At 59.0% G+C, this 101,470-nt stretch overlaps 3 protein-coding genes and 2 long non-coding RNA genes across 11 annotated transcripts; 3 read left to right on the plus strand and 2 right to left on the minus strand.

Annotated features, from left to right (window-relative positions):
- Positions 1 to 6,011: 6,011 nt before the first annotated feature.
- LOC138984633 (uncharacterized) lies at positions 6,012 to 36,022 on the minus strand. Its single transcript, XR_011461872.1, has 4 exons — positions 35,910 to 36,022; positions 27,744 to 27,895; positions 22,502 to 22,627; positions 6,012 to 6,996 (listed from the first exon to the last, which is right to left on the minus strand). It is a non-coding gene; the product is annotated as an uncharacterized lncRNA (long non-coding RNA).
- A 6,909-nt stretch (positions 36,023 to 42,931) lies between these two features.
- On the plus strand, positions 42,932 to 62,504 carry CD81 (CD81 molecule). The gene is made up of 8 exons (XM_070360024.1): positions 42,932 to 43,238; positions 56,108 to 56,222; positions 59,551 to 59,648; positions 60,409 to 60,483; positions 60,761 to 60,865; positions 61,199 to 61,300; positions 61,684 to 61,770; positions 61,919 to 62,504. The coding sequence occupies exons 1-8, from the start codon at positions 43,173 to 43,175 to the stop codon at positions 61,979 to 61,981; spliced, it is 711 nt and encodes a 236-aa protein (XP_070216125.1). The 5' UTR covers positions 42,932 to 43,172; the 3' UTR covers positions 61,982 to 62,504.
- Positions 62,505 to 64,696: 2,192 nt separating this feature from the next.
- Positions 64,697 to 68,560, plus strand: TSSC4 (tumor suppressing subtransferable candidate 4). Of its 5 annotated transcripts, XM_070360027.1 has the most exons (4): positions 64,697 to 64,936; positions 66,138 to 66,324; positions 67,075 to 67,190; positions 67,329 to 68,560. In XM_070360027.1, exon 4 carries the CDS (start codon positions 67,351 to 67,353, stop codon positions 68,326 to 68,328), a length of 978 nt encoding a protein of 325 aa, XP_070216128.1. In that variant the 5' UTR covers positions 64,697 to 64,936; positions 66,138 to 66,324; positions 67,075 to 67,190; positions 67,329 to 67,350; the 3' UTR covers positions 68,329 to 68,560. The 5 variants fall into 5 exon arrangements, with proteins under 5 accessions (XP_070216128.1, XP_005904488.1, XP_014336498.1 ...); XM_005904426.2 differs by lacking the exon at positions 66,138 to 66,324 and having other exon boundaries at positions 67,043 to 67,190; XM_014481012.2 differs by lacking the exon at positions 66,138 to 66,324.
- A 999-nt stretch (positions 68,561 to 69,559) lies between these two features.
- TRPM5 (transient receptor potential cation channel subfamily M member 5) lies at positions 69,560 to 88,133 on the minus strand. The gene is made up of 24 exons (XM_070360025.1): positions 88,009 to 88,133; positions 87,472 to 87,652; positions 85,771 to 85,937; positions 84,866 to 85,049; positions 83,517 to 83,581; positions 83,228 to 83,419; positions 82,883 to 82,985; positions 81,442 to 81,560; positions 80,805 to 81,128; positions 80,429 to 80,569; positions 80,199 to 80,322; positions 79,757 to 79,902; positions 76,817 to 76,929; positions 76,443 to 76,535; positions 76,072 to 76,330; positions 75,845 to 75,963; positions 75,546 to 75,678; positions 75,290 to 75,464; positions 72,108 to 72,261; positions 71,404 to 71,585; positions 71,109 to 71,241; positions 70,509 to 70,581; positions 70,131 to 70,197; positions 69,560 to 69,792 (listed from the first exon to the last, which is right to left on the minus strand). The coding sequence occupies exons 1-24, from the start codon at positions 88,123 to 88,125 to the stop codon at positions 69,686 to 69,688; spliced, it is 3,471 nt and encodes a 1,156-aa protein (XP_070216126.1). The 5' UTR covers positions 88,126 to 88,133; the 3' UTR covers positions 69,560 to 69,685.
- A 4,179-nt stretch (positions 88,134 to 92,312) lies between these two features.
- Positions 92,313 to 100,406, plus strand: LOC106701269 (uncharacterized). Of its 3 annotated transcripts, none has more exons than XR_011461858.1 (6): positions 92,313 to 92,445; positions 93,039 to 93,145; positions 94,084 to 96,829; positions 97,021 to 97,174; positions 97,958 to 98,074; positions 100,101 to 100,406. It is a non-coding gene; the product is annotated as an uncharacterized lncRNA (long non-coding RNA). The 3 variants fall into 3 exon arrangements; XR_011461859.1 differs by having other exon boundaries at positions 96,615 to 96,829; XR_011461857.1 differs by having other exon boundaries at positions 96,618 to 96,829.
- The last annotated feature ends 1,064 nt before the right edge of the window (positions 100,407 to 101,470 follow it).

Here is a 101,470-nt window from a genome sequence, read left to right on the forward strand (position 1 = left end):
TTGAGGTTTTCAAATTTCACAGCCTACAACTTTTTTTCTGACACTCTACTTTGAAATAATTATAGCTTTACAGGAAGTTGCAAAGAAATATATGGAGACATCCTGGGCACGCTTCTCCCCTCCTCTAGAAAGCCTGATGGCAGAAACTGCTGTCTCAGCTGACCCCTCCCCGGGTCTAACAGTTGCTACTCAAAACATAACTAACCAACAAGAAAATGGGGAAAGGGACAGCCGGCCTCAAGGACTCTTCCCAGGAGGGTGGAATCTTTAGATCATCGTTAAGAAATAGATTAATAAAAGGGACATAGAAGGGGCAAAACAAAGGTCTTAATACAGCTGTCTCAAGGATGGCTGGGCCAAAGGGAGGCCTTGCTGGCCTCCCACCATTAACGGGCCCTGAGCAAGCTTGGCCTGTTTCCACCAGTTTGGAGGAAAGCAAGAAGCAGGAAGGCAGCAGGCACAAAGAGGAAGCGGACCTACACTCTCTGGGGACAGTGATCAGGCGACTTAATCAGAATAAAAGTTGACACTATCTTCAATAGTCAGGACATAGAAGCAACCCAAATGTCCACCTGCAGATAAATGGTGTGTGTATATATATATATACACACTATGGAATATTACTCAGCCACAAAAAGGAACAAAATAATGCTATTTGCAGCAGCATGGATGGATGTAGAGATGGTCATACTGAGTGAGGTAATTCAGACAGAGGAAAACAAATACATGAGTTGCTTTTGTGTGGAGTCTAAAATACACAAATGAGCGTATTTGCAAAAGAGAAATAGAGCCACAGGTGCAGAGAACAGAAGTATGGTGACCAGGGAGGAAGAGGGATACGCTGGGAGACTGGGATTCACACAGACACACCACTGCATTTGCTGCTGTTGCTCCGTCGCTCGGTCGCGTCTGACTCTTTGTGACCCCACGGACTGCAGCACGCCAGGCTTCCCTGTCCTTCACTATCTCCCAGGCTTTGGTAAAATTTATGTCCATTGAGTTGGTGACGCTATCTAACCATCTCATCTTCTGTGGCCCCCTTCTCCTCCTGCCCTCAGTCTTTCCCAGAATCAGGGTCTTGCCCAGTGAGTCAGCTCTTCACATCAGGTGGCCAAAGTATTGGAGCTTCAGCCTCAGTCCTTGCAATGAATATTCAGGACTGACTTCCTTCAGGATCGATCAGCTTGATCTTGCTGTCCAAGGGGCTCTCTCAAGAGTCTTCTCCAACAACACATTTCATATACAAAATAGATAACTAATAAGATAATAATAATATAAAATAGATAACTAATAATGAGTATAGCACAGGAAACTCTACTCAAAACTCTGTAATGAACTATATGGGAAAAGAGTCTGAAAGGGGGGGCACGTGTATACGTGAAACCGGTGCACTGCGCAGCACACCGCAGCCGACACAGCACCGCACACAGAGCAGCTCAGCTCAGCTCGGTCGCTCAGTCGTGTCCGACTCTGCGACCCCACGGACTGCAGCAAACCAGGCTTCCCGTCCATCACCAACTCCCAGAACTCACTCAAACTCACGTCCATCAAGCCAGTGATGCCATCCAGCCATCTCATCCTCTGTCGTCCCCTTCTCCTCCTGCCCCCAATCCCTCCCAGCATCAGGGTCTTTTCCAGTGAGTCGGTTCTTCTCATCAGGTGGCCAAAGAATCAGAGTTTCACCTTTAGCATCAGTCCTTCCAAAGAAATCCCAGGATTGATCTCCTTCAGAATGGGCTGGTTGCATCTCTTGGCAGTCCAAGGGACTCTCAAGAGTCTTCTCCAACACCACAGTTCAAAAGCATCAGTTCTTTGGCCCTCAGCTTTCTTTTGGTCCAGCTCTCACATCCATACATGACTACTGGAAAAACCACAGCTTTGACTAGATGGACCTTTGTTGGCAAAGTAATGTCTGTGCTTTTTAATATGCTGTCTAGGTTGGTCATAGCTTTTCTTCCAAGGAGCAAGAGTCTTTTAAATTCATGGCTGCAGTCACCATCTGCAGTGATTTGGGAGCCCCCCCAAAATGAAGTCAGCCACTGTTTCCCCATCTATTTGCCATAAAGTGATGGGAGCAGATGCCATGATCTTAGTTTTCTGAATGTTGACTTTTAAGCCAGCTTTTTCACTCTCCTCTTTCACCTTCATCAAAGGCTCTCTAGTTCTTCTTCACTTTCTGCCATAAGGGTGCTGTCATCTGTGTATCTGAGATTATTTATATTTCTCCCAGCAATCTTGATTTCAGCTTGTGCTTCATCCAGCCCAGCATTTCTCATGATGTACTCTGCATATAAGTTAAATAAGCAGGGTTACAATATACAGCCTTAACATACTCCTTTCCCAATTTGGAACCAGTCTGTGGTTCCATGTCCAGTTCTAACTGTTGCTTCTTAACCTGCATACAGGTTTCTCAGGAGGCAGGTCAGGTCGTCTGGTATTCCCATCTCTTTCAGAATTTTCCACAGTTTGTTGTGATCCACACAAAGGCTTTTGCATAGTCAATAAAGCAGAAGTAGATGTTTTTCTGGAACTCTTGCTTTTTCCATGATCCAGCGGATGTTGGCAATTTGATCTCTGGTTCCTCTGCCTTTTCTAAAACCAGCTTGAATATCAGGAAGTTCACGGTTCATGTATGGCTGAAGCCTGGCTTGGAGAATTTTGAGCATTACTTTACTAGCGTGTGAGATGAGTGCAATTGTGCGGTAGTTTGAGCATTCTTTGGCATTGTCTTTCTTTGGGATTGGAATGAAAACTGACTTTTTCCAGTCCTGTGGCCACTGCTGAGTTTTCCAAATTTGCTGGCATATTGAGGGCAGCACTTTCACAGCATCATCTTTTAAGATTTGAAATAGCTCAACTGGTATTCCATCACCTCCACTAGCTTTGTTCATAGTGATGCTTTCTAAGGCCCACTTGACTTCACATTCCAGGATGTCTGGCTCTAGGTGTGATCACACCATCATGATTATCTGGGTCCTGAAGATCTTTTTTGTACAGTTCTGTGTATTCTTGCCACCTCTTCTTAATACCTTCTGCTTCTGTTAGGTCCATACCATTTCTGTCCTTTATTGAGCCCATCTTTGCATGAAATTTTCCCTTGGTATCTCTAGTTTTCTTGAAGAGATCTCTAGTCTTTCCTATTCTATTGTTTTCCTCTATTTCTTTGCATTGATCATTGAGGAAGGCTTTCTTATCTCTTCTTGCTATTCTTTGGAACCTTGCATTTAGATAGGTATATCTTTCCTTTTCTCCTTTGCCTTTAGCTTTTCTTCTTTTCTCAGCTATTTGTAAGGCCTCCTCAGACAACCATTTTGCTTTTTTGCATTTCTTTTTCTTGGGGATGGTCTTGATCCCTGCCTCCTGTACAGTGTCACAAAGCTCCGTCCATAGTTCTTCACGCATTCTGTCTATCAGATCTAAACCCTTGAGTCTATTTCTCACTTCCACTGTATAATCGTAAGGGATTTGATTTAGGTCATACCTGATGGTCTAGTGGTTTTCCCTACTTTCTTCAATTTAAGTCTGAATTTGGCAATAAGGAGTTCTTCACCTGAGCCACAGTCAGCTCCCGGTCTTGTTTTTGCTGTATATATAAATCAACTGTACTCCAAGTATAAACAAAGAAAGTAAGAGTGGACCCCAGTGTCCCTCAGCTCAGCCCTCTGCTGGGGCCCCAGAGCCTTGTGCAGAGTGGACACCAGGGTCAGGGGTGGAGAGACAGGGTCCAGGAGTCCTCAGTGCCAGAGCCCTGCGCACGGTGGGACCGACACGGGCTGGAGAAGCCAACAGTCAGAACAGCGGGTGAGAGGAGCACAGGGCCACGGGCCATGGCAGGATGATGCAGTGAGGACGTCTGGGCGGCTCTTGGGGCAGCAGCCATGCCCCCTTTACCTAGTGGTTTGTGATGTGGACATTATGCCGCAATAAGGGATGCGTCCCCTGCCTAGTATTATGAAACCAAGCCCTGTAGATGGACCCCAGTGGAGGCCACTGGGAGGAACGTCAGGGTCGATGGAATTAAGGTCGAAGTTCAGAGAAACCTCGGGATGCTTGGACAGGCTTTATGTGACGCCACTGAGCCTCTTCCACCGGATTGTGCTGGGGGATGGGGTGGACGTGGTGTCCGGCTCGGGGATGTCTCTCCTGCCTGGTCTTGTAAAGCTCGTAACTCTGCCCTTCAAGCCGTGTTCACCAGACATGCTGAATGGGAACCAGTGAGATGACCTGAGCCACCCACCAGGGAGTAGAAGCTGGGGCGCCAGGCGGGCAGGTCCTTGAGCGATGCCCTGTGTGCAACCAAGACAGGAGCTCAGGGCAGCAGCCGTGGGCACCTCCTAGTGATGACCACCGGGACCTCAGATGAGAGAACTTCTATCTGCGTGGAGTCATCAAACACCCGCTTGCGTTTGCCTTGTTATCAGACACCCACTGGAGCTGTCCTGATGGCTGAAGGACGCAAAATGATCATGAAGGGCTTCCCTGGCAGTGCAATGGTTAAGAATCCACTTTTCAATGCTAGAGATGCCGGTTTGATCCTTGGTCTGGGAAGATCCCACAGGCCACAGGGCAACTAAGCATGTGCGCCCCAACAATTGAGGCTGAGCTCGAGAGCCCGCGAGCCGCAATGAGAGAAGTCACCGCAATGAGAAGCTGGAGCACGGCAACCAGAGAGAGGCTGGCATGCAACAACGAAGACCCAGCACAGCCCCAAAATAAAACACATGAATTTAGAAAAAAAGACCATGAAACCTGAAATCCCCCCGACGTCCAGGATGACACGGGGGGTGGAGCTCTAAGGTAGCAGAGGTGCCCCGGTGAGCTTTCTACAGGGTGGTGCCGCCTGGGGAACACAAGGCCCACCACCGCCCCCCACCCCGCACAGGGAGCCTCTGCTTCCCCGGGACTGACCTCGGGAGGAGCTGCTGGGCCGTGCTGTCCCTGGGACGCAGCCCGACTTGCAGCTCTCCCCTGGCCGACCGAAAGCAGCTTGTCTGGATGGCCCCGCTCTGGCCGAGCTGTACGCAGCTCAGCCTGGCATCGAGCAGGCTGGCATGTGCTCTCCTCGAAGCGGGGGGAAGCACCGGATGGCAGGGGAAGTCCTGACATTTGGGTTTTTACTGACATGTAGGCAAGCCAAAGACCTGACCATCTGGTCGGGCAGGAGGCCCGTGGACCTGGCCTGTTACAGGGACATCCGTGAAGGACGCGGCCCCTTGGAAATCTCTGTGGGAATCTGGGGTGCGCTCAGGTAGGCATGTCGATGCCCCTCAGCACAACCCTGTCGCAGGCTCAGAGGCGACTGGAATCAGCAAGCGGATCCCGGGTTCTCACCTGAGGCATACACCTGGGACCCCGGGGTGGGCAGACGTGGGGGCACTGCAGGGGGATGGGGTCCACAGCCTCAGAGGCATGGCACCCCGGGAAGAGACGGGGGTGTCTGATGGCCATGTGGCCAGTTCTCAGGGCTGGGGGGAGGCCCCGATGGAAGCCGGCAGGCGAGACTGAGGCTGGGAGCCCGTGGTCTGCACGGGGGTCCTGACGGGAACAGACGCTTGGCCCGGATGGTGTCTGGCTGACCCAGACACACTCAGAGCCCTGAGAAGCCGGAAGAGGTGGGTCGCGCCAATCTGGGCAGCCAACTGCCATGGCTTCCGAACGAGGAACTCTGTAGGACCCAGAATGTGCAGCCTGGGAGCGCAGATCTGAGGGACGAGGGACCAGCGGGTAGAACGCGGGAGGGGGCACGCACGTGGGGGCCAGCGGCGACCCCCCTGGACCGAGACTTCCGTCTCCCGGGTGGGTCGGGGGCAGCGAGGGCAGAGAGGACGCTGGCATCATTGTGCAATTCCCGCCGGGCTGGGGGCGGGGGGCAGGCCCTGTTCTTTCTTCCCCAAAACACTTCAGTTTTTTCCTACCTGATGCAACACCAAAAAGAGCAAGTCTGCAATGACCAGGGGCAGAAGTGGGGGGTTTCTTATGCAAGAAACGGCAACTGTGTTTTAAATTTTAATTTCACTTTTTATTGGAGTAGAATTGCTTTGCAATCTTCTGTTCGTGTCTGCTGTGCAATGAAGTGATATACACCGTATAGCTCTTCCCTCTTGGACCTCTCTCCCGCCCCACCCCCGACTGGAATTGATATAAATACACTTGCTTTTAGTCACTAAGTCCTGTCCGACTCTTTTGTGACCCCACGCACTACAATGCGTAAACAGGTAACTGGTGGGAAGCCGGCCGTGTAACACGGGGGTCAGCCCAGCGCCCTGTGCTGACCCACAGGCCGGGGATGTAACTGTGGTTTTAAACCTGAACGCCTCCGGGCCTAAAGCGGCCAGTGGAGCTGTGCTGCCCCGCTTGGCAAACCTGGGCTGACAGCAGATGTGGCTAGCCCGGCACTCGCCCAGAGAGGGGTGGACTGAGGGGAGGCATTCTCGGGGCTCCTATTCCAGCTGAAATCTAGACCAGCTCGTCCGGGAACCAGGGAGAGAAGGAACAGCAGCTGGGGGCAACGGGATGAACCCGCAGGTCCTGGGATGTGAGAAAGGAAACCAGTGTTACGCCAACACCCGAGAGAGGCTCAGGGCCGGCGACGCTGGTCCTCGTTTCAGCTTCACCAGAGGCCTGAGAGGTCAGGCCGCCGGGCCAAGGCCAGTCCTGCTTTGCAGCCTGACCAGATGGGCCTGCGGGCCTGAGGAGCCTCGCCCTGGGGGACGTTCCCACCCGACGTGACAATGCACTGCGCTGATTCTAGCGAGGCGCACAAACCGTGTGAATTTTACCATCGTTTTGCTGGAAGGGATCCTGTCGGTGACCCGAGAGTGGCCTGTGATACAAGAAAAAAACAAATATTTGGCCTTTGTTCTGGCCCTTGACACACAGTCGCTAGAGTCCGTGGTATCTCTTGGGACGTCCCTAGCTGTCCAGTGGCTAGGACTCTGCACGTCCGCTGCAGAGGATGGGGTTCCATCCCTGGTCAGGAAACTAAGATCCCGTATCCTGCACAGAGTGGCAAAAAAAAAAAAAAAGGAGTTAATTAAATAAGACCCTTTCATCTGTGAAGTAATGAGCATGCTTCGTGAGCTGAGGGGACGACAGGTGTCTGGGGGCCCCAGGTCCTTTCAGGACGAGCGCTGGTCTCCGAAAGGACCCGGCGTGATTAGAGGGTTGGCCCTGGCAGCCCCGCCCCTTGACCCCTGGGCGGGGAGAGCGGCTGGGGGCTCAGTCCTGCGGCCGGGGTGTGGATGGGGGCCCCGTGGAGGGGCCAGGAGGGCCGTGTCCCCAGGAGGCCACGGACGCTCCATGGGCTCCCCTCCCTCCCCTCCTCCCCCGAGCACCGCATCCATCCGGCTGTTTCCGAGTTGTGTCTTTTTTAATAAACAGGTGCTAGTGAGTGAAGCCCCTTCCTGGGTTCTGTGAGCCGTCCTAGGAAACAATCAAAGCTGGGGGGCGGGGTTGGGAACCCCCTATTCACCGTCATAGTTGGAGGCGGTCTGGACTCGGTACAGGTGTGGGGACCGTCTTGTGGGGCTGAGTCCTTAACCTGGGGGTCTGAGTAAACCAGGCTGACGCTGTCAGAATAGACTTGGACCCCCCCCAACTGGGGTCCAGAGACTCAGAAAAGTGGATGTGGTGTTGGAACAGCCCCCTCCCCCAACCAGGGGCTGCGACAAGCAACGCTGCTACGGACATCTGTGCGCACTGTCTTGAGTGGGCGTAAATTTTCAGTTCTTTTGGAGAAATGCCCCAGAGTGTAATTGCTGGGTTGTGTGATACTCGCATGCTTAGTTTTACTGAAATGAATAAAAAGCCGCACGGTAGTCAAATGCGCTCTCACCATCCTTTTAATCTCCCGCTGAATCTGTTCGTAGGCCCCTTTCGCTTTCCTGATGCTTTTTCATTGGTTTCGTCTTTTCGTGATCCAACTTGCCAGACTTTGATCATCATGTCCATCTTTCCAGGCAAGCCAGGGGCTGCGGTCCCTCCCGCACCCGCCCCGTCCCACCTTGTTACCTCTTGCTGTTGCTGGGCATTGCTATCGGCCATTCATTGCTTGGGGTAAAGGCTTTAAATTCTCTTGTTCCTGACTCCTGGCCTCCTGAGTCCTCGCCTTCACAGAGACGGTCCCGTGGGTGAGAGTGCAGGGCGGGCTCCAGGCCCCGCGTCCGTGCCAGGGAGACTGGCCCTGCGTCCTGCCCACATGACCGTCGGCACCCCCTCCCCCTGCCTGGGGTCAGCCGGGGACGCTCACCCCACTGCGGGCTCCGGGGACAGGCCTGGGCCCTGGGCCGCATTCCCACACACAGTCTGGAGTCTGGTCTCTGGCTGCCCTTCCTCCACCGACAGAGGGGCCTGGTGGGGCCGCAGTCCACGGGGTCGCAAAGAGTCGGGCACGACAGCACTCACAGAAACGCAGCCACATGCGGCCCTGCTAACGGGCCAGTGCCCCGGCCTTCCTCACACCCGCATCTCCCCACAGGGGCTCCTTGCAGAGTCTCGAGGGCGGCAGACAGACCTGCAGACAGACGGGCAGGCAGCCCGTGCTCAGAGGCTCTGCTGGGCTCCACCCCCGGAGCCTCTTCCTTCCCGGTGGGCATCTGCCGGCCTCTCGGCTCTTCAGCACTGACCAGTAAGCCCCCCAGCCCTGGATCACCCCGGCGGGTGAAGGCGGTGCACTGGTGGCCATGGCCTGCTGGGACCCTGGGGGTGCTGCTGTCCGTCTTGTCACCTGCACACTGACACACCTTCCGTATGTGCAAAAACACGGCCCAGTTTCACAAATGTGGACAGGACGCAGAGGCGGGGCCGCCCCCTCAGCGCCCTCGGCCCCTGTGCTCCGGGGGCCGTATGGGTCCCTGAAGTCACTTGGTGCCCGCCCTCCCCTCCAGGTGCTGACCGGCTCCTGTCCCGGGGGCGCACAGGCTGTGCTTCGGGGGACACAGACGACACGGGCCCGTAGCAGGCGGGGACAGCCCCCCTCCCGATCTGCGGCTCTCACACGGGGCAGGGCAGTGGGGCCGGAAGCCTGATGCACACAGTCGGGGGCAGCCCTGGGGTCCTGGCTGGTGGCAGGAAGGGGCAACCTCTGAGGAGCCCCCACCAGGGGTTCCCCCCCCCACACTCTGTACCGTGGCCCACAGAGGCCCCGGCGCCTCTCCAGACGGTCAGAGTGACCCAGGAGGACAAACACTCGGGCGCTCAGACCAGGGGGCTTTCAAGTCCACATCATGCAGGAGGGGGACAGGTGGGCACCAGTGGCTTCTGCCCTCCTGGCCCGAGAGAACGGAAAGCCCCCAGTCCAGGGACAAGCGCAGCAAGGGAGGCCCCGGTCCTGGCTCAGGGGCCCTGCAAGGCCTCAGGGGCTGTGGTCACGCAGCAGCCCCGCAGCCAGGCCCCAGGTGTCCGCACCCGAGACCTCACCCTTCCCTGAGGGCTGTCGAGCACCTCCGAGCAGCTCTGGGGACGGCGAGGCTGGGGGTCTTGTCTGAGCCAACACATCTGGGGGCTCAAGGACCTCAGGGGGCAAGGTCTGAGAAGCCCCCGGGGACTGAAGCCTGCTTTGCGGGTCCCTCACATCCCCATCCCCACAGCAAGCGGCTGGGCAAGGACCCCTTGCCACCCACTGGCAGCTTCAGGGAACACCCCCCCCACACCCAGGCCCAAGTCTCTTCCAGGCTGCAAGGATCCTGACACAAAGAGGCTGGAGTTGGGTGGGGGCCCCGGCGGCACCAGAGAACAGCCACTGGGCTGCTCAGGATCAGAACCCCGGACCCGCCGGCTGCTGCCTGTGTCCTGCCCTCAGCCTCAGAGCTGAAGGCTCCAGTAAAGCTGGGACTGGGGTCCCCCAAGCCCCGCCCCCCCCAGGCGGCCTGGTGCCCAAGTGGCAGCAGCTCCGGGCCGTGAGCTCACTCTCGAGTCCAGCACGTGTGGCCCAGCCTGGGGGTTCCTTCACAGCCTCCACGGAGGGGGCCCAGGGTCCCCAGGGTCAGTCCTGACCCCGCACACCAGCTTGGAGGCCACGGTCTGTCTCACTCCCGTGCACTCAGCCGGGCCCCCCTCTGCCCACGGCACCAAAGCCCACAGAGCCCACGCGGGCACCAGGGCCCAGCTCAGAGCCGGCAACACCAGCAGTGACGGAGGAAGACCCGCCAGGGACGTGGAGGAAGGAAGACAGGGCTGGGGTGGGCCCATGGTGGGTGCTGCGGGGGTCTCAGCCCAGCTGGTGGGCAAGCTCCAGGCTGAGGCCCAAAAGGCCAGGGGAGAAGAGTGTGAGTGTGTGTGTGCACGTTGGCGTGCGTGTGTGAACACACGTGTGTGTGCACGTCAGTGGGCTGCATGTGTGCACACAGGCATGTATGCACACGGGGTGTGCATGGGTACGTGTGGCTTTGTATGCATATGTGTGGACATATGGCTATGCTTGCATGTGTATGTGCGTGTTGAGGAGGGTGGCGTTCCAAGCAGAAGAAACCAAATGTCCAGCTGCTGGGAGGTGTGGGGCCCTGTGCCAGGAACGAGCACGCCTGAACGTCCAGTCCGGGGAGGGGTGGCGGGTCAGCTGTGGCCTCAGACTGGAGGAGTGTGAGGCTGTGACAAAAGGAGGACGGACAGGAGACACGGGTGTGCACGGCGCCCTCTCCCTTCCAGGCTGGTGCAGGTGGGCGGGCGGGACATACACACCCCACCACCCAGGCCTGGCCCTCCCGCCCCCTTGCCCACAACCCCAAAGGCCACCTGTCCCGTCGGCCAAGCTGCAGGTGGAGGACGGCTGCCAACCCACGTCAGATGTGCCACCAGCTGCTGACACAGCCTTGAGTGCGTGTGGGGCCGTGTGCACTCCCACTTCTCTGCCCTGGCAGCAGCCACCTGGGCCCTCAGGCTCGATACACAGGTCTGAACCTTGCTCTGACCTTTGCTCCGCTTGCCCCAGCTCAGACGTTCTCCTGGGCCTCTGTTACCAAGCTTTGACTTTGCCAAGTTCTGAATTTCTGAATATGTTTTCATATTCACTTTCCTTTCTGCAACGTGTGCTCATATTCATTTTCATTTCTGTTTGCAGAGTGGACCTTCTTGATCCCACCTCTTCCTCGAACACACAAGGCCAACAGCAAGCAACACACACAGCACCCTAATACACACACACAGCGACCAACACACACACACAGCACCCTAACACACACGCAGCATTCTGTTTCCAACTTTCACCCTTGGCTTTTGGCTCAGTCTCCTCGCGGTCCACTTGCAAAGTGACCACGAAGTGTTCTTTACTCAATGCCCCGGCATCACGTGAACCATAGCTCCAGCCTCTGCTCTCACAGCCACTGTAACTGAGCAGGACCCGAGGGGGCTTCCCACAACAGAACCCCCCCCACCCCGCCAATGTCCTCCACCTGCCTTTTATCTGTAGAGAAACTTTAGTCAAAGGATAAATTTAATCAGAGAAACGAGAAAATGTAGAAACAAAGAAAAAAGTCAAATAAGACAAAATAATAATAGTTTAGCCACTAAACAGAGTCAAGGACCTTTAGTTCCTCCTCCAGGGCTGAGCCATATCCTTTGAGCTGTTTTGCAGATACTGAGCTTCCCTGTGGCTCAGATGGTAAAGAATCCACCTGCAACACAGGAGACCTGGGTTCAATCTCTGGGTCGGGAAGATCCCCTGAAGAAGGAAATGGCAACCCACTTCAGTATTCTTGCCTGGAGAATTCCATGGACAGAGGAGTCTGGCGGGCTACAGTCCAAGGAATCACAAAGAGTCGGACACAACAGAGTGACTAAACCCACAAGCCCCCACCAGGTGGAGGAAGTTAATTGTGTGCTGCCCACCTGCATGGAGACCCCAGACCCGTTGGAACCAAAAGGTTGATGATGCTGACTCCCAGTTACCTCACCACCAACCAATCGGAAGAGTATCCACAAGCGATCACCCTCCCCACAATCCCCTCCCTCACCCTGGAACCCTCCGGGGACTTCGGCCTTTTGAGCACCAGCCGCCTGTACTCCTTGCTTGGAGCCTGCAATAGCCTCCGCTCTTTCCTCCACCATGACTCAGTGTGCATAGACTGGCCGGACTGCACACAGGCAGGTGGACGCAGGTCTGGTTTGGTAACACCAGCAGCCTGTCTGCTAAGCCGGGGCCACGTCATCTCAGGTCACGTCATCTCAGGTCTGGAGCCTATTTGTCACCACAGCACAACCTGGCCTACGTGACTAATACGGGAAAAGGTTTTGACTGTTGTCACAGCAGAACACTAAAATGAGCAACTACCCAACAGGTCGCCCGGACGCCAGGCGGCGCGCTCTGCAGCGCCTGAAGCAGGGCTCAGACTGCCTGGGCTCACGGCCCTGTCCGGGCATTGGCTGCTGTCCCCAGACCTGGCTCCATGCCACCTGTGCCTCATCCTTGAGAAGGCTGGCCTGGCTGCGTCATCTTGATGAGAACAAGAGTGAGTCATATGACTAAGACTAGAGTCAACGGCAAAACTCCCCAGCGACAGTGGGCAGGCACCCCCAGGTCCCACAGCAGAAGTGTGTGCACAGGCAAGACTGAGGGTGTCCCCAGGTCCCACAGCAGAAGTGTGGGCACAGACAAGGCTGAGGGTCTGGGGACACCAACACGATGCCAACTTTTCAAGTCAAAAGCTGCAGGACCAAGAGGAGGCACATGCCAACCTGACATGTCACCAGCTGGTGGCCTGGACCTGGCATGGCCATAGCCACAGGTAGGGCAGGCGGGGATGTGTTCTGTGTGTGAGAAGTCATCTGGTGGGCAGGCGGCCCTGTGGGAAGAGGTAAGGCTAGGTGCTGGGCAAACAGAAAGACTGCCATCCCCCACATCCAATACGGGCACTTGGGGTCACGTGACTGTGTTCTGACCAGTGGGATTGCAGGGGGAGGGAAGCAAGCTACTTCCCACCTGGTCCCCCCTTTCAAGGTGACCTTGGAGGCCACAAGTTTCCAAAAAACAGAAGATGAGGAAGAGCTGGTGGAGAGATCTGACAGAATGTGGTCCACTGGAGACGGGAATGGCAAACCACTTCAGTATTCTTGCCTTGAGAACCCCATGAACAGTATGAAAAGGCATAATGATAGGATACTGAAAGAGAAACTCCCCAGGTCAGTAGGTGCCCAATATGCTACTGGAGATCAGTGGAGAAATAACTCCAGAAAGAATGAAAGGATGGAGCCAAAGCAAAAACAATACCCAGCTGTGGATGTGACTGGTGATAGAAGCAAGGTCCGATGCTGTAAAGAGCAATATTGCATAGGAACCTGGAATGTCAGGTCCATGAATCAAGGCAAATTGGAAGTGGTCAAACAAGAGATGGCAAGAGTGAATGTCGACATTCTAGGAATCAGCGAACTGAAATGGACTGGAATGGGTGAATTTAACTCAGATGACCATTAAATCTACTATTGTGGGCAGGAACCCCTCAGAAGAAATGGAGTAGCCATCATGGTCAACAAAAGAGTCCGAAATGCAGTACTTGGATGCAATCTCAAAAACAACAGAATGATCTCTGTTCGTTTCCAAGGCAAACCATTCAATATCACAGTAATCCAAGTCTATGCCCCAACCAGTAACACTGAAGAAGCTGAAGTTGAAAGGTTCTATGAAGACCTACAAGACCTTTTAGAACTAACACCCAAAAAAGATGTCCTTTTCATTATAGGTGACGGGAATGCAAAAGTAGGAAGTCAAGAAACACCTGGAGTAACAGGCAAATTTGGCCTTGGAATACAGAATGAAGCAGGGCAAAGGCTAATAGAGTTTTGCCAAGAAAATGCACTGGTCATAACAAACACTCTCTTCCAACAACACAAGAGAAGACTCTATACATGGACATCACCAGATGGTCAACACCGAAATCAGATTAATTATATTCTTTGCAGCCAAAGATGGAGAAGCTCTATACAGTCACCAAAAACAAGACCAGGAGCTGACTGTGGCTCAGACCATGAATTCCTTATTGCCCAATTCAGACTGAAATTGAAGAAAGTAGGGAAAACCACTAGACCATTCAGGTATGACCTAAATCAAATCCCTTCTGATTATACAGTGGAAGTGAGAAATAGATTTAAGGGCCTAGATCTGATAGATAGAGTGCCTGATGAACTATGGAATGAGGTTCGTGACACTGTACAGGAAACAGGGATCAAGACCATCCCCATGGAAAAGAAATGCAAAAAAAGCAAAATGGCTGTCTGGGGAGGCCTTACAAATAGCTGTGAAAAGAAGAGAAGCGAAAAGCAAAGGAGAAAAGGAAAGATATAAACATCTGAATGCAGAGTTCCAAAGAATAGCAAGAAGAGATAAGAAAGCCTTCTTCAGCGATCAATGCAAAGAAATAGAGGAAAACAACAGAATGGGAAAGACTAGAGATCTCTTCGAGAAAATCAGAGATACCAAAGGAACATTTCATGCAAAGATGGGCTCGATAAAGGACAGAAATGGTATGGACCTAACAGAAGCAGAAGATATTAAGAAGAGATGGCAAGAATACACAGAAGAACTATACAAAAAAGATCTTCAGGACCCAGATAATCATGATGGTGTGATCACTCACCCAGAGCCAGACATTCTGGAATGTGAAGTCAAGTGGGCCTTAGAAAGCATCACTACGAACAAAGCTAGTGGAGGTGATGGAATTCCAGTTGAGCTATTCCAAATCCTGAAAGATGATGCTGTGAAAGTGCTGCACTCAATATGCCAGCAAATTTGGAAAACTCAGCAGTGGCCACAAGACTGGAAAAGGCAGTTTTCATTCCAATCCCAAAGAAAGGCAACGCCAAAGAATGCTCAAACTACCACACAATTGCACTCATCTCACACGCTAGTAAAATAATGCTCAAAATTCTCCAAGCCAGGCTTCAGCAGTACGTGAACCGTGAACTTCCTGATGCTCAAGGTGGTTTTAGAAAAGGCAGAGGAACCAGAGATCAAATTGCCAACATCCGCTGGATCATGGAAAAAGCAAGAGAGTTCCAGAAAAACATCTATTTCTGCTTTATTGACTATGCCAAAGCCTTTGACTGTGTGGATCACAATAAACTGTGAACAATTCTGAAAGAGATGGGAATACCAGACCACCTGATCTGCCTGTTGAGAAATTTGTATGCAGGTCAGGAAGCAACAGTTAGAACTGGACATGGAACAACAGACTGGTTCCAAATAGGAAAAGGAGTACGTCAAGGCTGTATATTGTCACCCTGCTTATTTAACTTATATGCAGAGTACATCATGAGAAATGCTGGACTGGAAGAAACACAAGCTGGAATCAAGATTGCCGGGAGAAATATCAACAACCTCAGATATGCAGATGACACCACCCTTATGGCAGAAAGTGAAGAGCAACTAAAAAGCCTCTTGATGAAAGTGAAGTGGAGAGTGAAAAAGTTGGCTTAAAGCTCAAAATTCAGAAAACGAAGATCATGGCATCCAGTCCCATCACTTCATGGGAAATAGATGGGGAAACAGTGGAAACAGTGTCAGACTTTATTTTCTGGGGCTCCAAAATCACTGCAGATGGTGACTGTAGCCATGAATTTAAATGACGCTTACTCCTTGGAAGGAAAGTTATGACCAAGCTAGATAGCATGTTCAAAAGCAGAGACATTACTTTGCCAACAAAGGTCCGTCTAGTCAAGGCTATGGTTTTTCCTGTGGTCATGTACGGATGTGAGAGTTGGACTGTGAAGAAACCTGAGTGCCAAAGAACTGATGCTTTTGAACGGTGGTGTTGAAGAATCTTGAGAGTCCCTTAGACTGCAAGGAGATCCAACCAGTCCATTCTGAAGGAGATCAGCCCTGGGATTTCTTTGGAAGGAATGATGCTAAAGCTGAAACTCCAGTACTTTGGCCACCTAATGCGAAGAGTTGACTCATCGGAAAAGTGCCGTGACTCGGATTTAACCTGGCTGAAACAACCTCTGCGTGGAATAGGCCAAGCACAGCAGGAGCCCAACTCAGCGAAACTCCCGCGCTAGAAGCGGAAGGCGAAGAAACCCAGCGCAGGGGAAGGCCCATCGTGCTGGAAACCGGGACAGTGAAAAACGAACTCAGCAGAAAGCTCACGTGGCCCAGTCTCAGATTCCAGAAGGCCTCTGGTTAAGGTAAGAGGTCCTCGCTCCTATGGCTGGAGGGACCTTTACAATCTCTCGTTTCTTGTTTCCTCGAACCTCCCGCTAACAGGCGGGCGGCAGGGGCACAATTGAGAGACTCTGGAGAGGCTGCTCCTCAGCATGTCCCAAAGGCGCTATCTGCTGAGCCCCAGTAGCTGTTACCCAAGCCGGTGGGGGTTCTTCTGTCCTTTCTCTTCTCTGTGCCAAAGATCAGACCAATGAAACTGTGAGCACCGGTCAGATATTTAGCAAATCTTCCGGCGGGCTATGAAGGGGATTCCTTGGTACGTTTTCCCCACTGCTTTTTCCTCCTGTCCTTCAGCTCTCTCCCGGGACTCAAGCCCGGTCAAAACTAGTGAAACTCAGGCTCTGATGCCTCATTGCAAAAATTCATTGAGAGACAAAGTGATAAGAGGTGGATTTGTTAGGATCCAGAGAGAAGCCACCCTTCAGGGTGTGAACCATTGCCGAGGGCAAGGGCTGGGGCCATGGAATTAGGCCTGGCTAGGTTTTGAGAGGGGATGGAATTCATATGCTAATGAGCGAGAGGACCATCCCAGCCATTGGGGAACCACCCACTCCTCCCTCTTCTGACCTTGTGCCTTGGAGCTGTCCTGCCACCTCTGGGTGTGTCTGTTGGCTTATAGATTAAGGTTTACTTGAATTTGACTTGTCATCTTGGACCCAACTGATTTTAATTGGTTTACATTATACCCTTGTGCTATGTCATTCTTTTCAAAGGTTGTGCTCTGCCCCCTTCCTTCCTGTTTCATGCTCTTTTCCTGAGCCCCATTCAGACCCACAAGGTTTCTACAATCTTCTGGAGAGACAACCAGAAAATAGCTGGCCTTGGGAGGGAAATACTCTATAATATCCAACCCCCTAATCCTACCCAATACTGGGCACACTGGAGATCTTGGGGACGCCCAAACTCCAGTCCGGAGGGTCCCAGGAGGTCATCACGCCTTGACCTGCCTAGGGATCGGTCTTCGAGAGGTTGTCACGCCTCAACCTGTTCGGGGATCCTCTAGTCCCAGGGGTCCAAGGAGGCCGTCACGCCTCGACCTGCCCAGGGACCCAATCCTCGGGAAGCCGTCATGCCTCGACCTGCCCGGGGATTCGATCTCTAGGAGGCTGTCACGCCTCAGCCTGCCTGGGGATCTGCACCCTGACCCGGGGACGCCTGGCTCTCAGGTTGCAACAGTTCTGGGTAGGATAAGCTTCAGAAAGACTCACCCCTAAGGAAGTCCACCCATGGAAACATAAAAAGAGCCTATTACTTGCGGGACTGTGCCCAGTCTCAGCAATAACTCAGGAGCCCAATGAGAACCCCACTGCCTTTCTGGAGAGGCTAAAGAGGCACTCAGAAGTTTACCAACCTGGATTTAGACTCTTACAAGGGACGGGTGATTTTAAAGGACAAATTCCTGTCCCAGTGTGCATCAGATATCAGAATTAAGTTACAGCAGCTACAACAGCAGGACCCTGCTGCCTCTTTAGATGAGATGGTCCAGACAGCCACCAATACCTTTTATAACAGAGAACAGGAGAAGGAGGCCAAGGCCCAGGAGAAGGAGAGAAAGAAAGAGACAAGGCATGTCCAGATGCTGGCTGCCCTCCAGAGAAGCCCTATTGCAAACCCCGAGTCCTTGAAGGACAAGGCACGAGACAGATGCCTGATCTGTAGACAGGCGGGGCATTGGGCCAAAGAGTGTCCAAACCGTGACAAGTCTCCTAGAACGGCTTGCCACAAATGCCATCGACTGGGACATTGGGCGGCACTCTGCCCTCGGGACCCAAGAGCCTCAAGGTCAAGCGCCAAGCCTACCCTCACGATGGTTCAAGAGGACTGAAGTGGCCCGCTCCAGCCAGCCTGCTGTCACAGATAACCATCACGGGCTGGAGCCAAGGGTGCAACTGATGTGGCAGGTAGGTCCGAGAATTTCTTGGTTGACACAGGGGCTCCCTACTCTGTCTTGATCTCCTACTCGGGAGCCTTCTCCTCCCAAACCTGTACCGTTTTGGGTGCTACAGGAAAAGCAACTACTAAAAGATTCACCCGAGCACTTCTTTGTTGCTGGGATGGACAAATATTTTCCCACCAGTTTCTGGTGGTCCCTGAGTGTCCTACTCCCTTGTTGGGAAGAGATACACTCACTAAACTGGGGACCACCCTTGTGATGGGAAGTTTTCCAGCCCCTAGAGCTCTACAGCTCCTGGTTACTACTGAAGAACCCAATACACCTTCAATAGAGAGGGATCAAAAACTATGGGAAGACAAAATCAACCCCCAGGTGTGGGACCAGGGGATTCCTGGACGAGCCCACCAAGCTGAACCGGTCATCATTGTCCTCCGAGATCCCACTCAGTTTCCTAACCGGAAACAATACCCTCTCAAAAGAGAGGCTCGGGAGGGACTACAGCCTTTAATAAATAAATTCCTTGCTTGTGGGCTACTGGTCCCCACCAGTTCGCCATGTAACACCCCAATCCTCTCAGTAAAGAAAAAAGACGGAACCTGGCGACTGGTTCAAGATCTCCGGATCATAAATGAAGCTGTCGTCCCCCTCCATCCCACAGTACCCAATCCCTATGTAATCTTGGGAGAAATCCCACCCAGTGCCAAGTGGTTTATAGTCTTGGATCTCAAAGATGCATTTTTTTGCATACCACTGGCTAAAGAATCTCAATACCTCTTTGCCTTTGAGTGGGAGGCCCCAGGAGAAAAACACCAACAGATGACTTGGACAGTATTACCTCAGGGGTTCAGAGATAGCCCCCACTTGTTTGGACAGCCCATAGCCAGGATCTCCTAGATCTGGACCTGGGACCTAATGGGAAAATATTACAATACGTAGATGACCTACTGATCTGCTCTCCAGATGAGAAAAGCGCCCAACAACATGCAATTCAGGTTCTAAACTTCTTGGCAGAAAGGGGATATAAAGTCTCCCGTGCTAAGGCACAGATGGTCGAGACAAAGGCCACTTACCTGGGAGTTCAGATTACACACGGGTCCAGGAGGCTGTCCTCTGATCGGGTACACGGAATCCTCCAGTTGCCCTCCCCTACGACTTGAAAACAACTGCGAGCTTTCCTGGGGCTAACTGGTTATTGTAGAATCTGGATATCCAACTATGGTCTAATTGCCCCGCCCTTATATGAAAGCTTAAAGGGACGAGATGATTCAATCCCACTGATGTGGGGAACGCCTCAAAAGGAGGCAGAGGCTACACTAAAACAGGTCTTAACTCAGGCACCTGCCTTGAGGTTGCCAGACCCAGAAAAAGCATTCCAAGTTTATGTCCATGAAAGAGAGGGAACAGCCTTGGGAGTGTTAACTCAGAGGTTGGGATCTGAGCCCCAGCCTGTAGCTTACTTATCCAAGAGGCTTGATCCAACTTCCCGAGGTTGGCCTCCCTGCCTTCGAAATCTTGCAGCTATTGCAATCATGATAGAAGATGCTTTAAAACTCTCCTTTGGGGGCAAACTAACAATTTTTACCAGCCACCAAGTAAAACAACTCCTAAATGGGAGAGGCCACTTATGGATGTCTGATCAAAGAATCCTCAGATATCAAGTCATGCTGATGGAAAATCCAGGCCTCACTATATCCCCCTGTGAGGTTCTTAACCCAGCCCCCCTCCTCCCTACCCCCGAGGGCTCTCTCCCCTTTCACTCTTGTCTAGAAACCTTGGACCACTGGACAAAACCCTGCGAGGGATTGTCAGAAGATCCTCTGACCAATCCTGAGGAAGTCTGGCACACTGATGGGAGCAGCTTTGTCTTGGATGGAAAAAGAGGAGCCGGGTATGCAGTCGTCTCCAATTTTGAGACCATAGAAGCTAAGCCTCTGCCACCAGATACTTCAGCCCAATTAGCTGAGCTCGTAGCCCTGACTCGAGCTTTAGAGCTGGGAAACGGAAAAAGAACAGCCATTTACACTGACTCCAAGTATGCCTTTCTGGTGCTACATGCACATGCGGCTGTTTGGAAAGAAAGGGGCCACTTGACCACCCAAGGGTCCCCAATCAAATATGGTGATCAAATCCTTAGGCTCTTGGAGGCAGTCCACCTGCCCACTGAGGTTTCAGTCTCCCACTGTAAAGGACACCAAAAAGGGAGCACGGAAGTGGCACGACGGAACCAAGCAGCTGGTCAGGCAGCTAGGAGAGCAGCATTACAGAACCATGACCTAATAGGGATTGCCACCTTAGTTCCACAGACTAGTCTGCCAGAAACTCCTTCATATACTGAAGGTGAGACTCTTAAAGCTAAGAGTGAGGGCTTTCAAGAGGATCATACGGGGTGGTTCCGAAAGGAGGGGCTCCTTTTCCTGCCTGGAAGCCTCCAATGTAAGCTGGTTAACTCCTTACATGCCACCACTCATTTAGGAGAAAAGGCCCTCCAGAGATGACTAGAAAGGTCCTTCAGAGGAACAGGCCTCCAAATTACTATAAGGCAAGTAGTCTTCTCTTGTCCCACTTGCCAATTAAACAACCCCCAAGGAGCTTGAAGACCCCAGCTGGCCCAGCCCATCCAACGGCATGGGACCTACCCAGGAGAGGACTGGCAGATGGACTTCACCCAGATGCCAGTTTCTCAAGGGTATAAATACCTGTTAGTCATGATAGAAACATTCACAGGATGGATTGAAGGCTTTCCCACCTGGACTGAGAAGGCCAAGGAGATGGTAAAAAAACTGCTCCATGAAATCATTCCAAGATTTGGTCTTCCCAGGTCATTCCAAAGTGACAATGGGACATCATTTCCTTCTAAGGTCACCCAAGGGGTCTCGAAAGCATTGGGCATTACTTATTATCTCCACTGTGCCTGGAGGCCTCAATCTTCAGGAAAAGTAGAAAGAGCCAATCAATTCTTAAAATCATCGATAAAAAAGATAACCCAGGAGACCTCCCTGGGATGGAAGGAGGCTTTACCAATAGCTCTCCTCTGCACCCGCATTGCCCCTAAGGAACAGGTTGGTCTTAGTCCTTATGAGATGCTATATGGGAGACCTTTTGTTTATGTCAATGACCTCTTCCTAGATCCAGAGGCTCAGACCCTCCGGTCTTATACCATGGCCACTGGGCAATTCCACCAGGATATACGCTTGTGGGGTATGAACCAGGACCCAAAAGATTATCTAAAGAGTCACCACTATATGCTCCAGGAACTCAAGTCCTAATTAAAGTCTGGAAAGATGGGTCCCCAAAGGCTCAACTCCAGCCCACATGGAAGGGCCCCTACCCTGTAATACTTTCTACCCCCACAGCAGTCAAGGTACCAGGACGTGACTCCTGGATTCACTATTCACGAGTCAAGCTGTGGAAGAAAACAGAAGAGGACACTCAATACACCTCTGAGTCCCTGGGAGATCTCAGATACCTATTCAGAACTACCAGTGAGTGCCATTCTAATGAACACCCCCAAAATCTGGTTTCTGGGGATAAGATTTCTCAGGATAACTCTAAGGAGCCAACACAGCTTGACAGAGACTGTACTCCAAAACAGACAGGAGATAGATCTTCTGATCCCTGAGCAAGGAGGGACTTGAGCCATCCTGGCGATGTGCATTTAAAATTGACCAGTGTCCCTACTAGTCCTCGTTATGCTATATCGATGATGCCTATGATTATTCCATGTACTGTCAATCGTCTAACCTGTTTTGTCTCTGCCCAGGTCAACCAGCTACAACATGCAGTGCCAGTTCAACAAAGATATAAAACTACAGCTGACCACGGAAGATATCACACACCCTTGGACACCGCTATAAGGACTCTGAGGATTGAGACTAGCAAGAGGGGGAGGCCCAATACCCCTCGCTGCCCCAGTTCAGCAGGAAGTAGCCAGAAAGACCTCGACGCCCCTATTCCCAAAGAATTGGGCCTCCCATCTCTTGAGGGGGGAATGTTAGATAGGCAGAATAGGGAAAAGGAGTCCAAAATGGTGGTGGCTAAAAGACAAGGAAGGTCAAAGGAAGGTCCGAGGACCAGAGTGAAGACTTAAGGCAGAACAAACAGCACTCCTGGCTAAGCCCAGTTTGCATAGGGCAGGCCCAGGTGGAGGGAAAAACATATAAAAGGAGGAGCCAAAGTGCTTTCTCAGGGACTCTCTCTCCCGCGTGCGTGCGCACGCGCGCGCTCTCTCTCTCTCTCTCCCCCCGCCACCTCCTTCCCCACGCACTCCTCCACTCTGTTCTCTTTGAGTCTTGGATTCTCCTGCTATCTTCTAAATACAATGGAGCTGTAACACTGATTTGCCTAAGAGCTGTAGCATGGTTTGTCCAAGACCCAAGAGCTGTGACACACCGAGGGCTTTAATGTCCGTCGCTCCAAATCTTTGTTGTGACGAGACAAAGAACTGAGGAACATACACTCACGTGACAGTCATGTATGGATGTGAGAGTTGGACTGTGAAGAAGGCTGAGTGCCGAAGAATTGATGCTTTTGGAGGTGACCCTCCTCCCTCCTGGCTGGTCTCAGGCTCTGGCCCCAGCTGACTGCTCCTGTGGAAATTGGAATGAGGATGAACTCCAGGCAGCTGGAAAAGTACCAGGCCACCCTGGAAGGGCTGCTGCGCGAAGTGCTGCCACCCTCCCAGAACGCCCAGTGACAGGCCACTCAGGGGAGAAGGTGGACAGAACTTGGATCCCCTCCACCCAGAGAGGCCCCAGAAATGTGCACAGCTCATCCACTGTTTAAAAAAAAAAAAGAATTGATGCTTTTGAACTATGGTGTTGGAGAAGACTCTTGAGAGTCCCTTGGACTGCAAGGAGATCCAACCAGTCCATTCTGAAGGAGATCAGCCCTGGGATTTCTTTGGAAGGAATGATGCTAAAGCTGAAACTCCAGTACTTTGGCCACCTCATGCAAAGAGTTGACTCATTGGAAAAGACTCTGATGCTGGGAGGGATTGGGGGCAGGAGGAGAAGAGGACGACAGAGGATGAGATGGCTGGATGGCATCACTGACTCGATGGACGTGAGTCTGAGTGAACTCCGGGAGTTGGTGATGGACAGGGAGGCCTGGCGTGCTGCAATTCATGGGGTCGCAAAGAGTCGGACACAACTGAGTGACTGATCTGATCTGATCTGATCTAACCCATGTAAGACTGTGTGTGGGAGGAAGGAAAGGAATGAGAGCTTAGGGTGACTTTGTTACTGCAACAGAATCTAGCTTCAGAGTGGTGGCTGGACCAGCAAGCAGCACCTGAACGGGGTGGATATTCAGATCCTCATGGCACCCCCACCCCCCTGCCCCTGATGACCTCATGACTCAGAAACACTAGGCTGGGGCCCAGCAATTGTGTTCGGACAAAGTCCCCCCACTAGGGGAATGTGATGTCCACCGAAACCCCACCCCGTAGACCCCACGGGGATCCTGGGCATGGAAGTCTTTCAGACAGTTGCTAATCAGGGAAGGGCAGGGATGTGGAGACAAGGGAGGAGCAGCCGAGATACAATAGTGAAGGCTTGAGCAGGGTCCTGGTTCCACCTGAAGAGATACACAGAAGAGGATCTTTGACCTCTTAAACCCCAAACAAATGGCAGATGTTAGCATCTTCATTCCAGAGAAGGCTGCAGTTTGATAACCTTGAGAACCAGAGAGGCTCATCGGGAGACCCACCGGTACCTGTGCTCAGCTTCCTCAGTCGTGTCTGACTGTGTGACCCTGTGGACCGCAGCCCAGCAGGCTCCTCTGTCCATGGGATTTTCCAGGCAGGAACACTGGAGGGGATTGCCATGCCCTCCTCCAGGGGATCTTCCTGACCCAGGGATCAAACCTGCATCTCCTGCGTTGGCAGGCAGATTCTCCCACTTGAGTGCGGGGCCTGCACACAGCCTGATCCTTGTTAGCAACCCTGCCTTTGAACCATCACTATCAAATTCCTCATCAATTTGCCCCAGGGTGGGGGCACACAGGTTTCAGGGCAGGAGCCCATGTGTCCCCCTCTGCCTGCTAAAGCTATTCTTTTCTACTTCACCCAAAACTCTATCTCTGGGGTTCAATTTGGGACCAGTGCACAGAGGCAGAGCTTTCGGTATCAACAGGAGCAAGGGCAGGATTAGCGTGAAGGATGGGTGTTCTAGGCTGGTGACTAAGACGTGAAGACAGGAAACGGCAGGAGAGTAGGTGACAACGCAGATGTGAGATGAACTCAAGGCAGGCTGGAAGGACGGACGTGGGGAGCGGGCTGGAAGGACGGACGTGGGGAGCGGGCTGGAAGGACGGACGTGGGGAGCGGGCTGGAAGGACGGACGTGGGGAGCTGGGGTCCTCAGCCTCAGGTGAGGCAGGGCCAAGGCTGACGAGATCCAAGGGGCAACAGTGGGCTCTCACAAGCGGGGCTACGGTCACTGGAGACGGGCGGCCGTGGTGTTGTGTGTTGTCCTGAACTCAGATTGGGATTTGAACCCATAAGGCTGGGACTCAAACATGGCCCAAACTCGTCCTTTAACTGAGATCTCACACCTGGTTTCAGGAGTTAATGCAGCTTGGGTTCTTGATCTCTCATCTCAGAAAGAATTCAGTGAGAGATGAAGTAGGAAATCGATTTATTCAAAAAGAAACACTCTCCACTGGCAGAGTGTGGGCCATCTCAGAAGGTGAGAGTGGCCTCGAAATATGCAGTGGCTGGCTTTTATGGGCTGGGTGATTTCATGGAGTAGTAATAAGGGGTGGGGATTATTCTAACTATTTGGGGGAAACAGTGGAGATTTCCAGGAAATGGGCCGCAGCCCACGTTTCGGTCTTTGATGATTGATGTCAGAACTGTCAGGGCACCCGTGGGCATGCCGCTGGCTTGCTGAGGGCCACAGTGAGTGTGCACTGTGACAGTGTGCACTGTGACTGTACACCAAGGGAACGCGTGTGTGTGTGCCACAGTGAGTGTGCACTGTGACTGTACACCACAGGAACGTGTGTGTGTCTGCACACATATGAGATGAAGTGAAGTGAAAGTCCTTCAGTCGTGTCCGACTCTGTACAGTCCATGGAATTCCTAGACCAGAATACTGGAGTGGGTACCCTCTCCCTTCTCCAGGGGACCTTCCCAAACCAGGGACTGAATCCAGGTCTCCTGCATTGCAGGCAGATTCTTTACCAGCCGAGCCACAAGGGAAGCCCTCTGTGTGTGTGTGTGTGTGTGTGTATATATATATGTATATACACATATATGTTTTATATATGTGTGTGTGTGTGTGTGTGTATATACACCAAGGGAACATTTTATGCAAAGATGGTCACAATAAAGGACAGAAATGGTATGGACCTAACAGAAGCAGAAGATATTAAGAAGAGGTGGCAAGAATACACAGAAGAACTATACAAAAAAGATCTTCATGACCCAGATAATCATGATGGTGTGATCACTCACCTAGAGTCAGACATCCTGGAATGCAAAGTCAAGTGGGCCTTAGAAAGCATCACTATGAACAAAGCTGATGGAGGTGATGCAATTCTAGCTGAGCTATTTCAAATCCTAAATCCTAAAAGATGATGCTGTTAAAGTGCTGCTCAATATGCCAGCAAATTTGGAAAACTCAGCAGTGGCCACAGGACTGGAAAAGGTCAGTTTTCACTCCAATCCCAAAGAAAGGCAATGCCAGAGAATTTTCAAACCACCGCACAATTGTGCTCATTTCACATGCTAGCAAAGTGATGCTCCAAATCCTTCAAGCCAAGCTTCAACAGTATGTGAATCAAGAACTCCCAGATGTTCAAGCTGGATTTAGAAAAGGCAGATGAACCAGAGATTAGATCAAATTGCCAACAGCCATTGGATCATAGAAAAAGCAGGAGAATCCCAGAAAAACATCTACTTCTGCTTCATTGACTACACTAAAGCCTTTGACTGTGTGGATCACAATAAACTGAAAAATTCTTAAAGGGATGGGAATACCAGACCACCTGACCGACCTCCTGTGAAAACTGTATGCAGGTCAGGAAGCAGCAGTTAGACCTGGACATGGAACAGCAGACTGGTTCCAGATTGGGAAAGGAGTACGTCAAAGCTGTATATTGTCACCCTGTTTATTTAACTTATATGCAGAGTACATCATGAGAAATGCCAGGCTGCAAGAAGCACACTGGAATCAAGATTGCCAGGAGAAACATAAATAATCTGAGATATGCAGAAGAAACCACCCCAGTGGCAGAAAGCAAAGAGCAACCAAAGAATCTCTTGATGAAGGTAAAAGAGGAGAGTGAGAAAGCTGGCTTAACATACAACATTACAAAAGACAAAATTCATGGCATCCAGTTCCATCACTTCATGGCAAATAGATGGGTAAACAATGGAAACAGTGACAGACTTTATTTTCTTGGGCTCCAAAATCACTGCAGATGGTGACTGCAGCCATGAAGTTGAAGCAAGACACTTGCTCCTTGGAAGAAAAGCTATGACAAACCTAGTCAGCAGATTAAAAAGCAGAGACATTACTTTGCCAACAAAAATCCATATAGTCAAAGTTATGGTTTTTTCCAGTAGTCATGTATGGATGTGAGAATTGGACCATAAAGAAGGCTGAGCACCTAAGAATTGATACTTATGAACAGTTGTGTTGGAGAAGACTCTTGAGAGTCCCTTGGACTGTGTCAACTACAAATTGGCACTTACTAAGAGCATCGCCAACAGCTAAACAACAAAGATACTTGCCATCTGACTCTCCGGAGATTACACCCCATGCTGCGATGGCTGCTGACCTTCAGCAACCCCTGAGTGAGTTCAGGGTGGGTGGAGGCCGTCTGTGCTCCAGGGAATCTGGTGGGACAGGTCTTTAGACAGTGGATGTTTTTAGGAACAGATTTTATTATCTCAATCCTTGCATCTCCTCATATCTAGAGAAGCCCTAAGTCCCTTCATGGTGACCTCAGAGCCTCACAACTAACAAAACACCTTTTGTAAAATGAGCGCTTCATGGTATTGAGCTCCCCCTTCTCCAAGACCGTATGTATTGTCTTTCCCCCACTGCTGCTTTGCAGCAGGCTCTCAGAGCTCTCTGAGATGCTGTCCCTGGGCTGCAGTCCTAATTTTGCCCCAAATAGAACTCAACACACAACGCTCAAGTTGTATATTTTTTTCAGTCGACAACTGCAAGGTGATCAAGCCAGTCAGTCCTGAAGGAAATCAGGCCTGGAGTTCATTGAAAGGACTGATGCTGAAACTGAAGCTCCAGTACTTCGGCCACCTGATGAGAAGAACTGACTCATTGGAAAAGACCCTGCTGCTGGGAAAGATTGAGGGCAGGGGGAGAAGGGGATGACAGAGGATGAGACGGTTGGATGGCATCACTCGCTCAATAGACATGAGTCTGAGAAAACTCCAGGAGATGGTGAAGGACAGAAAAGCCTGACGTGCTGCAGTCCATGGCGTCACAAAGAGTCGGACACGACTGAGCGACTGAACAACAACAGTACTGAGACTCAAGGTCTAGTGGAGGTCAGCCCGTCCACCATCCTGGACCCACCTGGTTCTAGCCCGTCTCTGCCGCGCCCTCGGGCTCGGCCATTCTTTCAGAGGCTGTGCCCTGTCCACTTCCCTCCTGTCTCAGCCCCACCTGGGACGGACATGGGGCTTGGCTGGGAAGAGTCCCACAGGCCAGTCCCCTCCAGATCCACACACCTGGCTCCAGGGATGGCAGGGCAGACCTCTGCTGACGTCAGGCTCCTGTAGCAGAAGACACAGCGTAGGAATCAGGGTTCCGATGACAAGGAACTGGCTCACACCATCGGGAAGGCTGGGCAGCCCCGGGACCTGCAGTCAGCGCGTGGGACCTGGAGAACAGAAGGTATCAGTTCTAGTCCAAAAGCCAGTGGGCTCGGGTCTGCAGGAGGGCCCACACTGCAGCCTGAGTCTGAAGGCAGGGAAAGACTGTCCCTGTGTCCGGGCTCCTGACCAGGCCGGGGGAGTTCCCTCTCACTGAGCCTTTTGCTCTTTGTGGGCTTCACATGATTGGACAAGGCCCACCTTCAGGGGCAGGCCTCCTGCTTTATCCAGTCTACATGCTCCAACACTAAGTTCCTCTAGAAACACAGATATACCCAGGAGAATGTTTGAATAAATACCTGTGCTCCCCGTGACCCAGTCAGGTTGACACATGAAGCCCCTCATGTGGCTTCTGTCCTTTTAATGGTGTGGAATTCCATCTCCCACCCACTTCAGGACCAAGGCTGCCGTAAGCCCTGAGCTGGTTCAGACATGACGAGGACAAGACATAGAGGAAACCGCAGGACCTCGCTGGGCACTGGGAGAGGCCGTAGAAGCGGGTCTTGAGTGTGCTGCCTCACAGAGAATTTGAATAAGTGTGTGGATATTGAACACACTCTCCTGTGACACACCCTATAAAGAAGGCTGAGCACCGAAGAATTGATGCTTTTGAACTGTGGTGTTGGAGAAGACTCTTGAGAATCCCTTGGATTGCAAGGAGATACAACCAGTCCATCATAACGGAAATCAGTCCTGAATATTCATTGGAAGGACTGATGCTGAAGCTGCAGCTCCAATACTTTGGCCACCTTATGTGAAGAGCTGACTCATTGGAAAAGACCCTGATGCTGGGAAAGATTGAAGGCAGGAGGAGAAGGGGACGACAGAGGATGGAATGGTTGGATGGCATCACCAACTCAATGGACATGAGTCTGAGCAAGCTCTGGGAGATGGTGAAGGATGGGGAAGCCTGATGTGCTGTGGTCCATGGGGTCGCAAAGAGTCAGGCGTGACTGAGTGACTGAACTGAGTAACTGAGATAGCATATTAGAAAGCAAAGACGCCACTTTACCAGCAAGGTCCATCGAGTCAAGGCTATGGTTCTTCCCGTGGCCATGTACGGACGTGAGAGTTGGACTATAAAGAAGGCTGAGTGTCAAAGAATTGATTCCTTTAAACGGTGGTGTTGGAGAAGATTCTTGACAGTCCCTTGGACGGCAAGGAGATCCAACCAGTCCATCCTAAAGGAAAGCAGTCCGAGTATTCATTGGAAGGACTGATGCTGAAGCGGAAGCTCCGGTACTACGGCACCTGATGCGAAGAGCTGTTGCTGTGGTGCAGTCGCCCAGGCACGTCGGACTCTGTGACCCCGTGGACTGCGGCTCGCCAGGGTTCTCTGTCCCTCACCATCTCCCGAAGGTTGCCCGTTTATGTCCTTCGCATCAGCGATGCAATCCAGCCATTGTATCCTCTGACGCCCTCTTCTCCTTCTGTCCTCCATCTTTCCCAGCATCAGGGTCTTTTCCCATGAGTCAGCTGTTCCCAGCCGATGATCAAAATACTGGCGTTTCAGCTTCTGCATCAGTCCTTCCAAGGAGTATTCAGGGTTGATTTCCCTTAAGACTGACAGGTTTGACTTCCTTGCTGTCCAAGGGACTCTCAGGAGTCTTCTCCAACACCACAGCTCGAAAGCATCAGTTCATCTGTGCTCAGCTTGTTCATGGTCCAACTCTCACATCCGCACATGATGACTACTGGAGAAACCATAGCTTTGACTAGACAGACCTTTGTTGGCAAAGTAACGTCTCTGCTTTTTAATATGCTCTCTAGGTTTTCTTCCAAGGAGTAAGCATCTTTTAATTTCATGGCTGCAGTCACCATCTGCAGTGATTTGGGAACCCCAAAAAATAGAGTCTGCCACTTTTTCCACTGTTTCTCCATCTATTTGCCATGAAGTGATGGGACTGGATTCCATGATTTTTTTCCTGAGTGTTGAGCTTTAAGCCAACTTTTTGACTCTCCTCTTTCACTTTCATCAAGAGGCTCTTTATTTCTTCGTTACTTTCTGCCATAAAGGTGGTATCATCTGCATATCTGAGGTTAATTGATATTTGTCCCAGCAATCTTGATTCCAGCTCATGCTTCATCCAGCCCAGCGTTTCTCATGATGTACTCTGCATAGAAGTTAAATACGTCCGACTCTTTGCGACCCTATGGACTGCAGCACGTCAGGCATTCTTGTCCCTAACCATCTCCCAGAGTTTGCCCCAGTTCATGTCCATTGAATCGGTGATGCCATTCAACCATCTCACCCTCTGTCACCCTCTTCTCCTCTGCCTTCAATCTTTGCCAGTATCAGGGTCTTTTCCAATGAGTTGGCTCTTTGCATCAAAGTATTGGAGCTTCAGCATCAGTCCTTCCAGTGAGTAGTCAGGGTTGATTTCCTTTAGAATTGACAAACTGTGGTCCTAGAGAAGACAACCGAGAGTTCCTTAGACTGCAAGGAAATCAGAGCCATTACACTCCAGTTAAAAAAAAAAGAACCAAATCTAAGTGTCACAGTCATCTAGGGCTACTGTGTAACAAAATACCACAGCCTGGATGAATCAGGTAGTAGAGGTTTACTCTCTCACAGCCTGGAGGCCAGAAGTCCAAGGTCAGGGTGTGGGCTTGGCTGGTTCCTCCAAGGGCTGTGAAGGACCACTGGGAAAGGCCTGTCCCCAGCTCCTGGCGGTTTGCTGGGTTCCTCGGCTTGGAGAAGCCCACCCCCGGCCTCCGCCTTCATCTCCACGTGGCCTCTCCCTGTGGCCTCTCCCTGTGTCAGGGTCCAGTCTCCACATCCCTTGTGGAGAACACTTGCCCCTGGATTTAGGATCCACTCCAAATGCCAATTCAATAACTCTCCATGAAGGCCCTATTCCCAAATACAGTCACATTCTCAGGTACTGGGGGTTAGGACGTCAACATACAAGTTTGTCGGGGACACAATTCAACCCACAGCTCACCCCCGCTATCGTGGGAGCAGAGCAGCAGGTGAGATGCAGAGGGTTGGCTGGAGAGGGAGGCGGGCAGACATCACACGGCTGGGGGAGGTGGCTCCTCTGGAGGCCCAGCAGCACGAGGTACAGGAGCCATAAGGCTGTCCAGGCCTGCGCCTCCCAGTCCAGGCCCTGCCGGGGGGCCCCATGCAGCCTCAGCAGCAGCAGAACCCAGGCCCTTCCTTACACATGTTCTGTCCTTCACAACCTTGGATCCCAGGGCCCTGCAGGGATCAGGGTCTCGCCAGCATCCTTTGATCTGGTCAAAGGTGAAAAGATAACAGCCTGGGAGACACCGGGTGCCCGAGTCTCTGGACTTGGAGCAGGAGGTCTGGGGAGAGCCCAACCGTTAGAAGCAAAGGGACTAGGGCCACTGAAGGCGGCGCCCCGAGGCCGCGCACCGCGCCCCCGGGAGGAGGGGCGGCGCCCGGGAGAAGGGGGCCGCTGCGCCCTGGACTTCTCGGGTCTGTCCCGGGAGCTGCCCCCGCCCGGCGCCTGTGATCGGAGGTCTGTCCTGGTCACTGAAGGGTCCTCCCAGCTCCCTCCCCACCAAAACCTACTTTCCTGGTGATACGCAGAAACTACTCTGGAGATGGAAAAACAAAGAGGAAGAGAGGACTCGGGGGAACTGGGAGTGGGGTGTGGGCAGGACGTCACCTGGAGCGAAGGAAAGCCGAGAACCTCCACAGACGGCTCCGCGTGACCCCAGAGCCTGCGCGGCAGGGCGCGCGCTCTCGGAGCGGGACACCGGGTGTGGGAGGCACGGCGGCCCCCCTGCCCTGGGAGGGATGCTGAGGGGCTGGCAGAGCTCGGGAGGCGGGTGGGGAGCCTCATGGGTGGGCCAGACAGGCAACGCCTGTGGAGACCTGCAGGTCCTCAGCTCCAGCCCAGCCCCAGGGGACCCGGGCACGTAGCGGGTGGCATGAGGGGGTGCGGAACAGGGTCTGGAGTTAGGGACCCAGACAGAGAAGACCCCATCCCCCACCAGCCCGGGGGTGCTGTGCCCGACCCGCACCCTGCACGGAGGGGCTCCTGGGAAACAAGGCGGAGCTGGACCGGGAGCACGGATGCTGGTGATCAGGCTCAGCACGGAGACGGCCGCGTCCAGGGAGACCGCGTTCTCGCGGCTCGGGGCTCTGTGAGATGGAAGGAGCAGGGAGGGGGACACGGTCCGGGCCAGGGTCTGAGGGAAGAGGGCGGCCCTACGGGCCAGTGGTCAGTCACTCAGGGCCATGCCCGCCTGCCCCTGGGCAGCCAGGCCAGGAGGGTGGAGGGCTGTGGGCTCCGCGTACTCATTTACACACGTTGGCTAAACCCTGATAATCCACAGCAGACGGCGCGAACGCCCCCAGGGTGCAGCAGGGCCCAGACCGGGTGGGGGGGAGGCAAGGCTGGGGCCTCCCTGGGCTCTCCTCCCCGCTCCCCCGTTCCTGCTCTGGCACGTCTGGGAGGGGGCCCAGCCTCGCTCTCCCCAGCCTCATGCTCAGGGAGCTCGGAGCCCTTCCCCCAGTCCCCCCAGTGCACCTGAGCTCTGGGTCAGCTGGGCCCCTTGATCTGCCTGGGAGGCTGACCCGAGTGGGGTTCCCAATCCAGTGGCCCCGAGATCAGCAAGGTGTGGGGAGGCCCCGGAGAGACGCAAGGCACCCAGCGGGTGGGGGGTTGGGAGGGTGGCTGAGTAGGGCAGAGTCCAGAAGACAGAGACCCTGTGCCCGGGGCCGGTTTCAGCTGGGCCGGCCCTGCTTGGGCCCTCAGCCTCACTGGGCCCGCATGCTGTGCAGACCCCCACGGCCAGTGAGAGCAGGGGCTCCTGGCCAGGTCTCAGTGCTGAGTGGGAGCCTGCAGCAAGACGTGGCCCAAGTGCTGAAAGGGACCAGCCCCAGGCGGACCCCCTGGGGACGGGCTTCGGGACTCACCGCCTGCCTGGCCTGAGCCTGCTGTTTGAGGTCCAAGGCCACGAGTCTGCACCCAGGCCCTGGCATCAGCCCAGCACAGCACCTCAGGCCGGGCACCCAGTGGGGAACGGGGGGAGGCGTGGATGAGGCCTCGGCGGGGCCTCCAACCCCCGCCCCTCCACGCCTACCTCTCCTGAATGACGGACTCTGGGGAGACAGAAGGACAGACGGCAGGAGGAGCCTCGTCTCGCCCCCTGCTGAGGCCCAGTCGGACCCCGAGCCCCCAGATCCAGGCCCTGCCCTGCACCCTGCCCCCCTCAGGAAATGGCCTCTTCACCCCCACAGGGCAGCCAAGTCCCTCGGTGCCCCTCTTGCCAGTCTCCTGGCCTGCCCCCTGATAGTCAGGCCTTCACTGCCTCTTCCTCACCACCCACCTGGGCCCCTGAGGACCCCTGCCCACCTTGAATCCAGCCCCAGAGTCACCCCCGAGGCATCCGAACACGGGGAACATCCCACCCTCCTCCGGCTCCTCCCGGAGCCCCACCGTACCTGGGGTCAGCTTCTGTGCGGGGGGCCCTTGAGACCCCAGACCTGTCCCTACCCCCTGCCCCCTCCCCCATCCACTGCTGCCCTCCCACCTCTTTCTGCTGGTCTTGATTTTAAATTTTCTCTCCCAGTTTATTTGATTATTTAGTATTGATTTAGAAACCAGAGCTGAGTCCTTTGGTAGGCAGCATTGATTGCTATTCATTTTCCTTAATCTTAAGAATGGAAGCCGTATTAACCACCCCCACCCCCACCACCAAGCTTTCGATCCTGAGGGCCCTTCCCCCACTCCCCAGCCCGCGTCTCCACCAGCATGGCCCTCCTCGTCACAGTGGGCTGCTTGGGGGCCTCCGGGCCTCCTCTGGGAAGACCCACCAGCTGGTCAGTGGGAAGCGCCAGCAGGATGCGTCTCAGCCCCACTCTCTGCTGCACGCACCAGACGGGCCCCCTGGGGCCTGGATGCTCCCCGTCTCAGGATGGAGAGAGCCCCCTTTGACCACATTTCCCGCTCCCCGTGGACCCGTCGTGATTCGGGGCCCCCTCCCCACACATGTGGGAATGAGCGGTGGACAGAGAACGTGGGCACCGCCTATGTCTCCCTGGGGTCTCAGCTGGGCAGCCGGGACTCAGCTTCCCCTCTGTGTCTGGATCTCACTGACACAAAGGAGACGATGGTACCATAGACTATATCGGAAGGAAGACCCAGGAGCCTCTAGCTGAGGGCTTGGGAGGCCGGGGACACATTTAAGGGGCCCCGCCTCCCTCCGCCTGAGGCCCCCACCCCCCAAACCGGACACAGACCCTCTCTGTGCTTCTCCCCAAGGCGGGAGCTCCTCCAGCTCCTCTGGGCTAAGATTTCCACCCTGCCAGGGCTCCTGCGGCCGAGCAGTAACCAGACGCCTCAGCCTGTGACCAGCAGGAGCCCCGGGTCCATATGAGTATCCAGGGTTGATCTCCTTTAGGACTGACTGGCCTGATCTCCTTGCGGTCCAAGGGACTCTCAAGAGTCTTCTCCAGCACCACAGTCAGAAAACGTCAGTTCTTCGGTGATGGTTGGATGGCCTCACTGACTCAATGGACATGAGTTTGGGTAGATTCCGAGAGTTGGTGATGGACAGGGAGGCCTGGCGTGCTGCAGTCCATGGGGTCGCAGAGTCAGACATGACCGAGCGACGGAACTGATGCCTTCCTTATGGTTCAGTTCTCACATTTTTCAGCTTTATTGAGATGCAATTCGTGTACCATCAAATTCACCGATGTAAAATACACAGTTCAGGGGTCTTTGTACACCCACAGAGCTGTGCTACCTAATGCAACATTTCAACACCCGAAGAAGACAGCCCACGTGTACCACCTGCCTGTGTCACAAACCTTCTCCATAAGCTGGCTCCGCCCCTTGCCTCCTCTCAGGGTCACTGGGGACACTGTCTCCCTGTCTCCTGGGCTTGAAGGTCTTACAAATACCCACAGAACAGAACTAACTCTCAGCTTTTAGGTGGTGAATTTTGTTTTTTGGTTGACAGCCTATTCTGGACATTAGCCATAAACAGAATCATTTAACCCATGGCCTACTGTGACGGGTTTCTTTTGCTCAGCATCATGGTTCCAGGGTTAGCCACTGTGTGGCCTGTGTCACGACTCCCTTCCTGTGTATGGCTGAACGGTACAGGGGGCCCACACTTGTGTATCTGATCATCCATCCGTGGGCACACGAGTTGCTTCCACCCTTTAGCTGTTATGAACAACGCTGGACACGGCTTTGAATGGACGTGTGGTTTCATTTCTCTTGGGAATGTACCTAAGAGGCCTTGCTGGATCATGTGGGAACTCTGTTTAGCATTTTGAAGAACTGCCAGACTACTTTCCAAAAGGACTGCGTCATTTCACATCCCCACCAGCAGGGTCTGAGGGCTCCGGTTGCTCCACGTTCTTCAAAGCACTTGGTACTGTCTGTCTTTTCTGTAGCAGCCATCCCGGCGGGTGTGAAGTGATGACTCACGGTGGTTTTGATTTGCGTTTCCCCGATGATTAACGACACTGAGATCTTTCCCTGTGCTTACTGGCCACACGACCCATCTTCTTTGGGAAATGTCTATTCAGGGAATTCCCTGGCGGTCCAGTGGTTAGGACTCCACTCTCACTGCAGAGGTTGTGGGTTCTCTCCTTGTTTGGGGAACTAAGATCCCACAAGCTGCTTAGTCCAAACAAAAAAAGTTTATTCAGATTCTCTGTCCATTTTTAAGTTGAGTTGTTTGCCTTTTTGCTGTTGCTACACATTCTTTACATCTTGAGGATACTAGTCTCTTATCAGATATCAGACTTATCAATACTATCCCCCACTTCCTGGGCTGTGCCCCACTCCCCCACTTTCTCAATGGCGGTGTCTTGTTAGGGGGTGGCGGATCATGCCGAGGGACTGAGATTATCTTTGCCAATGCTTTATTTAGCACAGGTTCACTGCCACGCCACGCTTGTCTGACTACTTATGACCCCGTGGACTGCAGCCCGCCAGGCTCCTCTGTCCATGGGATTCTCCAGGCAAGAAGACTGGAGTGGGTTGCCATTTCCTTCCCCAGGGGATCTTCCCAACCCAGGATCGAACTCACGTTTCTTGCGTCTCCTGCACTGGCAGGCGGGTTCTTTACCACTGCACCGTTACTGCAGGAGTAACAACAGTATCATGAGCATACAGGGTAATGTCTCTTCATGAGCCAATAAAGAAATAACACGCTCCAAAGAAATGATGGATTACTCCATTGCTCCAGCCAGAGGGCAGTAAAAAGCACGAAGTCTAAATTCGGCTGAGACGTACCTTTTGAATAAAGTTTGGGCTCCTCCACAGACATGTCCAGCTGCCAGTGCAAAAATAAAAGTCTCTCCTGTTGCTGGGGAACCGAGGTGCTGCTGTTGGGTGGAAGGCTGATCTCCTTGGCGAGACAGCTGCACCATTCGTCACCATTTCTCATAAAGGAGTCACCTCTACCAAGCCGAGGGCTTCAGAGAGCTGGATCAGCAGTCTGGCTCCGCGGTCACAGACTCTTGGTATTTACAGCCCTAATGTCCGGGCACCACGGTGGCTTTTTCACATATTCTTATTGATAAGCCCCCAGGGGCCCTTTGAGCAGCTGAGCTCTGATAAATACGATGACATCCTGACACAGCCTATTCTTACATCGAAACAACCTTACTTCTTTCCTGCTTGCTTTGTTTTTAATTTTTATGTTATGTGGGTGCAGGTTTCATTAACAATGTTGTGTTAGTTTCGAGCATACAGCAAAGTGAATTGGTTATATATATATATATATATTTTTTTTTTCAGATCCTTTTCCCATACAGGTTAATACAGAATATTGAGTGGCGTTCCCTGTGCTATAAGTAGGTCTTTGTTGGTTATCTATTTTGTATATAGTAGTGTGTGTTAATCCCAACCTCCTAATTTGTCCCTCCTCTCCAAACAACTTTACTTCTAAAAACACTTGTCTCTGCCATAATCAGTGGATTAATGCATTGTCACTTATATTGTCAAAAGTAGATTTGAAAAAAAAAGAGTAGATTTGAAATCATATAATCTCAATACACAGTATCCTTTGATACACAAGAGTTTAACATTTTTACCAAGCCCGATTTACCTACTTTTTCCTTTTCCTTTTCTTTCAGCCACACCGCATGGCTCGCAGGGTCTGAATTCCCCAACCAGGGACTGAACCCAGGCCCTAGCAGCAGAAGCGCCGAGCTCTAGCCACTAGACCACCAGGGAACTCCCTACCTGCTGTTTTTTCCTGATTTTGTGTGTGCTTTGGGGTTGTGTATATGAAATCACTGTCTAACTCAAGGTCATGAAGATTCGCGTTTTTCTCTAAGAGTTTTACAGCTTCCGCTCTCACACTGAGGTCTGTGGCCGCTCTGAGCTGCTGTCTGTGTGTGGTGTGAGGTGCGGCCCTCCCTTCATTCTTTTGCCTTTGGAGTTTCAGCTGTCTCAGCACCAGTTGTTGAAAAGACTATTCTTTTTCTCCTCGAATCGTCTGGGTGTCCTTGTGGAAAGCGATTGGCTGTGGATGCGAATGTTTATTTCTGGACTCTCGATGCCGTTCCACTGATACGCTTGTCTGTCCTTAGGCCAGTGCCACACTGCCTTGATCTCTGTAGCTTTGCGGTAAGTTTGAATCGGGAATGTGACTCCAACAGCTTTCTTCTTCTTTTTTTGAGATTGTTTCTGCTATTCTGGGGCCCTTGCGTCCCCACAAGAATGTTGGGATCAGACTGTGAAAGGCCAGCTGGAGTTTTGATAGGGATTTCAACGCAGCTGCAGATCAATTTGGGGGGCACTAGCAGTACAACCATATTGCCGTAGCTTCTGATCCGTGAGCGCTGGCTGTCTTCGCGTTTCGTCAGACCTTCTTTAACTGCTTTTGGCAATGTCTTGTAGTTTTCAGTGTACTACAAGAAGTACAGTTAGCTTATGCAAAAGAAGTCTTACATAAGTCCGCAAAAGAAGTCTTATGCTTCTTTTGCCACATTTATTGCTAGGTATTTTGTTACTGCTGTTACACATGGGACTGTCTTCTTAATTCCACGTTTGGATTGCCCATTGCTAGTGTATAGCCGTACAACTGACTTTTGTGCATTGATCTCTCTTTTTTCGTCTGTGTTGGGTCTCGGTTGCGGCACGCGGGGTCTTTCCTTGGGCACATGGACTCTCTAGATGTGGCCTGTGGGACATGGGAGCTGCCGCACGCAGGCCTCGCTGCTCTGTGGCATGCGGAATCTCAGTTCCCCGACCAGAGATCAAACCCACGTCCCCTGCATTGCAAGGCAGATTCCTAACTACTGGACCATCAGGGAAGTTCCTGTATATTGACCTTGTATTCTGCCCACTGTTGAACATATTTATTTATTGTTTTAACTTTCTGTATGTGGATTTCTTAGGATTTTCCATACAAGACATCATGTCATCTGCAAATAGAGATAGGTTATGCCTTCCTTTCCCATATGGGTGTCTTTTTATTCCTTCATCTTGCTTAAATGCCCTGGGCACAACTTGTAGGACAGTGTTGAACAGACGTGGCAGGAGTATGCAGCAACACGGATGGCCCTAGAGATGACCAAGTAAGTCAGAAAGAGAAAGACAAACAGCAGATCAGGAGTATGCGGCAACACGGATGGCCCTAGAGATGACCAAGTAAGTCAGAAAGAGAAAGACAAACAGCAGATCAGGAGTATGCGGCAACACGGATGGCCCTAGAGATGACCAAGTAAGTCAGAAAGAGAAAGACAAACAGCATATGTTATCACTTACACGTGGAATCTAAAATACGAAACAAATGAATTCATACAAAACAGAAAGAGACTCACAAACACAGAGAACAGACTTGTGGTTACCGAGGGGAAGGTGGATCAGGGAGGGAAGGACTGGGCTTAGCAGATGCAAACGATTATGTATAAGATGGGTAAACCACACGGTCCTACTGTAGAGCAGAGGGGACTATATTCAATATCCTGTGAATATATATTCGATACATGTATAACTGAATCACTTCGCTGTACAGCAGAAATTAACACATTGTAAGTCAACTATATTTCAATAAAATATATACATATATATATGGAAAGAGAAGGAGAGAAAGACAGAGAGAGGGAGAGAGACAGAAGTGGCAGGCTTTGGAGTCCTTCCCTTGACCCTGATCTCATGGGGGCCATGCTCAGAGTTCACCATTAGCTGTGATGTTAGCTGTGGTCATTTGTAAACACCCCTGATCCAATGGAGGACGTTCCTTTCTATTTTGAGCTTGTTGAGTGTTTTCATCATAAAAGAATGTTGAGTTTTGTCAAATGCTCTTCTCGCTTCTATTGAGATGATCATATAATTTGTTTTTTATTTTATTAATATGGTGTAGCACCTTTTTCAGATGTTAAGCTCTTTTTGTTTGTTCGTTTGTTTTTTAATGTAAACTTGTCTCCCTTGGGGGCGGCCTTGAGACCCTGTCAAATGCAGACCCTTCACAGGCAGACTCCCTGCGAAGCAGGCTTGCAGAAACAGCCTGTCTCCTTTAGGTGGTCTTTGCTTATATCTACAGGAAATGGAAGGCAAGGAGGCGGGTCCAGTGATCCCACACCCCCTCCCACAACACACACACAGTGCTCGTGTCCCAGAAAAGCAGTGAGTCACCAGCCCCGGGCACAGAAGCCTCTCCGTCAAACACACGTGAAGAAGGCCCTGGCCTCCTGCCTCTCGGGAGCCAGGCCTTGCTCCAAGCGCCTGGGCCTGTGGTCGCGTTCACTGCAGACGGGACACGGACGAACCAGCCCCAAGTCACTGGGAGGAGAAGACCCAGGCCAAGTCCAGCTGGGCAGTGAGGCCTGCTGGGCCTGCCGAGCTGCTGGCAACGCCCCCCATCAGCTCCCCATCTGTCCTGGGGCAGTCAGGGGAGGGCAGGGGTGGCACAGGTCGGGGAGGTGGGGGAGTTGGGGAGTGAGGGGTGGGAGGGTGGCCGGCGTGGGGGGCTCCCCTCCCAGGCTGGCAGGCCCTGCCTCCGCCCCCTCATTCTCGAATGCAGCCCATCTGGGAGCTTGTCCAAGTGTCCCGGCCCAGAGCTGGAACGGGAGCTCTGTGGCCCAGCCGACATCAGCAGCCTTGCCCAGGCCGTGCCCCCGGGGTGCCCCCACCCCCTCCTCAGGCCTTGCCTCTGGGGCGCACCCCCCATCCCCAGCTCACACTGGCACACACGACATGCCACCTCTGTGAGATGTGGGCCCCTGTGTCAGTGTGACCCCTCCCCGGGCACCCTGAAGGGGCACGCCTTCTGGGGGAGTCTGGGGGTGCTCCCAGGTGGGGTCAGTACTGAACGTGGATGCAGGAGAGCAGGTGCCATCCCCCAAGCCTGAACGGAACACATGGGTGAAAGGAGGACACGCCCTCCTCCGGCCCCACCCCGTGAGCTGGGGTGGCTCCTGGCATCTCTTCCTGCCCTCAGACTGCAGTTTCCAGCATCGCTGGGGCTCAGGCCTCCAGACTCAGGCTGGATGACGTCACCAAACTGGCCCTCCTGGGTCACCAGCATGCCCACGCAGTTCATTCCCAGCCCTGTAACCATGCGAGCCGATTCCTCCGGGGCCAGGCCTGACGCTCTCCTGTGGAAACCCTCTAGTCACCTCCACTGGGGCCAGAATCCAGGGCAGCACCACCCTTCAGGGCCAAGAGCCAGCCTCACCCTGACCTCACCACCAGCCCCCACCTCAGACCTTAGAGTCTGTCCCTCTTCCCACATTCTTCTGCTACCACCCACCAGCTTCCTGTTTCCAACCTCCCCCTCTGCCTGAAATGCTCCCCCCAATACCCCAACAAAGGTCCGTATAGTCAAAGTTATGGTTTTTCCAGTAGTCATGTACACATGTGAGAGGTGAACCATAAGAAGGCTGAGCGCCAAAGAATTGATGCTTTCAAACTGTGGTGCTGGAGAAGACTCTTGAGAGTCTCTTGGACTGCAAGGAGAGCAAACTAGTCAATCCTAAATATATATTGGATTGAATTGGACTCATTTATTCAGTCAACCCTGAATATTCATTGGAAGGGCTGAAGCTGAAGCTCCAATACTTTGGCCATGTGATGCGAAGAACTGACTCACTGGAAAAGACCCTGAATGTGGGAGAGATTGAGGACAGGATAAGAGGGGGCGACAGAGGATGAGATGGTCGGATGGCATATCAATGGACACGAGTTTGAGCAAATTCTGGGAGATAGTGCAGGACTGGGAAGCCTGGTGTGCTGCCGTCCATGGGGTTGCAGAGTCGGACACGATTTAGCCCTAGCGACTCAACAACAAAAGCACCCCACAGGGCTGGCTCCGTCACTGACTTCTCCTGGAACCCACGGAGGAGTGGCCCCCATCCCCGGTGGCTTTCCATCCAGCATCCTCCGAACACTGTCCCTTCCCAGCACTGCCATGACCATCATCGGGTGACATCTGTCGCCCTCACCAGGGCCTGAGGTCTTCAAGCGAAGGGGTCCTGGCTGTCCAGCTGCTCACAGCGCCTGGCACATAGTTGGCACCTGCAGGACTGAAGGAGCGGACAGAAGAAGCGGGGTGCTGGGCCAAGGACGCAGGCACACGGTTCTGCGGCTCCCTGAGCTTGGGCTCTCTGCCCCACCACCCCCTTCCCAGAAGGCCCAGGGAAGAGACAGCCCACAACGTTGGCAGGGAATGTCTGCATCACTGAAGGGAGAGGATGGGAGGACAGGGTGCCCAGGGCACCCAGACAAAAGTGAAAGTGTTAGTCGCTCAGTCGTGTCCGACTCTGTGACCCCATGGACTGTAGCCAGCTAGGCTCCTCTGTCCATGGAATTCTCCAGGCAAGAATACTGGAGTGGGTTGCTGTTCCCTTCTCCAGGGGATCTTCCCAACCCAGGGATCGAACCCAGATCTCCCACATTGCAGGCGGAGTCTTAACCATCTGAGCCACCAGGGAAACCCCCTGTACGAGCGACTCTTCAGACTGAAGTCCTGTTCTGCCTCCTGGTCAGCAAAAAGAATCCAGGCAGACCCCTCAAAGACGTTACTTCTTTTGGTTATAACCTTCAACATGCACAAACCCCTCACCTGTGCTCCTGGCTCTTCCAGAAGCGTGAAGCCAAAACAAATTTTTAAATAAACCACCGAGAAAGCTACAGGACTGGCAGAGCCTCTTGATGGATACGACACAGTAGCCACTGGCCTTCTTCAGCTACTGAAATGCAAACCCCTGCACCATGAGCAAAATCAGCACGTCAGTCCCGGGCGGCGGCACTGGCCATGTTTCAAGCGGTCAGTAGTTACTCGTGCCAGGGTGACTGCAGAGGCAGAGCTCCTGTCTCTCCAGCTGCTGTCCCCTTGCTGTCACCTGGACAGAAAGCTTGACGAATCACCTCTTTGCCCCCTGGTTAGCTCAGGCAGTGAGGGCAGCAGGGAACTCAGGAGACAGCAGGGCTGTGGGTAATGGCACCACCAGGGTGTGCGTGAAACACGCCCCATGTTCCTGAGGCGGCCTGGACCTCTTGGACGCAACACTGGCCGGGGGGACACTCTCTCTGTGACCTTTCTAGCACAGACTCCTCTACCAGCTCTCAGCGATTCCCCGTTTCCATGGGGCAAGGGCTCAGCGACCTAGACTCGGCTTCTATGATCTTCACGCCAGGGCCTCCTCCACCGCCGCCTCACTCCCAACCCGACCCGGCTTTCTGTCCCGGAAAGCGCTGTGAACAAAGCGCACTGTTTAGCTGTTGGCCGGTGCATCACCTCCTCCATGGGGCCTTCGAGGATCGTCCCCAGGAGCCTGAAGGAGGAGGGGAAGTGAGTCTTCCCTGGCTGCAGGCCAGTCCTCCCGCGCGGCCCCTCGGGGAATCGAGCGTGCCCGCAGCCTAGGGATGCATGCGGCGCCTGGCACTGCGCGCCCAGGCCCCTGCGTCCTGACTGCACTATTTGACACCCCGAAGTGTGTGAGCCACAGGGGGAGGGTCGTGCGCCCCTTCCCCGGGGGCCAGGCTGCTGGCTGGGGCTGCGTCCACTCCGCGCTCCGGCAGCAGGGGCGGGGGGGGGGGGGCCTCGGGGCGGAGCCTGTGGGCGTGGCTTCGGCGCCCTATTAATACCGGAGCGGGGCGCGCGCCCGAGCTCAGAGTGAGCGCGCAGCGGCTGCGAAGACTCAGGCGCGTGCCGGCCAGGCCTCCCGCTCGCCTAGTCCGCGTTCCTCGGCGCCCCTCGTCCGCGCCTGCCCCGCGCCTCCCGTCTGCGCACCCCAGCCGCCCGCCAGGCCCCCAGCCGCTCTCCAGGCCGCCAGGCCCCGCGCCCGACACCCAGGACAGGCACGCGCCCCGCAGGCCGCCCGCCGCCCGCGCCGCCATGGGGGTAGAGGGCTGCACCAAGTGCATCAAATACCTGCTCTTCGTCTTCAATTTCGTCTTCTGGGTGAGCCTGCACCGGGGTGGGAGGGCGTTCCCCGAGCCCGGCGGGCCGCGCGCTCGGTTAGGCCCCGCCAAGGGGGCGCAGCCGGGCCGCTAAGTTGCGGGGCCACCTGTGTGCGCCCAGCCTGGGTGGGTGGGAGGGCCTAGGCCGGCGAGTCGCGAAGGTGGGGGGTCGTCCGGGGCCGCCGCGTCCCTCGACGGCGGGTCTGGGGGCTCTAAGACGGGTTTCGGGCCTCTGCGCGTCGGGACCCAGAACCCCGCGGCCGGGCCCTTCGGGGACCTGGGGTCCGTTCCCGGCTGGTGATGGTGGTGGTGCGGTGGGTGCGTGTCCCGAACCCAGCGCCCGGCTACTGCTTAGTTCTCCGGACCGCTGTTTCTGGGGCCGCCCTGCTTCTTGGGGAAAGAGGGGCTCGAGGGCGGGGCTTGAGACACCCCGCCCCCATGAGCTCATCAGAGCCACCGCCCCTAGATGGGCGGCCCGGCCCGGTGCAGTGGCTGGCGGGCGGGCGGGCGGGGGAGGTGGGGTGGCGCGCTACAGTTTGCCTTAGTCTTGGGGACTGTCCATCCCACTCTGGGCCCAACTCAGTTTCATCCTCCTGTTTGCTGTGGCCACCCTGAGGGTCGGTTTGGGGGTCCGTGCCCGGGCAAAGCGCAAACAAGAAGCGCCCTGCACCCGGGTGGCCCGCGTGCCGGGGTGCCTGCATAGTGGTGCCCCCAGTTTGAGGGGCCGAGCCTCCTCACCCAGAGGTAGATTCCAGCCCCTCCTCGCCCTGGGGCGCTGCAGAGGCTGTGAGGGGCGAGGGGCTGAGCGGTGTTCCAAGCTGGCACAGGCAGGGGGCCCGGAGAGCTGGGCGACTCCGAGCCTGAGGGTGCTGGGGCGGGGTGGATGCCCAGCTCCGGGCTTGGAAAGAGGTGCCCACAGGTGAGACGTCTGAGGGGTGCTGGAGGGTCTCCTGGGGCCTCTGGGCAGCAGGCCTGAGTTGTGTTTCCTGATCAGCCTTAACTGCTGGCTGGTGCCCGGTGAAGCTTTGGCTTTTGTTTCCATTTCCTGTTGGTGCTGGAATTAGGGGCGTGGAGATTTCTTGCTGTCCCGGGGGCCCCCAGGCGTGGGCGTCAGGAGCCCCTCTGGCAGCTGTGCGCTGCCACCCCTCGGGGGTCCCCGGGCAGGGACCTGGGCCACTTTCTGGCCCCTCGTTGCTTCTCCACCGCCCCAGGCTGCTCAGCCCTTGTCCCGGAGGACGAGGACTGTCTGCTGAATGCCAAGTCGACAGGGGGAGGCTAAAGTTTTAAAATGGCTCCTGGAGAACTGTGTGGGCCTGGAGACCTCTGTTTGCCCTCCGGACGGCCCAGGGTCAGGTCCCGGGACACCGAGGTGTTGGGGTGGGGAGGCGGAGACTGGACTTAGAGTGGAGCTGTCACATCCTGCCTGCAGGGGCACCCGTGGGGGCCCGTGGCCATCAGCCTCTGCCCTGGGGGTGGGAGCAGGGAGGTTGGCAGGATGGGCCAGGGGCCTTGGCAACCTTTGCTGAGGGGCTGGCCTTGGTGTTGATTTAGTAATCGCCTGCTTTGGCCTTGGCAAGGGGTGTCGACCAGACCCCCTCTCCCCGCGGCTTTCAAGCTTTTCCCTTGAGAGCAGAGCTTGGGAGGGCCCTGGTGGGAGGTGGGGGGCAAGGAAGGAGACCGAGCTTCCCGGAGAAGCCCCTCCCACCGCGCGGCCTGGGAGGTCTCCGGCAGACTCCCCCCTCCCCCAGCCCCTCCCAGCTGCCTCTGGTAAAGTCCCAGGTTTCCCAGGCAGCCCTGGCGGAGGCCTGACACATCCCCCGGGGCCACTCTATTCAGGCCGGAGGAATTATTTCCCCTCCCGTCCCCTCCCCGGGCCTGCCCTTCAGAGCTCTGACAAGTTGGCTTCCAGGGGCACGGAGGCCCCACCCACCCATGGTGGGGAGCGGGGAGTCCCTCTCTGCACCCCCAACCCCAGCCAAGAGTGTGGGGCCGGGGCCTGGACCCTGGTGGAGCCTGCTGCCCTGGTCCTGGCTCCCTCCCTTCTGAACTGGGGGTCCTGTTAGTTTAGGAGCTGGGTGCTGGGCTTGGTGGCCGTAGGGAAGACCGCTCTCCTTGGCAGGTGTAGGCTGTGACGTGGGGAGGCTGGGGTGCGAGCCAGGTGGGAGGTGGAGGCTGCGTGTCTGGATCCGGATCCAGGCACTTTCGCAAGTTTCATTTCAGTGAGTAAAGCCGTCCCCTTGGGAGGCGGCGGCACAGGCCTGCTGGCATGGGGTCCTGGAAGGAGCCCACCCCTACATGCCAGCGCACACGTGTGCGCACACACAGACACACACACAGGCTCACACACACACACGGGCTGACATACACAGGCTCTCACTTGCGCGCGCGCACACACACACACACACACACACACACGGGCTCTCACCCATACAGACACATGCAGGCTCTTACACATGCAGACACACACACGGGCTCTCACACACACACACAGGCTCACACACACACATGGGCTCTCACACATACACACATATATGGTCTCTCACACACACGGGCTCTCACATGCGCACACACACACACACACGCTCTTACATACACACACCCCCCATGGGCTCTCACACACACACCCCCCACGGGCTCTCACACACACACACAGGCTCACACACACACATGGGCTTTCACACATACACATACACATACGGTCTCTCTCACAAACACACGGGCTCACACACACACAGGCTCTCACGTGCACACACACACACACACAGGCTTACACACACACACCCCCCATGGGCTCTCACACACACACACAGGCTTACACACACACACGGGCTCTTACACACACACACACACACCCCACAGGCTCTCACACACACACAGGCTCACACACACACACGCACATACGGTCTCACACACATACACGGGCTCACACACACAGGCTCTCACATGCACACACACACATATGGGCTCTCTCACACTCACACACACACACACACACACACACACGGGCTCTCACCCATACAGACACATGCAGGCTCTTACACATGCAGACACACACACGGGCTTTCACACATACATACACACACGGGCTCTCTCTCACACACATACACACCGGCCCTGCGCCCCCCCCCCCCCGCCGCCACCCACACACACATGGGCTCTCCCACGTCTGCACACTAGACCCCGAGCCCCTGTGGAGGTGGCTGAGGGCTGTGAGGTGGCTGGGCTGGTGGATGAGTGGCCCGGCCCGAGCTGGGGAGCGGGGCCTGGAGCTCCTGCCCGCTGGGGTGTGTGTGGGGGAGCCTGGGAGCTCCCTGGCAGGGTGGGGCAGCTGGGACTCAGGGGCCCTGCTGCTGGGGCAGCTCGGGGCCTGTGCAGGCTCCCGGCCCTGCACTCTTGCCCAGCCCAGAGTGTGCGAGCTGTGGGAGCCTGCCAACCACATCTGTGAAATGGGTGTGATCACGGCTTCCCCTCTGGGACAGCGGCAGCCTTGCCCTGACACCCGCTGCCCCCATGCACTCACACCTTCTTCCAGAGGAAGCGGCCGGGGCAGGCCGGGGCAGGCTGGGGCGAGGCTGGTTAGAGGCCTGCTCACCAGCCTTTTGCTGTCGCTTCCAGACGGCACATGGCTGTCTGTCACTTAGCGGTTCTGTCACCTTCCTTCCCTGGAGAGGGGCCAGACCCAGGCGGGCTCTGCTGGGGGGCAGGGACTTTCTGCGCCTTGTTTCAAAGGGGCAGGTGGCCTCCCCTGGTGACCCCGGGCACCTGGCTGCTGAACTTTGGGCTACGGCTGTCGATCTGGGCCAGGCCAAGAAGTGGAAGTCTGTGGTCTGTGCCCAGGTCAGGCTTGCCCAGGGGGAGTGTCTGGGCACCAGGCGGTACAGACATGGGCGCCCGGGACCCTGCTGGCTCTGCTCCACCCCATGGGGTGCTACCCGCGGCCCCCAGCTCAGTCTCCCTCCGGAAATTTGAGTTCACCCTGATCCCTATCTCTAACTGCTTTGAAGGCCAGACAGAAATAAGCTCGCGCCAAACCACCCTCCTCCCAGATAATCTACCTACACTCCTTCCCAGTGCCTGAGAGCCGTGGCGGGGGAACCTGGGCCGTGGTCAATAAGGTTTAGAGTCCAGTGCCCGAGGGAGGGGCCGACGGCACGTTTGCACTCGTTTTGGAGAGGGCCCCGGTTAGGGGTGGTGTGGGGGTGCAGGAGCCTGGCCCTGTCCCCCCGCTGGGACCTGGGCCAGGCTGCGGCCAGGCCTGGGTATTTTCCACCTTGGAGGCGGCACTGGCCGGTGGCCAGGACCGCCCACCCTGCAGGAGCAGATTGACTATGACAGGTTAACAGAGTCTCTCCTGGGCCATTTCCACCTGTCCGCCAGATGTGGTTTGACCCCGCAGGCTTCCTCCCAGAGCCTCTGGACTTTGGTGCCACCCCCCGCCCCCCAGCACACACTCTGTTCTGTGGGGCCTGGGCCCCTCCTCGCTACAGCAGAGCTGGTGCCGATTCCCACAAGACCACCGGGGGCCTCCGGGTGGGCGCCCAGACGCTGGGGGAGGCCCTGCAGGGGTGGCCGACCAGCTGAGGGGCAGCCACCCTCCCTGGCCTTGAGGCCTGCTGGGCTCCGCGGACAGGGAGGCACCTTGGAGCCGGGGCTGGGGGTGGCGTCGGGCTCCTCAAGAGCCTGAAGCGTAGTGAGGATGCTTCGGGCAGGGGGCTCCAGAGCCTGGGTGTGGGTCGGGTCGCCACAGAGGCCTGGGGAGCAGGGCCCCCTTCCCCTCTCCACGGAAGCTGTAGCCCTTATACCTTGAGAAAGGTGCTGCTCCCTGCACCCCAACTGCCAGGGAGACGTGATGATTGTGGGGGAGGTGAAGGACAGGAAGCCAGGCCCATGCGGAGCGGGTGGGTGTGGGCGGGCGGCCCCCCCGCATCCCTTGCCCTCACAGTGAGTCTTCTGTTGCGACTCCCACGCCCAGGTCGCCCCGGGCCATAACTCTCCCTCGGGGAGCGTCCAGCAGCGCCCTGGAGCCCTGCCTCGCCTGGCGTGCCGTCTGCCTCACCTGCAGTGCCTGTTGAGTTTGCTTCAGCTCTGCAGCCCGTTGCTGGCTACAGCTCAGGCTGTGACTCTGGGGCTACCAGGTGCCCTGGGCATCGTGGTGGGGGAACATGAGTAAGGACCCCGGGCTGCCTGCCTGCCTGCCCAGCCTCCAGTCTGGGTGCTGGGAGACCTGAGCCCCAGAGCTCGATAGTGTGGGTCTTAGGTGCATGGGGGCTACCAGGGGGCGGTGGGCCTGGGAACCGCCTTCCGCAGTCCTGCCTGCTCAGGGCTCACAGGGGTGTCTCCCTCACACACAGCCGAGGTCCTCTCTGCTCCCCACCCGAGGGGCTCAGCTGCCCGCTCTCTGGGTGGACAATCTTCCCTTCTGTCCCCAAGATATCAGCTCTAGCCCATGTGAAACTCCTCAGCGCCTTCCCCTTGCCCACATCTGCGGCCCACTGGGGCGATAAGGAGCCTGAGGTTCCAAGTGGCCCACGTGAGGAAGTGGTAGAAGCAGGCTGGAAACCAGGGCCCTTCCTTCAACCGCTGTGGTTCAGGGCCGGCATGGCTCCAGGCGGCAGCAGGGTGGTGTGGCATTCCCCCAGGGCGAGTGGCTGTGCCCGGGCTTGTGGCGAGCAGGTGCCGGTCAGACACCCTGAGCTGCCCCAGGGGCCCTCTGCTTGCCTCTGCCCCCTACCCGGGCCCACTCACCTGCCCTCTCCCTCTGCAGTGGGCTCCCAGTACCCCCAGACCCTCCTTGTCTGACGTGTGCGGCCCCCTGCAGCTCAGCCTTGGGAGGTCAGTGTCCACATGTGCCCCCCGCCCCCGCACAGGGGCCGAGGGGGCAAAGGGCCATCCACACGAGGGGCTCTTTCAGCTGGTGGGCCGGGTTTGGGGTGGAGGAGCAGGCCACTTCCTGGGCTCCTTGCCCACAGTGGGTGGTAGGCTCGGGAACTGGCCCAGAAAGTGACCAGGCCTGCTCTGCTGGGCCCCGGGAGGCGGCGGGGGGCCTGTGTTCACCTCCCGGCAGGAGGGCGCTCTGGGATCCCCTGCTGGTGGGGCCCTGGGGCCCGAGTCCTTCCCCACCCCCACGCCTATTTTTAGAGGCCGGGCCAGGCGGCTTCCTGAGGTCGAGGGGCTGGAGAGGGGTTTCCGCTTCCTGGCTGAGCCGAGGGTCCTGCTCCTCTGTCCTTCCTTCCTTCCTGCCCTGAGCTGGGCGGCCCTGCTCCCAGAGGGCACGGCAGGACTCCGGGAGGGCAGTCAGGCCCCGTGTCACCGTGTCTGTCCTTGTGGCGGGTGGAGGTGGAGGCTCAGCCTGTGGGGCCGCGTCCCGGCCCCACCTGAGCGGGGTGCCCTCTGGCCCTCCTGACCCTCCACGCCCATTAGCAGCATCTGGGCTGCACCTCTGCCCTCTGAATTGTCCCAGGGTCTGCAGGGGCACTTCCTGCCTCGCTCCCTTCCTGTGGCCTTCACTGTGCTCCTGGGCGGGTCTCCAGGCCCCAGGACCTCTCGGGTGCCAAGCCGTGTGGGCACTCCCTGGGTCAGAGCGCCGTCCTCCCTGACAGCGCTGGGCTGAGGGCACGATGAGGGCACGAGCGCCTGGGGGCTGCTGGGGCTTGGCCGCCGATTAAAGGGGCACGGGGTACACGGATGTCCTGTCACTCCTGGAGCGTGTGGGCAGCACTTGGGGCAACCATGCGGCAGGGTTGGGGGTGGGGAGGTGCCCGAGGCCTGGCGGGGTTGGTGGGGGGCAGCAGGCTCAGCTGAGAGGGAAGCAGGGAGACGCCCGCTCCTTCTCCGTTTCAGCTGCTGCTTGGAAACGCAGACTGGCCGGGCGGGAACCCAGTGTACTTGGCAGCTCCCCACCCCCTCTTCCTAGCTGACGCTTTTATTTATTAATTCTGGGAAAGGAGGGAAGAAGAGAGAAACAGAAAGTGAGCCTTCAAAGCACTGCAAACAGCCCGTGCCGTTCCCCGGTGTGGAGCTCCCTGGTCATCCCAGCAGCGGGTCAGCCAGCCCCTTCCTGAGCTGCTGCCCAGCCTCGCCCCCAGCAGGAGCGTCTTGGGTGCAAGAGCAGCTGGCAGCAGCCCTTCCGACAGGCCGGCGCTCTGGGATCCCCAGAGGGAGAGGGGAGAGGGGAGAGGAAGCCGTGCAGACCCCACCGGGGACCAGCCTGCCCGATGCTCCCGATGGCCGTCCCAGCAGTCGCCAGCGCTGTCGGGCGCGCTCCGTACACAGCGGCGTCATCCGCGTGCTCTGCCCGTGTCCACGTGTGCACCGTGAATTCCTCAGTGTGCACGTGAGGACACTGGAGGCAGGAAGACGCCCAGGGGTCCAAGGTGACCAGTAGCCGGAGGTCCCGGTTCCCATGCAATGCCAGGACGGCATGCTTTCCGTTAACACCGGACTCTGTTTTGTAGCGGGCGTATCCTTAGTTATCCAGTCCCTTGTTTGATGTTAAACCTCAGTTCTGTGGACAAGATTTCAACATTTCCAGATGCTTCCTGCTGGTCACTGGAAGCCTGGGGTCCTGACCTCGGTGAAGAAGGCAGCTGGGATCCTTCAGGACTTGCTGCTTGGAAGTCCAGTAGACAGGGATCTGGGTGTGGGGGCTTTTAAACAGCTTTGTGTGACACAGCGTCAACCGCACATTTAAGATGGACAACCTGGGGGCTGCCCTGGTGGCTCGGTGGTGAAGAAGCCACCTACCAGGGCAGGAGGTGCGTGGGTTTGATCCCCGATCCGGGAAGACCGTGCATGCTGCAGAATCACGAAGGCCGTGGGCCGCGGCAGGTGAGCCCGTGCCCTGGAGTTGGTGCCACGGCGATGAGAAGCTTCCCCTGCAACCAGAAAAGGCCCTGCAGCAGTGAAGACCCAGCGCAGCCGCAAACAGAATGTCTTCAAAAGGAAAGGCTTCCCTGGTGGCTCTGACAGTAAAGAATCTGTCTTCAGTGCAGGAGACCCAGGTTCAATCCTTGGATTGGGAAGAACCCCTGGAGAAGGGAATCACTTACTCACTCCAGTATTCTTGCCTGGAGAATCCCACGGGCAGAGGAGCCTGGTGGGCTACAGTCTGTGGGGTCACAAAGAGTTGGAGATGACCTAGTGACAAATTTTCACTTTCGTTTTTACCCAGCCCCCAAGGAAGACCAAACTAAACTTGTGTCCAGAGTACACGTGTGCTCTGTCCCAGCAGCCCTGGGTTTTGACGACCTGCTCAGGGTCTACACTGGCTCCTGAACGATTTTCTCTTTGGCAAACTATAGGGCTTCCTCCTTTTCAGACTGTTCATGGGGTTCTCAAGGCAAGAGCACTGAAGTGGTTTGCATTCCCTTCTCCAGTGGACCATGTTTTGTCAGAACTCTCCACTGTGAGGCGTCCGTCTTGGGTGGTCCTGCATGGCGTGGCTCCTAGTTCCATTGAAGTCAGACAAGGCTGTGGTCCATGTGATCAGATGGGTTAGTTTTCTGTGACTGTGGGTTCCAGTCTGCCTACTCTGACAGAGAAGGACAAGAGGCTTATGGAATCTTCCTGATGGAAGAGACTGACTGAGGGGGAAACTGGGTCTTTAACTTCTATGCAGAGCACATCATGAGAAATGCTGGGCTGGAGGAAGCACAAGCTGGAATCAAGATTGCCGGCAGAAATATCAATAACCTCTGATATGCAGATGATACCACCCTTACAGCAGAAAGCAAAGAAGAACTAAAGAGCCTCTTGATGAAAGTGAAAGAGGAGAGTGAAAAAGTTGGCTTAAAGCTCAACATTCAGAAAACAGATCATGGCATCTGGTCCCATCACTTCATGGCAAATAAATGGGGAAACAATGGAAACAGTGACAGACTTTATCTTTTTGGGCTCTGAAATCACTGTAGATGGTGACTGCAGCCATGAAATTAAAGGACACTTGCTCCTTGGAAGAAAAGTTATGACCAACCTAAGACAGTGTATCAAAAAGCAGAGACATTACTTTGCCAACAAAGGTCCATCTAGTCAAAGCTATGGCTTTTCCAGTAGTCATGTATGGATGTGAGAGTTGGACCATAAAGAAGGCTGAGTGCCGAAGAATTGATGCTTTTGAACTGTGGTGTTGGAGAAGACTCTTGAGAGTCCCTTGCACTGCAAGGAGATCCAACCAGTCCATCCTAAAGGAAGTCAGTCCTGAATATTCATTGGAAGGACTGATGCTGAAGCTGAAACTCCCAATACTTTGGCCACCTGATGTGAAGAGCCGACTCATTTGAAAAGAGCCTGATGCTGGGAAAAATTGAAGGCAGGCAGAAAAGGGGACGACAGAGAATGGGATGGTTGGATGGCATCACTGACTCAGTTGACATGAGTTTGAGTAAACTCTGTGGTTGGTGATGGACAGGGAAGCTTGGTGTATTGCGGTCCATGGGGTTGCAGAGAGTTGACATACGACTGAGCGACTGGACTGAACTGACAGGGCTTCCCAGATGGCGCTAGTGGTGAAGACCCATCTGCCGATGCAGGAGATGTTGGTTTGGTCCTTGGGACAGGAAGATCCCCTGCAGGAGGGCATTGCAACCCACTCCAGTCTTCTTGCCTGGAGAATCCCGTGGACAGAGGAGTCTGGCGGGCCGCAGTCCTTGGGGTTGCAAAAGAGTCGGACACAACTGAGCGACTGACACTTTCAGTTTCACAGGACCTGGTAGGTTTTGATGTGGGAGGCCCCTGTGGACACTGAGCCCGCCACCAGGAGGGTGTGCACAGCGCTCACCCCAGCAGAGCCCCAGGGCCTGCCCCCAGGGCACCACCTCCCTGCTCCAGGCAGTCACTAGCCTGCCACTGCTGCCCATGTCTGCATGTCTTAAGTTTGTAAAGAGTTTTTGGACCCTTAGTTCCCTGACCAGGGATTGAACCTGTGTCCTCTGCAAGCATGGAGTCCTAACCCCCGGACCGCCAGGGAAGTCCCTCTTTTACCTTTTATACGAAGGGAATCAGAAGGTGGGTTGTCCCCGGTTTGGGGGCTTACCGGGAAAGCACATGTGTGTGGGCATGATGTCCACCCCCACTTCAGGCAGTACCTGGGGGTGCAGGGGATGGCACAGGCCTGCGGGGGGAGCATCCTGGGGGCTGGAGCTCTGTCCCTGGGGCCCTCGCCGGCACCTGGTCTGGTCTCCGTCTCACTGTGGTTTCGTTTGCATCTCCCCTGGGGCCGGTGACGTCAGGCATCTTTCCGTGTGTTTATTTGCTGCGCGTGTTTCTTCTGCGGTGAAGTGTCTGTTCAGGCTTAGGTTTTCGTGAGGTTTCTTGGCCTGTTTTTTAAAAATAGGGTTATTTGTGTTCTTGCTGAGTTTTGAAAGTTCTTGATACCTGTTGGATCCGGGTCCTTGTTGCCATTTGCCAGCGCCAGTCCGTGCTAGTCTTTGAAGAGCAGGCTTCTTTCAGACTTGGGGGTTTTCTGGGTCCCCCGCCCTGCCCTCCTGGGGTGGGGTTGGGGGTCGCAGTGCTGCTTTGCCCGTCCTCTGTAGGTGACCGTAGGTGAGTGCTCACCGCCCCCCGGACTGGGCTGGTCACTGCCCATTGCCTTCCCCAGGCCCACCCGAGCGGGCGTGTGTGGGGCCTGGCATGGCCGAGGAGGGGGCACTCTAGCACCAGGCTGCCCCCTGCCCTGTAGGCAGGACGGGCTTCCCTGTCCACCCCTCTGGAGGGTGGGGGAGCACAGGGAAGTCTGGAGACCGCAGCCCCCCTGCACATCCTGAGGTTTGTGCTGGGAAGCTCTTCCCGAGGTGGGAGAGGTGGGGGCTCTGCCTGCCTCTCGGTCCCCCTGCCTCAGCGTCTGGGGGTGGGGCAGGCGTGACCCTCACTGCTTCCGTTAGGACCAGGCGCCCCACATGGGCCTGTGCCCTGGGACCCTGGGGTGAGGGGCTGCAGGGGAAGATGGGTGGTCCCAGCACAGCCAGGGGCGGGAGGGGCCCCTCCGTGTCCGTCGCCCCTTGCAGTGGGGACACCAGGGCCAGGTCGGGGTTGGGGCCCAGCCTCTGGGGCCACAGAGGGAGGCCCGGGTGAGGCTCCCCGCCCTGCCCGCTTGTCCCGGACTCTCACAGAGCGCTCTCTGGACCACAGTTTCCAAACAGAATAAGTGGCAGTTTCCAGCCAGAGTTACCACGGCAACCCTCAGCCTCACCACCGCCTTCCCTGGAGGCGCAGATGGCAGCCGGCTGAGCCAGGAGCCGGGACTCCCTCTGGAGCCGCCCGCCTCACCCACCACCCCCCACCTCCCCTACTCTCGTCCCCCAGGCCCTCCTGCCCTCTCGCGGGTGTGACGGGCACCTGGGGCAGCCTCAGGATGCCTGCGGCTGGGGCACTGCCCTTCGCGGGGTGCGCAGGGCCTGGGTGCCCTGGGAAGGACCCTGCTGGTCCCACGTGCTGCCCTCGGTTGGGAAGTGTTGGGGGGCAGGGAGCGCCTCCATCCTGGGGCAGGGGTTTGGAGGGTGTCACCTGCTCCAGGGAGGGGTGCCAGCAGCCTCCCCTGGCAGGGGCAGCCCGGCTGCTGCCAGGCACCAACGGTCCCCAACGGTCCCCGCCTTATCGTGCATGGAGCCAGCCCATTGTGGGAGGGTCTGGGTAGGGCTGCGAGCCTCCCGCCCCAGCAGTGCCCCGTGTCCCCTGCCTGGAGATCCCTGGGGGTGCTTGGGGCTTTCCTGGGGGCAGCCCATGGGGCCGGAGCCTCGAATCTCTCTTGCTCCGCTGAGCGTGGCCCCCACTGGTGACTTTGGGCCTCGCTCGGGGGCCAGCATCGGGCCGCCCAGGTGGTTTTCTTGGGGCCCGTGTTTTGGTTTCTCTTCCTCTTTGGACACAGAGCCAATGGTCTGTGTAGGAGCTGACGTTCCTAGCTCCAAAAACAGTCACTGCCTCGCTGGTGGGGGAGCCCGGGGGTGCTTGCCTGGCCGGGTCGGATGCTCAGACGTGAGCCTGGCCTGGATGCGCCCTCAAGGGCAGACCCTGCCTACCCCTGAGCCACCGACCTCTGGGGGTGAGTCAGCCGGAAGCCCCCACCCCCATGCCAGGCTCTGCGAGGAGCCCCCTTTCCTGCCCGCTCTCAGGGCGGTCTCACTGCCGGCTGTCTGGGAGGGGCACAGCAAGCTTCTTCCTCCCAGCAGTCTCCCTCTCTCAGACGGCGACTGCCAGCCCTGCCAGGGCCCGGTGGCATCAGATTGCCACCCCTCACCGTGTCCTGGCACCAGAGACTTGGCATTCACTCCTTGGAGTTCCCGGATGAGCCAGCTCAGGGCAGTGCCACCCCCTCGGAGGAGGGCTCGGCCTTCCCCAGGTCGCAGGCTCCCGTGTGGCCTCTGGCCAGATTTAGCAAGTGAAATACAGGGTGTCAGTTACACTTCCGCTCCAGGTGAACGGCGAGTGCTTTTCTGGCGTGAGTGTGTTCCGGGAGCGTTTGGGGCACGCTCGATACTAAAGAAGTGCTTGTGAATAACCAGGTGTCTGAGTCTCATCCGACAGCCTGTCCCGCAGTCTCCGGTGGTGCTTGGTGGGAGGGTGTGGATGAGCCCCCAGTTCTCCGTACCAAAGCCCGCCTGGGGCATCTGGAAAACCAAGGGGGCAAAGCAGACACGAGGCAGTGGGCAGCCCAGACCCCAGGGCCTGTGAGCCCAGAGTCTGTGAGCCCCGGGCCTGTGACCCCAGGGCCTCTGAGCCCAGAGTCTGTGACCCCAAGGCCTGTGAGCCCTGCCCTTGGTGCTGACCCTGCAGAGCGAGGGCCCAGGGCCCGCCTCTCTGCGCTGCTGCGTGGGAGATCCATGCGCGCCACGGCCAGTCTCTGAGCTGCGTGTGACCAGTGCCCTGCTCTCTCCCCAGCTGGCAGGAGGTGTGATACTGGGCGTGGCCCTGTGGCTTCGCCATGACCCACAGACCACCAACCTCCTGTATCTGGAGCTCGGAGACCGGCCCGCTCCCAACACCTTCTATGTGGGTAAGTGATAGGGGATGGGTTGCAGACCTGGGCAGCTCTTGGCTGGGAGCCGGCAGGAACAGGCCACTGGGGGGTGTGATTGTAAGCTCAGTGAGGCTGCAGACAGGCAGTCAGGGAGCACTTCCAGGAGGAGGCGACTGAGTGGGCCTTGCTTCTCCCTGGGGCAGGGAGGAGGAGGCCTACCAGGAAGAGCTCGGGGGTGGGTTGCATCAGCCTGGGGACGCTGTAGGGGGTTGCATCAGCCTGGGGACGCTGAGGGGCCTGGGCGCCCTCTGCAGTTGTTCCAGGGCCTGCCTGGGCCAGGGTGCTCCCAGGGAAAGCTGGATGGGAGGGGTGTGGGGCCTGTGGGGATCTCACCAGATCGCCCTTAGGGGTGAGGGGAGCCAGGGCAGGAGCAAGCGGGTGGGAGCAGCAGGGGGGAGCCAGGGCGGGAGTGGGCAGCGGGTGGGGGCGGCGGGGGGGAGCCAGGGTGGGAGCGGGCAGCGGGTGGGGGCGGGGGCGCTGTGTCAGGCCGTGGGCCTTTCAGGGAGGCTCCTGGGCGGGGTGGAGCTGGATGCCTGGGCTGCCTGGGGCCCCTCGGCCACACTGGCTGCCTTATTAGGCCGCGGCCCTTCAGGGCATCTGTCAGGCTGGGTGTGGGGTTGGGGCCTCCGGGAGCAGGGGTTCTGGAGGATGGGGGGGGTGCCTCCGCATGCTCAGCAGTGCCCCTCCTTCTGGCCCTGCCCCCCTAAGATGGGCCTGGCTCCCAGGGAGCTCAGGGAGGGTGTGCGGAGTCATTTCTGTCCTTTAAAGGACTGGCCCCTGGGCGGGCCCCGCTCGGCCCCACAGGCAGAGCAGCAGGCCGGAAGCCTGCGGGGCTCACGTGGCGCGCGACCACCTGCCATCCTGGGTGGACCCTGCAAGGGGTCCCAGTCCTCCCCGCTGCGTGGGGGTCCCAGTCCTCCCCGCTCGGGGGGGGCCCAGTCCTCCCTGCTCGTGGGGGGCCCAGTCCTCCCCGCTGCGTGGGGGTCCCAGTCCTCCCCGCTGCGTGGGGGTCCCAGTCCTCCCCGCTCGTGGGGGGCCCAGTCCTCCCCGCTCGTGGGGGCCCCACTCAAGATGCACGCGTGGATGCTGGGCTGGGGTGGCCCACACGCACCATCCCGCTCGGCCACCCCAAGTCGTGGGGGGTCCTCTTTGGGCCAGCCCCAGGAGGGCTGGAGCCTGTGGTCTGGGGGTGGTCCCGGGGCCAGCCCTCCAGGGAGGGTCCCCAGCTCTTGTCTGCAGGGTCCTAGGCTCCCCACCCCCCAGGCTGCGGGGGCCCCCTCAGGTCTGAGTCTCAGGCGGAGAGCATGGGTGTGCACACCCCAAGAGTGCACAGGGGAACCGTGACCCGGCCCCTGCTGTCCCCACGCCAAGCACCCTCAGAGCAAAGCAGCCAGCCTTGCCCACACGTCTGAGGATGCAAGGGTGTCCTCTGGACGCTCGAGAGGAGTTTCTCCCTGGGGCTCCTCCCAGGCCTTTCCTCCCCCTGCCCAGGGCCTGCCCCTGCGTGGTCCCGGTCTTCTGTCCGCGTCCCCCTCTCCGAGCTCTTGGTGCAGGGGGTGTGGGCTCCCCAGGGCGCACCGTTTGGGAAGGGGATCCCTGTCCTCGTGGCTTGGCTGGCTCCTCCTCTCAGCCCAGCGTGTGGCCTGGCAGCTGGGAGAAGAGCTGAAGCCCGCCTGCCTCAGCCTGGACAGGGCAAGGGTGGCAGTGGGCTGCAGACCTGGGTGGCCCCGCGCGGCCCCCTGGAGACACATTCCGGGCAGACGCCCGGGGGTCTGGGGAGACCTTGGTAGAAGACTGGAGGCTGGGGGCCGGGCCCAGGCCGTGATGGGAAGGGTCCCATAGGGAGGCTTGTGGGGGCATGGCTAGCGTTGCGGGTGCCCCTCCAGCCTGTGCCACAACATGCCGCCGCTGGGCCTGAGGGCTCCCCTCAGGGAAGGAGTGAAGGAGGGCTGGACCACCTGGCAGGCCGGGTACCAGCCCCTGGACTCAGGCTTCTGTTGTGCCACCATGCCACCAGGGGTGGGCGCCTCTCAGAGCCCCTCTGGCCGCAGCGTCCCTGCCCACCCGGGGCCAGCCTTCGGAACCCCCTGGCTGGCAGAAGGATGCAGACGTCCGACGCAGACGAGGCTTGCCAGGGCGGTGGGGACAGACGTGGGCCCTGACGTGAGCTCTGTGTCCACTGCCAGGAAGTAGGGGGTGGTTAGCGGGACTTAAGCAGCACCCGGGCCATGCTGCAGGGCCTGGGAGGGTCCCCAGCCTCACAGGTCAGAGCCAGAGCCTGCTGCAGCAGGAAGGCTGCCCCGTGGGGCGGGCTGGGGGTGCTGGGAGCCAGCACCTGCCAGGACGCCCCTCCGTGGTGCCCTGGGCCGTCCCGCTGAACCTCAGGGAGGAATGTGGGGACGGGAGTCTTGGAACCTGGCCATGTCCAAGTGAGGAGCCCCCAGGGCTTACCCTCAGCCAGGCCCACTCACGGTCGCCCAAAGGCTCTGTCTGGCCCAGAGAGGGCCCCAGGCTTCTTCTGAGCCTGCCAATGGGTCCCAATTCCCAGACTTCTTCTCCAGAGACGGCCAGGCAGGGCCAGCGGGCCCTTGGCACCAAAGCCCTGGGACCTGGTGTCCTAGCTCTGCCCTAGCTTCGCCTGCTGCGTAACCATGGCAACTGGAGGGTGGGCCCAGGTTTGCTGGAAGGACTAGGGTTGTGGGAAGTCCTTGGAGAGACGTGGTCAGCGTTTCAAGGGGCAAGGGCCCCTTCTGGGTGGGCTGCAGACTCAGGGAAGGGCCGCATGGCCAGCAGTGAGTGCTGGACAGGCCAGGAGGACAGACTGACCCTGTGTGTCACCCTCAAGTGAGCTGGGGCCAGCAGACCCCGGGCTCCACTCCGCCTCCCAGGCCAGCAGCTGGGCCCTTGGCACCGAGATGCGGGTGGCTCTCCAAGGCCCACCGAGTCCCGGAGGCTCTCAGGGGTCAGTGCGCACAGGTGGCGGGGTCAGGTGGAGACCCCCGAACACTCACCACTGGCCGTTCAGTCCTGGCCCCGGTGATGCCTGACTCCCTGTACGTCACAGAGGAGGAAACTGAGGCCCACAGAGGTGCCCACACGGCCCTGCCAGGCTGCTTCCCCCTCGAGGCTCCTCTCCAAGCTACTTGGCATCTGACCTCCTCCCAGCAGGGTGGGCGCCAGCACCTGGTGGGCCCTCCTGAGCCCTGGGCAGTGGTGTGCGTGCCCAGCGCAGGGAGGAGGGCTTCTGGGGGTTGGGGGTGCTGGGACATTGGGCTGCTGAGGGTGTGACCTCTCTCCACTGCAGGCATCTACATCCTTATCGCCGTGGGTGCTGTGATGATGTTCGTTGGGTTCCTGGGCTGCTACGGGGCCATCCAGGAGTCCCAGTGCCTGCTGGGCACGGTAAGGTCCTGGGCTGGGTATGGGGTCGGGGGGGAGGGCTGCAGGGTGGGCCAGGGGGCAGAACCAGGAGTTCGGTGCCAGCCCGGCCCTGCGAACCTCCCTCAAGTGCCAGCTCTCTGGTTGCCCCAGTTTGTTCTCAGACCCCACCATGGCAGACTGCTGCTATATCGAGTTTTTTGTCTAGTTCCTGGTTATAAGTCCAAGTTGTTTTTCTCTCTCTTCTTTGTTAAAACGAGCCACAGATATAGAAAAGGGTGAGTCCCTGCCCAGGTGTGGCCTCAGGTATCCCTGGGAAGTCACCCATCCACGGGAAGCAGAGGCCTGGCCGTGCTGCCCAGGGCCTGGCGTCTGGGTGGCGTGGGCTGGGGAGTCTGCGCCTGTGTCTCCGTGGGGGGGTCCCGGGTGCACCACAGTGACTCCCACCCCGCTTCCCACAGGCTTTGCTCCCTGTCCCCTCCCACCTGCCCAGAGCCAGCCTTGCCCTCCCCCCACCCAGCCACCCTGTCCTCCAGAGCCCAGTCTCTCGGGGCTGATGAGAAGGGTGGCAGGTAACTGCCAGCCCGAGTCCTAGACGCTGCTTCACACTGTTCATCCCCCATCAGGGCTGGGGCGGGTGGATACTGCCGAGCGCCCCACACGCGCCCGTGGGCCCCTGGGGTGCTCGTCGTCTGTGGCAGGCGAGCCCCTGCCGGCCTCGGGGAGCCCTGGGCCCTCTCTGGCCTGTTCTGACCTCCTCTCTGCCCGCCCTTCCCCTCCCCAGTTCTTCACCTGCCTGGTGATCCTCTTTGCCTGTGAGGTGGCCGCCGGCATCTGGGGTTTTGTCAACAAGGACCAGGTGAGCCATGTCCAGGTGGAGGGCAGGGGTGCTGGTGGGGAGGGCAGGGGCTCAGGCTGTGGGGAGGGCTTGGCCTGTGGGCGCTTCTCTGGGCGGGCTCTTCAGGTAGGAAGCCACAGAGGGCTTCCTGGAGGAGGGGGCATGGTGGCCGAGTGAAAGGCAGAGCCACCTCCCAGCTCCGGGCGGGCAGGTCCGTTCTGACCTTCCAAGGGAGCCAGGTGAAGGCACGTCTTGGGGGGGGACAGTCACCCTGCGCTGTGAGCACCTCCTTCCCCAGATCGCCAAGGATGTGAAGCAGTTCTATGACCAGGCCTTGCAGCAGGCCATCGTGGACGACGACGCCAACAACGCCAAGGCCGTGGTGAAGACCTTCCACGAGACGGTGCGGCAGGGCCGGGGCCGGGGCACGGAGGGAGAGGCCGGGGCCGGAGGCTTTGTCCTCTCGGTGTGACCTCAGCCAGGAGCGGGAGGGGCACTGGGGCCTGGCAGCCCCACTCTTGGGAACCTGGGGTCTTCTGGGGGGTCCCCGGCAGGAACTGGGTGGGCCAGCACAGCTAAGTGGAAGGGTGAGAAGGAGTGGGCCGCTCAGCGTGGTTCTCCCCCAGGAGGGGACTGCCCCAAGCCCCCAGCTTCCGGGCCAGGGAGGCTCCTGGGGCCTCTGCAGCCCATGGGACATGTGCCCAGGGCTGACGGCGGGCGCCCTCCATCCCTGCAGCTTAACTGCTGTGGTTCCAACACGCTGATGACACTGACCACCTCTGTGCTCAAGAACAGCCTGTGTCCCTCCAGCGGCAACGTCATCACTAATTTGTTCAAGGTACGTGATGATTCCCCCGTTTGGCTGCTGCCCCTTGGGTCATGGGTGGTGGCCGGGGCTCCCTCAGGCCATGGTCATGCTGGGCCGTGCGGTGGCTGGAGTTGGAGCTGCTCTGCCTGGGGACCGTGGTCACTTCTGAGCCCCGCGTACAGGGTGCCCTGGCCTCCCGGGCCAGCCCTGTCCTGACGGTGCCTCGTGGTCTCTGAGCACGGGAGGGTGCCTTTGGCATGCTTGCTGTTCACACCAGGCAGAGACCAGACGCCATTCACACCTCTTTTGGGGGGCCCTGGGGGCGGGGCTGTGCCCCTCCATGGGGCCCCGGGCTGCTGCCCTGTGGGGTCGGAGGATGGGCGCCTCTGATTGCCCTCTGGCCGCCCCTGCAGGAGGACTGCCATGGGAAGATTGACGAGCTCTTCTCGGGAAAACTGTACCTCATTGGCATCGCGGCCATCGTGGTCGCTGTGATCATGGTGAGTGGGGCACACTGGCTCTGCTTGGGGACCCCACCCCAACACCGGGGTCTCCGAGAGCTGACGGACCTGCCCCTGACCCCCCGGGGGTCTCCACCCCCTCCCACAATCTCCGGGAGCTGACCACCCGCCCGCCCCCTCCCTGCAGATCTTCGAGATGATCCTGAGCATGGTGCTCTGCTGTGGCATTCGGAACAGCTCGGTGTACTGAGGCTGCAGCCGCTGAGGCCTCAGGGAGGGCCTCAGGGACCCCGGCAGCGCCCCCCGGAGTGATCCAGACACTTCCAAGAAGGGGCCGCCGCCACCTGTGTATATAACCTCCTGGTACCACTGCTACACTTATCAGCTTTTTTACTTTTGAGGTTTTGTTCATGTCCTGAAGCTCCCTGTTAATTGTCCTTTTGGGGCTGACGTCACCTGTAGGGGCGTGTGAGTGGGCCGTGGGGACTGCAGGGCAGGGCCCCCTCTGCTGCTTGGGGGCTCTGCTTGCTCAGCCAGGCCTCTCCTGGGGGCCACCAAGGGCCATCCAGCCGAGCTGCACCCACGCGCCCGTCCCCATGAGCGACACACACGCTCAGCCTTTTTTTAATCCTTGTTCCTTTCCGGCCACCTGTCTCTGGAGCCGGGTCTACGAGCAGCCTTATGCCTTCAACGCGCACCTCTCCTTTCTAACGCGTCACCTTCAATTGTAATTACATCTTGAAAAGTCATTCAATAAAGAAGGAAAAACCAGGCATGCTAACACAGTCTGGCCCCTCCGTGTGCCCGTGGCCTCTGAGATCCGGAGGGCAGCCTGAGGAGCCGAGGAACCTGGCACGGGTGGTGCTCAGCTCTCTGGACCCTGTTGGTGGGTGCCGGTGGGGCCCCTTTCTTGGGCCTCGTGTCGCCAGCAGCAGCCTTCACCTGGCCCTCACTCCCGTCCCCGCTCCATGGCACTGCTGCCCGGGGGGGCCTACGAGGGGTGCGCAGGACGACCCAAAACACTTGGTACAGGATATGAGGGCCCTGCAAGACTCCCCTTCCTCTTGACGGTCAGCTCCGTAGACGATGCACACACTGCTCCCTCCCTAGGGCCTCTTCTCTTCCTGTCTAGCTGGTTGTAATCTCCTGTAAAGGTGCTGGGTGGCCCCATCTTCCAGGGGCTGTAGGTGAAGCCCTCAGCCACTCACTGGGGGAGCCCAACCTGGCCCAGCACCAGGGACTGAGGCCCAGCCAGAGGCTGCTGCCCCCGCCGGGAATGCTGGGTTATGTCGTCATGAGCTGCAGGCAGGTACTGACCTGTCTGTACACTAAACTGACCTCTTGAGAATCCAAGTCCCTGGCTGGAATTTGTATGTTAAGGGCTCCCAGTGGCCACCTTGGGGGCTAATATTGGAAACTAGGTCCCAGCCCTGCACTGGGGGTCACAGGGCTTCTGTATGTGGGTTGGGAGACGGATGGCCCAAGGAACCTGCTCCTTTTTACTTCTCCCTGTGCTGTGAAACCCTCTTCAAGCTGCGATGTGAATTAGTGCCTGGGGTGGCTGGACCCCCTCATTCCTGGTGAGGCCCTGAGTGTGGGCACCTTTAGGGATGACATGTCCCCAGTTCAGTTCAGTCACTCAGTCATGTCTGACTCTTTGTGACTCATGGACTGCTCATGGACTGCAGCACGCCAGGCCTCCCTGTCCATCACCAACTCCTGGAGTTTACTCAAACTCATGTCTATTGAGTCTGATGCCATCCAACCATCTCATCCTCTGTTGTCCCCTTCTCCTCCTGCCCTCAGTCTTTCCCCGCATCAGGGTCTTTTCCAATGAGTCAGTTCTTCACATTAGGTGGCCAAAGTATTGGAGTTTCAACTTCAGCATCAGTCCTTCCAAAGAACATTCAGGACTGATCTCCTTCAGAATGGACTGGTTGGATCTCCTTGCAGTCCAAGGGACTCTCAAGAGTCTTCTCCAACACCACAGTTCAAAGGCATCAATTCTTTGGTGCTCAGTTTTCTTTATCGTCCATCTCTCACATCCATACATGACTACTGGAAAAACCACAGCTTTGACTAGACGGACCTTTGTTGGCAAAGTAATGTCTCAGCTTTTTAATAAGCTGTCTAGGTTGGTCATAACTTTCCTTCCAAGAAACAAGTGTCTTAATTTCATGGCTGCAGTCACCATCTGCAGTGATTTTGAAGCCCTCAAAAACACAGTCTGTCACTGTTTCCCCATCTTTGTGCCATGAAGTGATGGGATCAGATGCCATAAGATGTGTCCCAAGGTTGCACAGTAAAGTGGGCCCTGTTTCCTCTCTGGGTTCCTGGGCTGGGCAGCAGCACGGCCTGAACCCTGGATTCCTGGGTGCGGCCCTGGCCGAGGGGGCTCGCTCTGGCCGTCCACTAGGGGGGACGAGAATCTGCGCTGAGCTTCAGTGGGTGCTTCCCCGGTGGGTCAGCTGGTAAAGACTCCGCCTGCAATGCAGGAGACCTGGGTTCAATCCCTGGGTTGGGAAGACACCATGGAGAAGGGAAGGGCTACCCACACCAGTATTCTGGCCTGGAGAACTCCATGGACTGTATAGTCCACAGGGTCGCCAAGTCGGACACGACTGGGAGACTTTCACTTTCGGGGCAGAAAAGACCAGTCAGACAATCGGCAGGCGAGGCCAGGGCGCCTCCCTCAGGCGGCTTGCCACGCGGCGGCCGGCCCGAGTCGTCCAGTGGGCGAAACAAATGCACACCGCGGGACACGCCCCGCGGCCCGGTTCCAGGGACCCGAAGGAGCAGGGACGGCTGCTCCGGAACGGGATCGGAAGTGCCTGGAAACCGCGCCGGATACGTTACGCACTTCCGGTTCTTGCGGCTTCCGGCAAAGTGGGCTACAGTACCGAGAACGAGGCTCTGGCCGTTAGCCCTGGAGCATTCTGGGAGTCGCAGCACTGCCTCCTCACCCTGTCTCCCTTCCTGAGTCAATTCCGGTCTCTTCGCGAAGGAGCGCCACAGTTTCCTGTAGGGAAGCTAGCGCATGCGCAAAGACATCACTCCCGATAGGCCTCAGGAGTGGAAGCCAGGTGCCTTGTGGGAGATGTAGTTCTTCAGGCGCGGGAGAAGCGGCCATCGCCTAGCGGGGGACTCGGTTTCCCAAAGGGCTGAGCGTGGCTCAAGATGGAGGCAGCCAGGCCGAAGTGAGCCGGTAGGTTTTTGGTGGGGAGGGCCGTGCTGCTGACCCGTCGGGCTTCAGCGGGCCACTGTCCGTAGTCTGCTGCCCTAACCAGGGAGACCCTCGTGAGGCCCGGACCCTTGGCCCGCCCCCGCCCGACTTGGCCGCAGGACTCAGGCAGCTGACACGAGCGCCTGCTGGGCACGCGCCGACATTCTGGGCGCGTGGAGTGGAGAAAATCAAGGCTCTGCCTCCCGGGGGAGAGAGACAACCCTCAAGGAAGCCAGCGCTCCCTGGGACCTGGCCAGCCCCGACCCCGCGCCTCCGTCAGCCTGGACTCAGCTCTGCCCTGCAGTGAGCTCAGGAAGTTCTCAGAGAACTCAAGAGACGCAGACCTCGCATGCCCGATCTTGGGGCGCGATTCCCGGCTCCCCTCGGTGTGTCCCACTGATCACGGGCGTCCAGGGGACGGGAGTGCAAATTTAGGAAGCCAGAGGCTGGCTGAAACTCCAGCTTTGCCTCCAGTGTACTGAATGACGGGCAAATTACCTCCCCACTCCGGTCCTGCCAGCCCTAAAACAGACACCGCTGGCGCTTACTTCGTGTCCCCTTTCTTGGAGTTGTTCCTTCATTTTGGAAGTCATACAAGGCCCAGAGGAATGGAGATCTCGCCTGTGTTTGGCCTGGAGCAGGGCACTCAGAGCCACTCCTGGTCCACCTGGCCTGGTCTTTGGTGGGTGCAGGAGCAACGGAGTCACCCTGGGCGAGCAAGGGAGGCTTGGTGGGAAGAGGAAGTTGGTGGACAGAGGCTGAGCCCTGTCCTCTGAGCCTGGAACCAAGTTTCAGGGTGCCTGGTAACACTGGAATGCTAACCAGGTGTTGGCAGGACTTCTGTGCTCTGCTGGGAAAGTGAAGGTGTGTGGAGGATCACAGATGTCCCTGGAGGTTGCCTCAGGAGCTGTGGGGCTGGCCTCTGCCAAACAAGGCTGAGCCAGCTTCCTGAGAGCCTGACCCTCAGATGTCAAGGACCTGGCTGCAGTCCCTTCTGGAGCTCCCAGGGCATCTCTCTGCACTCAGGAGCACCCCTCTTCCCCACAGAGCTGGCAGGTGCCCCCGGCTTTGTGGAGTACTTCCTGCCTGCCCTTTTCCCAGGCAGCATCCCACATCAAGCTCTAAAATTCTTTACTGCAGTTATTAGCAAAGTGAATAAATGTACTCGTCATCCACACGACAGATATTTGTGAAGTCCTGACTGAGTCAGTTCGAGCTATTCAGTGAGCCGGTTTGCAGTTACCGCCATGACTGTCAGCTGCTTCCCGTACCTCTGAGCACTCACGGACCTGAAAACGTGTGATAAGCTATCACGTGGAGCCACCACAGGATGTGTCAGTTACCAGGATTAGCCTAGTGACTGACAGGAAGTAGGTTCCATAATTTTACTTTTTGAAAAGCGTGATCACCCTTCACAACTCCTTGTAATCCATTAGAAAGTATGTATGTTACGAGGACAAAACAATTGAACATGCTAGTGTGTGGAAACACTGGCACTGTGTCAGAACGAAACAGTGATGGTCTTTCTCCGAAGTGAAAAAGTACTCAGTCGGTGGCCAGGATGCCCTCAGTTTCCAGTTTGTAGTCCACAGGTTTTTTTTTTTTTAATGTTTCACACCTGCAGCTGCTAGCCAGTGAAGGAGGACGATACCTGCTTTAGCACAAAATTATGTTATACGTGTCATTCATTCATTTCTTCATTATTTATTGGAGAAGGAAATGGCAGCCCACTCCAGTATTCTTGCCTGGAAAATCCTGTTGGCAGAGGAGCCTGGCAGGCTACAATCCAAAGGGCCACAAAGAGTCGGACGCGACTGAGCTGCTAAGCATACTGCCTGCCACTACCTCACGTGGCCGACAGAGGGAGCGCAAGGATTGCTGCTGACCCCGGGTTGACACCCAGGCTGGCTGCTCTCTACCAGACCACCCCGTGCGGGTCCCCTAGTGGCTCTAGTCAGACCTGCCTGGCGAGGCCTGAGAGAGGTGACAAGTCACAGGACCAGCTCCTGGGCCTGGCTGTTCCGGGGGCTTTGTAAACCCAGGCCCACTCCGGGGGGTTGGCACCACTTCTGTTTGTCTGCCCTCTAGTCTGATGGCTGGCTGTCCCTCCCTGCCCTTAGCCGGTCACCGAGCCGCTGAGCAGAGCCGTGCGCGGGGGCCTTTGCCACCAAGAACCTTCGTCAGCATTCAATCCACCTGCCCTCCAGCGTCCAGCAGGCGCCCATCAGACGGGGAGGTAAGAGGAGGGCTTTTGGTCGGTGCCGGGGGCGGGGCTGGCCCTTCCTCCTGGGACACCGCTCTTGCTGCTGATCCTGCCTGGGGTGGTGGGTCTGAGCTTGTGTCCTCGGGGACTCCCGGGGCTGTTTTGGTGCAGGTGTGGCGTGGCCTGGTGACACATGGCAGAGGCAGGGCACAGCCAACACTTCCTTGACCCGGAGGTCGACGCCCTGCCTCCCGACACTGTCTCCCTCAGCGACTCGGACTCCGACCTCAGTCTGCCCGATGGTGCTGGGGTGGACGCCCTGTCCCCGGGGGGGCTGCCTGGGGAGGCTTCTGGGGATTCAGGCCCCGATGAGCCCCCCTCGCCCCCCAGGGGCCTCCCCACAGAGGCGGTGCAGCCCTTCCACCTGAGAGGCACGAGCTCCACCTTCTCCCAGCGCAGCCACAGCATCTTCGATGGGCTGGAGGGGGCCGCCAGGCGGGCTGTGCCTGCTGTGACTCCAGCCAGCCCGGGTGATGGGGGGGGCTTCCAGCAGCTGCTGACACCCTCCAGCCAGCCTGCAGCGGGGGTCCCAGGTAGGGCTGCTGGGAGCCCTGCTGCCCAAAGGGCGCCCCCTGTCCCTGACTACGTGACCCACCCTGAGCGCTGGACCAGGTACAGCCTGGACGATGTGGCCGAGGCCAGCGAGCAGAGCAACCGGGCCGCCGCCCTGGCCTTCCTGGGGCCGCAGAACCTGGCTGCCCCCGGCAACTACATGCCTTCCTTCAACCAGGACCCCTCCAGCTGCGGGGAGGGCCGGCTTGTCTTCACCAAACCCACCCGAGCCAGCGAGGCTCGGCCCGACAGGAAGAGGGTATCCAGGAAGGTGGGGGAACCGGGCAGGGGTGACCCTGGGGTTCCAGGAGCGGCAGGGGGTGAGGGCCCCGTGGAGCTTGCCCACCTGGCCAGGCCCGGGAGCCCCGAAGCCGAGGAGTGGAGTGGACCCCGAGGGGGCCTGCAGGAGGTGGGTGCCTCTGCAGGCGTGGCCCACACCAGGCCTGGGTCCAGCCCCCCGCTGGTGGAGACAGTGGGTTTCCATGGCAGCAAGAAGCGGAGCAGGGGCCACTTCCGGAGCAGGGGTGGCAGCCCCGAGGCCCCAGGTGCAGAGCTGTGAGCTGGGAGACTGCCTGGCCGCCTCCCTGACCTGGCTGTGCTAGAAGGCTGGCCACCGCTGCCCCCAGGGCGGCTTCAGGGCTGGAGCGGACTCAGGGCTCCAGGGCAGCGAGCTGGCCCGCCGGCTGCCTGTAGGTGCCACCAGGGAACAGAGACCTCGCCAGGGTGTGGGCCAGGGGTGATGGAGGCCCAACCCGTTTCTGCCCGGGAGACAGTAAAGGCTCTACACGTTCCTCTGGCTCCGTGTATCTGTGTGGACCACCTCTCCCCCAGCAGCCGCAGCTGGGGCCCTCCGCCCTCCAGCCCCCAGTGTCCTGCGCTCGTCAGGAGGTCTTTCTGTTGACTGAGGCGGGTCCCTCCTCGGGCTTGAGCAAGAGACTGAGACCCCAGCCCATCCCAGGGAGGACTCGCAGCTGCTCGCCTGAAGGCTGGGGTTGGGGGGTTGATGTGGATCTGGGGAGAGCGGAGTGTGAGTGTCGCCGGGAAGCGGCTGCCCGTGGCCCTGCACGCTGCGCTGCCCCCGTGTGTGGGGATGACCGGTGTCGCCAGGACTGCCGACTCTGTGTAGGGCGCTGAGCCTGGTCCCCAGAGGGCACTGGGAGGCAGACGGGAGCCAGCGCGGCTCCCGTGACTGCTGTCAAGCCCCGGCCTGGCCCTGCCGCTGTGTCCCCTGCCTGAGGGAAGGGGTGACCAGCCTGGCTGCCCACTCGCCTTGTGTGGGGTTCCCAGAGGGGCTGGGACTCCGTCCCTTGTCGTGTGCTTCACTAAGCAGCCACCTCCCGGGGTCCCCTCTGCCTTGGGCTGCAGCCCCGGGTGTGGGCGCGCTTTCCCAGCTCCAGGGACCGTAAAGCAGTTTTCGGGGGTGGTGGTGGGTCCTCTAGGGGTATGACCTGCCACCACTGCCCAGACGGGATGGCCCGGCACTCGCCATGCGCGCTGTCGGGCGTGGGGGCGGCAGCCGACACAACACTCAGCCTGGGTCTTGGAGACAGAGATTCTAACTCCAAGCGTTTCAGAAAAAGACCAGTCTCTTGGTGGGTGACACAGGTTGGGCGTGGACCCCAAGGCAGCTGCCCACCTAAAGGGAGGCTCCCCACAAGACACTCAGCGAGGCCTGCTCTTCTGGCCCCAGCTGGTTGGCTCTGGATGGGGTTCGGGGGGCCCGTGACACACTGCTGCATTCCCAGGCCTAGGGAGGTGCTGGGCAGGGCGAGGGTGGTACATCGCGCCCGGGGTGCTTGACTGGTGGGGGGTTGTTCAGGCATCTCCACGAAGCCCAGGATGACCAGCCAAGGGCCGTGCCCTCCAGGTCTGGGCCCCTGGGAGTGCAGGGCTCCCTGTGCTTATGTCCAGGTGGCTCAGGGGTTGGAGGGCAGCTGGCCAGCCTCTGGGCACTCTGTGCTACCCAGGGCTCCTCCGTGGTCAGCAGAGGCCGGTGGGTTCCCGCTGCTGGAGTTCTGAGAGTCTGGGAGGGAAGGAAGACCCCTTTACAGCTGCTGGGTGCCCAGTAGGGCAGCCCCGGGGAGAGCTGGCCCTGGGCGGGGTGGGTGGGGAAGCAGCCAGTGGGGCCCATGAACCACGCTCCGGTTGAGTTGGTGGGTTCCCACAGAGGGCCCCAGTGCCCTAAAGATCGTGGCCAGCCAAGGACCATCCAAAACCTGGGCCTGTCTTCTCCCAGGACAGGTGGAAAGTGGAGGCCTAAGGTGAGGCAGAGGACACAGCCCCCAGGCCTGCAGGCTGGCAGAGGGCTGCCGTGCCCACCCGCCCCCCGAGCGCCTGGGGAATGGGGGCCGTCACACTCACTCCAGCTGGCGCTGCCACGGGCCAGCGACTCGGCCACAGAGGAGAGGAGCGCCGCGCAGTAGCCAACCTGGAGGAGGGCAGGCTGGGGGCTCTGGGGCCGAGCCTGCGTCCACCGCCCCCCCCGCCCCCGCCATCCGGCTGCCCCTGACACCGCTCTGATGGCTGTCACTCAAGAGAGGGAGGAAGAGGCTCCAGCGTGTGTGTGAGGAGTGGACGGGGAGGGGTCTTCAGTGCAGGACCCCTGGGGAGCAGCAGGGTCTCCTCCCGGAGGGGCGGGCACGAGTCCTGAAGCCCCAGGCTCTCTCCGCCCTGCCCTGACTGCATGCCCACCTGCCAGGCCCTGCCCAGGGAGAAGGGCGCCCTGATCCACCAGCCCACCTGAGACTCCAGACGCCTGACGCGTCTCTCCTGTTCCCTCAGGCCCCCAAGGTACTTGGCTACGACGTCCACCCTGTGGCGGGAGCGGGCAGGCAGCAGGCGGCTGAAGGCCAGTGCCCCACACCGGGGGCCTTCCCACCTCCCTGCCCTGATGCCCAGGCCCTTTGGGTGCGTTTGGGGGCCACTGAGCCTCTGTGGGCGCCTGAGTTCAGGGTGCTCCAGCCCCTTGGGCATGGTGGTGAGGGGGCGTCAGGGCTGTCCCCACCCACAGGCAGGACCAGGCGCGTGGGTGTGAGGTTTGCCCCAGAGCAGGAAGAACCCCGTGAGTACTGGCACCAACCCCCAAGTGTAGGGCAGGCCTGGCCCAGCAGAGCCCAGTCCAGAGTGAGAGGCTGCTTGTTAGAAACGGGCCATGTCCCCACCCAGTCCAGACCCAGTGACATGAGGGGCCATGCCAGCCTTAAGGCAGCCCGCCATCCCCAGAGAGCTCCCAGCCCCGCCAGCACCTCCTGGCCCTGCAGGGAGGGCGCTGGCCCCCGTGCGTGGCTCTGTGGGCTCGGTGCCCCCGCGGCCCGCCGCACTGGGAGGGCGCCCCCACACCTGTGCGCCGCCTTCCGCAGCAGCTCCTCCTGGCTCTCCCTCCGGCGCTTCTCCAGCTCGCTCAGGAAGTTCTCCTTCTGCACCGCCTCCCAGGTGACCACCTTCTGGTCCAGCGGCTCTGGCAGGTCCCTCTCTGGGGAGCCGGGCAGCCTCAGGGCAGGGCCCAGGCCTGGAAGCCCCATGGTGGGCAGGCCCTCGGGGCTGCCGCAGAGGGGCCGGGGCCCGCTGCCCGCTGCCCCCGCCCAGGCCCAGGCCCAGGGCCCCTCCGTCCATGCGGTTCAGGCAGGAGCCTCACCTAGGCGCGCCCGCTTCTGCGGGGTCCCCCTCTGCAGGAGCCTCTTGAGCACCAGGCTCAGGTGGCTGAGGAGGATGAACGGGGGCGCCAGTGCGGGGCGCTCGTGGTACTCCACGATGAGGTGGAAGCGCTGGAACTTCCAGAAGGCGTCCGCGTTGCCCTGCACCACCTGGAACGTGTAGCTGCGGGCGGCGGCGGGGGCGCTGCGTGGGCGCGGGCCCTGCTCCCCCGGGTCCCCCACCGCCCCCCTGCGCCCCGCCCTGCCCGCCCCCGAGGTCCCCCACCGCCCCCCTGCGCCCCGCCCCTAGGGTCCCCCACCGCCCCCCTGCGCCCCCAGGGTCCCCCACCGCCCCCCTGTGCCCCACCCCGCCCGCCCCCGGGGTCCCCCACCGCCCCTGCGCCCTGCCCCGCCCCGCCCGCCCCCAGCGTCCCCCACCGCCCCTCTGCTGCAGCCTGGCAGACCCAGGCACCTGCCCACACACACCTGCCAGGCCCGCACCATCTCCTTGGTGCCCTGAGCGCCAGAGGGGAGACCTCCAGAGGGGAGCCCCAGCTCTGGAGTAACACCCCTTATCCAAGCCCCTCCTGAAGGCAGAGAGGCGACTGCCCCCTGCGGTCTGGAGGGCTGGACAGGTCTGGGCTGGGGAGACCAGAACCAAGGCCCCCCCCGCAAAGTGGACAGATCCAGGCGGCAGGGCAGCCACCTGAACATGGCGATGAGCAGGTTCATGAGCAGCACGTTGGTGACCAGCAGGAAGGTGACCAGCAGGAGGATGACCACCCAGTTGGCATAGAGGTTGGGGCAGGAGGGTGAGCCTTCCAGCAGCAGTGGGTGCAGGGAGCAGTTCACGCGGGCTTCTGCAAGGGGCGGGGCGCGGGGGTTGCGGCGGGCCTGAGCCGCCAGCACCCTCGGGCGTTGAGTCGTGTCCCTGTGGTTGAGGCCACCCGGGGGAAGGGCCCAGGGAGGTGGCCAGTCCCCATGCTTTCCCGGGCACAGTCCGGGCTTCGGCGCTCAGACTCCCAAGTCCTGGGACAACTGGGTCTTGGGTGGTCTGCCTGGCCGTGCTGGCCCCGCTTCCACCGCTTTGCTGGGCTGAGGTCACAGCATCCCACGGGCTCTGGAGGCAGAGCCCAGCCCGTGTCACCCCAGCCCCACCCAAAGCTCTGCTCACAGCCAGCGTGGGGGGTGCTGGCCTTGGCGAGGGCGTGGGGTCTCTCCCGCAGGACTTTGCAGGCCTGTGGCTCGCTGCCCGCCACTGGAGTCTGAGCCAGGGCAGGTCTGCACCTTCCCAAAGCCTGCAGCGGCAGAATGCCCTTGACACGGGTTACCGCGGCCTTGAGGAGGAGCTGGCTCCTCGAGCCGTCTGGGCAGTAGAGGCGCGGGCAGTGAGCACCCAGCCTGGGGCAGGCTGAGCTCCAGGCCCTGGACAGGGATTCTGGAGGGGCCGTTATCTCTGAGGGGCCCCTCCCCTGCCTGTCTCAGGCCCTGCAGGGCCAGCCTGGCCCCCACCCCCACCCCAGGAGATGGGAGGGAGGTGCAGATGGAGGCCAGGGCAGGGCACAAGGGTGCGGGGGCCCCAGGGGCTGGGGCGTCTCCCTGGCAGGAGGGCTTGAGGCTGCAGGGGTGACCTCCACAGGCCGTGTGTGTGTGTGGACCTGGACACGCCTGCACGTAGGACTGTGTTTCCCTGACTGCCCCCTCCCTGCCGTCTTCATGCTGTACCTCAGTGGGGGGCATGGGGGTCTCTGTTTCTCCGTGTGTGCCTGTGTCCCACCTCTGGGCTTGCGTGTCAGGCTGGCAGGGCCTGTTCCCCTGTGTGTCTCCCTCATGGGATGAACCCCTCCTGACTGAGGTCCTTCGTGTGAGACCCCTCCCCAGCCGCCCCTGCCCTTGTGGCCTGCAGATCCGTTCTCGCCCTGGGCACCCCGAGCGGCCTGGAGAGCCTGCCCGTCTGATGGAAGCAGCTCCATGGTGATGAGGCGCCTGCGTCTCCCCTGGGACTCTCAGAGGCACCACCACGCCCAGCTGGGAGATGGGTCATCCCGGGGCCTCTTGGGGCCCAGAGCGGGGCTCTGCCCAGGACACTTGGAGCTGGCTTCCGCAGCCGCCCAGGACCCCAGCTGGGACCACGGGCTGCGGATGCCTTCCCTCTCAGCCTGTAAATAAGCAAACCACCTTCTGCCTGCCGGCTGGTGGGCTCCAGAGAGGGGCTGGCCAGGGTCCACTCTGAGAGCCGGGGAGGGGGAGGGACCCTCAGCGCACTGGCCCAGGCTGGCACTGCCACAGTGGGGCTCAGCCTGGCAGCTACAGTGGTGTTGAAAACTGGACCCCTGGGAACCTGCACCCCCTCGTCCTGCCCAGGTGACCCCAGGCTCCTAGGGACCCCGAACCATAATAGAGTTCCCTCGTACCCATGTGTGGCCATCAGGGCAGGAGGGACCCCACCCCTGCCCGGTCCTGGGCGCCCACTTGTCCCGCCTCTTCCCAAGGAGCCCCGTGGGACTGGGGCAGTTGGAGGTCATGGCAGTGTCCCCCAGGCAGGGCCGCCCAGGCAGGCAGGGGCCCATTAAACTAATGGCCTGGAAAACGGCGCCCACGGGAGATCACACGTCGGGGGGACTAAGAAAACAGCCCAGGAAATGAGCCCGCAAAACCCTCTAATTAGGAGGCAGCTCCCGTGACGGCGCAGCCCCTCAGCCCGGAGCCCGCCGGTCTCAGTCACGTCCTCGTCCCATGGACAAATATTTACCAGGTCACGGGCGCTGACCTGCCTCATTAGCGGCTGCAGTCAGCCTCAGGGACTCTGCGCCCATGATCGCCCCGTGACACCCACCTGAGTGAAGGACCCCCTGCCCCGCTCCGCACCCTGGGAGCGCCCAGCACGGCTGGAGCCCTGGGCCCCCACACTGGTCCCCCTTGTGGGAGGGGCTGGTTCCCCTTCTCCTCCTCCGCAGTGCACCCCAGCCATGCCGGGGCCCACACAGGTGTTCCGGGTCCAGCCTGGGCCTCCCCGAGCACCCCCTACCCCCTACCGCACTATCATGGGAAATTCTCAGAGGATTCTCTGGGGGCTCAGATGGTAAAGAGTCTGCCTGCAGTACAGGAGACCCAGGTTCCATCCCTGGGTCAGGAAGATCCCCTGGAGAAGGAAATGGCAACCCACTCCAGTATTCCTGCCTGGAAAATCCCATGGACGGAGGAGCCTAGTGGGCTGCAGTCCATACGGCACAAAAGAGCTGGACACGACTGAACGACTTCACTTTCACCAGCCCCCACCCCCACCCCTATGCAGGGGCCTCCCTGGAGACACCCCCTCAGGCAAGCCATACAAGCCAGGCATGGTGTTGGGCTCACATGTCAGGTGGGTCCCCAGAAGCTAGGGTGCCCTCAGGAGTGGCCTTCCAGCCGAGGGCCTCTCCAGTGGGTGGGCCGCAAGCATACTGTCAGTGGGGACGTGCTGGGAGGGCCAGCCTGGGGCCCAGACCAGGCAATGGCTGGTGGTGGGGGGCCCAGCCCTGTGCCCTGTGCCCAGCGCCTGCCCACCCCCCCTGCAAGGCCCCGGCCCCCGCGGCCCTCTCTGCCCACAGCTCCATCTCTGTCTCCCACCCAGGGCCCGAGGTTGGGGCCTCCACAGCTGGCACACGTCAGCCCGGACCTGTCCCCCACCGGACATGACCTGGTGGGTGTGCCGGGCCTGGGGGCCAGCCCTGGGGACTTCCCTTCCGTCAGCATCAGGCCAGGGTCTCCTGTGACCCCCCGAGGCCCTGCTGAAGGGCTGGGTGTCCAGGGTCTTACAAAAGGAGTGTGCTGCTAGGGGGTCTCAGTGCTGTGGCTCCCCAGGGTGGGGCCCCACGTGGAGTCCCCCGGCCCGGGCTGAGTGCTGACCGTCGATCTCATCCAGCGGGATCTGCCCGAAGATCTGCAGGTACGGCCGGTACAGCACGCGGCGGAAGATCCACTCCAGGCGACCGTCATGCGGGTGCAGCAGCGCCTGTGTGGTCACGCCGTAGGCCACGAGCCACACGCTCAGGAAGAAGAGGAAGAAGAAGACGTCCTTCATCTCGGGGGGCGGGGGGCGGGGAGGAGAAGGGTCAGCACCCTCCGGGCGGGGCCCGGCCTCACCACCCCGGCCCGGGCTCACCATCCGCTCCACGATGATGATCTTGGGGCCCAGCTGCTTGTGGACGGCGAAGATGTGGATGAGCCGGAGCGTGAACACCATGAAGTCAATGGCGAGTACCGTGCGGCCGGCCTCAAAGGCCCAGGGCAGCATCCTGGGTGGGCGGGAGGGCAGGCTGGGCGGCTGCCCGTGCCCAGAGAGGGCTGGGGCTTCCTCCGGGACGCACAGCGCGGGCGCCAGGCCCGGGCGGACCCATCCTGGAGGCAGCCCTGCCCCCCAGCCCCCCGAGGCTGCCCCCGCCAGGCCCCGGGGCCCCAGACCTGCAGGTGACCCCGGCGATGAACAGGAAGATGGCCACCAGGTCACACTTGTTCCAGCTGTCCTCCACGTACAGCGTGAGCTTCTTCACCAGGTGTGTGTCCTCATCCGTGAAGAAGCCCTGGCAGGCGTAGATGGCCCGGTGATGGCGGCCCGGGCTCCCCCTCGCGGGGCATGGCCCCTCCTGGGCCGGGCTGTGACCCGCAACCCCCCGGGCTCCGTCACTGACCTGCCGGATCTCCTCCAGCACCAGCGTGAAGACCCAGAAGTAGAGGGCGACCTCAGACCCCGACGGCCCCTGAGGAGGGGGCCAGAAGTCCACCAGCAGGACGTAGGTGAACAGGAAGAGGAAGGCAAAGTACATGACCACGTTCCCAAGGAACACGGTGACGGGCGCCCCCCAGAACTTCCTCCAGCGCGTGAGCAGGAAAGCGGCTCTCCGGCCTCGGTCACGCTCACTCCTCAGCGCCTCAGACAGCTCCTCCGCCCTGCACCCGAAGGAGGCCACGGCCAGTGGTAAGACGGGCACCCGGGGTCCAGAGCTCGCCCCTGCCCACGGAAGTCCAGCTCCCCACCACTGCCCCCTCTGCAGGCCCTCACCTGCTGCCCAGGCCGCAGAGCAGGCTCTTCTCTGTGTCCAGACTGTCCAGCTCTTGCAGGTCCTCTGGGCCTGTCCTTAGAGGGGCCTCCTTGCTGTGAGCACAGGAGCCCCTCAGGGTCGTGGGGAGGGCACCCGAGGCTCCCGCTCGGCCCGAGCACCCGACCAGCGGATGAACTGCAGAGGGATGCGGGGAGGGGGCACGCAGAGGGGCCACGAGCATGTGGGGTCAGGGAGGGGGCGCACAGGGGCCACGCGGATGTGGGCGGGGAGGGGGCACAAGGGGCCACACAGGTGTGGGTCCCGTAGAGGGGAGGCTGGGGTGTGTCGCCACCAGCACAGGTCTGGGGAGCGGCTGCTGTGTGTGCTGACGGACCTGAAGGCGATGAGGTTGGTGTAGATGAGGGCTGGGCAGAAGAAGGCGCCCAGCAGCCGCAGGATGGGGGTGCCCGAGGCCATGTCCCCCCACCAGATCTTGGTCAGGAAGGCCTGAAACAAAGGGGTGGTGTTGCCCCCCCCACACACCTGCCCCAGTGCCCAGAGCAGCCTCCCTTCAGGGTTCAGCTAAGGCATCAGTCCTCCCAGCCTGCAGCCCCCAGAGCCTCCCTCCTGGTGGAGAAGGAACACCTTCCATGGAGGGAGGCCAGGCTCCAGGTTAGCAGGGTTGACTTGCTGAGACCGGAGGTGGAGAACTAACACCCCAAAAAAGATGTCCTCTTCATTATAGGGGACTGGAATGCAAAAGTAGGAAGTCAAGAGATACCTGGAGTAACAGGCAAATTTGCCCTTGGAGTACAAAATAAAGCTGGGCAAAGGCCAACAGAGTTTTGCCAAGAGAACGCACTGGTCATAGCAAACTCCCTCTTCCAACAACACAAGAGATGACTCTACACATGGACATCACCAGATGGTCAACCCTGAAATTAGACTGATTATATTCTTTGCAGCCAAAGATGGAGAAGCTCCATACAGTCAGCAAAAACAAGACCAGGAGCTGACTGTGGCTCAGATCATGAACTCCTTATTGCCAAATTCAGACTTAAATTGAAGAAAGTAGGGAAAACCACTAGGCCATTCGGGATTGACCTAAATCAAATCCCTTATGATTATACAGTGGAAATGACAAATAGATTCAAGGGATTAGATCTGATAGACAGAGTGCCTGATGAACTATGGACAGAGGTTCATGACATTGTACAGGAGGCAGGGATCAAGACCGTCCCCAAGAAAAAGAAATGCAAAAAGGCAAAATGGTTGTCTGAAGAGGCTTTACAAATAGCTGAGAAAAGAAGAGAAGCTAAAGGCAAAGAAGAAAAGGAAAGATATACCCATTTGAATGCGGAGTTCCAAAGTGTAGCAAGGAGAGATAAGAAAGCCTTCCTCAGTGATCAATGCAAAGAAATAAAGGAAAACAATAGCATGGGAAAGACTAGAAATCTCTTCAAGAAAATTAGAGACACCAAGGGAAAATTTCATACAAAGATGAGCACAATAAAGGATGGACCTAACAGAGGCAGAAGATATTAAAGAGGGGTGGCAAAAATACACAGAAGATCTATACAAAAAAGATCATCATGACCCAGATAACCACAATGGTATGATCACTCACCTAGAGCCAGACATTCTGGAATGTGAAGTCAAGTGGGCCTTAGGAAGCATCACTATGAACAAAGCTAGTGGAGGTGATGGGATTCCAGTTGAGCTATTTCAAATCCTGAAAGATGATGCTGTGAAAGTGCCGCACTCAATATGCCAGCAAATTTGGAAAACTCAGCAGTGGCCACAGGACTGGAAAAGGTCAGTTTTCATCCCAGTCCCAAAGAAAGGCAATGCCAAAGAATGCTCAAACTACCTCACAATTGCACTCATCTCACACGCTAATAAAGTAATGCTCAAAATTCTCCAAGCCAGGCTTCAGCAATACAAGAATCGTGAACTTCCAGATGTTCAAGCTGGATTTCGAAAAGGCAGAGGAACCAGAGATCGAATTGCCAACATCTGTTGGATCATCGAAAAAGCAAGATAATTCCAGAAAAACATCTGCTTTATTGACTATGCCAAAGCCTTTGACTGTGTGGATCACAATAAACTGTAGAAAATTCTTAAAGAGATGGGAATACCAGACTACCTGACCTGCCTCTTGAGAAACCTATATGCAGGTCAGGAAGCAACGGTTAGAACTGGACATGGAACAACAGACTGGTTCCAAATTGGGAAAGGAGTATGTCAAGGCTATATATTGTCACCCTGGTTATTTAACTTATATGCAGAGTACATTATGCGAAATGCCGAGGTGGATGAAGCACAAGCTGGGATCAGTGTTGCCGGGAGAAATATCAATAACCTCAGATATGCAGATGACACCACACTTCTGGCAGAAAGTGAAGAACTAAAGAGCCTCTTGATGAAAGTGAAAGAGGAGAGTGAAAAAGTTGGCCTAAAACTCAACATTCAGAAAACTAAGATCATGGCATCAGGTCCCATCACTTCATGGCAAATAAATGGGGAAACAATGGAAACAGTGACAGACTTTATCTTTTTGGGCTCTGAAATCACTGTAGATGGTGACTGCAGCCATGAAATTAAAGGACACTTGCTCCTTGGAAGAAAAGTTATGACCAACCTAGACAGTGTGTTAAAAAGCAGAGACATTACTTTGCCAACAAAGGTCCATCTAGTCAAAGCTATGGCTTTTCCAGTAGTCATGTATGGATGTGAGAGTTGGACCATAAAGAAGGCTGAGCGCCGAAGAACTGATGCTTTTGAACTGTGGTGTTGGAGAAGACTCTTGAGTGTCCCTTGGGCTGCAAGGAGATCCAACCAATCAATCCTAAAAGAAATCAGTCCTGAATATTCGTTGGAAGGACTGATGTTGAAACTGAAACGTCAATACTTTGGCCACCTGGTGAGAAGAATCAACTCACTGGAAAAGAGCCTGATGCTGGGGAAGATTGAAGGCAGGAGGAGAGGGGGACGACAGAGGATGAGACGGTTGGATGGCATCAGTGACTCGATGGACATGAATTTGAGCAAGCTCCGGGAGTTGGTAATCGACAGGGAAGCCTGGCGTGCTGCAGTCCGTGGGGTTGCAAAGAATCGGACACGACTTAGCAACTGAACTGAACTGAGAGGTGGGGATAGGGCCGGAGTTGGGGCTAGTGGGGAGAGTCTCCAGCAAGGGAGTCAGGGGGGTGGCTTCCAGGAATGGACCTGCCCACCCCCATGGTCTGGACACTGGCCAGGTGAGGGCCTGAGGGAGCTGGCTGGGGCACCTGCTCTCTGCCCAGGCTGCGCCCACAGCACGCCCAGGGCTCACCTGCACCCCGTCGTGGGCAAAGAAGGCCTTGGTGTCGGCCTCGGTGGCCAGGTGCAGGCAGGTGGTTCTGCTCCAGCAGCGGTTCCGACGCACCAGCAGGGCGAAGGCGCGCTCCTCGCTGTGGCGGTAACACTGGGAGAAGAGGTCTGCGGGGGCGGCCGCTGCTGTGACGCCCAGGCCCACCCGCTGGGCTCCTCCCCCGCAGAGCTGGACCCGCAGGACGGCCCACGTCTGCGCCCGCCCACCTCCCCCGGGGCTGTGAGAGGCGCCCGTCTGCACCCCGCCTCCCCGTCTGGACGTGGGAGCCTCCCTCTCCCCAAGTGTCCCCACTGGGCAGGCCGAGACGTGGGGCTTTGTTCTCATCACACGTCCCATCCGACCCCGCTGGGAGCACCGGGCCGCTCAGCCCCGCCCCGTCCCCAGTGCCCATCCCCGTGCTCACCCAGGGCCAGCTGCTCGTACTTGGCCTCCCGCAGAGTCCGGCCCACCTCAGCCTCCGTCTCCAGGTGGGACATCTCTTTGAGTATCTTGCAGGCGGCCAGAGCAGCGGCAACTCCCTCCTGGCCCTGGGAGAACGGGCCTAAGTGTGCAGCCACCTCCCAGCCCCCACAGGCCTCTCCCAGCGTCCTCCCAGCCCCCCGGGACCCCCAGGCCCCCTCTTGCCCTCCACACCATGGCCCAGAAGTAGGTGGCCATCTCGTGGCGGTTCTGCAGCACCGCCCACAGGAACAGGTCCCTCCAGGGGTCCTCGCTCCTCTGGTTCAAGTCCAGAAGCCCCTTCTGGCCCGAGGGCCTCCGGGCCAGGCCCCGCTCCTGGAGGGCAGGTGTGTCAGCCTTCGGCCACGGCCCCGCCCTCACTCAAGCCCCCAGCTCCCGGGCACTCGCCGCCCGCCCCCACCCGCACTCACCCGCAGTCACGCCCCCCGCCCCCACCCGCACTCACGCCCCACGCCCACCCCACTCGCCGCCCCCGCCCGCACTCACGCCCCCCGCCCGCCCCCCGCCCACCGCTGCCCGCGCCCGCACTTACACCCCGGCCCGCACTCACCGCCTGGTAGAGCCCACGGCAGGCATCGTGCAGGAAGTCCTTGAGCACCCGGGACACCTCGTGCAGGGAGAAGGCGGGAGGCCCTGCGGGCGGCTCCCGGGCCTGCTGGGCGCCCAGCCCGGCCAGCGTCAGCCGGCCCTCCTCGTGCTTGCGCTGCAGCAGGTCGAAGAGCAGGCTCTTGGGGGCCACGGAGCGGTAGAGCTGCTGCAGCCTCCCATACGTCAGGAAGTCCGCCACGTCCGCGCCGTTGTCCACGAAGAGGCGCACGAACTCGGGCTTGTTGCTCACCAGTGCGTCCATCATCACCTCCTCCAGGTCGCGGGACTGGGGCGCCAGGTGGAGGGTGAGAGGGAGCCCGTGGGGAAGGGGTCCCACGGGAGGGGCGTGGGGACCCTCGGCAAGACCCCCAGCTCCCAGGTGCCCCGCCCTGCCTGTCCCTCTGCACCGAGGCAGCCTGCACCCACTGATGGACATTTAGCCCATCCTGCCTGGGATGCCGACAACTGAGGCCCAACGGGAGGTATCCTGGCCTCCCCAGCTCCCCTGGCAACAGCCGGGCCAGGCTGGCCCTGGACGCCACCTGCCCCCAGCCCCTCATCAGGGTCCCCGCCTGGCACCGGCCAGAGCCTGGAGCCACCTTCCACTCCACGTCCCCATTGAAGATCTCGCTCTTGGCGATGTCCACGCGGTCCCAGGCCACGGCCAGCTTCAGTTCGTCCAAGTAGTCCTGCGCCTCCTGGCTGTGGCTCTTGCAGGCTGCGGGCAGGGAAGGCGGAGTGGGTGAAGGGGAACCCAGGCGCCAGCAGAGCCAGTGGGCACAGGGTCCCTCAAGGTGGGTCTCCTAGATGTATGCCACGGAAACGATGCCCTGGTTCCCTCCACACCCTCTGAGTACTGGCAGGAGCCTCAAGACATCCACCCGCACCCCACCGCTGGGAGCTCCAGGACCCCAAGGGGACCCCAGGGCTGGGTGGAATAGTGGGGAGCGCGCGCCTGTCTGGAGGAGCCTTCCCGTCCTCAAGGGTGCCCCCTGCCCCACAGAGCCCCTTCCTGTCTGTGTCCCCGCAGCAGTCAGCCCCGCAACAAGCGTTTACATTCAATGAGTAACACACTGAGCGGCAGCCAGGAAGTGGAGGCCACCCGAATGCTCCTCCACAGGGGGCCAGAGAAACAAAATGCAGACTGTCGCTGTCCTAAAGGGCTGGTGCCCCTATACCGGCTACAGCGCACTGGATGACCGCCCAGAGCGTTGTGCTCAGAGAAGGACTCCAAAGGCCACACGGTGTGTGGTCCCATGTCCAGGAAGTGCCCCCAACGGGCAGGTCCATAGCCACGCAGGCTCGTGATCGCCAGAGGCCGGGGGGAGCGGGGGTCTAGTGGGTCTTCTGGGTGGTGGACATGCTCGGGAGTTAGTAGTACACATGAACCATCTCGAAAAACACTAAAAACCCCTGAACTAACTGAGCACCGTAGTCTTCTAAGGACGTCCCTGGTGGTCCAGAGGCTAAGCGTCCGCCCCCAATGCAGAGGAACAAGCTCACGCCCTGCTCTGGGAGGGCCCCCGTGCCGCGGTGCCCACACAGCACCACCGCTGAGGCCTGGGCGCCCTGGGGCCCATGTCCACGACAAGAGGAGTCTCCAGGGTGAGAGCCTGCACACTGCAACCAGAGCAAAGCCTGAGTGCAGCAACAGAGACCAGGCTCAGCCAAAAAACTAAATAAAAATTAGGAGTAAGTAATTAAATAGTTTAAAAATTTTGTGATAAAATACATCTAACGTAAAACCTCCAAAGACAGAACCTCTCGTGGATTTGCATGTCATCATTGTGTGGAGGCCCTGGAAGGTTCTGTGTTCCTTCAGTCTGGTCACACGTGCTGCCGCCCAAGTGAGCAGCGGCTGTACACATGCTCAAACACTCGCACACGCTCACCCGCACTGACACTCGCAGCGGAGTGCAGCCACCCAGGCGCAGGCTCTGGAGGCCGAGAGCCCGGGGGGTGGGGTGGGGGGGGCTGCCCCACCACCCTCCCCTGCCCGGTGCCTCCCGGGGGGCCCCGGCAGGCGCGGCCCGGCCCCACCTTTCACCAGCGCCTTGAGGATGACTGTGTCCAGCTCCTCGGAGCCCTCCTGCTCGAAGTCGTGCACTGTGAGCAGGTGCCGGTGGGACATGATGGTCTGTAGCTGGGAGCCCAGGACAAAGGCCCGGAGGTGACTGCACGGCCCCCAGCCGGAAGGCCAGCCCGCCGTCCCCTGGGCCCAGGGCAGCCCCACCCTCAGAGCCGGGCATCCCCACTCCACAAGGGCCTGAAGCGGGGGCCAGCCCGGGGGGTTTGCAGCCAGTGGGCCTGGGCACGGACGCGCAGTCCAGGGGCTGGGGTCTAGGGCGGGGGCCAGCACGCAGCCCTCTCTCCGGCGGCTCATACCAGCCCGGTCCAGCGCACGACATCCTCCCAGGAGAAGTGCTCGCTGGGGAACTTCTCCCTAAACTGCTTCTCGGCCACGTGGGGCGTCAGGAGGTGGGGCTGGTTCATGAGGGCAGCGAGCACGTCCGCAATGCCCCCCGAGCCCGCCAGGATCAGCCACGGGGCGGCGTGCTCCACGGCCCTGGAAATCCTCTGAGGCAGGCGGAGGGGGCACAATGGGCCGGGTCAGCGCCAGGCGCCATCCCAGCCCTGGCTGGGGGGCCCCGTGGGAGGTCCCCGCCTGCCCTACCTCCAGGGTGCTGGGGTCCCCGTTGACCAGCAGACAGAGAACAGGGATCTCGATGCTGCTGGTTCCTGTGGACAGATGGAGCACAGCGTCCACCCAGGTGCCCGGGTGAGCGGAGGGCGTGGAACCCTCCTGTGGGGTAACCCCCCGGGCCTCAGACCACCAGCCTGCGGCATTTTCTGGGCAAACTCCAGGCAAGAGGCTTTTCCTCCGGAGAGGCTCCCAGCTGCCGTGTGACCCGGGACAAGGCCAGGCCCACACCCCACTCTCCCGCGTGGTGCTTCGTGGCTTTAAACGTCAAGTCGAACATCGGGTCCGTGGCCGCACCAACCACGTTCCAACAGCGGGCATCTCTCCCCGGCCAGGGCAGGAAGCTCCACTGACCACTTGCCAGGCCATCCGAGTGCCCCAGAGCACCTCAATGTGGTGAAGGAGGGGCTTACCCCCGAAAAAGCAGATGTGAGACTTCAGAATGTGCAGCCCCAGAAGCCCGGGCCTGCCGGGTGGGCTGTGTGGGGAAAGCTTGGCAAGCTTCCGGGAGGAGGCAGGACAGACTGGACCGCCCCTGGCCCGAGAACAGTCCCCTCTAACTCACGAGGCGCCTGCCAAGCGGGAAGGATACTGGGCGGAGCGGGTATGAGCCTCCCGGCTTCAGCAGCCCGGGCCAGCCCTGCGTCCTTAAGGTGAGGGGTAAACACGGCTTAGGTTGCATTTTCACTAAAGAGTGCTCAGTTGGTAGACACACACACACTGCTTATAATATTGCCAGCGATCACACGTATATTGTGATTGTAAATGTTAGTTGTAAATACACGGGCTTTGGCAAATCCCGCTTTCAGACCCGCCCTGGCCACGCTGGAGGCCGCTCCTGGGGCAGCACTGCCCCCTGCAGGCAGCGAACTTCCGGCGGGGGAGGGAGACAGGCCCCTGGAAACTCGCAAATCTCACTTTCTTGGCAGAGCCTGGAGCCCCCAGCCAGAGCCTCTGGTCGGGGTGGGGTCGGGGGGCACTGGAAATGGACCTTCACCCACTCTGCTGCCTGGGGGAAATGTTACCTCCTGGCAGGGACTCCCCAAAGTCGTGTTCCCCATCACTCTGGCCAGCAGCCCCCTCACCCAGGACCCCCCAGTGGCCCAGGTCTCAACACTCCGGCATGTTTGGTGGCTGGAATGCCCGTCCCGGCCCAAGCTGGTGGTCCTTCAGCCCTGGCCACCCCTGCGACCCCCACCACGGTGTTCCCGGCAGCCCCCCTCCCCCGCGGGCAGCCCCTCCCCCGTGGACCGCCCCCCTCCGCCCCTCCCCCGTGGACCGCCTCTCGCCCCTCCCCTGCCCCGCCCCCCGGGCAGACTCACCCCCGTAACCTGTCCTCTGCTCCGAGATATACTTCTCCAGCCGCAGCCGCAGCTCCGTGGGCCCGTCGCCCTTCCCGGGGGACCCTGGCTCCACCAGGATGAAGTGGGAGTGGTTGTTGTCCAGGGGGCAGAAGGGGCCCTGGCCGCCTCCGTCGTCCAAGGGGTAGTGCACGGGGCCGTCCCCCTAGGCACACACACCGTGAGACCCGGGCGTGGCCCACACCCCCAGATGGAGGAAGGGCCGCTGCTGCTGCAGGGGGCGCCCAGGGAGGGTACCCTCCAGACAGAACCCCGTGTGCCGGGTGGAGGGGGGCTCCACTCACGGGGCTGCCTGGCCTTCTGGGGACCTGTCTCAGGCCCCCGTCTGGGTGGGGCAGAGAACACCAGCCAGCCCCAGGTCACAGAGCTTGCGGGCTGTGGCTGAGCCAGGCGTTTGGGCACCGGTCTGGGTGGGGTCCTGGGAAACCAGGTGCCCACTCCAGGCCTGTGCCGGCTGGGAGCCTGGCAGCCCTCTCCCCACTCGTGTCCTGGGAGATGCTGCCTCCTGCTGGCCGCTCACTGGGCAGGAGGCCCCCACTCCCTCCCACCTCCCTCCACCCCTCCCGGCTCTGGGTCCAGCCCCCGCTACCCTGCTGTGGCGTCAGGTCACTGCCTCTGTCCCTTAGATCAGCCTCACTCCCTCCCAGGCCCGTGAGTGCCGCCCCCACCACCGAGGGTAGGGCTGGTCTGCCCACTGCTGCCCTGGTAGGTGGGAGCTCAGTCACAGATGGTGTAGTGTGGTCAGCCTGCGAGATGGCCCTGGGGGCCTCTGTCAGGCACGCCATCCAGCCCCGAGGCGGCCGACCTCTGGGGGCCTCCCTGATCTGCTTGTCCCACGATCTGAGCGCCCAGAGCCCGGCGCCCACCTGGGCATGGTCCAGGAGCCGGCGGTGCAGCACGCGGCCCAGCGAGGCGATGCCGATGGCCACCACGCGGGCCTTGGTGGACGTGCTGGCCAGGGAGTGGTCGCGCACAGCCTGCCCGACATAGCGGGCGAGGCCCACTCGGAGCGCGCTGGTCAGGATCCAGGCTCCTGCAGGCACAGGGGTCCCTGAGCACAGGGGTCTCCCCAGGCACTCTCCAGGACCAAGGTCAGGGTTAGGGCTGGAGGCAGGCCCCTGCTGCCCTCTGGACAGAGACTCTGACCCCAGCCTGTGCTGGCCCAGAACCCAGGACGTCCTTCTAGCGCACAGAGCCCTCGGCCCAACAGTCAGCAGGGCCTTTGTCTCTTCTACAGTCATTTCTGGGGTGGAGGAGGGCGGAAACCCCCCTCCCTGACTGGGCTTTCCGAAGGCCCAGCCCCTGAAATCAAAGCCCAGGAGTTTAATTCTGACCCCAGCCACCAGCTGGCCAGAGTGCTGTCCCAAGAGATGGGGTGAGGAGGCCTGGCTGTGGACAGCAGCTTATGGAGGTCTCACCCTTCCCTGGGTCTTCCACTTAGGCCTGTTGGCCCCACACGTGGCCAGGCTCTCCTGGGGGAGGCTCTGAGCCCGGGGACCTTCAGTCCCTTGCCGTGTACCCCAGAGTGGCTCCCACCGCCCCGCAGCGCCGCGGAGGGAGGGCGACCATGGGGATGGCAGCTGAGGGCCAGCGTGGGGCCTCTCAGGTGTTCTGACCCACCTGTGCCCTGAGCCGCCTGCGCCCTGACCTGTGCCCTGACCGGCCTGCCGTGACTCACCTGCACCCTGAGTCGCCTGCCCCCTGACCCGTCTGCGCCATGAGCCACCCGCTCCCGACCTGCCTGCGCCCTGACCCGCCCGCACCCTGAGCCGCCTGCCCCCTGACCTGCCTGCGCCCTGAGCCGCCTGCCCCCGACCTGTCTGCACCCTGACCTGCCCGCACCCTGAGCCGCCTGCCCCCTGACCTGTCTGCCCTGAGCCACCTGCGCCCTGACCCGCCTGCGCCCTGAGCCACTTGCCCCCTGACCTGTCTGCACCCTGACCCGCCCGCACCCTGAGCCGCCTGCGCCCTGACCTGCCCGCACCCTGAGCCACCCGCTCCCGACCTGCCTGTGCCCTGACCTGCCCGCACCCTGAGCCGCCTGCCCCCTGACCTGCCTGCGCCCTGAGCCACTTGCCCCCTGACCTGTCTGCGCCCTGACCCGCCCGCACCCTGAGCCGCCTGCCCCCTGACCTGTCTGCGCCCTGAGCCACCTGCGCCCTGACCCACCTGCGCCCTGAGCCACTTGCCCCCTGACCTGTCTGCACCCTGAGCCGCCTGCTCCCTGACCTGTCTGCGCCCTGACCCGCCTGCACCCTGAGCCACCTGCCCCCTGACCTGTCTGCGCCCTGAGCCGCCTGCGCCCTGAGCCGCCTGCCCCTTGACCTGTCTGCGCCCTGAGCCGCCTGCGCCCTGACCTGCCTGCGCCCTGACCCTCCTGCTCCCTGACCCGCCTGCCGTGACCCACCTGCACCCTGAGCCACCCGCGCCCTGAGCCGCCTGCCCCCTGACCTGTCTGCGCCCTGAGCTGCCTGCGCCCTGACCCTCCTGCCCTCTGAGCCGCCTGCGCCCTGACCCTCCTGCCCCCTGACCTGCCTGCGCCCTGAGCCGCCTGCGCCCTGACCCACCTGTGCTCTGAGCCGCCTTCACCAGCCCCTTGCGAAGCACATCCCGCAGCCACGGCTTCAAGGCGAAGGGCCGCTCCTCGCCCACCAGCGACACCACCAGGTTGGGGGCTGGCAGGTGCCACTCGGCCAGCAGGAGGTCGAAGAGCACAGACGGGGCCACACCGCTGGGTACCCTCACGAACTGCAGGGTGGGAGCAGGGGTGCAGGGCGAGGGCGCGCTAGGCACAGGGGTGGGCTGGGCTCCAGGGGGTGGGGGCAGGGCCGCAGCTGAAGGCCAGGGCTCCCCAGGCCATCTGGACCCGCTGGGTGACCCGTGAGCGGCCAAGGCTGGCTGGAGGAGGAGCCTGGACCTGTCGTGTGTTGGGGTAGGAGGCAGAAGCCAGAAGGGGCTACCAGCTCCAGAATTCCGCCCTCCTGGGGGCTCCAAACAGACCCCTTATGAGAGAGCGGCCCGGAGGAGATGGGCATCCGGGGCCCAGGGTCCAGGGTAGCACAAGGGGTGGTGCCGGCCAGTCCCCAGGTGGGGGCAGCTCTCACCTTGCCTCGCTTCTTCCCAGACCGTCCGAAGATGATCTCACCCCGGCCCAGGCTCGGCTCCCACGTGTCTCCAGCACCCCTGGGGCTGCCAGGACGGGTGCCCCCCGCGTCCTGCATGGGGTCCTGTCTGCAAGGACAGAGCCCACCCTGAGGGCATGCGAGGCGAGCCCCAGCCCACTTCCTGCTGGAGGCCCTGCCGCCTTCACAGGGAAGCCGAGGTACAGGCGGAAAGGGGGAGCACCTGCCCCAGCGCCCTTCCCTGCAGTCCCCAGCCCTGACCGTGACCCCAGCCCTCCTGCAGCCCCTGGGTCTCAGCCTGCCTCCCGTCTGCATTGCTCTCTTCAAGCTGCCAGAGCTTCCGGCCCAAGGCCAGGATGGAAGCTCCTCCTGGCTCCCTCCCCACCCCGCACTTCTACTCACCCTCCCCCAGCACCACTAGCCAGCCCTTCCGTTGCCACTTCTAACAAGCCTTTGGCAGGGGGTGTCCTGGAAACCCCAAAAGGCAGTGGAAGTCTTGCAGCCCGCCCCATACCCCACCATGCCACAGCCCTGTCAACCCAGGACAGGCATGGACCCTGGGCGCCGGCTGCTGAGCAGAGGGGGCGGCAGGCAAACAGGGGCACGAAGCTCAGGTGAGGAGGGATGGGGCCCCCTCCTTACTCCCCACCCCTCCCACCTCCCAGACAGCTGCCCACCGAGTCCTCATTCCGGCCCAGCACTGCCCATGTGCCTGGAGGGGTCCCAGGAACGGCCAAGGGACAGGACCTGGGTCCCATCAACCTGCCTGATGGCAAACGCCCCTGTGCCTCCTGGGCCCACCGCAGACCAGCCACCCAGCTCCCTGCCCCCGGGCCACGGCCCACATGCCCCCCCGCCGCAACCTGCTGTCTCCAGCAGCCTCCTCTGCAGACCCACGGGAAAGCGCATCCGCCCCGCCCTGGCCCTCCTGTGTCCACAGAAGGAGCAGAGCCGATGGGACCCCAGGTCCCGGCAGAACTGAGATGCTCTGCCCCACCAGGCCCACTCTGGGAAGCTCCAGCTCCACGGCTGCCCCGTCCACCGCCGTCCCCTGGGAGGTGCCCTGGGCAGGGCCCAGCCAGGATGGGCCCTCTGTGAAAGGAGAGTGACTCCCTTGGTTCTCAGGGCCAGGCCAGCCCTTTGATTCTTAGAGAGGGCCACCTGTGCACACAGGCGGGGCCGGCAGGCGTGGGCAGGGCCCCTGCAGGCCGCCACGGGCCCGCCACCGCGTCCCCCAAAGTGACGCGTCCACGCCCTCGCTCCCGGGGCCTGCGAATGCAGTTGTTGTGGAAGTAAGCTCTTTGCAGATGTGATCAGGGAGAGGGGCTCATCAGGATGGGCTCTGATCCACTGGCCAAAGTGGCCTTAGAAGGAGGGGAAGAAGCCGAGTGAGGATGGACACAGAGGCTGGAGGGATGCGGCCGAGGCTGGGGATGCCGGTGCCCAGCAGTGGGAGGAGCAGGAAGGACTCTCCCTGGCCCTGCTGGGAGAGCGGGCCACGCTGCAGTGGGCTTCCGGCCTCCTGAGCAGAGACTCGCTTCCCCTTGTCCTCCGCCCTCTGTGGGACTTTGCCACGGCTGCCAGGGCACTCCTACAGCCCGTGTGTTGCCCGCACACCCAGGCCCCGTCCCCACACACAGCCTCCAGGCTTGGAAAGGCCGTATTCAAATTCCCCCCATCCCTGCTCTGGGGGAGGGTGGGGGAGGATTTGCATCCGCCCCACCCCGCACCCTTCTCCCTGCCCCGCGCTGGGCCCCCACTGCTGGGACACACACAGGGAGTGGGGGGTCCTGCATCTGACCACAGAGCCAGGGTAGGGGCGAGGGGGGCTAGGCCTGGCCCGGGCTCGGGCACCCCCTTGGCCCTGCCGCCCTTGGGGTTATAACTGCTGGAGGGTCCCAGGCGCCCTAACGAATGACCACCCGCTGGGCATCTTAAAGCGACAGAAGGCTCTGGAGGCCAAAAACCCCAAATCAAGGTGCGCAGGGCCTCGTGCTCTCAGCAGGCTCTAGGGCCTTCTCACCCCGTCCAGCTCTGGGGGCTCCAGCGTCCCTCCAGTCTCTGCCTCCATCTCCCCATCTCCTTATAAGGACACCGGTCACTGCTCAAGGGGCCGCCCCACTCCCTATGACCTCACCATCACTCAGTGCTTCTGCAAAGACCCTCTTTCCAAGCATTCTGATATTTGGGGTGGACGTGAACTTGGGGGGATGCTCTTCAACCGCAGAGTGTAGGCAGCGATGTGGGGAGCCTTCCCACCGTATGGGGGGGACAGGGCAGGGCCTGTGGGGGTGGCCTCCCTCCCCACCGCTGGACGTACCCCGGCCCGGCCTGTGGGGAGCCTGGGTAGCACTGGAGTGCTCACGGTCCGTGAGCCCCGGGCTTGCTCCGCCGGGGGGTGGGCCTGGGGCCGGCCTCTGTCTCAGGAGGGGTGCTATGGTGCCCACCCAGCCCATGCCGCCCTTTCCTTGCTGATAGGCAGCTGGTCCTAAGCCCCAGTTTTGCCTTCTCTGGGGCCACCACCTGACCCCTCACCCCACACCCCTCACCCCAGACTCCTCACCCCCAACCCCGAAGGCTGGTCCCTGGCCTCTGGCTTCCCAGCCGAGGGGCCAAGGAGCACTGGGTCCTGTGCCGAGTGCTGGGGGGTCACTGAGCATGGTGGGGGTGGCCGTGAGCGCCAGGGCGGGGGTGAGGGGGGCAGCGAGCGCTGGGGGTGGGAGGGGCGCCAGGCAAATGGGGCCGCGGAGCGGGAAGGACATGCAAACATCGGATTTGCATGAGCAGGTGTCCGGCTCGAGGCCCCTGTTCCTGGAGGGGGCGGCGGAGTCCAGGTGCCCGGGGGTCCTGAGTCGTCCCCGCTGGAATCCCACCCCCTACCCCTGACAGGCAGAAGAAAATGGAGGCGAGCTCTTCAGCTCCGGCAGCTAAGGCGCTGGGGCCCGTGCTCGGGGCGGGCAGAGGGGCAGATGGCCAGCCCTGGTCAGGGGTCTCCTGAAGTGGCCTCCGTGCCGTGGACCTGGGCAGCCAGGCCCTGGGGGTCCCAGCCCGACCCCTCCCAGGGCCGTGTCATCGGGGCCAGCCCCTCACCACTCGGGCCCACCCCTCCCTCCCGAGATGGGAGAATGTGGTGACCAGGAGCGGGCGCCCAGGGGTCCCACGCTCTGCAGCCAGCACTCAGCCCCCACCCAGACGGGCCCCGGCTGTGAGCGCCGGCTCCCTGCATCTGGCCCCCAGAGCCCTGGGGCTGCTCCTCCGGACCAGACCCTCTGCAGGTTCCTTCCCGGACACCCCACCTCACCCACGGAGGGACCATCCGTCTGCAGCCCCAGGAAGGTTGGACTCGTTCCAGGGTCCAGGGGGAAACCGAGGCACGGGGCAGAAAGTGACTGGCGGCAGGGCGCCCCCTCCTCCCCCATGGGGGCTGGCAGCCGGGCTCCTACCTGCCTGCTTTCTCCCTGAGGCCCGGACGTGTGACTGCCGGCCAAGGGGCGGGTGGAGGGGCCCACAGCCCGCCCGCCTGCCCCTCCCCGCCCACCACACCTGGCACCTGGGCAGCCAATGCCGTGAGCAGAGCTGGGTGCCGCCTGACCTCGGCCTGGCCCGGCCCACAGGCCTGCTGTGGCCAAGCCACCAGGCACAAGGGCCAGCCGTCCCTCTCTGATGGGCCCAGGGACCCCTTGGGCAGCGCCAGTCTCCTGGTGTCAAGAGGCGGCCCTGTGGGGGGTGGCGGCGTCGCCCCTCCTGTGTCTCTGCTTCCTCCCGGGTCTCGCCCATCTCTCCAGCAGGTGGGAGTGGCTGATCCCAGGGGGTACAGCCCAGCCGTCCCTGGAGGGGGCAGAGACTGTCCCCTCCCTTCCTGGGTCCCGCCGAGCAGAGGTGTCAGCCCCCAGGAGTGCTGTCCTGGTTGGTGGGCAGGCTGCTGTCAGCAAGCAGGCTTCTCACAGACACTGTCGCTCCACCGAGGAGCAGCACGGGGAGGCACCGGGGCCCTGGAGCCCAGGGTCCCGGCTCACGCCCTGCAAATCCTTCTGTCTCTCTAACTCTGGGCGTTGGTTTCTCTGGAAAATGCGGATCTAAGCAGCTCGGCTTCTGGGGGTTTGCGGTAACACACGAGAGCAGGTGACACGTCCGTGCGCCCCTTCCCCTGAGCTCGGGGCTGGGTGGGAGGCCGGGTCCAGGCCCAGCTCTAGGACCCCCAACGGCCTCGCCGGTCGGGCCCATCGGCCACCAGAGGGCACCCCAGGACCACGGGCTGAGTCGGGGCCGGTGGACGAGGCCTGGCCCGCAGAGGCCGCTGTGTCTCTGCACACAACAGCTGTCCGGGCCGGAGCAGCCATAGTGTAGCCTGGAGCCCCCCCACCGCTCCCAGGGAGGGGAGGGGCCGCCTGAGATCCCTCAGGAAAGACTGGATTCCAGGTAAGTGGGGCTCCGGGACCCGGACACCACAAGCCCTTGGGGCCTGAGACCCTGAGGACCAGATTCTGGGGGGAAGAGGCCGTCCTTGGGGTTCCTGGGCAGAAGGCCAGACCCAGCCCTGGCAAGGGGTGGGACTGGGTCACACAGCCCTGCTGGCCTGGGGCCCGGCCCCCCGGGGGTCCTGCCAGTGTCCTGCCCAGGCCGTGTGGAGGGTGAGGGGGTGTCCCCAGAACTTCCGAGCCTGTGGGGCAGGAGGCACATGGTACTTCCCCTCCTCCCACCCTCCATTCCAGCCCTGCCCTCTACCGCTGCCCCCAGGACTCCCCTTTCCGGCCACCTCCAGCCTAGTACCAGGCTCTGCTCCTCCCTGCCTGCAAGTCTCCATGGCTCCCTATTACTCCAGCAATGACACCCAACCCGGAACCCACCGCCCTGGCCTGCCCACTGCCCACTTCTCCAGCCACCTGGCCTCCTCGCACCCTCGTCCAACCTCAGAGGCCCCCCTGCTGTCTCCCCGCACCCCCCACCCTGCCACACAAGCTCAGCAGCCTCCCCTGGTCTTTCTCTCTGTGTCACCTGGCATCACTTTTCAGGAGGCCTGACCCTCCGAGGGGAACTCGTGTGCTGCCCGCCTGCTTCCTGCCGGGGACCGTCGGCCACTGAGCCTTCCAGGACCGGAGCTGCAGAGGCGACGCAGCCAGTGAGTGGGCGAGGGGTGCGGGCTGGCGTTTATGTGAGCCAGTGCCATCGGGGAGCCTTGGGAGCAGGGGCTACAGCCCTCGAGGGGCCACTGCAGGGAGGAGACGCCAGGTGCCGCCTGCGCCCACGACATGGCCGGGGCCTCCCGAGGCCTGAGTCCTGCTCTGCTTTTTCTCAGCTGCCTCCATCCTCCCGGCTCCCTACTCAGGACGGGATTGAGTTCGCTTGACCCCTCATTTGTGGGGAGATGCCTCGCCTGGCAGAGCGAGTGCCAGGTCCCAGGCCTCTGTCTGGGGACGGCGGGTCCCACTCCTAACCGCAGGCTCTCCACCGAGACACACTCGTCTTCTGCTCCTTGCTGAGGCCTGGGAGAGAGGGACACACCGCCCCCTGGACAGGGGGCAGTCCCGGCCCATGCATGCTGCTGCCACGCAGGGCTGAATTTGCAGGAAGACTCAGCCACCTTTGCTCTTAGTCTCCTGGGACAGAAGCCACAACCCAAAGAGGGGCCCAGCTGGCCCCACGTCTCCCCATCAGCCTGGGGTCCTCGCTTGGGTCTGCATAAGGTCTGGACTCAGGCCCTTGGACAGGAAGGACCCTGCCCTGGTCCTTCGTGGGGGACACCACCTCTGGTCACTTCAGGTTGGAGAGGACAGAGCAGGCCGCCGCCGCCTGCCACCTCTGGGTTGACCTGCACGTCTGTGGGGAAGGCTGAGACCTGGTGGGCCACGCTGTGGAAGCCCCCTCCAAGCTGAGTAGCCCAGGCTCGCTCCCCGCCTCACTGACCCCCGTTCTCCCGGGTCTTCTGTGGCTCCCCGCCTGGGACTCAGGAGACGGGCAGGCCCGCAAGAATGTCCACGGCTCTGAGGCTGTTCCTCATGGGTCCTCAGGCCCCTTGCCAGTGCCCTCCCCACAGAGTGACCCTCAACGTCTTCCCAGCCCAGGACCCTGCACTGGGCACGCGAAGCCTCGTCTGTGGCCCCAGCAACAGGAGCATGACTGGGATGAGGAGGGCCAGGGGTGGCAGGAAGGCCCCGGCCCCACAAGCAGCGCCTGCAGTCACCCACCTCCGGGCCAGGTGCCAGTCCTTCCTTCAGCCCCTGGGGGGCGGGGGGAGCGTTAACCCATCACAGACACAGGGAGAGGCTGGCAGGGGCTGAGCGGACCCTCAGGCACAGCCCCCGGCCCGGGCTCGCTCCCTCTCCCTCCACCATTCTCTCTGGAGTTTTCTGGAGCTCCAGGAAGGAGCCACCCCCAGCTCACTCCCCCTTCCCCCGACTGCCTGAAGGAGGCTGGTGTGTAACACAGGGGGCTCAGCTCCCCGCTCTGTGATGACCTGGACGGGCGCAATGAGGGGCAGGTGGGAGGAGGTCAGAGAGTGAGGGGACTCCTCAAGTTCAGTTCAGTCGCTCAGTCGTGTCCGATTCTGTGACCCCATGGACGGCAGCATGCCAGGCCTCCCTGTCCATCACCAACTGCTGAAGCTTGCTCAAACTCCTGTCCATTGAGTCAGTGATGCCATCCAACCATCTCATCCTCTGTCGTCCCCTTCTCCTCCCATCTTCAGTCTTTCCCAGCATCGGGGTCTTTTCCAATGAGTCAGCTCTTCCCATCAGGGGGCCAAAGGATTGGAGCGTCAGCTTCAGCATCAGTCCTTCCAATGACTATTCAGGACTGATTTCCTTTAGGATGGACTGGTTGGATCTCCTTGCAGTCCAAGGGACTCTCAAGAGTCTTCTCCAACACCACAGTTCAAAAGCATCAGTTCTTCGGCCCTCAGCTTTCTTTATGGTCCAACTCTCACATCCATACATGACTACTGAAAAATCATAGCTTTGACTAGACGAACCTTTGTCAGCAAAGTAATGTCTCTTCTTTTTAATATGCTATCTAGGTTGGTCATAGCTTTTCTTCCAAGAAGCAAGGGTCTTTTAATTACATGGCTGCAGTCACCATCTGCAATGATTTCGGAGCCCAAGAAAATAAAGCCTCTCACTGTTTCCATTGTTTCCCCATCTGTTTGCCATGAAGTGATGGGACCAGATGCCATGATCTTAGTTTTTTGAGTGTTGAGTTTTAAGCCAGCTTTTTCACTCTCCTCTTTCACTTTCATCAAGAGGCTCTTTAGTTCGTCTTCACTTTCTGTCATAAGGGTGGTGCCATCTGCATATCTGAGGTTATTGATATTTCTCCCAGCAGTCTTGATTCCAGCTTGTGCTTCATTCAGCCCAGCATTTCACGATGTAGTCTTTATATAAGTTAAATAAGCAGGGTGACAATATACAGCCTTGACATACTCCTTTCCCATTTTGGAACCAGTCCATTGTTCCATGTCCAGTTCTAGCTGTTGCTTCCTGACCTGCATACAGATTTCTCAGGACACAGGTCAGTTGGTCTGGTATTCCCATCTTTTTAAGAATTTCCCACAGTTTGTTGTGAGCCACAAAAAGGTTTTAGAATAGTCAATAAAACAGGAGTAGATGTTTTTCTGGAATTGCTTTTTTTTATGATCCAATGGCTGTTGGCAATTTGATCTCTGGTTCCTCTGCCTTTTCTAAATCCAGCTTGAGCATCTGGAAGTTCTCGGTTCATGTACTGTTGAAGCCTGGCTTGGAAAATTTTGAGCATTACTTTGCTAGTGTGTGAGATGAGTGGAATTGTGCGGTAGTTTGAACATTCTTTGGCACTGCCTTTCTTTGGGATTGGGATGAAAACTGACCTTTTCCAGTCCTGTGGCCACTGCTGAGTTTTCCAGATTTGCTGGCATATCGAGTGTAGCACTTTCACAGCATCATCTTTTAGGATTTGAAATAGCTCAGCTGGAATTCCATCACCTCCACTAGCTTTGTTCATAGTGATGCTTCCTAAGGCCCACTTGGCTTCGCACTCCAGAATGTCTGGCTCTAGGTGAGGGGATATGTGTCTACACATGGCTGATTCGCGATGTTGTTCAGAAGAAACTAACACGAGGTTGTAAAGCGATTGTCTCGCAATAAACAGACGTGAGTGCGGAGCGCGTCCCACCACCCCGTCTCCAGAGGAGCAGCCCTCTCCAGTCACCGAGAGCGGGTCCCACCATGCAGCGCTAGGCTGGCTGGCGGCCCCGGCCTCTGTGCAGGGTGGTGGGGTGGCCCTCGCTGAGTCCTTGGACAGCTGTGGGTCCAGGTCCTGATGTGAAGTGGGGACGATGATCACACGCTTTGGAGGACCTGCTGGGGAGGGGGAGCGCTCAGAACAGAGCTGGCTTTAGCGCCACCAGGGAGTGCCGGTGCAAGGACCATCGGGGTGTGTGTCCAGTGCCTGCAGGCGTGAGAATACCCCCTGTGCGTGCGTGCGCGTGTCTGTGGACACTCGTGCTCTTGCCCTGCGGGTGCAGTTGGAGTGCCAGCATGCGGGCATTAGGTCGGGGGGACCACAGCCTCTCCGGTCCTCAGCTGTCCCTCTGTCCCCTTCCCTTCCTGGCCCCCGAGGAGGCTGAGAAGCAGATTCTCCCTTCTGAGGGTTGGTTAAAGCTCAAAACCAGAGGCCTCCGTGGACCCCCACCTGTTTTTCCAAGCCCACCGTCCCTCCACCTCATCTTCCGCCGTCCCATCGTCCGCCAGCTCGTCATTCAGCGTGGATTTCCTGAGCCACCCCCAGGCACCAGCACCGTGGCTCAGGCGACGTGCAGACAACAAAGAAAGAAGTAAGAAACAAATTTAAAAAATGATTAAAATTAAAATCATTTAAAATTAAATGATTAAAGTAGAGCAGTTGAGAACCTGGATGGAGGTAGCTGGATGGTTGGGGCGTTCTACTTTTAAATGTCAAGGGACATCTCAGTGTGAAGGTAACGTTTGTGCCAAGGGGGTTCATCTGCTCCTCCTCCTTCCTTAGCCACCCCATCCGTCCACCCACCCATTGTGCGTCCGCCTGCCCACCCACCCCTGCCCGCCCGTCCGTCTGTCCCTCCGTCCGTGCTTCCACGCCTCTCTGCAGTCACACACTCACTCCCTGTCAAGTCCTCCCGGGCGCCTGGACTCAGCCGTGGGTGAGTCAGTCTCAGCCCTCAGGGGCCACAGATGGGGGAGGGTTGGGCAGCTCTCCCCCAGGCTCTGGCCGCTGTGGGGGTCGGGAGGAGGAGGCAGCTGGGGGAAGCCCTGCACCGTGTGGTGTGTGAGGTCCTTGTATGGTGTCTCCCCTGGCCTGTGTGTCTCACAGAGACACTCTCCACCCACTGCGGGCAGGGCCTCCCCCATGCCACGGCCAAGCCAGGCTGGGAACTCAGTAGGCGCCCCTTGGATAGCGAGCGCCAGGCTGGCTGAGTCACCCTCCCTCGTCCTCCTCCAGCCAGCCCTGCTTTGCCGTTGGCTCCTCCACCCCAGCCTCCCTGGCCCGACTCGCTCGTCTGCCCTCTCTAAGTCCACTCTCAGCTCAGGCCCTGCATGGGCTCTGGTTCTGCAGGGGGAGATCAGGGTAGCTTTGGAGGGCCAGCCGGGTCGGCCAAAGAGCTGGCTCAGCAGCTCTGGCGAGGTGGACGAGGACCCTGACCAGGAAATGGACACACAGCCTCAAAGGACCAAGGACAGGCCACCTCCCAGGTCTCCTGCCCCCTTCTCCCAGGGGCCGGGGACGCTCGCCTGGCTCTCTAGTGAGGAAAGGCCTGATGGCTCCTCAGACGCCCCAGCACAGACACCGTCTGGGCTCCTGGGGTGCACAGTAGCCTGGGGCCCCCAAAGGGTCAGCTGAGGCTGGCGGGCAGTGGGTGGCATGCAGGTGACCTGGGAGGATGGGAAGGTCTCAAGTCGTGCTAATCAGAATCGGGGTGTGTCAGGCCCCAGCCCTCACTCCCCAGGCCAGCTGGGGGCAGACCCAGGTCCTGGGGATCCCATGAAGCTCAGAGGTCCCCGACTTCACACCAGCAGGTCACCCAGGAAACCAAAGGATCAGGGTGAGTGTCTGAGGGAACACCTTTTAGGAGTGATTTTATCAAAGAGGGCCCCAGGCTGTGACCCCGCATCCTTGCAACAGATGCGCTGGCAGTCTGGAACAGATTCAGGTCAGTTTCGTAAGCCACTGGGGCAAATTCCCAGCAAAGATAAAGCAAGGTGGCCCTGCCAGCTGGAAGCTGACCCCGAACCCCAAGCCTGACTTTTCTGCCCAGTGCGATCCCAGCTGCCTGGGGCCCTCGTCACTGGGCTTTGGGTTCTGGAGCTGGTCCCTGAGGCATCCTCTTGGAAGTGGGGGAGGCCCAGCAGCCAGTGGGAGGGTGGCCAGAAGGGACCTTGGGGTGCTTGCAACTCTGACCACAGTGCCCCGCGCTGAAGCCGACCCCTGCCCCACTGCCCGGAACAAAGTGAGTGCTCAGACTTGCATGGGATTTGGAGGACACGTCTTAGCCCCAGAGCATGTCCAGCAGGGCTCTGTATCAGCAGGGCCGGCCCTGATGGCTATCTGGAGACTTGTGACACAAGGGAGCATGAGCCCAGCTCAGCAATATCAGCTGACTTAACCTCAGATGAAAGGAAACACGCGGGCAGCCGGATCTAGGTCCGGGGTGGGGCGGGGTGAGTGTGGGGTGAGGCTCCGCGGGCCCAGCCCCGGATGACCGGGCCCTGACCCAGGGCCCCAGCTGGTCTGCTTTCCGGGAGCCCTGCTGCCAGCCCCCAGGTCCCACTGCTCTGGGCAGCCTTCGGGAGTGGGGTGGGGTGTCCCCTTTGCCCACGTGGTCCCTAAAGGGCTTGTGTGCCCCACCTGTGGACACACGGCCAGACACGCGTGTGCGATACACGTGTGTGCCGTACCCCCCAAGGGTGCCCACACAACGCACACCACTCCCAGCGCGTACCTGGGACAGGAGGGCGGCGGCTGCCTGGACCTCGGGCTGCATGGGACCCTCCGCGGGGGGCCACCAGCTGAGCCGCAGGGCTCGACCCCAGGGCTGGGACCGCCTGGGCCGGCCAGCTGCTCAGTGAGCATCTGGCAGTCCCCGGGGGCAGCGGGGAGACAGATGCCCCTGCCTCCGCCCGGCCTCGGGTGCTGTGGGCTCGGGGTCCTCGGTCTCCCCTGCCCAAGAAGGAGGGAGAGGAGGCAGGTGAGAGGCCGAGTCCTGGGCCGGCGGGCCCCCCTGCAGCACAGCCCGCCCCGTCCTCATCCCCTAGTCCTCCTCCCCTCTCTCCCTGCCGCTGACCCCGGGCCTAGGGCGGCCCTCAGGGCTCTGCGGGAGGGAAGGGGTGAGTGGACACTCCAGCTGTGGAGCTGGAGTGGGGTCCCAGCTGGGCAGCTCTGGGGGCAGATCCCTGGCCTGGACTCTGACCACTCCCCCCACCCCAGCCTCAGTTTCTCTCTATGTCCCTGACAACCTCTGGGCTCCTTGCACATCTGGCCCCGCGTGGGTCTAGGGAGCTGAGGGGTCTTGGCCAAGAGCTGCTGAAGAAAGGCGAGTGTGGTGTTTCCAGAATATTCTGAGGCCCAGAGACGGCCCATGGTGCCTGAGAAGCAGGGAGGGGGCCTCTGGGTCCGCACCCAGCCAGGTGGGCCCGTCAGCTTCTGCCTCCAGAAGCCCAGGGTGTGAAAGGAGCGGTCCCTGGGGAGGCAGGGGGCTTTCCTTGCTGTGGGGGGGGGGGTCCTGGAGGGCAGCTGGGGAGCCCATGGCTGAGCCAGGCCCCCTGAGAGCCCAGGCCTGTGTTTCCTGGGGGCTGGCCCTGCCCCTCCCTGGCCCCAGCCCCCCGCCCACCCTCTGAGCCCCTCCTCACCTGAGCCACAGCCCTGCTTCACGCACCCACTTCCCTCTCCCCCACCCCCGAGTTCTTCTGACCTCCCCAGGCCCCCCAACTCCTCTGAGCTTTCGGGAAACTTGCGGGGACCCCTTGTTGTCTGGCCTCCCATTCAGTCCAACGTCCCACGCTGGGGCCAGGACCCCCAGAACTGGCTCCCCAACTCCCAGGTGCTTGGGTGGCTACTGATTATAATTTCAGAATACGGAGACTTGCACGGAAGTAAAGCTCACAGTCCGGAGCCTGAATCCGCCGGCGGCGCAACAGGGGCCAGTTCAGAGCAGGCTGGTCTCGTCTCCTCCGGCCACCGCCCTCCCTCCCGGTCACTTGCAGGCAATCCCCTGACTCCGCGTCGTCTGCCCGGGAGCCTCAGTACACAGGGCATGTGGGGCCTCGGTGACCCTGAGGTCCAGTGCGTGCCCAGGAGGAAGGGCAAGCACTCAACTCTGTCCCTTTCTGATTTATTTTATTCCTTTTCAGAATAATGAGCCCTAGCCTCCGACCAAGGCCCAGTGAGAATTCTGTAGTATTCTTTTGAATAAAATGGATTTTAAAGATATTTGGTATATTTTAATCCATACTTTTTTTTTACTTTATAAGAGAAAAAAAATATGCATCAGCTTCAAATGATCATCATTTTCCATTTGATTGCAAAGCTGTCTGTGGATCCTGACACTGAAAACATCTTGAACTCTAAGAGCAGCCTTTACACAAAAAGTTAATGTAAACCATAGATTAGAATCTCTGTAGGATGAATTCATATTGCCATATTTCAAATAACAAGCAGAAAGAATGTCTACAAAAAGAAAAAAGAATGGTTATGGAGAACCCCAACCATGAGGTCTTATATTAAAGTGAAAAGCACTTGAGTTAATAATACTGTTAATTAGAAAGTTTTGGTCAATAACAATCTTACATATAAAGCATCATTTTTCCTGTCTGTAACGGTTTTTCATTTTACATTTCCATCTAACCTATTGTATTTGTAGTTATTTAAAAGCAGATGTTTCTCCTAAAATAGGCTCGCTTTACGTGTCATCTTGCTGGTGCTGTTCAGTCGCTCAGCTGTGTCTGACTCTGCGACCCCATGGGCTGCAACACGCCAGGCTTCCCTGTCCTTTCCCACCTCCCAGAGTTTGCTCAAACTCATGTCCATTGACTCGGTGATGTTAAATAACCATCTTGTCCTCTGTCATCCCCTTCTCCTCCTGCTCTCAACCTTTCCCAGAAGCAGGATCTTTTCCAGTGAGTCAGCTCTTTGCATCAGGTGGCCAAAGTATTGGAGCTTCAGCTTCAGTGTCAGGCCTTCCAATGAATATTCAGGACGGATTTCCTTTAGTATTGACTGGTTGGATCTCCTTGCAGTCCAAGGGACTCTCAAGAGTCTTCCCCAGAACCATACTTCAAAAGTATCAGTTCTTCAGCACTCAGCCTTCTTTATGGTCCAGATCTCACATCCATACATGACTACTGGAAAAACCACAGCTTTGACTATACACACCTTTGTCAGCAAAGTGAAAGAAACCTCACTCAGCTGTGTCTCCTTCTTTGCGACCCTTTGAACTGTAGCC

The sequence above is a fragment of the Bos mutus genome, chromosome 22 (genome assembly GCF_027580195.1).
Source record: "Bos mutus isolate GX-2022 chromosome 22, NWIPB_WYAK_1.1, whole genome shotgun sequence".
In the NCBI taxonomy this organism is placed as follows: Eukaryota; Metazoa; Chordata; class Mammalia; order Artiodactyla; family Bovidae; genus Bos; species Bos mutus.

What these genes read in the sequence shown, in the direction of transcription:
- TRPM5 (XM_070360025.1), bottom strand. Translation starts at nt 88,125, where the DNA reads ATGCAGGACGCGGGGGGCACCCGTCCTGGCAGCCCCAGGGGTGCTGGA. An exon ending in TCGTGCGCTGGACCGGGCTG is followed by an intron (nt 82,986 to 83,227) that starts GTATGAGCCGCC and finishes CTGGGCTCCCAG; the next exon opens with CTACAGACCATCATGTCCCA. An exon ending in CTGCGGAAGGCGGCGCACAG is followed by an intron (nt 70,582 to 71,108) that starts GTGTGGGGGCGC and finishes CTCCCGCCACAG; the next exon opens with GGTGGACGTCGTAGCCAAGT.
- TSSC4 (XM_070360027.1), top strand. Translation starts at nt 67,351, where the DNA reads ATGGCAGAGGCAGGGCACAGCCAACACTTCCTTGACCCGGAGGTCGAC.
- CD81 (XM_070360024.1), top strand. Translation starts at nt 43,173, where the DNA reads ATGGGGGTAGAGGGCTGCACCAAGTGCATCAAATACCTGCTCTTCGTC. An exon ending in TCCCAACACCTTCTATGTGG is followed by an intron (nt 56,223 to 59,550) that starts GTAAGTGATAGG and finishes TCTCCACTGCAG; the next exon opens with GCATCTACATCCTTATCGCC. An exon ending in GTTTTGTCAACAAGGACCAG is followed by an intron (nt 60,484 to 60,760) that starts GTGAGCCATGTC and finishes CTCCTTCCCCAG; the next exon opens with ATCGCCAAGGATGTGAAGCA.